At 35.1% G+C, this 138992-nt stretch overlaps 20 protein-coding genes and 2 non-coding genes across 40 annotated transcripts; 10 read left to right on the top strand and 12 right to left on the bottom strand.

Annotated features, from left to right (window-relative positions):
* Window positions 1–5539: 5539 nt before the first annotated feature.
* Window positions 5540–10342, top strand: LOC107613203 (putative E3 ubiquitin-protein ligase ARI7). Its single transcript, XM_016315091.3, has 15 exons — window positions 5540–5967; window positions 6405–6529; window positions 6614–6719; window positions 6857–6947; window positions 7175–7347; window positions 7595–7699; window positions 7794–7882; window positions 8003–8110; window positions 8337–8427; window positions 8521–8610; window positions 8747–8794; window positions 9066–9137; window positions 9218–9317; window positions 9406–9532; window positions 9633–10342. Exons 1-15 carry the CDS (start codon window positions 5794–5796, stop codon window positions 9904–9906), a joined length of 1773 nt encoding a protein of 590 aa, XP_016170577.1. The 5' UTR covers window positions 5540–5793; the 3' UTR covers window positions 9907–10342.
* Window positions 10343–26257: 15915 nt separating this feature from the next.
* LOC110265582 (uncharacterized) lies at window positions 26258–27976 on the top strand. Its single transcript, XM_021108553.2, has one exon. It carries the CDS (start codon window positions 26278–26280, stop codon window positions 27667–27669), a length of 1392 nt encoding a protein of 463 aa, XP_020964212.1. The 5' UTR covers window positions 26258–26277; the 3' UTR covers window positions 27670–27976.
* Window positions 27977–30142: 2166 nt separating this feature from the next.
* On the top strand, window positions 30143–33690 carry LOC107613779 (S-adenosyl-L-methionine-dependent methyltransferases superfamily protein). The gene is made up of 9 exons (XM_016315932.3): window positions 30143–30383; window positions 30497–30536; window positions 30858–31010; window positions 31209–31256; window positions 31606–31672; window positions 32052–32152; window positions 32304–32348; window positions 32594–33064; window positions 33199–33690. The coding sequence occupies exons 3-9, from the start codon at window positions 30873–30875 to the stop codon at window positions 33367–33369; spliced, it is 1041 nt and encodes a 346-aa protein (XP_016171418.1). The 5' UTR covers window positions 30143–30383; window positions 30497–30536; window positions 30858–30872; the 3' UTR covers window positions 33370–33690.
* A 540-nt stretch (window positions 33691–34230) lies between these two features.
* FTA (farnesyltransferase A) lies at window positions 34231–36289 on the top strand. Its single transcript, XM_016315639.3, has 5 exons — window positions 34231–34539; window positions 34632–34741; window positions 34964–35084; window positions 35202–35297; window positions 35693–36289. Exons 1-5 carry the CDS (start codon window positions 34288–34290, stop codon window positions 36122–36124), a joined length of 1011 nt encoding a protein of 336 aa, XP_016171125.1. The 5' UTR covers window positions 34231–34287; the 3' UTR covers window positions 36125–36289.
* Window positions 36290–36474: 185 nt separating this feature from the next.
* LOC107613570 (endonuclease III homolog 2, chloroplastic-like) lies at window positions 36475–38767 on the bottom strand. Of its 2 annotated transcripts, none has more exons than XM_016315641.3 (9): window positions 38539–38767; window positions 38374–38437; window positions 38152–38273; window positions 37854–37920; window positions 37613–37704; window positions 37331–37468; window positions 37150–37254; window positions 36981–37064; window positions 36475–36853 (listed from the first exon to the last, which is right to left on the bottom strand). In XM_016315641.3, exons 1-9 carry the CDS (start codon window positions 38695–38697, stop codon window positions 36710–36712), a joined length of 975 nt encoding a protein of 324 aa, XP_016171127.1. In that variant the 5' UTR covers window positions 38698–38767; the 3' UTR covers window positions 36475–36709. The 2 variants fall into 2 exon arrangements, with proteins under 2 accessions (XP_016171127.1, XP_020964209.1); XM_021108550.2 differs by having other exon boundaries at window positions 36639–36853; window positions 37357–37468.
* Window positions 38768–54472: 15705 nt separating this feature from the next.
* LOC107613909 (uncharacterized) lies at window positions 54473–60575 on the top strand. 5 transcript variants are annotated; one of them, XM_016316100.3, is made up of 12 exons: window positions 54474–55266; window positions 55420–55530; window positions 55625–55809; window positions 56092–56599; window positions 56954–57104; window positions 57377–57487; window positions 57820–58177; window positions 58621–58860; window positions 59092–59161; window positions 59490–59662; window positions 59963–60029; window positions 60154–60575. In XM_016316100.3, exons 3-12 carry the CDS (start codon window positions 55690–55692, stop codon window positions 60318–60320), a joined length of 1965 nt encoding a protein of 654 aa, XP_016171586.1. In that variant the 5' UTR covers window positions 54474–55266; window positions 55420–55530; window positions 55625–55689; the 3' UTR covers window positions 60321–60575. The 5 variants fall into 5 exon arrangements, with proteins under 5 accessions (XP_020964207.1, XP_016171586.1, XP_016171585.1 ...); XM_021108548.2 differs by lacking the exon at window positions 55420–55530 and having other exon boundaries at window positions 54473–54752; XM_016316099.3 differs by lacking the exon at window positions 55420–55530.
* Window positions 60576–61070: 495 nt separating this feature from the next.
* On the bottom strand, window positions 61071–68601 carry LOC107613549 (ATPase family AAA domain-containing protein At1g05910). 2 transcript variants are annotated; one of them, XM_016315599.3, is made up of 9 exons: window positions 68480–68601; window positions 64276–68162; window positions 63999–64187; window positions 63712–63854; window positions 63308–63553; window positions 62555–62741; window positions 62365–62430; window positions 61991–62240; window positions 61071–61646 (listed from the first exon to the last, which is right to left on the bottom strand). In XM_016315599.3, the coding sequence occupies exons 2-9, from the start codon at window positions 66028–66030 to the stop codon at window positions 61327–61329; spliced, it is 3156 nt and encodes a 1051-aa protein (XP_016171085.1). In that variant the 5' UTR covers window positions 66031–68162; window positions 68480–68601; the 3' UTR covers window positions 61071–61326. The 2 variants fall into 2 exon arrangements, with proteins under 2 accessions (XP_016171085.1, XP_088353693.1); XM_088497567.1 differs by lacking the exon at window positions 68480–68601 and having other exon boundaries at window positions 64276–66079; window positions 66152–66274.
* A 517-nt stretch (window positions 68602–69118) lies between these two features.
* Window positions 69119–77782, bottom strand: LOC107613019 (protein SEMI-ROLLED LEAF 2). Of its 2 annotated transcripts, none has more exons than XM_016314838.3 (21): window positions 77563–77782; window positions 77285–77341; window positions 76848–77008; window positions 76373–76447; window positions 75899–76014; window positions 75416–75530; window positions 75046–75174; window positions 74530–74577; window positions 74101–74297; window positions 73823–74019; window positions 73260–73552; window positions 72766–72915; window positions 72350–72670; window positions 71977–72126; window positions 71439–71514; window positions 70912–71039; window positions 70593–70787; window positions 70204–70344; window positions 69986–70114; window positions 69699–69905; window positions 69119–69548 (listed from the first exon to the last, which is right to left on the bottom strand). In XM_016314838.3, the coding sequence occupies exons 3-21, from the start codon at window positions 76980–76982 to the stop codon at window positions 69405–69407; spliced, it is 2946 nt and encodes a 981-aa protein (XP_016170324.1). In that variant the 5' UTR covers window positions 76983–77008; window positions 77285–77341; window positions 77563–77782; the 3' UTR covers window positions 69119–69404. The 2 variants fall into 2 exon arrangements, with proteins under 2 accessions (XP_016170324.1, XP_016170325.1); XM_016314839.3 differs by having other exon boundaries at window positions 77268–77341; window positions 77563–77722.
* A 1196-nt stretch (window positions 77783–78978) lies between these two features.
* Window positions 78979–81374, bottom strand: LOC107613561 (Ribosomal L18p/L5e family protein). The gene is made up of 2 exons (XM_016315626.2): window positions 80959–81374; window positions 78979–79371 (listed from the first exon to the last, which is right to left on the bottom strand). Exons 1-2 carry the CDS (start codon window positions 81372–81374, stop codon window positions 79368–79370), a joined length of 420 nt encoding a protein of 139 aa, XP_016171112.1. The 3' UTR covers window positions 78979–79367.
* LOC107613559 (protein FAR1-RELATED SEQUENCE 3) lies at window positions 81249–83550 on the top strand. 10 transcript variants are annotated; one of them, XM_016315621.3, is made up of 5 exons: window positions 81249–81385; window positions 81504–81714; window positions 82038–82125; window positions 82412–83027; window positions 83149–83550. In XM_016315621.3, the coding sequence occupies exons 4-5, from the start codon at window positions 82473–82475 to the stop codon at window positions 83356–83358; spliced, it is 765 nt and encodes a 254-aa protein (XP_016171107.1). In that variant the 5' UTR covers window positions 81249–81385; window positions 81504–81714; window positions 82038–82125; window positions 82412–82472; the 3' UTR covers window positions 83359–83550. The 10 variants fall into 10 exon arrangements, with proteins under 10 accessions (XP_016171107.1, XP_088353686.1, XP_020964200.1 ...); XM_088497560.1 differs by having other exon boundaries at window positions 81811–82125; window positions 82441–83027; XM_021108541.2 differs by having other exon boundaries at window positions 81811–82125.
* Window positions 83551–84037: 487 nt separating this feature from the next.
* Window positions 84038–85389, bottom strand: LOC107613944 (calmodulin-like protein 3). Its single transcript, XM_016316144.3, has one exon. The coding sequence runs from the start codon at window positions 85173–85175 to the stop codon at window positions 84528–84530; it is 648 nt and encodes a 215-aa protein (XP_016171630.1). The 5' UTR covers window positions 85176–85389; the 3' UTR covers window positions 84038–84527.
* A 2680-nt stretch (window positions 85390–88069) lies between these two features.
* On the bottom strand, window positions 88070–88151 carry TRNAS-GCU (transfer RNA serine (anticodon GCU)). The gene has a single exon. It is a non-coding gene; the product is annotated as a tRNA-Ser (tRNA).
* A 2591-nt stretch (window positions 88152–90742) lies between these two features.
* Window positions 90743–94323, top strand: LOC107614277 (serine/threonine-protein kinase-like protein ACR4). The gene has a single exon (XM_016316502.3). It carries the CDS (start codon window positions 91282–91284, stop codon window positions 94054–94056), a length of 2775 nt encoding a protein of 924 aa, XP_016171988.1. The 5' UTR covers window positions 90743–91281; the 3' UTR covers window positions 94057–94323.
* Window positions 94324–94405: 82 nt separating this feature from the next.
* On the bottom strand, window positions 94406–94477 carry TRNAT-UGU (transfer RNA threonine (anticodon UGU)). Its single transcript has one exon. It is a non-coding gene; the product is annotated as a tRNA-Thr (tRNA).
* Window positions 94478–94656: 179 nt separating this feature from the next.
* On the bottom strand, window positions 94657–97152 carry LOC107614486 (protein FAR1-RELATED SEQUENCE 6). 3 transcript variants are annotated; one of them, XM_088497634.1, is made up of 3 exons: window positions 96948–97152; window positions 95775–96340; window positions 94657–95255 (listed from the first exon to the last, which is right to left on the bottom strand). In XM_088497634.1, coding segments are annotated over exons 1-3 (762 nt in total). In that variant the 5' UTR covers window positions 96949–97152; the 3' UTR covers window positions 94657–95060. The 3 variants fall into 3 exon arrangements, with proteins under 3 accessions (XP_088353760.1, XP_088353761.1, XP_016172169.2); XM_088497635.1 differs by having other exon boundaries at window positions 96701–96961; XM_016316683.2 differs by lacking the exon at window positions 96948–97152 and having other exon boundaries at window positions 95775–96506.
* Window positions 97153–100144: 2992 nt separating this feature from the next.
* Window positions 100145–101191, top strand: LOC148546995 (uncharacterized). The gene is made up of 2 exons (XM_088496863.1): window positions 100145–100587; window positions 100681–101191. Exons 1-2 carry the CDS (start codon window positions 100145–100147, stop codon window positions 101189–101191), a joined length of 954 nt encoding a protein of 317 aa, XP_088352989.1.
* Window positions 101192–107133: 5942 nt separating this feature from the next.
* On the top strand, window positions 107134–108078 carry LOC148546994 (uncharacterized). The gene is given in 2 exon segments (XM_088496858.1): window positions 107134–107193; window positions 107386–108078. Coding segments are annotated over 2 exon segments (753 nt in total).
* A 9239-nt stretch (window positions 108079–117317) lies between these two features.
* On the top strand, window positions 117318–120755 carry LOC107613172 (pfkB-like carbohydrate kinase family protein). The gene is made up of 4 exons (XM_016315035.3): window positions 117318–118116; window positions 119794–120126; window positions 120282–120398; window positions 120497–120755. The coding sequence occupies exons 1-4, from the start codon at window positions 117703–117705 to the stop codon at window positions 120623–120625; spliced, it is 993 nt and encodes a 330-aa protein (XP_016170521.1). The 5' UTR covers window positions 117318–117702; the 3' UTR covers window positions 120626–120755.
* Window positions 120756–121190: 435 nt separating this feature from the next.
* Window positions 121191–123611, bottom strand: LOC107614101 (uncharacterized). The gene is made up of 6 exons (XM_016316335.3): window positions 123437–123611; window positions 123098–123357; window positions 122747–123003; window positions 122138–122248; window positions 121703–121747; window positions 121191–121617 (listed from the first exon to the last, which is right to left on the bottom strand). Exons 1-6 carry the CDS (start codon window positions 123561–123563, stop codon window positions 121458–121460), a joined length of 960 nt encoding a protein of 319 aa, XP_016171821.1. The 5' UTR covers window positions 123564–123611; the 3' UTR covers window positions 121191–121457.
* Window positions 123612–126208: 2597 nt separating this feature from the next.
* On the bottom strand, window positions 126209–127721 carry LOC107613069 (Leucine-rich repeat (LRR) family protein). Its single transcript, XM_016314915.3, has one exon. It carries the CDS (start codon window positions 127572–127574, stop codon window positions 126339–126341), a length of 1236 nt encoding a protein of 411 aa, XP_016170401.1. The 5' UTR covers window positions 127575–127721; the 3' UTR covers window positions 126209–126338.
* Window positions 127722–127859: 138 nt separating this feature from the next.
* On the bottom strand, window positions 127860–129435 carry LOC107613071 (B-box zinc finger protein 25). The gene is made up of 3 exons (XM_016314917.3): window positions 129053–129435; window positions 128393–128704; window positions 127860–128289 (listed from the first exon to the last, which is right to left on the bottom strand). Exons 1-3 carry the CDS (start codon window positions 129233–129235, stop codon window positions 128059–128061), a joined length of 726 nt encoding a protein of 241 aa, XP_016170403.1. The 5' UTR covers window positions 129236–129435; the 3' UTR covers window positions 127860–128058.
* Window positions 129436–133887: 4452 nt separating this feature from the next.
* On the bottom strand, window positions 133888–136062 carry LOC107613070 (protein ENHANCED DISEASE RESISTANCE 2). The gene is made up of 3 exons (XM_016314916.3): window positions 135746–136062; window positions 134646–135629; window positions 133888–134173 (listed from the first exon to the last, which is right to left on the bottom strand). Coding segments are annotated over exons 2-3 (948 nt in total). The 5' UTR covers window positions 135593–135629; window positions 135746–136062; the 3' UTR covers window positions 133888–134172.
* Window positions 136063–138992: the final 2930 nt, after the last annotated feature.

The raw sequence follows: 138992 nt of genomic DNA, 5'->3' as shown, positions 1-138992 counted from the left end.
AGTGATCCAACAGTGGACACGAAGCAAATTTGTTCCAAATTTTAGGAAGCACCCTACCATGAGACATCGTAAAGTGTATGAGTGGTTTGTGAGAAAGTGTAATGTAAACCTCAATAGCACTTGCATCACTAAAGCATTGAAAGCTGCTAGAAAAGTGGTAGAGGAAGATGAAGTTGCCCAGTATGAGTTAGTCTGAAACTATGCTAATGAATTGCTGACAAGTAATCTCGGGTCTACAGTTCAAGGGTAATGCTAGGTAGACAAAAAAAACAGCCAGAACTTGCCTTATTTAGCATTAATTAATTGTCGCAACAATTAATGAATGCTAAATAAGGCAAGTTATGGCTGTTTTTGGCTGATTTTCTTTGGTTACCAAACATTTCCGATAAAAGGACATACTGTTTCAATGTTAACCCGGTGAAAGGACAAGATCTGTGGGAGAAAACATCCTCACATGCCCCCTATCCCACCCCCAATTGAGCCAAAACCTGGCAGGCCTACCAAAAAGAGGAGAAAGGACAAGAGAGAGCAGACAGTTGGGTCAAGCACCAAGATAAAGAGGAAGTATAACCCAATCAAGTGCATGTATTGTGGTGAAGTTGGACACAACAAGAGAAGTTGTGCAAAGAAGAAAAAAGAGGATGTTGAGGAACAAGCTAGACAAATGCAACTTCACCTTGCCCTTGTTAAAGAGCCTGCTCCCCTTACAAATGAGACAAACACCAACAATGAAGTTCAATCACATTCTCCCATCCTCCACCAGTCCAGCCACAACCTGCTGTGGAAGTCAACCAACCAGGAGGAACCCCACCAATGCAAGATACCTAATTGCCTGTTCAAGACCTTCAGGTTACTTGTTGCTTTATGTTCTGGACCTATTGCATTTATTTACTTGAAATCAGGGGGTGGAGCTTAGTTAAGATAAGGGGGGCCATGGCCCTCCCAAACTTTTGTTAAAAAAATTAGTAGTATTCTTTTAGAAAATAAAAAATAGTTCAGTTGGCTCAAATACTTTAATTTACTATGACATAAAATATTAAAGTTCAATCTTCATCTCTTACTTTTATTGCACAATAGTTTTTTAGTTTTAAACATTCAAACCTTGTTGAATTTGGACTGAACTGAGTGTATTTGCATTTCACAGCTCTCTATTCAATAAGCAACACTCCCTCTATCTTTGAATTCAAAGATAAAAAATTAGGCATTTTTTATTTATGTAATTTAATATTATTTTATATTTTATTGTTTATTTAATTTAATTTTTATATGATAAAAAATATTAAAATATTCAATAAGTATTGATATTATTGTATTTGTATGAATTGATAAAAAAAATTTAATAAATATTATAAATTTTAGTATTATCTTTTTAATTTCTTTTTTACATATTTTACAGGATATATATTCAATTTTTTATATAAAATAATCATGAAAAATTAAAGAATTGATGCATTTTTAAGAGGAAGGCTAATATTCATGAAGGAGAACATATAATTTTTACAATAGGAAAAGTATAGGTAGACAATGAAAATACTAAACAATGTGAACAATGGATAGATCGGATGTTCATTTCACTAGGTGTGCGGATGATTATTCTAATATTAAGATTTAGGTGGTTAATTTAGAGGTGTAGTGTGTTTTAATTTGATTGGTGGTTGTTCATATTGTTTAAAAAAATTATTGGTTACCTAGCATTACCCTTTACAATATCAACACCTATGGATAGTTTTTCTACTTTAATGAATCACGAAGAAAGTGAGATACAACCTTCAAAAGTTTAAAGATCTGATAAGTTTGACCTTAATTCTTTAGAATGAGACACTGAAAAACGACTTTAAATTTGGCAATATCACCCAAATTAGAGAGATGAGGTTAGGCGAGCTTATCTTAAATGGGGTCCATATCAAAAACATCTTAACAATTATCTTCTATCTGGCCCCCCCCAAAATTTTATTTCAAGTTCCGCCACTGATGGTTCTGCAACTGGCCTATGCAGGGTGCAAAGAGAGGCAGGCTACCAAATTGCATGTCATCAAAAGCAAGGCAAGATCGAATGCCTCCACCAAATCACATGTGGCCATATCTATTGAGACATTGAAAGGAACAACTTCTGCAACTGCAAAGAAGATGCAAACCTTCATGACATTCGTGCCTACTCCAAGCTTCAAGCGTCCAAGAAAGAAAGTTTAACATGTTTAACTAGGAAATATATTTTGTATGTAGTTACAACTTTGCTTTTTGGGAACATGGCTCTATAAACTAGTTGTGTGTTCAGGATCATTTTAGTTAGACCTATTATGTTTTTTTGGTTTAAGTGAACAATATTGTTTGAACTTATGCTTTGGATTGCTCTGTTAACTTCTGGATCCTTGATCACCTATGTGGTGTGTCTACTAAGACAATATGATATCATTATGATGTTTGTTATGGATTACAATGATCTTGACTATCCTGATGTATACAACTTTTTGGTGAATAAATACTTAGGGTTCAAACATCACCATCATGTATTTTCAGTGAAACCCATCATGCTCAAACAACAAGTTTATGTTAAATTAAACACAATTAAACCATACTTTCATGGCAAAGAATTCGATGGTCCTAGAATGTTTGGACTATTAAATGGTCCCATAACAAAACATATTTTTTAAGTTTTTTAATAACTGCTAAATAGTCCTTATTTAATTTTAATTATAAATTAGTTCTTTATATATTATTTAATTATAAAATCTATTTTTTATTTTATAAATTATTTTTTTATCATTCATCTATCATGTTTATTGAGAATCCAAAACTAAAACAATAATAAATTAAATTTTTCATTAATCGTAATAAATATTTTACAATCTTAATCGATCGTAATTTTATCATTGATCCAATTACATACGTATTGGGTTGGAAAAAATCGTGTTTGTTAAAAATTCAATCGATTGGATGTACAAACCAATCGATTGAAATTCAGGCTTCCCAAACTTCAATCGATTGGAATTTTGCAATGCATGTGAGGTTTTTCTTATTCAATCGATTGGTCATATTACCCAATCGATTGAAATTATCAAAGCAATCTGGGTTTAGTTAATTCAATCGATTGGTTCTGTTACCCCCTCAGTAAATTATTATTTTCAAAAACCCTATTTTTCAACTTTAATTCCCCAAATACTAGTTTTTTTATGCAAAGCAAGTTCGCCGCACTATAATTTTTATATAGAATTTGCCTAACCCGACGAATTTCACTTCAAATTCTAAAAAAAATGGCTAACTCAAGTTCTTAAACTTCACAATAGACAATGACAACCATTATCATCGTCTCTAGAGTACATAGGAGTAAACAATAATATTGGGGAAATAATAGTTTTTTTTTAAATTTATAATTAGAAAAAATCCTAGTTAAATATGTCTTATTCCCGTGTATATGTGTATTTATGGAGACGATGATAATGATTACCATTAATGTTGAAAAAACCATGCTTGTTATCGATGTATTTTTGTGTACTCCTATATACTCTTGTAGACGATGATAATGGCTTAAAAATTTGAGTTTCGTTGGTTTTGAAAAAAATTCGAGTGAAATTCGCTGGAGTTAGGCAAACTCTATAAAAATTATAGAGTTCGGCAAGTCAGGCGAACTCTATAAAAAATATAGAGTGCAGCTAATTCGCCCTAAATAAAAAAAAAATCGTATTTGAAAAATTAAAATTGAAAAATAGAATTTTGGAAAATGATATTTTTTTTAAATGATAAGTAAAAATTAGTGTTATAGGAAGTGTACTGGAATTTTTTTCGTTGGTAAATTTTGAAGATGTCAGGTATATTTACGAACATTGAGATGGATGAGTAATACTATGAGGACGATGACATTAACCAACAAAAAGAGCTGGTATGTGACCAAGATATGATGGATAAACAATATGAATATGAACAAGATTTTGGAGATGAATTCACTGAGAGAATAACAGAACCAATTGATTGAATTAACTAAACCTAAATTGCTTTGATGATTTCAATCGATTGAATAAGAAAAACCCCACATGCCTTGCAAAATTCAATCGATTGAAGTTTGAGAAGCCTGAATTTCAATCGATTGAATTTCTAAAAAACACTATATTTTTTCAACCCAATACGTATGTAACTAGATTAATGATAAGATTATGATCGATTAAGATTGCAAAATATTTATTACAATTAATGGAATATCTAATTTGTTATTGTTTTAGTTTTTATTCTCAATAAACATGATAGATGAATGATAAAATAATAATTTATAAAATAAAAAATAGATTTTATAATTAAATAATATATAAAAGACTAATTTATAATTAAAATTAAATAAAGACTATTTAACAGTTATTAAAAAAACTTAAAAAACATGTTTTGTTATGGGACCATTTAATGGTCCAAACGTTCTGGGACCATCGAATCCGGTACCTACTTTCATTCATAAGTAACATCATCATTACATATAAACTAATTCAATATCAAAACTCTAACAACACCTCAAAACACAACAACATAATACTCCATCTGTGACTTTACTTGGAGATTAATGTGAACAACAGTGATGCACATAAGACAGTAGTCACGACCACTGCAACTGACAGGAACATTATTAACATTTTCATTACTCTAACCTCACCCTCCAAGCTACCCAATCTCCATGACACATTCAGTCTCTATTCATCATAGTCACCACCAACCTCTGCATCAGTTTCCGCCCGTGCTATATACCCATCTTCCTCAACCCACCTAAAGAAGTTGCAGTGACTTCCCTTTTGAATATTAAAAAAAAAAAAAGAAAATTAATTTCAACTACTCAGCAAAATAGACATAGGAATATGGAAAACAAACTTAATTTATCCTAACCTAACTCACCGGGTATCTTGCACAAGTGTGGAACAACCTATCTGAATTCTCTTTTGTGCCGGATTTCTTAATTGTCGTCTTCAACCCACAAAAGTAAGTCTGGTCCTTCATCTTCCTCCTCTGTTGCATGGAAGAGTTCGACTCATGGCTACTGATAGACTGAGACGGCAAGTCACTACTGCGGCTTCCACTCATCATAGCAGCGACTCATCAAACATACATCGTCATCTACTACGAGAATCACACACATTTATGCTTCAAATTGGAGGTTAAATTAGAGTTGTAACATTAGGACTAATTTGAGCTAAATAAGCAAACATATCTTATCAGCATTAACGGTAGCCATGCTGGAGTGTGCCACGCTGGCACTTAATGTTCCAGCTCAGCAAATGTTAGACACATCAGCAACTGAGATGATTGAAAGACAAACTCGATCAGTGTGAGTAACTTTCGGGGACGATTTCGATTAATTTTATCTTTCGGAGACTAAAATGAAAATCAGGGTATTTTTTAGGGACGATTTTGACTACTAACTCATATTCTTATGGATAAAAATAATGATTTACAAAAAAAAACTTGTCTTAACTAATTATATATTATGACATCAACAAAAGTAAATATTTTCAAATCTATTATTAAAAAATTCTATTATTTATAGTAGGTTTCTTTATTCATTGCAATTTCCACACGATCTCATCCAAATTAAACTCTCTATTTAATCCCATATATAATCTTCCAATTTCTAAACCTCTGAAAGAAGGATCGAAGGGAAAAAAAAAAAAAAGCAACACTTTATTTTTTTGTTCGTTCTTCTCTTCCTTCTTCCTTCTTCCTCTACATTCCTAACCCCCTCGGCTTTGCCCTAGATTTTCTCCGCCATCGTAATCCTTCATCGATTGCCTTCGAATTCCTTTGCACGTATCTAGGGTTTCCATGGATTCCGAGGACGATATGCACGACGCCAACGATGTGGAGTCACTCGACGAAGATTTCTACAGTGGCGAGACCGAAGAAGCTCCCATGGATTACAATGACTACGATGACGATGCCGATGACTACTTCGACGATGCTGATGATTCTGATAGGATTGAGTCTCGCCGCCCTGAGGTATAACTCTACTCTTTACTTCTCAATTTCGTGATTTTTTGTACTCCTCATTGTGTTGTTGAGCTGGGAATGTTGCTCTTTTGTTTTCACTATGAGCTCGATTGAGTTAATTGGACTTGTGAGTTGGATGATTTGACTGCACTCAAGTGTGGATGTAGAAGAAAGAGATAAAGGACTGATTTTGAAGCTTTAAACAATTATTATTATTATTGGTACTAATTTGGTTTACTTTAGTTGGAAAAATTTTGGAATTATATCAGTGGAAGTGTTGGTTGGTCAGAAGTTTTTGTTCTCACTTGATCTTGATAGTACAGAGTAGTAAGTAATCGTTTACTGAAAGTGAAACAAGTTGATATGTTGAAAGGAAGTTGGTGTAAATGGTGAAGATGGTTTCTTTGTTCCCTTCTCTAATTTACGGTTCCCCGTCTGGATTCCAGCAAAATTTTACCATATTGAAGGAATCGGATATTCAGCAAAGGCAGGAAGATGACATCACTAGAGTGGCAACCGTTCTTTCAATATCACGAGTTGCTGCGAGTATCCTGCTTCGTCATTACAATTGGTAAATATCTTTTCCTATTGGTCATGTGCAATCTAGTTTGATGACTCTATCATGTACTAAACGAGAGATGTGCTGGTGTTGCAGGAGTGTTAGTAAAGTGCACGATGCCTGGTTTGCTGACGAAGATCGAGTCCGTAAAACAGTTGGTTTGTTGGAGAAGCCAGTTGTCCAGCATCCTAATCCTAGAGAGGTGAGATAGTGTATGATTCCAAAGTATGTCATTAATGTAGCTGGTTTTTTTTTTCGTTTATTTTTCATTTTTTTCTGCTGCTTGATCTTGATTTATATTTTACTTTCGTTACTTATTGTTGTTTCTCCTCTGCTCAGATAACTTGTGGCATCTGTTTTGAAACGTATCCTCGTACTAAGATTCAAACTGCTACTTGTGGCCATCCTTATTGTTTTTCTTGCTGGGCAGGTATTGCTTATGTGCTATGATTGCTGTCCTTCTGTTATTGTGATTACAGATACAGTCTATATAAGATAATGAAATTATACATTTGGGATGTTATTATTGGACATATGCAAATGCCAAACCCCCCCCCCCCCCGCCCCGCGGTCCTTTTTTTCCTTCCAGATGTATCCTCCTCTTTCCTTCTTTTCTTTTTTTTAAAACCACATTCTTCTGTCTTTCTGATGTTCTAGGATATATTAGCACATCTATTAATGATGGTCCTGGATGTTTGATGCTGAGATGTCCCGATCCCACTTGTGGCGCTGCTGTTGATCAAGGCATGATTAATCTCTTAGCACCTGATGAAGATAAAGAAAAGTATGCCCGTTACCTTCTTAGGTCATATATTGAAGACAATAAGAAGGTATGCTGTAGTTATTGTATTTTGATGTTGACTGATAGTAAACAAATGGCATTGTGTTACCCAAAGTATTTTTACCCGACTAGATATGGATATGAATGAATCTTCATTAGTTATCAGCATATCACATATGATGATATCATGCTCTTCGTATAAACATTATTGTTGGTAGTAATAGACTTAGTTGTTGTTTCTGTCTCATTTGTCTTACTGCCAAAATAATCCCATTACTTGTCTTTGCTTTGTCTAGACCAAGTGGTGTCCTGCTCCAGGCTGTGAATATGCTGTCAATTTTGACGCTGGCAGTGGAAATTATGATGTATCTTGCCTCTGTTCATATAGCTTTTGCTGGAATGTAAGTAGTCTATGGATTTCTTCAGGTTTTTTTGGCTTTGCATTTGAGAACACTCGTTTCTGCTGATCGATAAGATGTGTTTTTGGATATGCAGTGCACAGAGGAGGCTCATCGTCCAGTTGATTGTGGCACTGTGTCAAAGTGGATTCTGAAAAATAGTGCAGAATCTGAAAACATGAACTGGTATGGAAACATTATATTTTGATATCTCTAGATATAGTTTTCCTGCCTAGATTGCTTTGGGATAAGTTACCAGTTTACCATTTGAGATCTTGAGCTAGCTATTCACTTAATGACATTCAGGATACTTGCTAACTCAAAGCCATGTCCGAAGTGCAAGCGACCAATTGAAAAAAATCAAGGGTGCATGCACATGACGTGTACTCCACCTTGTAAATTTGAATTTTGCTGGTATGTTCTGTTTTTAGTATATTCCATTATCAATTGTCAATTGTCATTGTTGTTGTTGTTTTTTTGGGGGGGGGGGGGTGTGCGTGTGTGTGTGTTTTTTTTTTTTAAATATATTCTCTGGGGATTAATAATGAATTATATTTATTTTCATCTTTTATGTGTCTTTATTTTCAAATGCTTCAAGCTTATGTGGGTGCTCACTGAGTCTTATGATATATTATCTTAGGCTATGCCTCGGTGCATGGTCAGATCATGGTGAAAGGACTGGGGGTTTTTATGCTTGCAATCGATATGAGGCAGCAAAACAAGAGGGAGTGGTAAGGGGCACAGAAAGACTATTGTTGCACATTCTTCGCCTCAATTATATTTCAAATAATATCTGCTGATGATCTAAATTTTGTTCCATGTAGTATGATGAAACTGAAAGAAGAAGAGAAATGGCAAAGAATTCATTGGAGAGGTACACGCATTATTATGAGCGATGGGCCAGCAATCAATCCGTACGCACTACTTTATACTTATCAGTATTCTAGGAAAATGTTTTCTTCACATATCTAAATTCATTGATCAGTTTTATATTTGGCTAGTATTCTTATTATGATATATGCTTTATGATTAATTTTCTTTCTATGGCAGTCGAGGCAAAAAGCTCTTGCAGATCTACACCAGATGCAAACTGTTCATGTATGTTACATAACATTTGCTCTATTTTGCATTAGCTTGTATCTGTCTTTTGCAACTCTTTCAGAAAGAATGTTATATAAGATTGCACATTTTTCTTTTTAGTAGTACATGTTGCTGCTTTTGTAGTCCATTGATTATTTCAGTGTCAAGAGTCTGTTTACCTTAGAAGCTCTTAAACTGCTGCTCTAGAATCTTCATTCTTCTAAGTAGAGCTTAATATGGGGTTGCCAGGATCGTAAAATCACCATGTAATCCTTGTGTTTTTTGGCAGATTGAAAAGCTTAGTGACACACAATGCCAGCCCGAGTCACAGCTTAAGTTCATAACTGAGGCCTGGCTACAGGTAAGTAAGTGTTATAGTTTGCTTGCCATTTTTTACTGTTGTGAAAAGGCAGTTTCCTAATCCCTATTTCATGTTTACAGATAGTTGAATGCCGACGGGTGCTGAAGTGGACATATGCATATGGATATTACTTGCCTGAGCATGAACATGCTAAAAAACAGTTTTTTGAGTACTTGCAAGGTTTTATTCTCAACCTGAATTTATTAGGAGCATCTTGCATTTGAAGTGGTTCCTGCAAGTTTGATTTTCCAGTCCATTTTTTCACCAGGTGAGGCAGAATCTGGTTTGGAGCGACTTCATCAATGTGCTGAAAAGGAACTACAGTTGTTCCTTAATACTGATGGCCCATCTAAAGAATTCAATGACTTCCGCACAAAACTAGCTGGATTAACCAGGTAGATATTGCTTGTGTTTTTGTTGATCATTTGCTTTGTTGCCTGTTTTTATTAACGAGTTTTTCAGGTTATGATCATCTAACCTATTTTGTTTTGGCAGTGTAACTAGAAACTACTTTGAGAATTTGGTTAGGGCTTTAGAGAATGGTTTATCTGATGTGGATAGTAATGGAGCTGCTTCAAGCAAAGCGACAAGCTCTAAAAATGCCGCAGGGAGCAGCAAGGGGAGAGGTGGAAGAGGAAAGGGAACTCTTCGGGCGAGCATGGCTAGTAGTAGAATGACCGACGATAATCATTGGTCCTGTGAGCAATGTACCTATGCAAATGCGAAATCTGCCACCACGTGCCAGATCTGCAACCAACAGCGCCGATGAAAATTCCGGCCCGCCTTTAGAAACCCCTGTACATCTTGTAGACAAGGCCAAGGCACCAATTTACTTCTCCTAGTTATCATATGGTGGATGCATTTTGCAAGTCTATTTAATGTGAACAGGATGCTGGGGGGTGTCACTCAAAAAAAGATTCCTCCATTCACTCCTAATTTGAATACCTACCAATTTGATGTATATAGTGTCTTTATCCTAAAATTCACGTATGGCCTTATGGCGTTTATGCTACAGGCTTATGTAACTGAATATATACAACACATGATAAACACAAATGTGCTTGTTTGTGTCTCGATTTCCTTTTTTTTTTTTTTTTAAAGCAAATCATCTGATATTGCTTCTATAAGATACATTCAGGTATGTAAAAATTCAGGGCTGGTTGTTTTTTTAAGAAATCATGACGAATAAAGGACCATTTTGAAAGGAACATCATACCAACATAGCCTTACATTTATATCACCTGTGAACTTTTATAGTTTACATTGAGAATTTGGCACAGTTCTGTTGCATTTTGTGCTGTGCGCGTTAAATTCTATTTCTATGATACTAAAAGTTTCAAGGCACTAATATTCACTGCAAACAAACAAGATTGTTGCTCCAGTTAATAGTGTCAATATGTTTGGCTCTATAGGACTTTGGCCCTATTTTTATAGGGCCAGAAGAATAAAAAGTCCTATAACTAATAGGGTCAAATTTTTAAAAGGTTTTTAGGTCCAAAAGCCCTCATGGACCAAAAGCTTTAGGGTCACCTAATCCTCTTTTTTTTTCTTTTTTTTTCATGGCCATTATTTTCTCTTATTGTTTCAATTTTATTACAAAACGGATCTAAAAAAAAGTAACAATAATAGTAGGGATTGATTTTTGTTTATTTGCAACAATAAATCAAAATTACATATGGAGTTATATACATACACCTGGGGTTTGTCTGGAAAAATGTCTATCTATGATGAGTAGGGTATATTTAAGAAAACACAATGAAAAATAACCACAAAATACACACGACCAATTAAATATCGAAAGAAATATCTGGTCCGATATATATAAATTATATGGTATATATATAATGTGGACAATGTTCATCTTATTATACTTAAGGTGTACATAGTCATCGATAGCAATACTCCAATAATGTTTATATCTTTTGGACCACGTTTATTAATAATTTAATATGTATCATTCATGGCCATCTTATTTCTTCTAAACATGTGGATTCTTGCACCTTTGGGGTGTATGCTGCTTGTATTCTTTCATGTTATTAATCAATCAAAAAAATATTGTTGGGGCTTTTAAATATAAAAAAAAATTAATAAGAGAAAAATATGATTTGGGACTTTTAAACATGTTATCAATCCCACCTAATCCTCTTTTTAAATATAGCCTAAAAAAATATTGTTGAATGAGTAATTTGTATGTAAAATCCTTGTAAATAAGAATGTAAATTATTTACTAATCATATAGTATGTTTTTTTTTATTTTCTTTTTGTGTCAGTCATATTTAACAGTAAGGAGAATACAAACGGATTAACACTTTTAGTCTAAAAAAAAGATAATTAACTAATATTAGTTTAAATATAAAATAAAAATAAAAATAAAAATATTAATCATCTAATATTTTTCATTTATTAAAACAATTTTGTTGCATTCAATTAATGACAAAACTGAAATTATGGAACCAGCAAAATTTTCTTTAGCACCATTTATTATATCTTTTCATTTCCTCAGAAACTGAACAACTTATAAAATAAATAAATAAATGAGCATAAACTTACTGAGCCAGGGGTGAAGGACTGCCAAACACTCAATTTATCATTTTTGCATCAAGGGTCTAAGGTGAGAATCAGCAGTCAAGAAAAGGTTTTTGACCAAAACAGCCTCTTTGGATTCATCTCCAAGCTTTAGTTTTGGAGTTTTTAGGGCTTGTAGGGCTAACCTATTTTAATTTTTGTTGGGAGGGCTTAATAAGAGTTAGGGCTTATAAAATATGATTTTGTAATTTTGGAGGGTTAGGGCCAGTCCTAAAAGTTTGGGTTCAATTGACACCTATAACTCCATAGCTCACACGGCATTCCGCTCCCTTCCCATCTCAAAGGTCTCGGGTTTGAGTCTTACAAGCTGCAACCGAGAAGAAAAAAAATTGGTAAATATGTGAGAAATATGTGGGTATGTATTGTGTACCTAGAATTGGGAATTGTCCAATTCACCGACAAAAAAAAAAAAAAAAGCTCCCAGTTGGGCTCAACCTTATTTAATTAACATTCATGATTATACGTTATGTTAACAGCATGTCTGGATTCCGAAAATTCTTAAAGTGGACCAAGTCTCTATGTCCACTCCCATTCTTAGCTAACTCCACAAAATCAAATACATAAAGCAATATAATATAATACAAAGGTAAAGATTATGTATGCAATTCGTCTTGTGCATCCATCAATCCATTGATCAGTTGGCCAGAGATAAACCCTTAAATCAAGATAGATTAGTCCTTAGACTTGGAGGATACCATGGGCAACAAAAAAAGAGTTTATGTATGCAATCAAATAACCTCTAGAGTAAGTTTTCAGAATCAATAGTGATAGCGATGGAGGTCAAACCTCAAAATCTTTACATACAATGATCAATGTTCTGTTCCAAAGCACAATTCAAAATTGGATACATAGAGTATAAACAATCAACATACACAAAAAAAGAAAAGAAAACAAATAAAAAGGAAAAAGATAAAAAAAGATTTATGATGTGAATGGAAGCTAAGAGTCTCAAGTCTCAAATGTTGTTAAGACGGTTGTTTGAAGCGGGAAGTTGTAGTTATCTTGGTACAACCAAGCGCCACCATGGTTTGTCCATTGAGATTCAAGTGCTATGAGAGCCACATACAAAATCGCCACTACTGAGATCGCCACACACAGATACATCTGTTCTGTGAAACTCGCCGTACTACTACTCATCATCATCACCTTCACTATGTTAAGGATAGAATTATAAGAACATATATATAGTAGTGATGTGAGAGAGAAGGTGCTCAATTCAATGGATTTATAAATGTGAGACAGTGATGATGATGAAGTGAGGCGGTTAGAGACTGTTTTGGGGAGAAGCAACAATGCGCCAAATCCACTGAATTCTCTCTGACCCCCTTTTTGTCACGTGCGCCAACTTGCACATCCAACTTGGCCACTGGCTACTGCAAATGCCAAATAAATTATTGAATATACCGATTTGTATAATATATGTATTTAATTTATTAAAAAGTATTAGTCCTTAATATTTTATATATAATATTTTTGCAATCTATATTTATATAAATTTTAACCAATTATGGGAAGCCATTAGTGCCAAAGTGGTTTATTTACATGACCAACATTTTTACAATAACACATTTAGCAGCTGTTGGAGTGGTAAGTACTAAGTAGCTACACTGCAGCAATATTCTATTTAGTTTGCTACTTTTTGTGATTAATTAAGATACAAATAAGAGAACTAACATAACTATGGTAGTACCCAGATTAATTTTGAGGCCACTAAGTACAGCTATTGGAACTGCTGTAGCAGCAAATGCTTCCCTTCTTTGGTGACATAAACTCTCGTATTGGAGCTTTTGGTCTTATGCCACTTGATTTCATTCTACCGCCGGTCTTCTTCAACTCGACGTTTTGGCCATCCAACACAATTTTGTCACGGTAGGGACTAAATTGAAAAAAAAAATAATATATAGAGGCCAATTAAAAAAAAAATATAGAAACTTAATTAAAAATTCGATAAAACTATAAGAATCTGCAGAATAGTTAAACCTTTTTTTTGCAGGCTTTTCTCTTGGATTCTAACAGATTGATAACTTTTAACGACCTTTAACATATAGCCTCGGTTAAATCCTAACTGATAATGAAACTTTAAAAGTGTGACATTATGGTACCTGTCTAAGACTCTCAGTCAACTCATAAGGGATAAGCTTCCACAATTCTTGTACTTTGATGCCATCTTTAGTATATCAAGTTTTAAATATAAGAGATTTATAAAAATACATAATATAAAACTTAAATTGATATTAAAAAAAGAAAAACTTAATTATTAAGGATTTTTTTCTATAATAAAATAAAAAAATTCCAAATAAATTATCCGGACTTTAAATTCCGAAATACGTTTCTTTTTTTTAAATTTCAACTGAGTTCGTCCCATCTCTGACAAACCTTATCATTTTTAAGTATTTAACCAGTAGTGATAAATAATTTTTTTATAGATCTTTTTATATTCTAAAGTATTCATTTAAATTATATTTTGTTTAATTTTATGTTAGTCTTTATTTGTATAATGTTTTGAGTATGTCTGTGAGTACTATACTCTGATGGTCAACCTATCAATTTAGCCTCATTCTAATTATTCTGTTAGAATGTTTTTTTTTTTTTTTACCTTTCAATACACTTTGTTATATTTCACTGACTGTTATTATTTTTTTACCTTTAACACCATGAATTTCATTACATCTATCATTACAAATTTCATTTAGTTATACTGTAGTTACTACGTTCACGTATAGTTTTTACTTATATTTTTTTTTCTCTTTAATTTACTTATCCAATTAATACTCTCATTATTCTTTTACCTTTTTAATTTGTCCCAAACATTTTCACGTATAACTATTTGGGCCTAAACACCGTTAAGATCTACGATAGGGAATTAAGCGCGTAGTTTTATCCTATAACCAACATTATCTAAAAGAAGGCCTTGTGGTTGTTGATGTTGTATTATTTATTACACTGTGATCTTACTTGCATTTTTCCTGCATTGTAATTTCTTTAAATGTGTCCTAATCTAAGCATTTTTACTGCATTATTAACGTTAGAAGTTTTAAATTAAGGAAAGAAAAATGTGAACAACATGCCACAACAGTCCCCTTTGCACCATGTCTATTGTTAACAATTTAACATTTTATCTAAATTATTTTTATACTCAATTGTTATTTTTATAGCAGTCCCCTTTCCAATTATTTCTTTCCAATTAGCTAGGTTATTTACTCGAGTTTTTTGAATATAATTGTTATATAAATTATTTTTTTAATAGTGAGAGTACATAAAAAGTACATAACACAAAGTGTACATAATTTAAGATAATTTTTTTAGTAGAAATATATAAAAAGTACATAATATATAAGATATAATAATTTAATAAATATTTAATAGGTATAATTTATATATTTTTTAAATGATATAATCATTTATGCAATCATGACGAAATTATTCAGAGAATACTCTTAATCAAACAATATATAAAGTTACTAAAGTTTGGTGTCCAACATTTTTAGACTTGATGTCCAACTTCGCCACACATCTTCATAAATATTGGATTGGGTGAGAAGAATAGTTGAAAAATTAATAATGGCAACTATTAATAATCTTCACGATGCATCTTCATCGTTTTTCTCGGTGTTCTTTTCTTTTTCTTTCACAAAATTCATCATAAGAAGCTAAAAGAGAAGTTACAAAAAAGGTTATAAAGTTAGTGACATGGTTCTATACAACACGACAAAAGTAAATTAAGGATCGATGAAGGTGTCACCAAAAGCCACTCTATCAGAACCAACCAGTGTGATGTTCAGCCACCAAGTTGCAGAATCATCTCTTGAGCCACACAATTTCCGGTCGTAGACAGAATCTCAAAGTATCTCTCTGCATGTAAGTTGTAAGAAAGCATGTAAATAAATGAAATATGAGAAGAACATGAAAGAATGACACACATGAACAAGTGCACATAAATTATTATTTATTTGTACATCATATATATGAAATCTATCTGAGTTTGGGCTGTCAAATTCGGCTTTTGATATATAACCAGAAATAAGAGTACATCGGAGTACATAAGAATATAAAAAAATAAGCTGTATTTATAGAGTTCTATCGATGAAGGTGCCACCAAAAGCCACTCTATCAAAATCAACTAGTGTGATGTTTAGCATTAAGCTGCAGAACCATTCTCTTGAGCCACACAAATTTTCAGTCATGGATAGAATTTCAAAGTATCCCTGTATGCAGATCATAGAAAAGCACGGAAATTATTATTTGTTTGTACATCATATATATGAGATCTATCTAAGTTTGGGCTGCCAAATTCAGCTTTTGATATATGATCAGATGCTGAGATTATACAGATAGAGCGATTGATTACTTTCCATACCGTCACATCTTGCACTAAAATTTAAAAAAAAAATAATTCTTAATTCATAATTAACATGTATAATATAATAAAAATTTTAAATGTGTGTATGATGGTACCTCTCCAACATATACACAGGATTTTTTTTTTTAATAAAAAAATCATTTTCTCAAACACATAATTTAGACTTTAAATTTCAAAATACCATTATTAAATATAGTTTATTTCTAAGTACTCTCATGTACTCTCGTATACTCTTATGTATGATAATAATTTGTTAGAATCACAGGAATGGTTGTTTTAGTTTTTAATCGATCAATAAAACAATTAATTTAATGATTCAAAAATTTAATCAAAATTCAACCAATAGTTTAATTAAATATAAAATTAAATTCAAAAAATAACAAGTTCACGTAATAAAGTGTCATTAAAAATTTACAAATAGTTTCAAATATCAACATTTATAACCAACAAAAATTAAAATGCCTAAAAAGTAATGTTCTACCATGATGATTCTAACTCCATAAAAGTTATTAAAACAAAAAAAAAGAAAATAACAACAGCATAAAAAATGAAATTCTACACTATAGCATCATCAACTCAAATTTAGAAAAATCAACAACAGATTCAAAAACTCAAAAATAAATATTAATCTTACAATATTTAAAAAAATTACTTAAAAAGGACTAAAAAAATTCAATTAACGAACTTGAGACAACAAAAACTTAAAAAATAAAAAAGAATCCAATTTGAGTTTAATGTCCATAAAATAAACTTAGAATCCAACATTCATATAATTAGCTCAGAATTCATACAATTAATTTGAAAATCAGAATACATAAAACAACAAACATCAAAATTAACAAAAAAAAAAAAGCAACCGAAGTAGGAGATGAGTGCATCAACTCAAAATAATAAAAAAAATCGACAACAAGTACAATTTAAAATTGGATACATAGAGTATAGACAACCAACGTACACAAAAAAAGAAAAGAAAATAAATAAAAAGAAAAAAAATAAAGATTTATGATGTGAATGGAAGGGTCTCAAGTCTCAAGTCTCAAATGTTGTTAAGACAGTTGTTTGAAGCCGGAAGTTGTAGTTATCTTGGTGCAACCAAGCGCCACCATGGTTTGTCCATTGAGATTCAAGTGCTATGAGAGATACATACAAAATCGCCACTACTGAGATCGCCACACACAGATACATCTGTTCCGTGAAACTCGCCGTACTACTCATCATCATCACCATCACTATGTTACTATTATTGTACGAAGGGGAATGAACACAAGCATAGATTTGTAAGAAGATATATATAGTAATGATGTGAGAGAGAAGGTGCTGAATTCAATGGATTTATAAATGTGAGACAGTGATGATGATGAAGTGAGGCGGTTAGAGACTGTTTTGAGGAGAAAGAAGGAAGAATGCGCCAAATCCACTGAACTCTCTCTCTCTGACACTTTTTGTCACGTGCGCCAACTTGCACATCCAACTTGTCCACTTGCTACTGCAACATGCCAACATCTATGCTCTAAATCATTGAATATCTCCACTCAATATTATTATATGTATTAAATTTATTTAAAAATTTAATACACTAATCAAGTAAATGATATACTATATTTTTATTAGAAAAATAATAATATCACTTTATTTTAATTAATAATATTATATAATTAATAAAATTTATTATTTTTAGTCAATATTTAGTTAATATTAAATATTAAAAATGAATAAATTTTAAATTTTTAAAATTTTAAATTCTAATAGTATAAAAATAAAATATTAATTAATAATATTTAAAAAAATATTGGTCTCTTAGCATTTTATATATGATTTTTTTTTGTATTGTATATTTATATAAATTTATAGAAAAGATGAGTAATATTATCAAAATAAGTATGACAATCTCCATTTTCTAATGATGATGATTCTTTGTTTTAATATTGCGATTAAACGAATAATATTATTAATATCTATAATATTTAGGTTACAATTCACTTGTAATTTTATGAGAAGTTAATGGTTGAGAATTATTATATTATAATTTAGTTTAATATGTTAAATTATTTAATAATTTGTAGTTATTTATTATTTTATATAAAAATAATTGTATTTGAGTTTTTGTTATATATTTAACTGGGTAAATTATAAAAAATATATTTGAATAATTTTGTTATTCATAAAAATATATTCAAATTTTATTATTGACAAAAATATTTTCAAATAATTTAAAAACGCGACAAAAATATCTAATATTAAATATGTATTTTCAAAAAATACTTTAAAATTTGACTTTTGATTCAATTTTTTGCAAACATAATTAGAAAAATAAGATATTTTTATGGTTAAAATTTGATAATTTTTCGCTAATTATATAATTTTTTTGTCATTTTTTGTCAACAACTAATAATATTTTAAAAAAAATAGAGAACAAATTTTTATCTGTGTATATTTTTTAAATAATTATCTAAATATTTCTATAAAATTTTGGACCAAATACACAAGTAGTTTGTCAAATATAAAAAATGTTTGTCATTTATGAAAAAAAATATTTTTTTAAAATATTTTTGTTATATTTTAAAATTATTTGAAGATATTTTTGTCGATAACAAAATTCAGTAGTATTTTTATCAACAAATAAATTATTCGAGTGTATTTTTAATAGTTTACACTATCTAATTAGTATCTAAATGAATATTATTTTTCCTTTATACAGTAATTAATTGATAAAGTAATGCTAAAATATAGTAAGTCAAAGTTTTTTATTTAATTTAATATTTATAATTTTGTATGTAGCACTTATAATGATACATTTATTACATCTAATATTATATATTTATTCAAACAATACCTAATAAATACAAAAAAAAAGGAGCTTCTAAACTTTGATCCCGAAACATTTTCCAATTACATATGTATGTTCATGCATGCAAATTGCAATGAAATGCAAGCACCAAGCAACATACAACACACCATGTGTTGCATGTGCATGTGGCTGCATGTCTTGTCATACACACAATTTTTATGGATAACATATTAAAATATATAAGGAATGAGGAGGATTCTCTTTTTTATTTTAATGAAATTCGAAGTTTATTTAACCGGATAACACTCTATTATATATATATATATATATATATATATATATATATATATATATATATATATATATATATATATATATATATATATATATATATATTTTCAAAAAGAAAGTAGCTAGCGTAATGATTCCTGTACTCTGTTTTGAGATCAAGGTTAAGCCATTTGCATCCACATATGGCGTTGAGGTTCGTGCCACCAGCAAGCTATCCACTAAACTCTGATATAATTCCCATGTTTTTATGTTTATATATATAAAGGTTGTTTTGTGTTACTATATTATTTCCTCTCATTCGGAGGATACTGTATAAAATTTGGGGATGGATACTATTCTAATCCCTAAATATTATTAGGATCAAAATCAAATTTATTTTTAATCTTATTTTTTATTAAAAATTGTTTTTAACATTTTATTTAATATTAAATTATCTTTTTAATTTTTTATTGACAAAAATATTTTTATATTTATTATTAGTAGTGATCAAATAATTAAAAGAAACCTTATAAATAAATAATGAATTAACAAAAGATAAAGAGAAAAGGATAAAGATTTCGTTTGAGTAAACAACTTAAATAAGTTTTTTTTTTAAAAGAACTTATAGACTTTTATTAATAGCAGCTTATAAATAAATTATTTTGTGTTTAGATTTTTAATTATAAAAGTACTTATTTTAAAGTTGTAGCGTTTTGAATAAATAACTCAAAAATTTGTTATAACTAATTATAAAAATAATAGTAAGCTATATAAAAATAATATCACATATGAAAAAAATAAAATTAAAACTGAGATTTCATATGAAATCTCAAATACTTTATCTTAAATACACATTTAATCTCATATAAAACTTGTTATTGTGTGAAATTTCATATCACACACAATCTTAAATACAAATTTAATAATAAAAATAGAGTGATAAAATAATAAAAAAAAGTACCTGAAAGAAATATATGAAGTAGGTGATTCAAATTGAACATTGTTTTAAAATGGTATTGGAAGGTTAATACTTTCCGCAGATGAATCGTTATGTGAAAATGGTGGTGGCGGGCTAATACTTCTAGCAGATGGAACATTGAGTGAAAATGATGGAATGCTTCTAAGAGATGGAACCTTGCGTAAAAATGGTAGTGGATGGCCAGTATTTTCAGCAGAAACAGGAAACATTTTCACAGAGCAAAAAATAAAAGTAATTTTTTTTTGTTTTAAAGTCAATTTTTCTAGAGAAATGGTAGAATGACTTATCGAGAATGGGAAGTCATATGTTTCTGCTTCTTCAAAAAGTTGTGAATTAATTTCTCGGGAAGTTAAAAGCTTTTTTTTAAATGGTGCCAAACACTCGTATTGTGACTTTTCATAATTCAAAAGTAAAAAAAAAAGTAGCTTCTGCTGTTTCCCAAACGGGCTCAAATAGGTTATTGACTTTTTTGTCTGCGGACATTTTAAATTCTCAATGATTTGAAAATACATTTAAGTCTCTGACCTTCTTAAAACCTGGACACATCAATCCTTCTGTTCATTTGGGTCTGGCAGACCCAACGAAAAAATCAAACATGGCTTCCGTTGTACCGAGCTGGCCAATATATGACCAGATTTTGAGAAAATCAGGGACTTAAATGTAGTTTCAAGTCCTCAAAGATATAAATGTCCGCAGACCAAAAGATCAATAACCTATTTGTCCTTTTTTTAAAGATAAAATTATGTGCAGGATTTCAATTGAGGAAAAGACACCCTGATAAAGACACTATCATCGTTAATCACTGGAAGAGAGGAAGTAGGGTTGGAATTGCATGGCTTCTCAAACCTTAACCTCTTTTCGAAGTTGATCTTCTGCGCATAGCATGGTGCTATTTTGCTTCCATGGTGAGAGGCTAATTTTACGAACTTCAGGAACAAAAAAAACCTTGGTCATAGATTCTGAGGCTACGTCTATTTTAAAGCATATTGTTTTTTTTTTTCAATTGAGCTGTTTGTGTAGTGGGTTGAAAGGTGATCATGGTAAATTTATTTAGGTTCCACAAGAATGCAATTCTTTTTTTGTTGAACAGACTAAGACAGACGTGGAACATTAAAAAATTCCAAGAATGAGGAGAAATATTTCATCTCTGAAGTCAAGAACGAAAGTTTTAGAGTGGAAGCTGAATTGAAGGTCATTGCTACATTAGGGCTCGTTAGGTGGGTTGGCTTTGTTATTTGTTGTTGCAGAAATATTTTAAAATAAGGCAACCGTGTGTAATTTCCTTAAATTTTGGTTGAACAATATGTTGGAGTTTGGCTGAAGTATGCTAATTTGGTTTAGGATTTATCGAAAATTTTGGTATTTTAAGTCTGTGCTTAGAGTTAGATGGGTGAATTAGGTTAGGATTTATTGTTTAGATAGGTTCCTATTTCAGTTAAGCTAAATTGGATTTCAGGTATGTATGGATGATAATTATGTAACGATAGTTGATTTAAAATAAGTTCAGAATTTTAGTTTGATAATTAGATGGGTTCTATTATTTTGTTTTGCATAACTTTCTGTTAGAGTAAAGTATCGTTTTTGTTCCTAATATTTAGGTAAGTTCTATTCGTGTCCTTAACGTTTAAATCGTCCTATTTGTATCCCTAACGTTTATAAAAGTGATTCAATATTATTCTGCTGTCAATTATACTAATAAATCAAATTGTATTTTTCAATTATTCTCATTTGAATGTATTTATTCTCAATTAGATCTCACTTGGATGTGTTTGATTTCAATATTGTACCCACTATTTATATTTAGGTTCAATTATGTCCCTAGAAAAGTGAATTATGTAAATATTGCAGGGATTAGTTTCAACTTTTGATGAGCTATTTTTCAGAGTGTATCATCGATTCTATCATAGACATTTGTATTCTAACTTCAAAAAGAGATTTTCAAAATTCAAACTAAAGCTCATGATGTGTAATTGACGGCAAGATAATATTAAATCACGTTTACAAATGTTAGGGATACAATAGGACGATTTAAATGTTAGGGACATAAATAGGACTTACCGACTTACCCTAAATATTGGGAACAAAAAACGATATTTTACTCATTTCCTAATGAACAATTTCATAATAAAATCATAAACAACATACTAAATAACATCAACATGGTAAATATCAAAACAACATACTAAATCAACATGTATTCCACAAAATACTAAATTCTAAAAAGATAAATGGTCCAAGCCAATAATACAAAATAACATTGGATAAAGTTATAACCAAAATATCACCAACAGGCAAATAGTCCATAACAATATAAAACTAACAGAACCTGCATGACATTACTCAAACACCAAACTAACTTATACCAAAACACCACCACATGCATTTTAAGTAAATATAAAAATATTCTCTAGTTGTCCAAATTTTCTAAAGATGTCTCCATTTTTTTAGAGGCAATTTTGTCATCAACCTCAATTTTGGTGGAGAAACATGAGGTGCTCCAAAATTTTTCATAGAGAATTGGATATGTTTTTCAATTGGTTGGCTTGATGTTTATCTCACTGTATTGTCAAAGATGTGTTGAAATTTGGTTGAGATGCGGAAAGAGATGTGTTGTTTGACTGTGATGAAGGGCTAACTTTTTAGGCTATGATGATGAAGGTGCTGATTTATTGGGATGTGATGTTGTTTAGGTTGAAGAGTTGGATTTGGTTGTTCTTTTGGGCTTGCCTTTGGGTCTTTTGGACTGTGATGTAGAATTGGACTGAGTTGAAGAGTTAGAATGTGTTGCGGAAGAAATTTTTCTCTTTACACTTATTTTCGGAGTGGGCTGTGAAAATACACACTTCTTTCCTGTCTCAGCAGTATGAGAATGTGAGTTGCTTCTTGTCTTCTTTTTTGTCTTTTTAGGATTCTTTGATGGTTGGGCCTAACAAACATATGTAAATTAAGTAGATGACTATTAGGTTTAGGACAAATATAAGACAATTTGTGAAAAATTAAAACAGCAGCATACCTCTTCTATAGGTTTAGGGCATCTCTCCTTCTTGTGTCCAGCTGTACCACATCTTAAGCATCTTTGGATTTTCCTCCTCCTTGACAAGTGAGTGTGGCTGCTCTCTTCTTCCTTCCCATCAGTTGTTCTTTTCTTTTTCATTAGTCGGTGACTAAACCTTCTATAAGGTGATGGCATAACATCAATGTAACGAACTTCAGAGACCACCTCTTGTCTCTCACCTTTATCACCAATCCCTTGATCTCCCCCAACATCTTTGTAACCAGCTTTAGGTAAGATATTCTCCTTCTCAACTTTGTGCACAACAAACAATTCTACATATTCTCTTAATTCAGCTATTTTACATATAGCAATTGCATCTGCATCACCTTGAAACAACTTTATATTTTTCTTAATGTTTTCATCCATAGGATCCTTGTACCACAATGCTGAGATATTCTCCTCAACGTAACCAAACTGCTTTAATTCTGCATAAGCTTCAAACAATGACCACCGATCACAGTCAATATCTTCTATAATTGTTGTTTCTCCTCCTACATATTGTAATGGCCCTTTATCATAACTAAACCACCCTCCATGATAGACTTTCAGTTTAAAATATTCCATCATCTTCTCCAACACCTTATCAATAAAAAACAATAAGAACATATTACTAAATTGGAAGGAAAAATAAAAAAATCCAAACACAAACAATCCTATTTCACATAAATAATCCCTAGTGTCATTACAAACACATTTGGTCTCCATTCAATCATTAACAATAAAAAATGAAACGAAAACCCTCAAATCCAGAACTAACTATTAGGAAGAGAGATACCATAATCAATAGGAGGAGAGAAATCATACCTATGCCAACTCTGCGAATATTGGCGAACTAATTCTTCAAGATCCAAGTATAAAGTTTTGAGTGATTGTAATGTTTTGAGTGATTAGGGACAAATGAACATATAAAGTGTTTTGTGCGAAGTCGAAATAGAAAAAATAAAAAAGGGGGTATCTTTTTTCATTTAAAAAAATATTTTATTCAAAAAGACAATTTTAATATCAAATAAAATGTTTGAAATGATTTTGAATAAAAAATAAGGCTAGAGACGAATTTGATTTTAACCCTAAACTTTAAGGACCAAAATAGTACTTGTCCTAATTTACGCTGAAAATAGTGTTCGCTTATCTTCTTAAGTCATCAATCATAAAGAAAAAAATGATATACATTTAAATTTTTTTATGAACTAAGTCTAATAAAGTTAAACAAATAAACAATAAGACTTGAAATAATGCTATTCATAACTAATTTTTTTAGGGTAATGCTAGGTAGACAAAAAAAAAAAAACAGCCAGAACTTGTCTTATTTAATATTAATTAATTGTCGCAACAATTAATGAATGCTAAATAAGGCAAGTTATGCCTGTTTTTGGCTAATTTTCTTTGGTTACCAAGCATTTTCATTTTTGTTATGTTAAACTAATTTAGTTAGACTTAATTAACAAAAAGATTTGGATGTGTAACATTATAAAAAAAAAATAAAAATATCAATGTTAATTAAATTAAATCTTACATTAATTAAGCTTTTAGGTGCAACTGGATGCTTGGAACGAATTGATGAAATGGCAAATGATATATTTTGATAATTTATTTTCCCTAAAAGGAAATAGAATAAAATCAATTTACCGCCACACTTTTTATGGATTCGTTTAAACAAAATCAATTAGCAAATTAATTATTATCTATTTATGTAAATTATTTACATATTTTTAATTAAATATAATAAAAGAAAAAGTCTAATGAGCCAGCAATTTTTATGTTTTGTGACCAACACTTAACCATCAAAAGAAAAGTGAGTGATCTCCTACCATTAAATGTAATCTCACATCATTAAAAATATTATTGATGGCCAATTAATAATTACAAAATACAAAAATTGCTGGCCTCCTAGCACTACTCATAATAAAATACACATTTTACATGTACTAATTGTTCGGCAGTAGATAATTTATTGTATTGACCTAATATTATTGTATTTTATATGATTTTAGAATATTATTTATTGTATTAACTTAAAGGTCGAAGGAGGAGAAATGGTAAGTTGGTAAACGACGAGATATCAATCACGTAAAAAACGAAAAACATTAATTACAAAAATAAAAAGAAATATCAGTGACACGTGGCATATCCTTGATCGTTGATCAAACCGCGAAACCTACACGGCGAGAGCGCGAAAATTACCATGATTGGCGTTTTTGACTTGCATCGGATCTCACAATTCATGAATCGAATTTTGCTCACTCTCGGATTTCACTTTGTCTCATTCAATATCATTCCGTGCTCTCTGTTTTTCCATGCGTTACGTGGTTTTCAAGTGCACCAAAAGGTACCTTTTATTACTACTACGCTTTGTTTCGATGCAGATTTGTTTCTTGTTTCTTTTGGTCAATAATTTTGGTGCCATAGTTGAATGATATGTATGACAGTGACAAGTAGTAAATTATAATATTCGAATTTACAGTAGCTCGTTTTTTATTTTTTTATTATAGATAATTCGAATTAGAGTAGCTAAGATTGAAGAAGAGACTATTGAGGTTTGAGAGAGGGGAGGAGAATGCTCAGAGAGAAAAGCGATAACTGATTCCAACCTATCATTACGGAATAGTTTGAAATTTTTTGTTGCCTTATAGTTTGTTTGGATTAGCATTTGCAAATGGCATTTGATGTTAACATGCTGTTGTCATGTTGTGGATTAATTTTCATCAAAATTAGATTGGTGTTATTGTGATTTGAGTTTAGATACTCTTTTGTCAATTATGATTATGAGATAAATACGTCTATTAGGTTACAATTTAGATTTAAAATCACAATTAGGATTTAAGATTTAGACTCACTTTTTTTTAGGGTTTTATAATTTTGGCATTCATTGTACACCTTGTTTATGATTTAAATCTTATAAAATGACGTATTGTATTAAATTACGATTATGATGCTGGAATTCTCCCGCATTGACGGATGCAAGTGGGTGTCCTGTTTTGAGTGACATATTCTCTATTTTACTGTTTTTTTTCTTTTGTTTTATTGTTTGGTTTTCTTCTAAATTGTGTATTATCCTCTTGTTTCTATGGCTAAACCAATGTAACAGTGTCCCACTGATCGTTAATGACGTTAACTTCAGCATTGAGTTTGGTTACAACTGGCACTGTCTGCATGAAACTAGCTGAACATAAAGAGACAGATAAGTTCTGTGATCTTAGGAACCATGTGGCTGCTGCTATTTGCCACCAAAATCAAGTGTCATTAGAAGAAGACAGTGATCATCAGCATGGATCCTTCAGAGGAAGAGAGTTACAATCAGACATGACAGGGCCTTCATTGCTTCTTGAAGACAGAATCTATTCTGCTTCACTTCATCATATGCTTCCTTCCAATGAGTGGTTGGCTTTTTGGTTATTCCTGGTTGCAAGCTCTTATTTGCTCTTAAGCAAAAATGTCTATTATTTTTGCAATTGGAGAGTGAAATCTGCTGAGAGAGCTAACCCAAATGCAAGGATAGATCAGAATGATGATGAAACTGGTTCGAATTCTATGTTTGGCTGCACTGATGAGAGGTCATGGTCTCCTCAAACAGTTTCATCCAAATTTGATGCTTACTCGGAGATTTCGGATTTTGACGGAACAAGTTACTTGGATTCTTTGCTCAGCCTTGAAGAGGAAGATTCTGAGTGGCTTTCAGATTCGAAGATTTTCTCTACCTATGAGGATCCTTCAACTCCTCTTAGTATTGGCTACAAGTATGACACTTTCTCTGAGATTTCGGATTTTGACAGAACTAGTTACTTGGATTCCTTGCTCAGCCTTGTAGAGGAAGATTCTGATTGGCTCTCAGATTCAAATGCTATTGGATGTTCCAACGAGAATCCTTCAACTCCTATTAGCTACAAATATGATTCTTTTTCCGAGATCTCAGACCTAGATACACCTCTTAACTGGGACTCTTTGCTTAGACTTGATGGAAGAGATAGTAAGTGGTCTACTTCACTCAATGGAGCACACTTTGACATAGCTGAAGATAATGTTTCTGTGAAGACTTCATTAGAAGGTGCAAATATGGATGAGTTCAGTTATGATGAGCCACTCTTTTGGCCATTTGAAGGGAAACAAAGTTGGAATTCTGAGGATTCTTTGAGTTCATTTTGTTCCTCTCCTAGGAAAAAGTTTGTTTTTGACTCTGGATCAACCGCATCATCAAGCTTGAAGACGAGCAAAAGATCAGCAAAGATAGTACCTGTAGATTGTGAAGATGATAATGTTGTAATGAAAGGAAAAGAAGTTTTGAATGACAAACACTTGTCTCTAACCAAGATTCTTTTCGATGAAGACGATCTCAATGCTTCTTCAAACAAAGACCTCTTTGGTAGGGAATTTTGTGCCTTGGATGAAGAGCTTCCCATTGAGACATTGGTAGGGCTGAAGGAATTTGATGGACATGAGGGAGTTGATTCAGAATTCAACTGTGATTCCTTTCTGCTCTGTGAATCTCTCATCAACTAATTCAAATACCAGCATCACTGCAACTTAGTGTTAGTGACTGATTTACACACTCCCCAGACTTAACCTTACATAAAATAATTTAGCCTTTTCTTTTAGTTTTGTTGGCCTAGTTGATAACAACATATAGGTTAGATAGGAGTTAGGACATGATAAGAAATATAGGCATCATTATGATCCAACAAATATAGTTAGGTTGCTACCCAAATTGGCCAGTGCTGATGCATTTTTTTAAGTACAGTTAATTAGGTATTGTAGTTAACTTTGTTCTTGACGTTTATGGCACTTCATTATCTACTTTTGTTGAGTTTAAGTTTGCTTTCCTATGCCAACATATGATTAACACAGAGAAAAATGCTGCTGCCTTTTCCATTTTTGTTGGTTTGTTTGGTCCCTGCATTGTGATTTGTGAGACATTATTTTATAACTAGAAACGCGTTTGTTATAAGTAATAGTCAAGCAAGAGAAGGAAACACGTGTATCTGTTAATAAAGACAAATGGTTCATTCATATTATCATCACCGAAAGAAAAAGAAAAAGGGGTTACATGGTAGGAATCAGAAGCGTTATTTCCTCCACAAGGGACAAAAGAAACGAGAAAATAAACTTGCATGACATAGTAATAATAATAGTTTAGGAGCCTGCTGCTTTCTATTCCATTTAAATGGAAAATGGTTAGTGATAATTTCTTAATAGCATTTTTCTCTTTTGTTGAAAATGGAAATGAAGGTTCGTTGGAACTGGCCTGATTGATGTCAACTCTTTGTCATGTACCAACAAAAAATAAAACACCCTCAAGTTGAAGTCAATCTTCATGGTATGAATTTCAAGCTGTAAAATGCTGACCGTGGAAGAAGAATAATAATCACTTTCATGTTTCTCATTTCTTCACCACCAGAGAAAATTAGGTCAACAGGGAGCAGGGAAAACGAAATCAATTGAGAAAAAAAAAACTTCGTTCACAGGTCACGTTTCGTCATTGTTGACGTAGATACACCGAAGACGAGATTCCTGAGAATATACTTTTTGAAAATTCACCCAAAAACAAAAAAGGAAAAGGAAAGAAGGGAAAAAAAATTACAATTAGGTAATATTTTGTTCTCACACAATCTACCTTTTGAGCCACATGAAAAAAATGCATTTAAGTACATTTTTCTATCAATGAAAGGAAAGTTCCAACGAATGTCAATACATTTTTTTTTCTAATAAATCACCTTTATTTTTACTTGATTTGTATGAAATTTCTTTTTTAATTTTTAAAATGAGGTGAATAAGTAATCTTTGTTGAATCTGTTTATTTTGTCATTCTCCTTTTATTTTAAAATAAGGGTCTCTTTTATTTTTTATTTTTATTAAAAATTTAATACATTTGGACTTGAGAAATAAAAATTCATGCTAGATGATAGACATAGAATCCAACATTCATTCTCTAGATTTAGCGATTTACACTACTCCAGAATAAGATTGTTAATATTGCTATTAGGCTATTAGGTATTAGCTACAACATTATTTTTAATTATTCACATATTAATTCAGTACGAATATAACAAGCAAGTATAAACACGATGCTGGGAAAATAAATAAAATATGATGAATGAGACATGGTTAGGAATATTGAAAAAACAATAGAAAATGACAAAACAAAATGAAAGGGGCATAATATTTTTATAAGAGAAGGATTAATTATTTTAATACAATAAAAATCTGAAAGCCGATCTTGCCAACTTTATTTAATAGAGCAGAGAAAAGAGGGAAAAGAAAGCAGGGAGGCAGTTGGGGTTGTGATTTTACGAAAAAGTAGAGAGAATACAAGCGTGTGATACACGGATTTTTTATTTTTATAAATTAAATAAATGTAATAATTATCAAAATAAATAATTTAAAAAATATTTATTGAGATAATTTAAATAGATAATTTAAATAGATAATTCTGTATATATTTTGTTTACGATGTAAACGAAATAAAACATGTCGATGCGATATGTGTGTATTTTATTTACAGTGTAAACGAGATACATGTATTTTTTTTAAAAAAATTTAAAAATAATAAAAAATATTAATATTATCAATAATTTAAACTTTTAGCATGCAATTAGTACATAAAAATATTAATATTATCACGGTTATTTTTATTGTGTTGTTTTCATTGTCTCAATCTTTTTATGTACTAATTACATGTTAAAAGTTTGGATTATTGATATTATTAATATTTTTTATTATTTTCAATTTTTTTTTTAAAATACATGTATCTCGTTGTTTATATAGTAAACGAGATATATACGTTTCGCGTCCACCTGTCTTAGTGTTTTACAGTGTAAACGAGATAAGAGAGATATTTATTTCGATAAATATTTTTTAAATTATTTATTTCGGTAATTATTATAATTAATTTATTTATTAAAATAAAAAATCCTGTGATACACACCTTCCGTGCAAATCGGGGACATTTTGGGAAATGTGGAAGCTTAACTGCGTTATTAACTGTTAGTGTTTACACTTAAGAATTAACAGTGGTTGGAGGTTGCAGGGTTGGAAGAGAAGCCAGGTGTTCGTTTTGCGTTGAGTTCTGACGTCGAAGCTTCTTCCTCTGTTCTTCTTTTTCCCTTTCCATCCATTAAACTATTTACTCTCATAAACCCTCTCTCTCTCTCTCTCTCTCTCTCTCTCAACTACAGCTGCAGCTTCATCTTGTTGCCATTGACCTCTTCTCTCTTCAGGTTCCCGCTCCGATTTCCCTTTCAAACAAGCTTTCAATTCACGTTTAGCTTGTAATATAATTCATCAAACTTGTTCAATACCTCATGTGTTTGTTTAACTCTGCTATTTTCAGCTGCCGTTGCTTAATTCTCCAAAGCTCCTTTCATTGCTAGGTAATTGTTACTTTTGAATTGGATATGACTATATAAGAATTTTTTCCCTTTTTATATATATGAAATTTAGGTTTAAAAGGGAAAGCTTTCATTCCTCTATCTCCTTCTGTGCAATTTCACAGACTGAAATTATGGTGAAGTATCCAATTTTTTGGGAACTGATGTTCCATGATCCATCTCATTAGCTACGAGCTAATACATATGAATGATTATCATATAGTCTATGACTATTGATTTTTCATTTTTTATTTTTTCAGTGTTTAATGATTTTGATTTGAATATATAATAGTTGCTAAGGTTATGAGTTATGGTATGTGACAGCTTTGAAATCTTGCAATGCGTGCACCGGCATTACTTTCACAGTGCTTGCCTGGGTTATTACCTCATGATCGTGGAAGCCATAGCATATCCTCCTCCATTCTTGACAAAGATGTTCATCTCCCAGCACCAGCAGTAGAGATTCTCCCTTCAAAGGTACAACACAATCACCCCAAGTTTTCCAATTTATATCTTTGGCCTAACAAGGGGTAAAAAAAAAACAGCTTTGGCTATCTCACGTGTTTTATATAAGAAGTTAGTCGGATACTTGGATTTGTGTGCTTATTTTATTTTTCTGTATGATTAAGGTTAAAAAGGGTGTAACTTCAAATTTAAATTTGTTGTGCTCTGCAGGCAATGCTAACTGACAAGGATGCTGGGGAGAACATGGACCAGTTTAAGGTATATATATTATGATTCATTTTGTAATATGACGTGTTCTAAATTTGATTCTTAACAGGAGATTTCTGCTATAGTTGAATTGATAAAAGCAGAAGGATTTTTTATTTCTGCTCTTTCATTTGCTATATATATATATATATATATATATATGCGATGGAATGTAGAGTAGGTTTGATCTCTTTGGAGAAAATATGTTGAGGGCCTCACTTTTAAAAGGATTATGCTGTGATTATGAAATGTGTTTGCTACATCATGCTGAAATAGAACCTACATCCATGATCTTCGGTGCTTTTAAAGTGTTTTACACTTGTTTGATTGTTGGACTGATGGTATCTTACATCTCTGACAGGGTAAAGTCAACGTTGCTGATATCATTGGGTTCAGTGGTTCAGAGGCAATGTCCGCAAAACCTGATGGTATATACATGATATTTCAGACTTTTAGGCATTGAACTTGGATTGGTGTTTCCTTATGGACTTGCATCTTCTTTGAAGTGCATTTACTTTGTAAAATTTAAAATTGTTAGTGAATTAATATACTAATGGATATTTGTGAGTCATAATACTTTAAGGCAAAAACTTTTGGCACAGAAGGAAGACTACAAATCCCTAAAGTTATTTAGCATTATCCAAAGAGATATACTGACCTAATAACCCAATTTATGCCTGAAGTATAATGATGAGTCTAGCTTAGGAACATGTTTCTTATCAATCATGCTTTTCTACATAAATATAACTTAGTTGCTCATCCATACAAAGGAATGGTGGTATCAAATTGATTTATCTGATTTCGTAGGATATCTGAAATCCTGGGACAGTTCCATCGATCTTGTTAGTGTTCTAAAGCTTGAGATTTGTGATGGGCAGCTAAGCTTCAGAGGGAAAAGAGTACTCGAGGTAATATGTCCATGAAGATTTTGTTGCTTAGTACTGTGCATTGATTTCATTGTCTTAAATCCTTCTACCTTCATGAGATTGCTTTATAGTCTTCTTCCTTAACCCACAATGTCAGTGGTTTATTAATCTCACTGCTTCATGGTTCTTGCAGCTTGGTTGTAATTATGGGCTTCCTGGAATCTTTGCTTGCTTGAAGGTATATATGATGTGCCTTGCGGTCTCAACACCTCTTTTTTGGTGTTCCTTTGTCGCATTTCTATGCATATATGATGGCTGTAAATATCTCCATTTATTTATATGTTGGTTTTATTTCCACACAAGGCAAACCCATTTAAGCTATTGATGACATGGGCAGATCTACATTTAACCTTGTCATTCAAAGAGATAGATTAAATCGTTGGAATAACTTCCTTTCCCCCAATATGTTGTTTTAATTTTTAGGGAGCATCCATAGTGCATTTTCAAGATCAGAATGCAGAAACTGTAAGATGCACAACTATACCAAATGTCCTTGCCAATCTTAAGCAAGCTCGTGACAGGCAGAGTCGACAGCCAGAGCCTCCCCTTACTCCTTCAAGACAAACTCTAGCGCCATCAGTTAATTTCTATGCTGGGGATTGGGAAGAAGTACCTGCCGTGTTGTCTGTTTTGAAAAATGACGGATATGAAATAACACCTGGAATGAGCTTGAGCTTCTCTGAGGAAGATTTTATGGATGGATGTAGTAGCCAAGATGGTAGCATCATTGGACAAGAATGTTCCTCGAGACGATCCAGGAAGCTCTCAGGAAGCCGAGCTTGGGAAAGAGCTAGTGAGGCAGATCAAGGGGAAGGTGGTTATGATGTTATTTTATTGACTGAGGCTCCATACTCTGTTACCTCGTTGAAGAAGCTGTATGCACTTATTAAAAAGGTTTGTTTCCTTATACTTAATTGTCTATACTCTACGTAGCTCTGGCTTCTTGATTGTATAATCTAACAAATGATCAAGCTTGATGTCTTAACATCAGAAATTTTGAGTCCTCTTTTCTGTCTTCCCTTCGACAGTGCTTGAGGCCTCCATATGGAGTGGTGTATCTAGCTATGAAGAAGCACTATGTTGGCTTCAATGGTGGAGCACGACAACTGAGAAGCCTTGTAGATGAGGAGGGTATTTTTGGAGCACATTTGGTCAAGGATTTGACGGACAGAGATGTATGGAAGTTCTTTCACAAGTGAACAACAATTCAAGACTCATTGAGAATACCTACTTCAGGAGAAAGATAAAAATGAAAGAGAATCTAATTTGACAGTATACTTTACTTTTGTAATTCGAACCACAAGCATTTTTTTGTTTTTTTAATATATAATCTTTCCATTTTTATTATAGCTTAGCAATAATGGAGGGTCTAAGTCTGAAAGATTAGTTGATGTGCATGCCCTGATGTAATTCTTTGCACACTTGATTGAGATTCGATGAGAAAATGGCATTCACATATTATAATTGTAAATCATACATTATATTGAAGTGAATATTCTATTATTTTCTTGTGCGTATAATTTTTGAATACTTTGAGCTAGTTTTTCAGCTTGGAAGTATTTCGTGCCGGGCTAGATTAAGGTATATAAAAAGCGTAGAATAATATATACGGAATCAATGAGTATAAGGTTTAAACTTGTATATATTTGCTATGAACCAAAAAAAAAAAACCTTATATATATTTGCATATAAATTGATAAGACTAAGGCTTTAGTCGCTGGATGCACTGTATCCAACGCCACTTATATTGTTATAATTTATAAAAATGAGAAATAGATGCAAATGAAGTTTGGAATATACTTAATGAATAATCAGATAATGGCCGACCCTGGTAAAGCTAATACTAATAGTACCAAAACCGAATCACTAATTGTTGCCAATGGTTATGATTAGGCAGCCTAACCAATCAATCACAAATTCTCAATTATTCATTTTGTGACATTGCTGAGAGCTCAACTGGGCCGAATCAGACCCATCCGAATATGTGTATCGAGTCCAAATAGTTGTTAAAGCCCAAATAGACCCCAAACGCAAAAAGGAAACAAAAAAAAAAAGTGAACATGATTAGCATTTAGCAGAAAAAGCGAGCTAAGGCAAGTGAAGAAGATTCGAGGGTAATGGCTTCTGGATCGAGCGAAGTGGAAGAGGAGGAGCAGGAGCGCATGATGCTGAGGGACAGGCCGGAGTGGGCTGACGTCACTCCGGTGCCGCAGGACGACGGTCCCTGCCCGGTGGTTCCGATCAATTACACGGAGGAGTTCGCCGAAGTAATGGACTACTTCCGCGCCGTTTACCTTGCCGACGAGCGCTCACCACGCGCCCTTTCCCTCACCGCCGAAGCCATCCACTTCAACGCCGGAAACTACACCGTATTTAAATAATTTCGCTGCATTATTTCTTTAATTTCTAATTTTGATTTCTACGGAACGGAGTAACTTAATTTTTGTTAATATTTTTGCAGGTGTGGCATTTTCGGCGGTTGTTGCTGGAGTCGCTGAAGGTTGACTTGCATGACGAACTGGAATTCATTGAGCGTATAGCCGCCAAAAACTCCAAAAACTATCAGATATGGTGAGCTTCAGCTTCTACTCTCCAATTTTCCATTTGCACTCGAAATGCTTGCATAAATGTGTGTATGCTCCATGAGCATGAACAACTACGTATTCTTGATTTTATGTATATAGCTTCTAGATTCTAGGTTGATAATATAAGAATTAAGTGGTTTGAATGTGTCTGGATCTCGCATTGCTCCAAGAATATACAAGAATTGATGTTGATGGCAGATGTTTGTAGGCATCATAGACGAAGGGTTGCTGAGAAACTAGGGCCTGATGCTAGAAACGCTGAACTTCAATTCACCAAGAAGGTACTCTCTGTTGACGCCAAGCACTATCACGCATGGTCTCATCGCCAGGTTTTGCATCTTTCTCCCTCACTTTGTCAAATGTGTTAATTTGAGAACTATATTTACTGTAATTCATTACTCAAATGTGGAATGAAAATTTAGCTTATGTTTGTTTTGTGTGGACAGTGGGTTCTCCAGGCACTAGGAGGATGGGAAGATGAACTTGATTATTGTAGCCAACTTCTTGAACAAGACATTTTCAACAACTCTGCCTGGAATCAGGTATGTCCCTAGCATTGACACATTTTGAAATGAATATAGGTTGTCTCTTACTTAGATAATTTGATATCTTTACAGGTATGCTTCTTATGTTTTATGAGTTCTATGGTAATTAGATTGATTTGCAGTTCATTCAGTGTAGTTTGATGAGCTGAATCAGCTTGAGTTTTTGCGAACTTACTTGCTTCCAAATATTGTGACATGAGAGAGAAAAAGGGGAAAAAGGATTTTTTTTTTTGTTTTTTTTGGGGTTGGAATCCACTAGATATGGCTTCGTTCGCATTTTCTTATAGAAGTTTACTTTGTTTGGAATAATTTTATATGTTTCTTTTCTTAATATTTTCATATTCTTCTCCTTACAAATTTAGATGGTATTATTAACATGCATTTTTTAACAGAGATATTTTGTCATAACAAGGTCTCCCTTCCTGGGTGGCCTTAAGGCCATGAGAGAGTCTGAAGTGCTCTACACTATCAAAGCCATCGAAGCTTACCCTGAAAACGAGAGCTCATGGAAATATCTTCGAGGACTTTACAAAGGTGAAACCACATCATGGGTAAACGAGCCTCAAGTTTCATCAATTTGTTTAAAGATTTTGAGTTCCAAGAGTAACTATTTGTTTGCTCTTAGCACTCTTTTGGATCTTATCTGTCATGGTTATCAACCAAATCAAGACTTCAGAGATGCCATTGAGGCTTTGAAGATTCCAGATTTAGATACACAAGATCTAGATATAGCAAGCATGATTTGTTCGATCCTGGAAAAGATTGATCCGATTAGAGTTAACTATTGGATCTGGCGTAAGAGTAGGCTTCCTCAAGTAGCCTAGTGAATAGAAAACATGCAAGGAGAAGGGACAGCTTATATGCCTTCTGTGTAATTTTCCCATAATCCGTAGAAATTAGATATTTGGTCATTGCTTCAATGTGGTGTTTGTATTTCTGTGTGCATGACTGCATTTTTTTCCAACAAAATTACAGGCATTCGAGTTCAATCAAAGTATTACCAGCACAGAACTAGCTTAACTCTTGCAAAGCAATTCCTAAACAACTGTTAGTGACATGGCAAAACCTACTTAAGGCGACGAAACAAATACCAATTTGATTGCCTATATACTTTTTAAAAACATAGATCTCTAGATACATATATATCGTGTTGGTTATGTAAGCCTTGAAATGATTTTGTCAAACCTAATTCTCAACGACCATGTATGATATTCAAGATATTGATTGAGCATTTCAAATTGGTGAGCTTTCACATGTTCATGTGAAGATAATAATCGAAAACCATTAAGACACTAATTTAGTCAAATCATACCAAATCATCTAACCGTTTTCACTTGTCCTCTTCATATGAAGTCAACTCTGTTTGAGTGATCACCTTTCAAACTTGAAATGCAAGAATCAGTTTTTGATTAAAGCCTCTTTTTCAGTTCGGACTTATTGGACTTGGAAGATGGCTTAGAAGTCTCTGTGAATGCTGATGGGCACAGACTACTTATACAACACTTTCCACAATGAGGTCGTAAAGGAGTGCAAATTGTTCGACCAAAATCTACCTGTTCATATTCAAGCCATACATAGCAAACACTAGTTAAATCTGATACCTAAAGAGCCTTTAGTAGTGCAGCAATAACACCTGCATATTTCTTGTTACTAATTCAAAAGGAAATGTGCTGGGCATACCATAAGGGGATTTATTGGAACCCATTCTTCTCTTGGGAGCCAACGCTGCAACGCCTTTCTTGTTTCTTCCGGTGTTGATGTTTTCTGCAGTGGGAAGAGAATTTAGCAACTTCCAATTGTGACATTAGTTGGATACATAGGATATGATGCCACCAAACTCAAAAGAAACCTGCTTTGTGCCTGCTCTGGAAACCCATCCAAGGCGATTGCAAATGCGGTGGACATGAGTATCGACGCATATCCCTTGAACATTGTTCCATCCAAGAATCATAACCTGGATTATCACTAACAAAATGAACTAAAATACTAACAAACCACAGGGTTTGAATTAGAAAAGCTATTGCACATACCAAATAAGCTATCTTAGGACCTACACCTGGAAGTAAGAGCAGTTCCTCAACTGAATTAGGTATGTCTCCATCATATTTCATGAGACAAATATCTGCAATCTTTTTCAAGTTGCTGGCTTTTCTCTTATAAAATCCAACCTGGGTAAACAAAAAGTGTATATGCTCAATGAATAATGAGAATGATAAAAGCAAAACTATGAACTTCAGAAGTAGCATCCGTAATTTACAACCAAATCCAAATCTTTTGAATCTCAAAAACTACCAAGTAGGAAAGTAGCATACAGGGTAAATCAACTTTCTGATGGTTTCTTCATCAGCTTTGTTGATTGTATCAGCAGTAAGCAGACCATTTAGCCGAAGACGTTTAGTTGCTCCTATTCTTGAGAAAAAACACAGTTTTAAGTAGTGTTCACAGAAACCAAGAGAAATTATGAGCAAACTTGTGGACCAAAGTTGAATGAGTCTACAAGTACAACCTCAAGCTAAGACCAGAATCAAAATATTTAACTTTTTATGTGCTTACCTTGAGAAACATGCCCCTTAGTTTGGCTTGATAAAACAGTAGATGCCAAGACAGCAAATCTTCTTTCCTAGTTGTATATGTAAGAATTAAGATAAGGGTTACATTCATCCATATCATGCTTAACATAATGTTGAACCGAAAAGTTGCTATAACATCCCAATCAATTCAAGGTTCGAAGCAAAAGATATAAAAGTTACATCTCTAAATATCTTTGTATTTTTGTCTTGAGAACAGAATCATATTAGTCAAATTTTTTGACGATACAAACAAATAGTTAAGTCAGCACTAGTCACTACACCTTAGGAGGTACAGTATCAGCAGCTTCTTCAGATTCCATTGAGTCAACTGTTCCATCTTTAGAAAAACTCATCATTTTGCGAATCCCTTCAAGCACCTTTTCCCAATGGGGTGGTGGTTCACCTATATTATATATGAACTTCACAATTTGAGCTTCCTAAGCTAATCACATTGCAATGGTATCAGCTGAAATCAGCAAAATGAAGCAAAAATAGAAATTTACTGCGTTGAACCAATTCATTTGCTCCTTTGTACGGACATCCATCAATATCAGTTATTCCAAACTTCTGTATAGTGAATTAAAAGATTCTTACAACAATTGTTCACTAATTTTATCTGGAAGTTGAAAATAGCAACGTTAAAAAAAAAAAAAATCTGAAGTTCTCACCGTGCGTTGTTCAATTTTAACTGAACGTTGCACAGTTCTTTTGGCTGTTGATGAGGTAGGTATGCTGGTTTTTGAGGAAAAGAGGGATCTTGAAGTTGTTGAAGCCGTAAAGTTGAAGATTTTGGTTCGGCCAAAAGAGAAGCATGAAATCACCGACATGTTTGTGGGAGTTTCAATTTGGAGGGAGGAACCAACTACTATACCTAACTCCAAATAATATTTTATTGGTTGATTTGATTTTATTTCACTAATCCGTCCAAAGTATACTAGATTAATTTTGATAAGCACATGAAATTTTAAGTTGTTACCAACTTTTATCAAGGAATAGGACAATTCTTATTATAAAAATTATGGGTAATTCACATAATTAAACTAATCTAAATTTAATATTACGCATATCACCCAAAATAAAAAATGTAACGTGAATCATTTAAATGTCATTTTTATATAAATCAAAATAGCTAAAATAGATTTAGGAATGAACATAAATAGAAACAATGTTATTCGATTTATATGATATCCTAGTAAATCGATTTATATAGTATCCTAGTAAATCTAATGGAGCTGTTTCGATTTACACATGCATGCAACGTTTGGTAGTAAATTTAGTTAGGCCGTTTCGATTTATACAAGATATGGTAACCTACTAAATCTATGCACACCGTTTCGATTTATGAAGATGGAAAGCTCATAATAATTCGAAACAGCCAGTTTCAATTTATGCATGGTTTCGTGGCTAATGTAATTCAAAACAGCTCCATTAGATTTACTAGGAGGATCCCTATATATAGAGTTCAAATTGGAGCCATTCGAACCACATTCCACAACCTTCGCCACCCCGGGTAGTGTCCGTGCATACCTCCAAATGGTGGCGTCATCGGCGCCATTGGGAATCACTGCATTTCATCATAAACTTGTCGATGCAGTTCGCATGAGGCATTACACTCAGCAACTCCTAGAACCACACCTTAGCTGGCACGACCGCTCTGGATGTATCGCTCAAACTCTGTCAGGTATCCACTGACGTACTGTCCATCGATCGGGAGCTCTAATTAGTACCCTGCAGTGTAATTGTACACTTTCCGAACGGCATATGAAACGTATGCGTTTCTGGATGCCATCTTTCCACGAATGCACTCACCAACGGCTCGTCCAGCCTAAACCAGGCCTCGTTCAGCCTCGCAAGATGGTATAAACCATAGTTGTCAGAACCGAACTGGTGATTGAACCGATCAGACTACTGGGTCACTGGGTCATTGGTTCAACCGGTGGATCACTGGTTAAACCGGTTGACTCGATCCTATGTAAATAAAAATAAAAAATAGTTAAAAATTTAAAATACATATTTTCACTAACATTTTAAGAATTTCAAGCTATTTTAAAATAATATGGAATAAGAACAATAAATATTTTATTATTTTTACTCTATTATAGATATTTTTATTTTGTTTTTATATTAAAATAACTATTATTTTTAATTTTTAATAATTTATTAATTAATTTATATTTATTATACTATTATATACTACAAGTATTTATTAAAAAATAATATTAATAGATATTATATAATTACGAAAAAAAAAATAAGTGAATTTATAATTGTTGTTAAATAAAAATATAATTAATTTAAGAATAAATGAGTTTATAACTAAAATTAAAATAAATTAAATAAAAATAAATTATTTGATGAAACTCATGAAAGATATTTATATATATTTAAATCTGCATATATAATGATAAGGACAATAGCACCCTAGTGGCTATGCAAGGCGCCTCCATTTACGAGGGTGAGGGTTTGAACCCTGACTCAAGAATTTTGAATAAATTTTCAATACCAAGCAGTTTGGTTGGATCGGTCTTCACTGGATTTGACCGGTTTTTAACGATTCATTCCGAGTTTGACCGGTTCGTATCGATTTTTTTCTTTATACGGTTCAAATATCAGACCGGACTGGCATAAGATCCGGTTCATCGGTTTTCCACTGATCATGTGTAAGTACAGAACGATCCTCTCATCCATCCGCATACCTTGCTATTGTCTCATGCTACCGATACATCGATGAGGCTACATAAATAACACAACAGATTGTTTCTTACGACCACATCAAAACATATCTACATAACAATATCAACTAATGCATATCTTAATCCAAATAATACCATAAAGGCAACCAAATAATGTAACGGATACGAACACAAAAAACATTAATGTACTCATCAAATTGGGCCTGAAAAAAAAAAGTTTAATAATAATAAAACATGCTTTCTTACCGCCCAATTCACAACAACGATTCTAATTACTAGACTTGCTCGAACTAAATTTAACTACATGGCCATCTTCACTACTCATATTTTTTTCCTTATTTGTTACCACTATCTAAATTAGAACTTTTTTGGTTAAACCTCTATATATTATTAAGCCACTAATCTAACCACTCTATCTAGTTTATCAATTCTAATAACGACCATCATTAAAATGAACAAAAAAACATTAACGTAAAATATCTAATATTATTTTTGAAAAAAAATTGTATACACTAATCTCTTCATTGACGACACCAGTAATGTGGGCAACCCCGTCTAAACGATAAAGACGGTCCAGATTATCCCCATCACGTTATTTTTTTCAAATGTTGGAGTATTTTGGCTGAGGATTCGGTGGGAAAGGTTGTGGAATGTGGTTCGAATGGCTTTAATTCGAACTCTATATATAGAGATCCTCCTAGTAAATCTAATGGAGCTGTTTCGAATTACATTGGGTACGAAACTATGCATAAATCGAAATGATGGGCATAGATTTAGTAGGTTACTATGTATTGTATAAATCGAAACGGCCTAACTAGATTTACTATCAAAACGTTGCATGCATGTGTAAACTGAAACAACTCTATTAGATTTACTAGGATACTATATAAATCGAACAACACTGTTTCGATTTATATAGAAATGACATCTGGGTGATTCACGTTACGTTTTTTATTTTGGATGATATACGTAATATTGAATCTAAGTTGGTTTAATTATGTGAATTACCCAAAATTAACATATATATTAAAAATTAGTTATTAAATTTAACATCTGTATTTAGTATATATTATAATATAAAATATGTATTAAAAATAAGTAATATAATATATATTTATATATAAATATATTGTGTTTGATTTAGTAGCTAATTTGTTACGTAAACAATATATCTAATTAAGACAAAATATCTAAAATATGATATTGAAAATTAAATTTTAACACAAAATTGGTAAAAACTATTTAAATGGATCATGATATTTGTCAGAAAATTGGTAAACATTTGTCATATATGGTAGAGTATCTGATATATTATTAGATTTCATTTAGTATTGAATCATGTATATACTATAAAAGATGGGTCCATCTCCATCAGATGTAATAACAGCATTCCTTAAATAATTGGTTGATTCATTGCTGCCAACAATTTTACCTTTGCTCTAAAACAATTTTATATTTACACCATAAACAATAACAAGATAGTTTTTTTAATTACTTTGTTTTACCCTGTGCTTAGAAGATTAAGAGATGTGAGCTGAATTAAAGAATTATTGTACATGCTGTTGAAACTTTTATTATGTAATCTATGAATTGCAAGGATCAGAACTTTTCTGGTATGCCTAACCTTCAACCGAGGTATAGCTTGTCAATTTGTTTGAGTGCTATGTAATTCCTCGAATTTCCTTCAAAATAATAGTGCGGGTACTTGTCAAATATACTTGAATGTTCAAGTCATTGTTTATTCGAATATTGGTTACGAGTTTTGTAAGAGATTCTCCTTTCGTTGTTTTTTTCATGTGATCTTATAACAATTTGGATGAATGTTCATTTCTACTATGTAATTATTACATCATAACTTGACTTTAAGGAGCATATAATGTTTGTCGAGTAACCGATCTAGAAAATAATAACCATGTTATAAGTTATTTTTAAATGTTAGTGTGAACTATAACAGATGGACAAAAAACTTTATCATATCATATAAGAAAATATATTTGATGGTATTCCTAATTAATAATAAAATATATGATTATCAGATACATTCTGTAGTGTTGCTATATAACTACTATTACAGAAGAGATAATAAAGAGTTTGAATTTTTGGACTATGATAAATTCTGTAAAGTTCTTGTAGTCCTAAGGCCAAGTTTCTTAACACTCGGAATTCAAACCCTCCATAGCCAAAGAAAACATCATGGATGCTTGTCACATATGCACATCCTTATTATTATGTTCCGAGGGAGGATGGCCAATGTCAAAAGTTGGTGTTCTTCTAATTGACAATGATACAGAGAATTGTTTCTTGTTGTTTGGTGTCGTCACTAAAGAAAAAAGTGTCACGCATTAACGATTTCATTTTTTAGGATGGCAGAAGCAATCGGCATAATATTTTGATTTTTATCTTGTGTAATTACAACTAAAAAGGTACTTTTATATTTTTTATGTTGTATCGTCAATCTTAACTAAAGACTTGTAATGTCGAAACGCTCTAACATATGGATTAAAATTTCAGAATATCCAATGCAATATCTTTACATTCTTCACCTCTTAAGTCCCGTTATATAAGGGTCGTATTTTTATTTAGACAATTGAGTCCGACATCTATTGAACATTACCGTGCACTACATTGGCAGAGTTTGGTAAGATTCTTCCCAATCATTGAAAATATTTTTGATGGACTTTTTCTTTGCTTACCAAGCCTTACAATAATTAATAGTGTAGTTGAACCTAGACTGAACTTCTGAAATTATAAATTTCACCTTCATAGATGTGTCAGTTTCAAACAATGACCTTATAGCATCCGCAACTATGTTTGAATCCAACTTGGAATGATCTTGTGAAATTGTTCCCATGGTGCACGTGTGCCTCCTATTATATATATTTTCTTTATCTCCCAGCAACCTTTTTTTCTAAATCAAGCTAATTCGGATAAGGCAATCATATCCACGACCATACGTCTTACATTTTGCATAGAACGTCTATATCTCAAACTCATACACAATGTAATCTACTCCTCTAGAGATATTATAACTCCTAATTGCCGCGACTACTAACTGTCTAGAATTGCATTCCATCTCAATCATGAACTCACTATCCTAAAAAATAACACCTACAGAAAAAACAAATGGTCACTCATCAATCCATCCAAACTATAAACTAAGAAAATATATTACTCACTCGTGTTCACATATTCAGAAAATTCTGGTGCATGTATAACGTCAATATCCAAACTATGTATAAAAGGTGGAACATCGACGGGTTGACTGGCTGTGTGTGAAACCACTAAATTTTGTACGACTGCATCACTTGCCTCGTGACCATCTCCGTTGTAGTCACTGATTTCGTAGTTAGCTTCAAAGTCCTCTTCACTCTTACTGTTCATTCTTTTGTACACTTCAACTCTATAATTTTTCATATCTGGGTCATGTTGAATCTTCTCCGCAACTATATGTTCCAACTCAACATGTAACTCAATCTTTGACTCTTGCACATGAGTTTGCTTATGAATATGAAACATATGCTACATACTTGTTTCGTCAATAATGGACATAGTATCAAATTGTATTAGTCCGCTAAATACAATAACGGGAGTTCTGTACAGAATATTGCTCACTCTCTTCAAGATATCACTTTCTATATTTTGACAGAAATTATATTGTAGTTCCACAAATATTACTGTTCATATCCTGGCCCAACACTAAGACCCAAGTCCAAACGAAAGGTCTAACCCACAGGATTGAGCTTCGCCTGACACCGACCTTCCCCTGAGAAGTCGGTTCTTGATACGACTTGCTCCAAAGAAGTCGGGGACGAAAATCAGCTGGCAGATAGACACTCATTCAAACGAGTAACTGCCCCTAAAATCTCTCAACCCACTTTCAGGAGCCCTATCTCAACTTCCCTAAGATAAAGGGACGGTTATCCACCTTAAAAGGTGGAACTACTTCAACGGTGGTTATTGGTTCACCACTATAAATACACTGACACCCCTCAGGTATCTCTAAGTCCCAATACTCTCTAGACCTGCTTACACCTTTGCTGACTTAGGCATCGGAGTGTCTTTGCAGGTACCACCCTCCATTCACTCATACTCACAAGTCGGACGGAGGCCCAGAAGCGCGAATCCCTTCGAAGGATTTTCCCCTCAGACGATTGAGCCAACCTAACGAGTCCAGCCCATTAATCTCCGGTTACCCATCATAACATTGGCGCCGTTGCCGGGGAACCCGAGAGATCAACCAGTGATGGCGGACAATTCACCAGAAGATATGGTCATATAGCGTCCGATTCCGAGCAAGAAAACCTAGATACCGGAAACAACGACGCAGACCTAACCATTCACCAGGGAGCCAACGACCAACATAGAGAAGGCACATCTGGGTTAAAAAACCCAAAGGTAAACTCCTCGGAGGGACGAGAATCAGGAAAGGAAGGGCCACCCCCTGCAGCCGAGCTAATGGGGTTGATCCATGGTCACCAAGGTCGTTTAGAACAGCTGGAACAAGAATTAGAACGACAGCGAGAGGCGGAGTGAAATCTAAGGGAAGAGATAGAGTGGCGAAAAGAGTTAGAAGAAAAACTCTCGAATCTAGAATCCTCCCTTAGAAGTCGGAACTCCCGTGGTGACCGAGAAGAGTCGCCCCTGGGAGGAGAGGATCCGTTCAGTGAGGACATAATGAGGGCAAAAGTTTCAAGAAACTTCAAAAGCCCTGATATGAACCTCTATGACGGTACCACGGACCCGAAGCATCATTTAAGCAATTTCAAAGGTCGGATGTATCTGGCTGATGCTTCTGATGTAACTCGCTGCAAAGCTTTCCCGACCACCCTGTCGAAAGCGGCGATGAAGTGGTTCGATAGCCTCCCTCCAAGGTCGGTTACCAGCTTTGAAGATCTCTCGAGAAAATTCTTAATGACGTTCTCCATCCAGAAGGATAAAGTAAAGCACGCACCGAGCCTCCTGGGAGTAAAACAGGAGGTCGGAGAACCTTTACGGGATTACATGGAAATGTTCAACAAAGCGTGCTTGGAGATTCAAGACCTGCCCACCGAGGCAATCATCATGGGACTAGTAAATGGACTTAAAGAAGGTCCCTTCTCGCAGTCCATATCAAAAAGGCACCTCACTTCCTTGAGCGATGTACAAGAAAGAGCAGAAAAGTACATCAACATGGAGGAGAATGCCAGACTACGAGAGCCGAGTTGGCGACCTGGGCACCCCCACTCGATAAAAGAGAAAGAAAGGGAGCCCAAGAAAAAAGAGGAAGTCGGTCTCGACAGATCAAAGAGATATCACTCTTATACTCCTCTAAAAGTTTCCATGGTGGATGTATACAGAGAAATCTACAATACTGAAAGACTGTCACCTCCCAAACCCATCAAAAATAAAAAGGGAGGAAGCCGCAGCGATTACTGTGAGTACCATAAGATGTATGGCCACTCAACAAATGATTGCTACGACCTCAAAAATGTGATAGAAAAGTTGGCCAGAGAAGGCCGACTTGATAGATATCTCATGGAAAGGTCGGACAATCATGGGAAAAGAAAGTGAGATGACGGGGACCGAAGAGACCCCCCACCACAAACCCCCAAGAGACACATTCATATGATCTCGGGAGGATTTGTGGGAGGGGGTCTCACCAAGTCATCTCGCAAGAGACACCTCAAGTGAGTTTACCAGGTCGGGAGCGAATCACCCGACCTCCCAACCATCTCATTTACAAAGGAGGATGGGCAAGGAGTAATCCCTGGACATGATGATCCAGTGGTGATAACCATGATCCTAGCCAATGCCCATCTCCACAGAACTCTAGTAGACCAAGGGAGTTCAGCAGACATCCTTTTTAAGCCCGCGTTCGACAAACTAAGGTTAGATGAAAAAGAGTTGAGAGCTTACCCCGATACCCTGTACGGTTTGGGAGACACGCCAATAAAACCACTGGGATTCTTGCCCCTCTATACGTCTTTTGGGAAAGGGGAAAAATCCAAAACTCTGAGCATAGACTTTATAGTCATCGACGTGGGGTCAGCATATAATGCCTTGATTGGCAGAACTACCCTAAATTGACTCGGGGAAGTGGTATCTACCCCCACCTTTGCATGAAATTCCCGACATATGCGGGGATAGCAACGGTACGGGGAGACCAGAAATTGGCAAGAAAATGCTACAATAAAAGCCTGAACCTGAGAGGAAAAGGCAAGAAAGTTCACACCATAGAGCTCGGTGGCACGAGAGCCAAAGAAGAGCTGTGACCACAACCAGGAGGAAAAACTGAAGAAATACAGGTCGGCGAAGAGGAAGGAAAAAATACCAATATAGGAGACGACCTAGAAGAAAACCTAAAGCAAAGGTTGACAAAGCTCCTAAGAGATAATTCTGACCTCTTTGCCTGGAAAGCCTTCGACATGCCTAGGATAGACCCCGAGCTCATGTCCCATAGGCTCTCAGTATATCCGGGATCACGACCTGTACAGCAGCGAAGGCGTAAACTTGGCCCAAAACGAGCTCAAGCGGTGGAGGAGCAGGTACAAGCACTCCTGGAAGCCGGCTTCACCAGAGAAGTTAAATATCCAACCTGGCTAGCAAACGTAGTGCTAGTCAAGAAGCAAAACGGCAAGTGGAGGATGTGCGTCGACTACACCGACTTGAATAAGGCATGTCCTAAGGACCCATATCCACTCCCAAGCATTGATACTCTAGTGGACTTTAGCTCGGGGTATCAATACTTGTCGTTTATGGATGCCTACTCGGGATACAACCAGATCCCGATGAATAAGTCGAATCAAGAAAAAACATCATTCATCACGCCTAGAGCAAACTACTTCTACGTGGTCATGCCATTTGGATTAAAAAATACCGGGGCCACATATCAAAGGCTGATGAATAAGGTGTTCGCTCCCCACCTCGGGAACTTAATGGAAGTCTACGTAGACGATATGCTGGTAAAAACCAAGGAAGAAACCGACCTCTTGACAGACCTCTCGCAAGTCTTTAACACCATAAGGTTACATGGGATGAGGCTAAATCCCACAAAGTGTACCTTCGCAGTGGAGGCTGGAAAATTCCTGGGGTTTATGCTGACGCAAAGGGGGATTGAAGCAAATCCCGACAAGTGCAAAGCCATCCTAGAAATGAAAAGCCCGACTTGCTTAAGAGAGGTTCAATAATTGAATGGTCGACTTGCAGCCCTCTCCAGGTTTTTGGCAGGATCAGCATTATGATCCCTTCCACTGTTCTCTCTACTAAGAAAGGGATGTCAGTTTGAATGGACTCCAGAGTGTGAAGAAGCATTCCAAGAGTTCAAAAGGTTCTTGAGCCAACCTTCAATCCTGACCCGACCTCTAGTTGCGGAAGAGCTCGTCCTATACTTGTCTGTAGCAGACAAAGCTGTAGCATCCGCACTAATACGAGAAGATGGGGTCGGGCAGCATCCCGTGTACTTCACCAGCAAAGTCCTACAAGGCCCTGAACTAAGGTACCACAAACTAGAGAAGTTCACTTACTCCTTAGTAATAGTCTCACGGAGGTTACGGCCTTACTTCCAAGCCCACACAATAAGAGTCCGAATGAACCAACCTATGAAGTAAATCCTCCAAAAGACGGATGTTGCAGGGAGAATGGTTTAGTGGGTAATAGAGCTCTCTGAGTTCGACTTGAAGTACGAAACCCGAACGGCAATTAAATCCCAATGCCTCACCGACTTCATAGCGGAGTATGCGGGAGACCAAGAGAAAAAACCAACTACATGGGAACTATACGTAGATGGATCCTCAAACAAGACAGGAAGCGGTGCAGGCATAATACTGGTTAATGAAAAGGGAACACAAATAGAAGTTTCCCTCAAATTTGAATTCTCAACTTCTAATAATCAGGCAGAATACGAAACCCTGATTGCAGGTTTGAAGCTGGCAGAAGAGGTTGGTGCAACAAAAGTGATGATATTCAGTGACTCTCAAGTGGTGATCTCTCAAATAAATGGAAAGTATCAGGCCAAAGACCCAAATATGAAGAGATACTTGGAAAAAACTCTGGAGCACCTTGGGTGCTTTGCAGAAACCGAGATCAGGCATATAACTCGGGATCTTAATAGCAGAGCAGACGCCCTCTTCAAGTTAGCAAGTACCAAACCAGGGGAGAATAATAGAAGCTTGATCCAGGAAACTCTTCAAGAACCCTCTGTAGTGAAAGCAGAGGACAAACAAGATGTCCTTGAAGTGACCGGGCTAAACCTCGGATGGATGAATCCCTTGGTCGAATACCTAAAATTCGACATCCTCCCCAAAAAGGAAAAAGAGGCCAAGAAAATCTGGAGGGAAGCATAATACTACACTCTAGTGAAAAATATCCTCTATAAAAGAGAAATATCAACACCATTGCTGAAGTGCGTACCGACCTCAAGGACCACTGAAGTACTAGAGGAGGTTCATAATGGGATCTGTGGAAACCATCTCGGAGCCAGGTTGTTAGCCAGAAAAGTAATCCGAGCTGGGTTCTATTGGCCGACCTTGCAGAAAGATGCCACAGAATTTGGAAGAAGTGCCAACCATGCCAGATGCATGCAAATTTCCATGTGACTCCCCCCGAGGAGCTCATCAGTATAACTTCTCCATGGCCCTTCGCAAAATAGGGGATGGATCTGTTAGGATCTTTTTTCCAGGCCCCAGGACAATTCAAATACTTAATTGTGGGAATAGACTACTTCACAAAGTGGATAGAAACAGAACCATTAGCCACCATCACAGCCCAGAGAAGTCGGAGATTCCTCTACAAAAACATCATCACAAGGTATGGGATACCTCATTCCATCACCACAGATAATGGAACCCAGTTCACCGACTCTACCTTTAGAAGCCTAGTAGCCAGTATGAAGATCAAACACCAGTTCACCTCGGTGGAACATCCACAAGCAAACGGACAGACCGAGGCAGCTAACAAAGTCATACTGGCAGGACTAAAGAAAAGGCTACAAGATGCAAAAGGAGCCTGGGCTGAAGAGCTCCCCCAAGTGTTATGGGCTTACTGGACGACGCCTCAATCTGCTACAAGAGAAACACCCTTCCGACTTGTCTATGGCGTGGAAGCCATGATACCAGTAGAAATCGACGAGCAAAGTCCAAGGGTGATCTTTCATGACGAGGTCGGAAACATACAAGGGCACAAAGAGGAGCTTGAATTGCTCCCTGAAGTCCGAGAACAAGCCCAGATAAGAGAAGCAACATTGAAGCAAAGGATGACTACCAGATACAACAAAAAAGTCATTCGAAGAAGTTTCACCCCAGACGACTTGGTCTTAATCAGAAACGACATTGGAGTCAACAAATCTGGGGAAGGAAAGCTCGCTGCTAATTGGAAGGGACCATACAAAATTAGTGAGGTCCTAGGAAAAGGTTATTATAAGGTGACCGACTTAAACGGCACCGAGTTACCAAGGTCGTGGCATGCTTGTAATATGAAAAGGTACTATAGTTAAAAGCGAACTCTACTCCCTGATGTACTCTTTTTCCAACTTCATGATTTTTTCCCAAAAGGGTTTTTTCTGAAGGAGCGTTTTTAAGGAGGCATCACAGTAGAGACTAAGGGACCATAGACAGTCAAAAACCCTTAGTAGCAGTAAAGTACCTTCGCAAATAAATAAAGATCTTTTACAATATCTCTTATAAATTCCTTCTCGTTTTCTTTCTTTCTACGAAATGCGCCGACTTAAGCTCGACAAAACGTGAAAATCCCATGAACCGACCTAGATGGTCGTCAGGATGAAACGACGAGGTACAAGTCGGTGTAAAGAGGTTATAAAAGTTGATGGTGGAAAACTCGAAAAAATCTGACTTATAAGTTGGAAAAACTGAGAAGCAAAGAAAAACGCATCGCAAAAATAACCTAAGTCATAAGAACTCAATAAATAAAAAAATTGAGTATAAAGAATACCAAAAAGAGATCAGAAAACCTATTCAAAGCACCAAGGCAAAAGGCTGTCCCAAATTCTTAAGGAAAACTTAAAAGAAACTTAAAGGGAGGGACAGTCAGCCAAGAAAAAGGTTTTTCAAAACAAGGATCAAAAGGATTTTTTGAAACCTAAAAACAGAAAAACATGCACACAACGAGACAAAGAAAGATAACCTAAACCCTTATCCAAAAAAGGATATTTCTAAATATTTTGTTTACGGCCATAAAAGGCCAAGAAAAATATCAGCAGACCACCACCACTACATAAAAACAAATAGTTTAAAAAAAAGGGGACCCACAGGCCGGGTCCCCATATAGCCACAACAAATTTTTTCAGCTAGGAAGGACGTTACCACCAGAGTCAGGGAGAGTAGTCGGAGCACCACCGGAGTCAGGGAGAGTGGTCAGAGCGCCATCAGGGCCAGGAAGGGAAATATCCATAGGAGATGGAGTGGAAGTTCCAGGAGCCTTCGAAGAACTCGGGGCATCTTTTGGTCGGGGAGGGGACTCCATTATCCTCTGCTCCCGAGTCTTTAGATCAGACTCGGTGACATAGCAGGGAGAGGAAGGAGAAACGATAGCTCCATCGACCACAATTTTATCCGGATCCAAAGGAGAGAGATCTAGGTCGGGAGCAAGAACCCCGACCTATTCTTTAAAGATCCTCCATGCTTCTTCAGCCCCGTCAGCAATGGAGTCCTCCAACTCTGTATAAGCCTCCCGAGCTCTCATCAGATCCTTCTTCACCTCCACAAAGTCCTCGAACAAACTCGAATAACTCTCCTGCTCCTTCTCCCTCAGGCCCTCCGTCATGGAACATTGGGCCTGCAACTTCCTCTCCCTCTCCTGGAGGCCATCCATCTCTTCCTTCAATTTGGCGACCTCCTCCCTCAGCACCTTCTCCTGCCCTTGATATAAGAGAAGCCTCCCCTCCAGCTCTTCAACCCTCGAGGTTGAACCCAAAGAGCTGAGGGGAGTCTTCTAAAAAATATCAAGGAACTTTGTACATACCCCAGCCGCCCTGATACTCTCCTGAGCCAGAATAGTAAGGTGGTTTCGAACAGAAGCATCATCCATACTTATGCGAGTATGAGGATAGATATGCTTCCGAACAAACTGAGGCGCATCCACTTTAGCCTCACCTTCAAAAGAAGAGCCAGACTCTAAAGTCTTGTGCTTCTTATTTTCTGGCTCAGGGAAAGATCGGGGAGGAGGGGACGGCTGAGAAGAAGCTGAGGAAGAAAGGACAATAGGTCGGGTAGGGGTCCCCAAATTGTGAGAAGGAGGGGGAGGAGAGGGAAGAGAAGGACCAGTTACCCTGGCACCGCCGACTCTGGCGCGGGACCTCGCTTTGGCCTCCTGAGCTCTCTGATAAGACTCCCTAGAATTCTTCTTCGCCATTTCTGTAAAAGCAATTAGGAAGCTAAAGTCAGCAAAACAAGTCGGAGAAAACAAGTCGAAAAATATGATAAACAAACAAAAAGCTACCTAGTTGAGCCTGGACAAAAGTCGGAGACCCCTGGAGAAACTTTTTTGTATCCAGGTAGGGGGCTCTCCCCCACACTTCTCAGAGGAACCCCACAACGGCCGCCTCCACCTCATCCAAATCATCCAAACTATATTTTTCACAAGGAGAGGCCTCTAGCCAGTACAGAGGAAAGCGAGGAGAAGAATTTTCATCCAAAAAAAATGGGTGGTGGCCCTCTACAGCTTGAACTTTGAAAAAGAAATTTTTGAAGTCATGAAAGGATTCATCAAAAAGGGTAAAAACTCTCAGGCCTTGTATGGCCCGAAAAGACACCCACTGCTGCTCATTATTTTGCCCACTGAAGGGCTTGGTCATGTGAAAAAGATAAAAAAAAAAATCTTCAAAGAAGTCGGAAAGTCTAAAGCATGGCTGATAAATTGATAAATTTTCAGAAAACTCCAAGAATTAGGGTGAAGTTGGGTAGGAGCAACACGGCAGTGGCATAAAACAGTTATCTCAAAGTCAGAAAAAGGAAGAAAAACGCCCAGGCGGGTAATCATGCTCTCATACATATAGAAAAAATGAGGGGCTGCCTCAGAAGCCCTCCTAAAACAAACCCGGTCTTCTGGACCCGGGGTAATCAGTTCATATTTTGGCTCATTCTCATCAGAAGTACAGAGCCTATGATGAGTACGAAGGTTGGTGATAAAGTCGGTATCAACAAAAGGTTCTTCCCAAGAACCGTGACATCCACCCATTGAGCAAGAGTTTCTATAGAAGACATTTTTTCCTAGAAAGGGTTAGTGAAACCTACAAAGGAAAAAGAAAAAGGATCAAAAACAGGGTCTCTAAGAAGCCTGGAATCAAACAAAACAGAGTCACTAGAAGCCTACAAGCCAACCCTCCTCTCTAAAATAAAAACATGCAAACAAAAGCACTTCGTAAAAAGAGAGTAGAGAAAAAACTAACCTTTGCTTGAAAAAAAGGATAGGGGCAGAGGAATTTCTTCGAACAAGAGCTTCTTTCGAACAGAGGAGAGGAAGTGTGAAAGTTTTCAAAAACGAAGCAAGGAAAGAGAGGGAAAGTATTTATAAAAACGTTGGGGGCATAATAGTAAAAACGGAGGCCGTCATTTAAAGAGAGGCACCGTTCCCAATGTAACTGATCCCCGCGTATGAATACACAAATCCCTAACGGACGCGACGTTTGATTAGACGCGACTGTTGAGAATTTTTAAAAAACACGTCGGTTATGAAACATCACGTCGGCTCCTTATCAGGTCGGCTGCGGTCCCGAGTTAAATACTCGACCCCAACTCTTAAAAGAAATTGGGCTCGAGTAGGGGCACTGTTCATACCCTGGCCCAACATTAAGGCCCAGGTCCAAACGAAAGGCCCAACCCACAGGATTGAGCCTCGCCTGACACCGACCTTCCCCTGAGAAGTCGGTTCTTGATACGACTTGCTCCAAAGAAGTCAGGGACGAAGATCAGCTGGCAGATAGACACTCATTCAAACGAGTAACTGCCCCTAAAATCTCTCAACCCACTTCCAGGAGCCCTATCTCAACTTCCCTAAGATAAATGGACGGTTATCCACCTTAAAAGGTGGAACTACTTCAACGGTGGTTATTGGTTCACCACTATAAATACACTGACACCCCTCAGGTATCTCTAAGTCCCAATACTCTCTAGACCTGCTTACACCTTTGCTGACTTAGGCATCAGAGTGTCTTTGCAGGTACCACCCCACATTCACTCATACTCACAAGTCGGACGGAGGCCCAGAAGCGCGAATCCCTTCGAAAGCTTTCCCCCTCAAACGATTGGGCCAACCTAACGAGTCCAGCCCATTAATCTCTGGTTACCCATCGTAACAATTACAATGCATGAAATAATAAAGAAAAAAAGATTCTCACATGCAAAGCGCACACACTCTCATATGTATTTCGTATAATCTCACCATTGTAATACACTAAAATAACTCCCTCGTAATGAAGTAAAATGATAACGAATTTCATATTTATAAACAGAATTTTCAAATAACATAAAAAGTATTCAATGCGTAGATTATGTGTTGCATTAGCATCCAACTCCACGTGACATGTGGCCAGCGTGCAACCTGCATGTTGCAACACGCCTCTTGTGTGCTAAAACACGTGTCTTCCATGCCGGTGGACAGGCCCTTTTGCAGTGTCTATCCATGTGCAATTACACATTATCAGCCAATTTTAAACAAAAAAAAACACCATCTTTTTCAATTTTAGAAAAAAGAGCCAAATTAATGTCTCCCGAAAAATAATGCGCATAAACATTTTGGTTCAAATTTTATTTAAATATAATAAAAAATTAAAATAATAAAATGACAAGATCTTATGTAATAATGTAGCAGGGGATAAGATTCCTTCTTATCTATTGTATATCCTATTTTTATTTGTTGTGCAGATTTCAAATTTATTTGTAAGCTTTTATATATAGAGGCGTCCATCCTTGTAATAGATCAACTCAATTTTCAATAAAAAATTCACTATGAAATATTCATCAGGAATACTTGTTAAAATTCTCTCCCTCTCTAAAAACTTGATTCTTTAATATGTTTATCTTTGTTTTTTAGTTTCACGTATGTTCTAGACTTGTCTATTATCTGAGAATCTTGCCTATCAAAAATAAAACTGATCAGATTCATGAGATTTTCTAGTGTTGAAAAGAAAAAGAGTATCAGATCTCCAGATTATTTTGTTAAAAATTTCATTGACAACTTCTGTGTTAAGATTATTATAGGTATGTCAGGAAATAATTACAAAACTTCCTCTGAATCTTACTCGCCCTTTTTCTTGAGTAAATTTTATTTAAATATAATAAAAAATTAAAATAATAAAATGACTAAATTACTTTATAATAATCAATTAATAATTTAACATAGAAAAAGAATAATTTTTACTCTGCAGAATATATAGAAATTTTAATGTTTTTTTTAAGTAGTAGTCTTATTAATTCATTTAAGAAAATCGTAAATTAAAAAAAAAAAACCAAAGATTTAAAAAATATATATATAAAAAACCTTCACTTGTGTTATCTTTTCTTTTTTTGAGCCAAAATAACTGTTCCTGAAAAAGCTGACAGAGTGAGAGTGTGCGTCAAATTGCTATTTCAAGTGTTTTGCTGTCACACTCTTCAGTCTTCATTCTTCACACAACATTTCAGAGTTTCTCTTTCACTTTTCACAAACAGAATTCAGAATTGAGATTTGAGAACTGAGAACTGAGAACCTTAAACAGTGAGTCAGTGAGCAATAGTGAGTAATGCTTCTACTGTCTGCATTTCAATTTTCAAGTTCTCTCCTTTCTCTAACTCTTCTTCTATTAAATCTTCATTTGTGTATTCCGGGTAAAAAGGCGTAATCTTAATTTCTAAACGGTTTGTTTGGGAACTTTTTTTCATGAGATAGGTAAAGGGGTCAAGTTTCTATTCGGAATATTCAAATACTTTGTGTGGTGAAGTTGGGATTTTGAGAGTGTATAGCATGCATGTCCAGCCAAATACTCTCTTTTATCCCGAGGTGTTGCAAAAATGTGATTTTTTCTTTTAGTTTGTTGAAATTAAAAATGTTGCCTTTTAGAAATGATGACGATTTGTTTTTGTTCTCTTTGCAGTCATACTTATTTTTGTGACAGCTGAAATCTCTGGGTGAGTGGAAGGATATATCAGTGGATTGAAGATGGAACCATCAAATGTAGTTTCGGTGTTGCTTGAATTATTGGTTGACCCAGTTCTTGCTGCAAATGCTTCTAGCCAAGATAGTCCTCCACTATCTCAACAGCAATCAATAGCAAAACAGGTATTCTTTTTTTCATCTCTATAATCTATGCACAATAATCATAGCAATCCAAAGATTAACCTATGTGACTTGTTTTGACCATCGTTGAAGTGTGTGACATAGAACAAGGTATAATAGTCTTCTTTTGAAACAGGGTTTCTCAATAATACTTTTCAAGTTCTTAGTCAATTACAATTAGGAAATGCAAGCATCACAGGTTCACAAATATGCTTTTTATTGAAATGTATGCAGAAATGATTGTCTTCCTAGTTATTTATTAATGACTCTGGTTGTTGGCATTAGGTGCATTCTGTTGTGCTGCTGTATAACTATTACTACAGAAAGCAGCACCCGGAGCTAGATTTTCTACCATTTGATGAATTTTGCAAGTTGGCCGTGTCTCTGAGGCCAAGTCTGTTAGCATATATGAAATGGACACGTAAGTCTGATGAAACTGAGCTTGTCGATGCGGTGAACCAGCTATCATTAACAGAAGAAAAGATCATGGAGGCTTGTAATATAAGTAGATCTCTAGATCCATTGAAAAGTGTTTCTAATGTAGAGGGATGGCCTATTTCAAAAGTTGCTGTTCTTTTAGTTGACTGTAAGATGGAAAATTGCTTCTTGTTGTCTAGTTCCATCACTAAGGGGGTGTGGTCACTGATTGAAAAAGATGTGGATGCCTCCAGCTTAAGCTCTATTGTTTCAAGCGAAAGTGGAACTAGGTGTTACAAAAAGCGAAAAGTCATTGATGAACTTCAAAATACAAAGTTTCTGCAAATTGGGTACTCTGCTGTAAAGGAAGCTGCAGGTAATTATCCTTGTACAAAAATGATTGCCATGTCTATTGTGAGCCGCCGTTGCACTTAGTTGTAAATTGGCAGACTATTTTTCCATATCCAATCTATATAACGTAGTGTAGTTCTCGATGCAGCTGGTTACAACATTTTGCGGCATGTTTTTGTTTATGCTTTCCATCTATTCTGAGGCTATTGTTGAATCATATATTGTTCTCTCTTTGGTTAATATTGTGCTGTGCTAAAATGTTATTTAAACATACTTGCAGTCTAGCACTTGTTAATGTGTCATTTTATTGTAGTTAGGTTTTGATAGAACTACTTTTTTTGTAATGAAAAGTTGAATATGATTTTTGTATGTAATACAGGTGTCAATGAGACTGATATTACAGTTTTGGGAAGCTACACTGTTTATTCTGAGAGCAAAGAGAAAGAAGCTTCACGCTTTTTTATAATGAAGTGCTCCCAGTTGATCAATCAAGAGGCTAACCGAGTTCATATCCGAGATTTAATTCAAAGGTTTGCTTCAGTTGCCTCTTTTTGGCTGTTGGCCAATGAATTAGTCCTAAGGGTGAATGACATCATCACTTTCACCAGCTTTTCCATTGATAGTGTAGTGGTGTCTGCAACAGGCTGACCTGAATCTTCTCATTGTACTTGAAGTGGTACTTGTGTTCAGGATTTAATAATGCTTGGATATTTGTTGCAGACTTCGTTTTGATAAAGAATTCTGGCTTGAGACAAACTTTGTTTATTTTTCTGCATAATGATTTGTCTTCTCTTGGGTATAGGTTGCAGGGTCCTCTGGTCAAAATGAGTTCTAGCAGTTGGAGTATCACTCCAGTTGTTGAGTTCTTCCATTTGCTTCCTTATTCTGAAGTAATATCAGAATGGTTTTCTAGGTTGGTGAAGTTCTCCTTTCCCATTTTGTAGCTCATGATTTAGGTTGATTTTACAATATTTTCGACTTTTTACATCCTCTTTCTGTATTTGATGCCAGTTCATGCTTTATCGAATTTACCTCTTGAACTTGTGTGAATATGTCAGGCAGTAAAAGTTCTTCACGCTTATGACATTTCCAACCTATATAGTTGGATGATTGGAATATCGCAGAAATAGATTCTGTGCACATCATCAGAAGTCCCAGAGCCTTGATGTTCCTCTGATCATCAGTCATTGCCATTTTATATTTCCTTTTGACATATTTTTTGGTGCAATATATTTGTGTGTGTAGAGAAACCGACTCCAACAGTTTGCAAGAACCAACCCTGGGAGAGAAAAATGCAAATGCAGACGGTGCCGAGGGGACAGAATCACATATAAGCAAGGGCATGAATGTTGGCCTTGCTAGCAAGCTAAGCAGTGATAATATAGAATCAATGCAGCAAAAAGAGAACAACAAAAGCTGTACCATTGCAGAGTGTGGTTCTGTCAAGGAGGCCCAGGATATGGATTTGAACAATTCTTCTGTTGTTCCATCACAAAATAAGGAATGCCAGCTTAATGTCAATACATTACATGTTAGTGAAGATCAGAATATGGAAAATAAGTCCACGCAACACGACTCCAATGGATTTACACACCCTATTAAGGTATCAAATGTTTCTTTCTCACTAACTCTGTTTTTTTAATTATCATTTTGACTGCAGTTGGTGTACTACCTTGGAACTAAGAATTGAGCTAGCAGGGATTAAATTCAATTCTTTTATGTAGTTTAGTTTTGTTACCCCTTGTCTGTTTAGTAATGACAGAATGTGCAGATATTGGCATCCACAATGAATGATTATTAGTTCACCAGTCTGTGTTCACTTTTTAAGTTTTGTTTTAAGATAATATTTTTCTATTGAAAGTTTGTAATGTGCCATGGTGTTTGAGGTTAGTAAGTTAACCAATTTTACACCTATATTCTCCAAATTACAAAGAAGTATTTTTGTTCCCCTACTTACTAGTTTTCCTCCATAAGAAGAGTTTTCAAAGATGTATTTCAATATTTGTTATTTCTCTCATCCATTTGCATGGCAATGGTGTCTGGCAGGTTGTGAAGGTTGATCCAACAATGAGTCCTATTGCTGAGGGCGGGACCAACAATCAATCTGCTTGTAATAAGATTTGGGGCTCTAAAGATTCTGAAAAAGGCATCCATGAAGAATCTGCTCCAGTTGCAAATAATTCTCATTCAAATATTGAGAAGCTCCAAAATCTTTTATTAGATTCAAAGGGGGAGACACTGTCACAAACATCCCTCGCTGTTCTTAATCGAGAGAAGAATGAGCTGGTAAAAACTTTTTTACTGCTTTTCTTGGTGACATTAATGTTTAATTCACTCTAAGTAGCTGGCTATGGACACCTACACATGGTTATTTATCATTAACCTGATAAAATAGTGAAAGAAACTTTTTTGCTTGTTACTGCCATTTATTGGCTTACTTGAGATCAACTCTCATATAATTCGAATGGTGAAAAGCCCTGCATTTGCACTTATCTTATACTTGGTTTTTGTCTGCAGACTCTTCGGCGTCAAATGATAGATGAGGATATTGCTCTATGCGATAAAAAAATTCAGAGAATTTTAGCTGGTATGTTTTCCTATAATGTTGCTTGTCCCTTTTTTTTTAATTTTTGTGTCTGCTTCTCTCGGTATTTATGTTAAAGGAAAAACATTCTTTCAGTTACTTCCCTTTTATAATTAATTTTCTCAAATATCAAGCAAGTTCTCAAAAAAGATGCCTGTTATTTCCCTATTGGCATTTTCCCTATTTCATGACCACATCAAATTTTGTTTGCATTAGAGGCATAGTATTTGAGAGCATAATTGACTTAAGCAAACTGATATTTTCACCTATCATTTAAACTTTGTCAATGTGTGGGTTGAAAAGATGATGATTGGTTTTGCTTGCTTAACAGATGTGGAAGATAGTCTGGAAACAACGATAGATGCCATTATAGAGGGTTGTAATTATTCATGGGAAGGAAATCATGGAGGGATAAGAAAAAATCTTGAGGATCCATGCTTAGCTCCATCTAATAAGATGAAAAGTGGGGGAGATTCTGTACTCATTGCACAAAGTCCTTGCCAGGCAAGACAATTTCCAACCTAATACTAAATTATGCATGTTGTGATTGGTGTTTGTGGTGCATTCACATGCTTAAGTTATGTGTTTGAGTAAAACAAGAGGAACCGGTTTAACGAATCTATGATGCCTTGTTAATCTGTTTCTACAGAGGGTCCCATGATCCATGAATGTTGCTTTATCAGTGGGAGACTGTTAGATAATACTGATAATAACGCTTATGTTCATGACCTGTTAGTTAGCAGTCAATGGCAACTGTTCCTTTGATCTCCATACAAGTACTCAGATCTCTGTTTAATCTTGCAGGAACTAGACAGTATATGTAATGAAAATATTTGGACCATACCGATGTATCGAGTATCTCCATCAGACGGTAAGTTGTCCAATTTAGGTGTAGAAGCCAAGATTCTTGTGATACAGTTATGTTGCTTGTATACCTATGTTGAAGAATTATCATGTATTTGACATGCACTATATATATACATTGCTTAATGAAGGTGGATTCCGAGCTTTGGTGACCTTTAAAGGACCCGACTTTGAGTGTTCATTGGGGGGTGACACTTGTTCCAATCCTCGCGAAGCAAGAGACTCGGCTGCTGCAAGGGTGTTGGCTAACTTAAGAAGCAAGCAAAAATCGGCTAGTGATTTTGACTCCAAGGCATAGAATCAACAAACTTTCTAGATTTTTCTCTTCCTTTGATTTCTGTTTAGTGTATGAAAAACAAAAGTAGTTTTTATTTTACTGATTTGACAATCGATGTGCGTTATATTAAGTATAGCAGCTGAGTTTGTTGCTTGGTCCCAAGTTATCTGTTATCTCGCTTTACTTTTATCTTTTGTTATGATCATTAATGTGTTGGTGAACAGAAATGTTTTCTTTTTGAAAGTGAATTTCCAATAACTGTTGCATGGATGGATATATTGTTTTTGTGAAACGGCCATGAACATATATGAGGTCTTCTTCGTTGTTTTTGCGTGTTTTTGAAAAACTTACAATTTAAAATTAGTTGTAAAGATATATTATATATAGTCTTTTGTGATATAAATTCCAAAACAGCTTTATCATTTTCAAAATGTTTTTATTTTTATTTTTTTAGAAAAAGCTGTTTCGTAGCTACCGAATTATCAAATAACGCAGTACTTAATTATTATATTTTTTTAATGATTAAGTACATCAAAATCATTATATAAATACATCAAAATCAGCCACTAGTATAAAATATATATTAAAATGTAAATACACATTAAAAATAAATCGAATAATACATTTATATATAAATAATTAGTAACTAGTTTTGATGACTGATTTTGGTATGCAAATAATATTTTTGGATTCTAAATATCAAATATTTTACCATGTAAACGAAATACAATCCAAATAAAGAATTATCTTAAAACTACTTTTCAACAAAAAATTATCCAAGCATCAATTTCAATATCTAACAACAAAAATATCTTAAAAAATGTCAACTTGTAAAATTTATCCATGGCAGCAGAGTTTGCCATGTAATTACCATAGACATAATCCTAGCTTCCTATAGCTACATCTTATGGTTTCCTATAGCTATGCTACTCTGGATTTGAGGAAAAGAATGCCTGTAAATAAATTTATTTAGTTTGATTTGTGTATGCGACCTTCAACTTAGAACCTTTCCCTTTTTCACAGTAATTTAAAAATTTGCACCATCCTCAACAAAGTTTAATAAAAAACTCACAGCTGAGGTCTTACAATCAAGTTTGGTTTGGGAAACCCTCTTCATGATTCTTGAATAGAGCCTTTCGAGCTGTGGAATGCTGTAACCGTCGCTGCGCTCGACAAAAAGCTGCTTAATAGACTGCAATCTTGTTGAAAGTTCAGTATCTGATATCGTGGCGTCTTCAAGATTGCTACCATGAACACTTTCATTTGTACCCGTTCCATGCAAATTCCCATCAGTTGATTGGGTTTGACTCTTGGATGGTAAAGGGTCTTGTCCTGACTTATCTTTTGCTATTTAAACCCAATTTTGAAAACTTCAAATAATCAGTATTTGATTAAAGGAAAACAGTGAACAATCAATTGATAATTTGCAACCAAGCAACACGGAACCAGCGTATTTATACGCATGCATACAGAAGTGGTAACCAAATACTAAAAGGGAGTAAATGGAATCCAGAAGTTCTACAGATTCGTCACTGACGTAACATTCATGATTATCATGCCTCAGGTCAACTCATGAAAGCTAAAATACCATTAATATTAGGTACAATTCGAATGAGTTCCAGATATTATAATTTATTAATTTTACATTGGAACATAAATAACAAGCATACTGTAAATGAATCTATCCATACCTCCACGTGCAACATCAGAACTCTTCTTAGTATGCTTCAATGCTTCATAGCTCTGATCCACACTAACCTCTGGTTCGACATTACGAAGTCGAGCACTCAATCTAGTGGCAGTTCCCAGTTGTACAACGGGAGTAGCAGGGAATGTAGACCCCCTTAATTCATTAGACAAATGAACCGGGCCGCCCTGGGCAGCAATCTTGTCACAGTATGCAACTAATGCTGGATCCATCTGTGAGATCATCCCATGCACCTGACAAATGTAAAGAGGAGAAAAAAAGAAGCAAGGTGAGTGCACAACTGAACATTTATAGACACTGGTCATCAGCATAAAAGCTCCAGCTCAAAACTAATCATAAAAGGAAGTTCATTTATACCACATCACGGAGCTGACAAGCTCTACTCACAATCCGAGCACCGTTGTAATCCTCTCCATTGTAAGCCTGTGGGAAAAATAAAAAGGATCAAATTCAGATAATAAAGCACTCTCAATCATTTTCAACTGTCACATCACAAGAATGGACATTGGATAGGACCCAGCCAAGTTAAAGGCCACAGGATGCATACCTTTGCATTGGAAACAATAAGATCGATGTCCTGGAGGAATGCAGAACGTGTAATATACCAGCCATTATCAACACGCTGCAACATGGTTACCATGTCCATCGGGTTCTGGATAATTGAGTGATAGTTAGGAGCATCTTCGTCTGAGACTGGATAATGGAAGAGATTATATCGCTTGTCATATAATATCCTGCCACAGGAACAGAAGAGATGAAATCAGAGAGCCAGAGAGAGAAGCTTTATGTGTTCAATTAAAGATGACAATGTCCCAAGTGAAGCCAAGAAATCATGAATTTAGAACATATTAGTTGCACTTGTCTTACTTGCAATGCTTATTCGTCACATACTCACATCAGTTATATCAATTTAAAACAATTTATAGATATTTTTGTTGGTGTATTTTAGATAGCATTCAGAGCTTGGTTAATGAAACAAAACCCATTAAGGACTTTAGGATCATTCTGCAACAATGTCATTAGAAGTTTAAGACATCAATCAGACCAAGAACAGGCCAAAAGGTTAAGAAAAAAATGTTTTTGAGAATTGCATAGACCTAGTAACAAATCTGGCATACTGAAGCATCCACAAGTATGTTAACCTAAGAATCGTTTAGGAGTTATGTAATTTGTTTACTTAAAGGAATCACACAAGCTCTACATATCCATCCGGATAAATGTTTGGCAATAACATATTATGCAACCATCATTTCAAACGGCAGAAATCACACTAAATAGATCTCCCAAGCTGTTGACATACTTGTTACAAACATCTCTAAGGCACATGCGCAATCTGCGGAGTGCATGTTGCTCAGCTTCCACCTTTGCTTTAAGTTCGGATGCCTTTGGACCACTTGCTAGTTTAGGTGCCTTGGGAAGTTCAGAAAAGCATCCTGTGTCCAGGGGTTTCTTGTTCATTATCCCAGAAAAGACCGACAAAACAGCTTCCACTAAATCAGTAAAAAACAACATCCTATCTTCGGCTGATGGTATGTTCACTTGATAACTGTCACAAGGGTAAAAAGGCCATAAGCATACCAGAAATAAAATTCCAGGGAGGAGGAATATTACTAAAACAGCCAATGTGTTGATCAAAAGAAAAACACACCCACTTCAGAACTCAAATTGATGTTGGCTGTAAAATAGAGTTCACTTTTAACATACACTGAATCATGAGGGAAAACTGAAATAGGCACTTCTTTAACTTCAGCAAGCTGGACTGATGATGTTCCAAACAGTAATATAGGCAAGTCAGATGGCAATTCTTCTAGTAAGGTTAGGAGAACAGCCCGGAGCTGTTCATGTGCCTGAAAGATTATTGAATCAATCAATTCAGGCAGCACTAAAGCAGCTATACAATTAGAAAACCTGTCCAAATGAGATTAAATTTGGAAATGCAGATTCTGTTCCTTAAGCATACATAATTACAGAACTAGGATATATATACTCACAGTTTCCCACCACACATCAAACTGTGGTAAATAGAGAATTGACGGCGTTGTTCGTCTAGCTTCATTAAATATACGAATCAATGCCTCCTCTGGTGTTATTGCACTTGAATCTGATACAAGAACTGAAATACCTAATGAAAAAACAGGAAACTTTTCCAGTTCATGTAAAACTGCAGGCCCAAGATGATCCTGTTATAGTAAATAGTACGTATATTCAGTCTTTGACTACTGCAACAACAAACTTTTAATTAACATTAAAAGGTCACAGGATAATTACCAGCCCAGTACCTTCACTTCCACAAAGTAGAAGTCTAGGTCGATACACAAGTGGAATTGCGCGCCCAAAGGCATGCGTTGATAGTTTAATAAATTCTGATGCAACTGAAACTGGAAGGAAAATATCAGATACAATACCCATGGCTGCCTCTAGATGCCTGCGAAGACATGGTCGAACAACTAGAGACAATGGCCTAGAGTGCACAACTGCACCCCTATGAGCAGCAGGAGTAATTGTTGACATAGCTTCAGTAAAGTGATACTTTTCAACCTTGACTGAATCAACATCTATGAGAAATTGGTCATCACTAGTATAGACTTGTGGATATTTTTCACGAAATGCACAAATAGCAGCTTCAGTACAGAGGGTCTTTAGGTCGGCACCACAATATCCTACACAACTAGATGCAAGTTCCATTCTCAGTTCATCTGAAGGAGCATGTTTCCACTTGCGTGTGTGGATGTCTAATATTTCAGAACGTGCCTCACAACCAGGCAATGGAAACTTAAATTCCCGATCAAATCTACCAGGGCGCCGCAAGGCTCCATCAATGGCATCAATCCTGTTGGTTGCTCCAATCAGAACAACTTGTCCACGAGAATCAAGACCATCCATCAAAGCTAGCAAGGTGGAAACAATGGAATTATGAATCTGCTCTTGATTGCTAGACCTCACAGGTGCAAGTCCATCTATTTCATCAAAGAATATGATAGAAGGTTGATTCTTTTGAGCTTCCTCAAAAAGTAGTTTCAGTTGTCTTTCAGCCTCACCAACCCATTTGCTTAGCACATCTGCTCCTTTGCGCATGTAAAAGCTGACCTTCTGGCCAGCTTTTGAAGCAGCACAAGCCAGAGCTCTTGCAATCAAAGTTTTACCTGTGCCAGGGGGGCCACATAACAACACCCCCCTAGGTGGTGTGATATGATAACTTGCAAAGAATTCAGGATACAACAAGGGAAAGAAAATCATTTCCTTCAAAGCATCAATGTACTTAGAGAGCCCCCCTATATCATCAAAACTGGCACTATCAACGGCCTGCAAAGGTTGGATATCTGCCCCACCCTTAGAGCTTGGACCAGCAGTTTGAACCCCAGTTACTGAGGTGGAAAAAGCATCTCCTTCATGAACCCAACCTGAGGCAGCAACATTTAATCCCCAAGTTGTTATCCCATGCATGTCTAATCCTCCAAAAAGCCATGGTTGGCAAGGTCTGCTGTCCCCATGACCCCATGGAATAGCAGGATATTGGTTCAGCTCATCCACAATAAGGGAATCATCAGAATATGCAGGCCTTAACCAACAACGCTTCTGCACTCGTGATCCACCCTTCTTTACACCCTTGTTAACCTTAGTGCCCATGCCTTGATGTAGCACTCTTTGTGGAGATCTCGGTTGGATCTTACATTCTGCCATGGAGGACCTGCGGACATCTGGACGATTTCGAAGATCATAACGTCTTCTCCCAACCTGCTCTTCTTCACCGCCTTCATCATCACCATCTTCATTTCCTTCATCCTCAACATCTTCATCAATCTCATTCTCGCCATCAACATTTCCATTTTCTGTTTCATCTTTCCCAACCTTCTCTTCTGCAAGTTCCTGTTTATCATCTGATTCCGAAATCAATTGTTGCCTTACAGTAGCCCTTGTCAAATGGAGAGGTCTTAGACCTTCACGTCCAGGGGTCGATGTAGTCTTCAGAGCTCTTTTGCGCTTATAACACAGCATCTTGTGCTGATTGAAACTATTGTTCATCTGGTTTCTCTATGATTTATATGCAGGTCTCTGAAACAAAACCACAAATCTGCAGCTCCAATAACATTGAACCACAGCTTAGCACCCAGAATTTTACATTAGATAGAGTACAAAACCTCACCACTATGTCTTTGACCTTGGCCTCAGAACTATCAGCGTAATCTTCACAATTCACAGTCCTTCTCTCCCTTGTTGAACATCAAAGACTGGCAAAGCCAGACTGTGAATAAAGAAAAGATGGCACAGCGCCGGAATTTAAAATATCTTGTTTCATAATCGAGGAATGAATACAATTATTCGACCAACATTAAATGGCATGGCTATAATAAATGATTAAATGAAATAAGTATACAAGATTTCAAAATAATATATTCTTTCCGGTGTAAGCACATATTAATTTAGGTCTCTGCTGCCTTTCAATTATTACATCAATTCATCAAAGACAATCAGTTGCTTCCAGCGAAAACGTCATTCAAGGACAAAGATTCAATCAAAAGGGGAACTCAAAAGTTTTCATAAAATCACATCCACTGAATCAGATGTTGATGATTGTCCTGCATATATCAAACAACATTCACAGCTAAAGCAATAAAAGTAGGTGCAATATACACAAATAACTATTATATACAAACCATACTTTCAAGCAGACTACTTAGGCCTTCTTATACACAAGAATCAATGGCTTCATGTGTTGGTGATCGGAAAGAGCAGATGTACGCAGCCTTACTCTTGCATGCGGAGAGGTTGTTTCCAGAATTTTAAACCAAGAGTCTCCAAGTCGATGTAGAATATTTACGATTGCGCCGATACTCACCCTAACACAACAATACTATACAACAACTAAATAATATTATTCAATGCCAAGGTTTCCTTTAAAAAGAGTAAAATTAAACAATGAAGCCTAAAAAGGAAAGATATTTCTCTTTAGATGTAATTTGACCTATTAAAAAAAGTACAAGAAAGGAAAGAGGTATAAAGAAGGATACTACTTCGGCGCAGCATTTCCTAGCAATGCCACAACTCACAAATGAAAGAAAATATGTTATTTGTATTAAAACATCATAAGAAAGAAACTTGTGAGTTGACAAATCTAGCAGACTATTTTGGTTAATTCTATTAAGTACCACATTCCAAACAAAAGACCCCTCAATAGAGTTATGGGGAAGCTTTCAAATTCCCAAAACAAGAGGATAGAGAAAATTTGTTCAACCGGAGGGCTGCAAATGTTGAGCTGGGTCCTGGGTGAAGGATTCACAAAAATATATGTACATCAGAACCAAATGGACATAAGGATCAAATACAATGTCAGGGAAAGAAGAATAATTTTCAGTCCAAGAGTCCAAAATAATAAAGCAAGTTCAGCAGTTCTATCATTAGGGTTTCAAACAGCTAATGTAGTAAGCAATACACAGACCTAACAAAATATAACAATCAGATTTTGAATGTCACTGCAAAACAAAAAGACAGTAAAGAAACAGGAAAAGATCAGCAATAAATACACCTTAATTTATACTCTAATCATAAATGGCTTAACCTGCCAGGTATCTTTTACTTCATAACTTCACTTGGAGTCAAGAACCAAGTTTTGACAAATAATGATTTCCAATAGTCATTGCAATGATATAATTTACATAATTCAATAATTGACACAGAATAAAAATTTCATGTGGCACCCCCTTTTCATCAGAATGATTATGATACAGAATCTTGAAACTTATACGACAGTAAAGCCTTCCCAATAACATCGATGATTCTCGACCCTATTTAGATTGCGGATACATACGTTAGAATCCAAATCTTGCAGGTGCCGATTCCCAGGACACGAGATTTTGGTAATTTGCAAAGCTGTCGTCCTTCTCCTGTTCTTGCTTTTCTTGTTGCCCATAAGATTTGAGCTGCAATACAATCTTGGTCGTACACAAAGTTTAGTCCTTGACTTGATCCTATCGCTTGTTCGGACCATTCCCTTGTCTCGATCGTGTTGGATACATCAGAAGAACACTAACTCTAGTGGTTACAAATATCTGTGATCAGAATACATCTATCTCAGTAAGCTGCACCTGCAAATCCCTATTCAGCATGACGCATTCCTCTAACTGATTTACAAATTCTCGAGAGAGAGAGAGAGAGACCTATGCAGCATGAAAACAAATTACGACCCAAAAATAGAAAGAAATTTGTTTTTCTTTCTAATTTTACATTACAAAGCGTTTTCATGTATCAAAACACATTATTGGTGCTTCTAATGAAGGCGAGGAATCAAAGAGCAACGTAGAAAAAAAAACGGAAAAATTAAAATCAAACAGAGCAAAAAGAGGTTGCATGAGTACTATTCACATTGATCATAAAAGAAATATAATTTTTTATTAAAAAAAGAAAAAATAGGAAGTGCATGAGTGCAAAACAAGCGATAGCATCTCGCAGAATCAAAAGAAAAAAAGGAAGGAACCTGATCGATGCTGCATGAACAGAGAGAGAGAGAGAGAGAGAGAGAGAGAATTGAGTTGCCTCTGTTTCTGTTTCTAGGCCAAGCAGAGTACAGAAGATTAGAAGAATCCAAACCCAAATCACATTCAGAAATACGGGTCCCCTTTATTATATTTACCTTTTCGATTTTATTTTTTAGGAAAAGTATAAATAAAATGATTATTTCTTTTGCTTTGATTCGATTATTCTAATTTTAAAGTTTAGGAGGTAATTTGGAGTGGAATATTTTTTTACTTTATTGGGTCAATTTTAGAATTCATTGTTTACATTATTTACAAAAGTTTTTGTGTACCTAACAAAACCGTATTTTTTAATTCTGCAAAAATCAAGTATATTTTTTACTCTACTCTTATAGAACTAAAATAAAAACATGTGAAAATTTGAATTGATGTTAAATTCACTTATAGAAAATTCAAATCTTGTTTTAAATAATTCATTGGCAAAAAACAAACTCTTAAATATAGATCAGTGATCACTAATCACTAGAGAAGAGAAGGAAAACGATATTCTTCCGGTTTGACTAAAAATTCAGTTTTCTTACTCACCAAAGGCTTTATAATAGTAAAAGATAAATGGGAAATACACAAGCTTAACAGTAATAAAAGTGGCAACCTATAACCATAACCATTTTTATTCCTAAAAATCTCTTTAAATATTGACAATTATAATGAAATTTATCGACATAATTATACATTTGCTGGAAAGAAACACCCCCCTCCCCTCTCTCCCCACCCATCTCAACATAAAGATAAAAAAAGGCAATATATCTTTTAAATTTCCCACACTTTGGGCAAGAATGGTAAAAACCATCTCAATAATCAGCATTTAGTTTATCATCGATGCAAATAATGAAAAAATGGCTTCTATGTTTTGCAACATAGTTTGCATTAGCATCCCGCAGCTCTCAGGAATTTATCATAAGGGCTTGAAGGTGGTAGTCTCAGAGAATTTTGCTGCACTAGAACTTGATCCTGTGAAATAGATTGCTCCTGGCTCACTAACTTTAAATCATCTTGTAAAAGTTTCTGCACCTGCAGAATTGCACGGTACAAACATATAATTTCTCAGTAATTAACTTCATTAGTTTAAATCCTATCTAGAACCTAGATACTGTAGGAAAAAAAATCATTCCATAACTTTTGTTTACAGAAAAATCAACTCCTTTTTGTGAACACACTAACCTTAGTTGGTAGAGGGGGAACTTCTACTCCCCGTTCACTTGGAAGAACTATGGCCTTGACATCTGATCGATGCTTGAAACTCTGAAGAACAGACATCTTCTCTTGTTTCCCATTTACAAGTGCTTCGCACTGGTCCTTCATTTGGTCATAGGGTAAAGGATTTGAGGAAATGGAAAAACTGGCAACTTGCCGTGCGGTTTCGGTAACCTGTCCATGCAAAATAATCCACGTGTTTGAGAGAAGAAGAAGAAACACAGTCCCCAATCAACTATAGTGTGAATGTTTACCGATTCTAATAGTTGGTTAACACTTAGAACATCAGCAGTATTGGTTGAGAGTGATGTTCTGCGATCAGACTGACTTCCGCTTGGTTCAGGCCCAGACTCTTCACCAATCGAAAACTTTGAAGTCTCTATCTGGAAAACGACCCACCACAATATTAGGCACACAAGTTTTCAAAAGCCAATAAACAGAGAAGCAACTTTGGATCAATTATTAAATTTACCTCATCAAAATCAGGGAACTCAATCTGATCACGCGGGGAAAATTGCCCTGGTGTCTCCATAAACAGTGAAGGTCCTGAAGGATATGCCTCATCAACGGAAAATCCCTGTAGAATTTGTGTCTTTATGTTGGACAACTCATCCTGTTAAACAAAAATAAAAATCATATTTCAGCAAATGTGCTTATAAAACATCCTCAACAAGCCACTAGACTGCAACTTTAGCTTATCAACACATATTGTGAACATACCTTGCATAAGATGTGCATAAATGCATAATACCAATGGGTTAATTAGGCCTAAGTAACACTTATTACGAATGTGTTTGTAAAAACTAAAAGAAATTGATCAATTTTAAGATAATGTCAGCCCAAGCATATTACTCATATTACCTTGGACAATTTTGAGAATTTAATCATAAAGTATGATATCACAGTCTCTTTCAACTGCTCGTCATCCAATTCTATGGCTGAAAGTGAGTTTATAGCGGCAATTTCATCTTCTTGTGACCCATAAATGGTCTTTTCTGATTCTATACAAACAGCTTGCAGTCTGATATCATCAACCAATTTGAGAAAAGGATCTACCTGTTGATTTATGACTTAACTTGTTAACCTCATTATTTTCAAAAAATACAAATATATTGAAAGGAAGCTGAAGAACAAGGCCATAGAATGAGGATAAGTCAAGAGATTCGGAGAAGAAATTTACTGTAGCCTCTGTCAGGGATGATTTAACTTTCGGAATTAAATCAGGGAAATTGCCTGCCCTGGCAGAGAACATAAGCATGTATGAAGCCAAGGTAAAAAGGGACCTCCTGCGAGTTGGTTGCAAGCCTCCTTTAACAGACATGTAAGGAAGGAATCAGAATTTTCATCAGAGAAATTATTATTCTCAGGGTCAGTTAGGAATGAGAGTAAAAACAGTATAAAATTTTATGCAGGGGTTTATGGGTTAAATTACATGAAAATTTGATCCTTATAGTTTTGCCTCCTTTTTTCACTCTCATACCAAACTCACCCTCAATAGGACAATTCATCTAAAGGTAAACATTTGAAAACACTGAAATTGTGATTCCATTATTGCCTCTGTTCCAAAGGAAATAACATTTATCTCTTTTGTATAAAAATAAGTCATTCAATGATGACTCTGTTCCCAGCCTTGAATCCATGGAGACAGGAGTACTCTTATGTCATTCCTTCCTACAGATAAGAAAATCATCCGTACATCCAACTTACCTTCTTGGTCCAAAGAGATGCTTCGAAGGGAGAATGCTAATTGGAAACATCTAGCCAAAACCCTGTAATTGGATGCCTGACAAAGCAATTCATATCACCATTAAATTATAAAAATTAATTAAAATATGAAAACAGATTTGGATAAATAGATTTTAAAGCTAGCGGGATTAGTTAAAAGGCTATGAATAGCATTTTTTTTTTTTTCATTTCTGTAAAGATAAAGTTTGCTGTCAAAATTATTGCCACTGCCACTAAATGCAGGCTCCATTTTGACACCAACTTGAAATATTCTTTTTAAGTTGCTGAAATAGCTAATTGCATTTCATAATAAATTGGAACTTGGAGGCTTTTATGGTAACGAATGTATCTGCAAAATAAATTAAAAAAAAAAAAAGCAACCCAGCTACTAGAAAACATATAATTCAAAATTTAGACAATACATGAATGATGAACAAAATGGCAGTGTCATTGTTTTGTTGTTTTCACAGATCACAGATATTTAAAACCAATCATGACACTTGATATACATCAATCTCACCTTAGAACGAGTAAACAATAAAGAGATGCTAAAAGTGTGTGCCATTGCCTCAAAATTTGCAGGGCCATTTTCTACAGAGGTTGCCTGAACCCAGATCGAGGAAAGCAACAGACTCACTTGGTGACTGCTCAATCTAAGAGAACCTAAATCCTGAAAAGAATAACCCCATGGTTAGGAACAACCAAGGGTCTCCATTGTTGGACAAGAAAAAATAAATGACCAAACCAACTGATAGATGTATGTAATAAAATTGAATCCAAGAAGAATCAATAAAATTTAAATATGATCGACACGAACTCCATCATATCATACGCTCCCACTATGGCACTATTAAGATAATACAATTAATACTGATAAGTAGAAAATGTCATACCTCTTTTCCATCAGTTAGTGCATGAGTAAAGCTATAACCACGATATGGATGAACAGCATTTTTATCCCCAGTAACTCCTGCAACCGTGTTTCCTTCTAGCAGTTTCCCATTTAAGTGTTCTGCTTCAGAGAAACTATCATGCTGAATGCGGAAACTATTACTCTGTACCTTCATAGCCATCTTTGTTTTCTGGTCCAACCAAGGAGAAACCATTGATGGCATAAGCACCATAGAGAAGACACTATGTGCTCCAATTTGTGTTTCACGGTCCGGATGAGCCATGGCCACAAGCAATTGATGGAACAAGGCATCAGGGAAAGCCTGGAATAAGTCCAGAAAACACCCTATGTCTTCAGATAAACGAATAAAGCTGAATAGGTAGAAATGTTATTTCCAGTCTATGTAGGAATGCTTGCCTTCTTCTGATATGACACATTAGGGACAGAACTGATTAATTTTGCGGTTTGATAGACAGCAGAGATTGTTGTTCTGGCTATGAGGGTAGAAGTAGAAATATTCTCTAAAACCACAGCCATCAAATCAAGAATGGGTCCTACATCCCCAACCTGTTAAAAGGAGAAGCATTCTGATAAGACTGCTACAACAAAGTCAATTTCAATAATGTAATAATTATATTAACACTCGATTCTAACAATCCCCAAGACCATTTTAATGGTATAATAAGATGCAAGTCGAGGAGGAGCCAAGAACTTCTCCCCCCCCCCCCCCCTTTTTTTATCTTCTTAAAAAGAGGTTACTGGTAGCTTTTTAACGTTTACATTAACAAACAACAGAAAGGATCTGTACACGTCTAGAGTCCAAGAAACTTCACTCAATAAAACCATAGCCCTAGAATAATGCCAGGTGTCATATAACAAATATAAAAAGAAAAACAAAATTTCATACACACCTTGTTTGAAAGTTGTAATATACACCTTTCTATAGCAGACTGAAGTTCAATATTTAACTTATATGCATCACTCCCAACGCTCGAAGACTCAGCTGAACTTTGCAGGCATTTCCTTAAATGTTTAATGAGGTCAGATATTGCACCAATGATTGCAACTGAGGACTGCGGCTTCACATTTTGTGTGAGGTGAGTGGTGGTGTTAATTATATCAATTTGTAGGATAGGTTGCTTGGCAACATTCTTATGATCCAAGTGCTTGACCAAGATGGACAACAAAAGATGAGAGTTATCGCCTGATATTCAAAATGCAATAATTAATTACATGAAAAAAGAAAGTATCAAAATCAGAGAACATCATGTATAACTCGGCCTATGTTTACATAGCCGGTTCACGAGAAGGGTTGTGTTAGGTTTGCAACAGCCGATGTAAAACTTTGCCACATCCCTATGCATGACCACGACGCAATGACGTCTTTGGATCCATGTAGCCAACCCCATCTAGTGGGAAAATGCTTTGTTAAGTAAGTCGAGACAATATATAGCACTGAATGTTCCAAAGCTACCTGATTCTGCTAGAAGGGTTTGTAAATACGTCAAAACAGAAGATGCAACACCCTTTTGGGAAGACCAGTGATTTTCAATATCAAAATTATGAAAAAGTGGTTCAAGGACACGCCGCACAGTTGTAGCTTCCTTTGCCAATTTGGCCATATTATACAAGCAAAGCTTTGACCAATACGTAGGATCCTTAGTGGTGTCCCTGTAAAGTTGGTGAGGCTCTCAGGTGTCAAGAGTGTCAGCTTCATAATAAAGAGGGGACAAAAATAACAATAAGACATACAACTTAGACTCCATCTCAGTTCTTGTCAACGAGGAAGAATTCTTTGTAGAGATATCTGGTAAAGAATGTCCACCATCTGCTTCTTTAGGAAATCCTTGAGCCAACTGATTCTGAGATTGTAAATCAAGTTTCTCTACTGCAGCAACATTGGACGTAGATTGGAGATCCATGTAATTCTCCAAAACCACTGATATAATCTATCTCAGAATCCAAATAATGAACAAGAAATAAAAAAAGAAAAACAATGAGATTACCAAAAAAATAGTTTTGGTTCAAGTGCAAACTAACCACAAAATTCACCCAAGTTTCAGTGCAAAAGTTAGAGGATAAAAAAAAAAAACAGACACACTAAAATAATCCAACCCAGCTATATGCCACTGCTTGCATGAATCAACAATAATTGAAAAAATAGTGTAAAATAATACTCACTTTGTCAAGATCCATGGAAAGATGTGAGTGTTCACCCATGAACTGCACCTGGTCAAGAACAGAAAAAGCGGTGAGAACAGAAGGCATCAGTAGAAGGAAAGAATGACCTTTAAAGGAAACTAACAGAAGAATAGTGTGGTAGGAACAACTGAACAAGGAAGCCACTAGCTCATTTAAATGATTTAAAAGTACTATTCTTAAAAATTTTTGTGAACAAAGCTTCTAGCCTTCTTCAGCTCTAATTACTGGGTTTTACCAGTTTGTACTCTATCTCCTCCAGCACATACCCTTTTCACTATTTAAAAACTATAAAGCAGACAAATTGAAACTTCTAATGACCATGTTTTCAATTGTCTATGTATACCCACGGCACTCCTTTTTGTAGAGAAAATAGGACACGTAGATCCTTGTGTATATTCATCAATAAAGTAAAGTAAAACCCTTTCTTACATGAACACAGAAATGCATAAGCATATTCTGCAGGAGGTAACAAATGAACCAGACCAGAAGCATTACCATGCAGGATAGAGCTTGCAATCCAGCAGAGCGTAGACGCAGAGCTCGATCATCATCTCCCACTTCTTGAGCCATTTGGCATAGTTTTGGGATAAAACCTTCTAAGTTGAACATGTATGTACCATCTGTCTACTTTTAACTCAGAAGTGTCAGTACCTCTACACTAAAGCCATTCAAAGAATATGAATAAAAGAGTACTCTACATTTTCTACAAAGGCAACAGCATCAAGTAGCAAGACTCAGAAAGTTGGACTGATATAGATAGAAATAGAAGTTGAAATCAGTGAATATGCCTTAAAATGGCGGCAAAACTCTTGCATCATAACCTAACTGAATTCAATGCTAAGAAGTCAGAAAGGTTGCCAAATACCTGGCAATCTATAAACCCAACAAGAGTATTGCAGCCTAAGATCCGCAGTTCATCTGCCTGAGTTTGCTCTAGAAGAGTGCGAATGATCCCTAATAAACTATTAGCAAAAAGTGGCCTGCAAGGTTAAGAACCATAGTTTGAATATTATTAGTTAATAAAATGAAGTAGCACAGTAGAAAGTTAAATGAACCAAAACCGACACTACTCGACCCACTTCCTAATAGAAAAGAAAATAACATAAAAAAAAAGTGTTCTTTAACTCTTCTTGAAATCATAAAAAGTGTTCTTTAACTCTTCTTGAAATCATAATTTAGATAAGGGTTTATCATCATATTCTACACCCAGGAGTAAACTCCCCCCCCCCCCCCCGGCATTCTCTCTCTCGCTCTCTCTTCCGAAAAAGAAAAACTAACTAAATAAAAAGAACCCCTCATACCAATTAATCGACGGAACGTATGAATTAAAATTACATAAAAAACTTACGTCTGCTCCTTACACGATGATAACAATTTCTTATATATACACAAGACAACGTTCACTGAAGCCAAGTTTTCATTACGTAAATCCTTGTAAAATCTTTGCTCCAAGTTATCAGTAATCTGCCAAGGAAAATACAACAAAAAATTAGTAATGACAATTCAATATTAAAAATAATAACAAAAAAAATCAGAACCTAAATTGATTCATCAGTATTTGTTTATATATAAGATATGCCAAGACTGAAATTAGGTGAGACTGTGCACGTCACTAAATGCAATGAGTAACAACTCTTTCCTGAGTTTAAAATATTAAACGACAAATGTTTCTTTTACCGTGTTCTCATTCAAAATATTAATCTTCTATTTCCAACTGAAAGCGGTGATCACAATGTCCTCAACCACGTCATGATTTTATTGGTTACATGAAACAAATGGACTAAAAAAATAAAAGAAAGGCTTCGAAGAATAATACTAATACCTTGGGAATTCTCAACGGGTTCCTAGAAATATAATCACACAGCTTCCCAATTTTTCTATCATTCGGTTCAGGAACCTGCAAAATATAGGAGTGCATGAGAGAATAATTCTTTCTTATCTTCAAGTTCAGCCAGAGGAGGGGAGAGGCGAAAAGGTGAAAGCGGCGTCTGAAAGCATTTTAAATCCTTTGTCAACTATTATACTAGTAAGTTTAACATATAACACCCTCCAATGGCACTACCTCTCTTCATAAAACCAAAAATCTCATTACTTATAACATTCCCCAATAAGAGTTTGCTAAGAAAACTATGTGAAAAGTATACCTGTTATGGAGAATAAACACACCAACCCAGAATTGATACTTAGATAAGCATGTTTTAAACAATTCATACCACCATTCTCCCAGAAACTAAACCATCTCATGCATAGTGTCTACATAAGAATATATACATAGAAACATAAGCTGAAATGTTGACCTGATTCCGTGGGAAGATATCAGCAATCAACTTCTTGTAACGCTTGACCGGTTGTCTTGATCTTGGGCGTAGTGAAGGGCAAAAGACACAGAGGTTACCACAGACGGGTAAAACCCGTCTGGACATAACCCCCATCTTCCTAGGAATTCACAAACCCCCCTCTGAAAACAAAGCACATTCAAATAAACCTCAAACTTTGCCTCCACCAGTCATGTTCCACTACTCACAAGTCAAAATTCCACACAATTCAGCATAATTGTGTTCATCAACGGTTCCAAATTCAGCTCAATGTATAGCTCATAAAGAGTTTAACGAATTCCAAAACCCAAAAAACAAAAATGTTGCAGGATCAAGTTTTCAGAATCAAAACTAAACTACTATATCAACTTATCATCATTCTTCAAAGTGAGAAATAGGAACCTATCAATTCCAATTACCGAAATTCCAACTCCTTTGCAAAATCAACCTTCTCCGATCGCGATCCAAACCATATACTGAAACCAAAATTTCCACGAACGAAAAGAAAAAAATACAAATTACGCTCGGAAAAGAAAACTGAAAGAAGAATAAGCGCACAACAATGACAAAACCACGCTAATAACTAACTGCAGATGGAATCAAATCATAAAAAGAAAAATCCAGCGAATGAAAAAAACAGAACAAAATAGTAAAATCATTTAATTAAAAATAAAAATAAGAAAATAAAGGAAGGAACCTTAGAAAGATGGCAATGGGGGGTCAGAGTCAGAGGGTGCAACTCGCCCCCGCCTATTGACGTTAATACGACGGAATTGGAAATTGGAAATTCGGCGAAGAAATCTGTATCATATTGAATTAAATGGAAAATACTTCAAAAATATTTTGCTAATTAGGACAAAAAATAAATATTGAGAATTTGGTATATTAAATAAAATAAAAAATAAAATGCAGAGGGTGGAAGGTTTGTGCCTTATGGGGGAGTAGTTGACTGATGACCATGTCCCACGTGGGAAATTGGGCTGTCGTGGCAGTAACTGTCAAGGCCACGTGAGTTTCAGATCGTTTTTTCGTTTTTCTTTTCTTTACTTCTGATTTAGTTTTTATAAATGGTGAAACTGTTATCGGTGAATTTACTAAAAATGAATGTAGGATGGTCCAGTACAATTGGAAAAACAGTAACAGTGATGATAATAAGTAATAACTGAAGGATTAAGGAACAAATTAAAGCTGCAAGGTTGCAAAACGGTCCCGAAATTTATGATATCGTTTGGTGTTGGTGTTGCCTTTTGATTATTCCCAAAGGAAGAAAATGTCCCGCCACTCCCTTCCCTCCTTTTCTTTTTCATTGCTTTTATACATGGATCTCGCTAGAGAGACTATTTGTACAATGTGTATAATGGGCTATTGAGTTACAAAATGAACATCACTAAGGATCGAACTCTTAACCTTTCGGATCTAACACTCTAATACCATATCATGATACCACTCATTTCAAAAGTTTCAGCTAATAGAAAAAGGTAACACTAATGATTATCTCTCTAATGCTCTCTAAACCTCCATTGTACACATTGTATAAATATTTTATTGCCTCATACTTTCCCTTTATACATTTGCACGCCATATAATTGAATATGCTTTTCACCAAAAATAGAATTTTATCTTTTTGAATTAGCTTCACATGTGATTTACTCATTGGGTTTACCCTTAAAGCATTGTATGCATATATTATTGTTATATATTTGTATTTATGACTTCCAAAATAACGAGTGATTAGATCAAATTATTCATGAGGTTCATAGAGTAGCCTAATCTAACTTATCCAACCAGCACTTTTTGAGGAATCAACATCTTTTAAAGTGAAAAAATTAGTAAAATAATAAAGTGAAAAATTAATCATCTTTAAATTAAGATAGTGAAACATATATTTCATATAAGTTATAAAATCAATAATAATTAACTCTTTATTTTATCATTTTACCAACTTCTCCATTTTAGATGATCAAAATTTTTTGAGTGAATTAGGTTTTTTTTGTGACTTTATGTTGATTATACGATGCCTTGCCCCTCCTTGACTGAGTCTAGACCAGTTAGATCGTCTAAATTCGGATCCCTTAACTTGATAACTGACCTGATTTGAAAAGCAAGTCAATTCTTCCAACCAATTTAAAATGGAGTAACTTTTTGCATTGCGAGGATAATAACCTCCTATTATCATCTGAAATTATTTCTAAAAGATGGCTAAGTCCTACTCTATACTCTACAAATACTCACACTAGCTATTTTTTTCATTCAACTTATACATAACCTGTTAAAACTCTTACTAACTTGAGGATTGAGGATTGGAGTTTCTTGCAGGTACCATCAATACCACCATCCAAGCGAGAATGTGAAAGCACTTTGGATTGTGACATTTAGGCCCATTCTTACCTTATCGGTTTCAGAGAAACACCTCATACCAGTGATAGTACATTGTCTCATGACTGGTTTGTGTATGACCCATTGTCAATAGACAACTAGACATTGTTATATTACTTGGTAACCCTACCTGTTAATTGTCAACAAAATTGAATCACCAACCATTTAAAATAATAATAGTAATAGAAAAAAAACCTAGTTGAAAGGAGATACTGCGCCTCCATAAACACACTCATATAAAGACGAATATTTTACATGAAGATGATAATTAAAATATAGGTATATATGTATTATGTTAAGTAATTTAAACAAACATACCAAATGGTTTAATGATTTTTAATTATTATCTTCATATAAAATATAAATAATAATATTTTTTAGTACAATTTACAAAAAAAAAAAAAAAAAAAAAAAAAAACTTGATTGGATATCTGATATTTCAATGATATTATGAATAAATACTCAATTGGTGGTAAAAAATGTTAAGAGTCCAACACTTTTTATCAATATTAATTATTGAGTTAACAGTTAACACCTTATTTTTATATCATTAAAATTTAATATTTAAAATTTAGAATTAATTTAAAATTTAATTTTTAGTATTTAAAATTGACTAAATATTAACAAAAAATAATACATTTTATTAGTCATGTAATATTATTTGTGACAATTATTAGGTGTTGACCCTTTTTAAGAAATAATAATAGCGATTTGGTTATCAATACGAGTTGACGAAGTGATACCATAATGATAAGATTGATGGGTGATTGATAATGGACGAGTGATTACTAATCATCAAAAACACTTAGGTAGTTGTTTAGATATAATTAGATGGGAGTTAGGAGGTGGATATTGATTAATGATTTTATTAGAACATGGGTGACCGACAACAGAGGCAGTGGTTATGGTTCCCACGTGCAGAATCACAGATTAGTTAAGTTATTGGCAAATTAGGCCCGAATGCTCAATGATACACTGAACATGGAGGTAAATTGCATAAACTCCTTTATTAATAGAGTTTGAATTATAGAGAATAGTAACTGTAATGTGTATGTGTATTGAACTAACTCAGTGAAGCTCATTGTATAATGTATACATTTAGCTATATAAAGAAGAAGAAAGCAACTAACTAATCTGCCTACTGATTCTGTTATAACAGAATTAGGAAAAATACAGAATGCGTGTGACTTGAACTCTATGTAACTGCACTACACTTACCTGTATTATCCTCTACTGCCTGATTACTATTATTCTGTGTATATACTCTTGTGAAAGATTTAAGAAGATATAAGAACATGGCTAGCAAACCAATCGTAATCGCCACTGCTATGATTTAGCAGGGAGACTATACATGTAATCGAACTAATTTGTCATATTAGCATTGCAAATTAGTAATTAATAACACCCTTGCTTGGTAAAATTGTGAGAACCGTTTAAATTAAGTTACCATTGAAAATTGAAATGCAATGCTGTTTAAATACTCATCAACTCTTTTACAACTAAGCTATAATAAATAAATAGTCGCAAAAAAATATCGCCACTTGAACGGGCACAACTTTTATTCTCACTACACAAGGCATGTTTTCGGAATCAATTTGAAATGATAACAACAACAACAACAACTTGGACTCAGATTTTAATTCAATTCGAAGAAATATTGGGGAACAAGAAAAAAATATTAATTCCTCAATCATCACGCTCGAAAATTGAAACTCACCGGTCCACGCAGGAGGAAGGAGGAGGAGGAGGCACCTGGCTAAATTGGTCAACGCCGGAGACCTCGACGCCGGCGCGTTTGATTGAATCGAACAAGGGAGAAACCATGATCCGATAATGGACGGGGCGTGAGTACTCCTCACAGGGATCGATTTGGACGCCAGTGACGCCGATTTCTCGGAGGCGGAGCCCTAGCTTCTCGCCAACGCGGGAAGCCACCTTGCCGTCCCAGAAACGATGCGATCTCGGGTAGCGGTTGAGGTTCGCGCGGTAACGAGCCACGAATTCCTGCTCGGAAGAAGAAGCCATGGCTATGATGGAAGAGGTGGAGGTGTTTTTCACCTGCGCCGTGATGTTCCGGCACGACAGCACCAGCTGCAGCAGGTGGCGGTGGTTGTTACCGTACGTACTCGCCATCTCACACTCACGTATGGATCCTCCTATAATGCTATTTCCTTTATTATGTCTTAGCAATTTTTGGGTAACTTTATTGGCCCGGCCCAATTAAGCCCAATAACTATTGGTCAAATTGACTTGCCGTTTTAGTGAAAAGACAAGTTTGACCGTAAGGACCTGCAGTGCAGTGCACTGCATCGCACCGTAGCGTTGCTCCACCGGGGGTGTGTCCGTACAACAAAGTGAAAGGTGTTCTTGTCGGAGGAACGAACCCTCGTTTCGAATTTCAGCTAAAGAAAGAAGGGGGAATCCGAAAGCTTATAAACCCGACGCGATTCAACTTCTCGATTTTCATCATCGTGTGGGTGAATTAATTATTCACTTTGAATTTGTAATGCAATATGATATAACTAGATGAGGATTACATTGAGTTTACTTGCAATTTTTGTTGTTGCAGGGTTGATCATCACTGTTTTTGCTTAGGTTTTGGAATTTGAAGTGCAGATGCATAGTTCTTAAGCTTAACCATTCTCTTTCTTCTTCTTCTTCTTCTTCTTACTTCTTTCAAAAATTAAACTATTGCTCAAAAGTCTGAAGTTCAATCAATAATAATAATAGTATATCCTTAAATTTCGTTGCCACTGTATCCTGTTGCTTCATCTTCTCAATTATTTTATTGTCTAGGTTTTTGGAGCTTTGATTTTACCTGCTAGTGTGCTCTCGCTTTGGGGAAGTCATGCTACTTGGTTCAGCATTATTGTGATCTTAGTTGGTACTACAATGATACTTTATCTCATTTTTATGCATTGTTTCCTTTTTCAGCCAATAATGTTGGACTCCTATGATGGTTGATATCCCTGTCCAGCCTATGTATTACTCACTGGAAATGGAAGAATTATTTTACTTTTTTTTTGTTGGATGAACTTTAGTTATCAATACTTGTTGGTATATGTTCCAAACAAGAAGAACAAGAATATAAAATAATGAAGAGAAGAATGAGAAAATTTATTGCCACATGTTTGAGTTGTTTATAATTACTGCTTTTATCAATGTATCAGATTTTCCTCATGTGTTCTGAACTGTGAAGGATAACTCAATCATTTCTACCACTGGAGGGTGATGGATCACCAATCTGGCCAGGGATTTGATTCAGATGATAGTGACCTTGATATACAAGTAGAAATTAGCAGAAGACTTGGTAAAGTGGAAGATGGATTTCCAAAAGACATGGAACTTTGTGCAGGTGAAGAGGAGAAGTTTATTGAACAATCTGTAGCAGATATTTCAGCAGATGGAGAAGCTTTAGAACCATTCATAGGCATGGAGTTCAATTCAAGAGAAGAGGCCAGAGAACTATACATTGCCTACGGTAGGCGGATAGGATTTACAGTACGAATACACCATAACCGTCGTTCACGAGTAAATAACCAGGTTATTGGTCAAGATTTTGTCTGCTCAAAAGAAGGCTTTCGTGCAAAAAAGTATGTGCACAGAAAAGACAGAGTGCTTCCTCCTCCACCAGCCACCCGAGAAGGCTGTCAGGCCATGATAAGGTTGGCTTTGCGGGATGGAGGGAAGTGGGTTGTCACAAAATTTGTTAAGGAGCATACTCATAAGCTAATGAGTCCTAGTAAAGTTCCATGGCGAGGATCTGGGAAGCACTTGGTGAGTGAGGTATGCATGTCTCTCGGTAGATATCTGTGTTCCTGCCTTGTAGGAAACAAGTCACAGTCTCATGCCTGCTTTGTTTTACTACCTCAAACTTTTATTGATGGATTCAATGTATCTGTCACAGGATGAGAAAGATAAGAGGATCCGTGAACTATCGCTTGAGTTGTACAACGAAAGGCAAAAATACAAACGACGTTGCGCTGCATATGAAGAACAGTTAAATAATATCCTGAACTATTTGGAAAAGCACACAGAACACATGTCTGAAAAAGTTGCAGATATAGTCCGAAGTATAAGAGAGATTGAGGAGGAAAAAGCAGATTCAGATATCTGATAATTTGTGTCATTTATAGCATGTTCGACAATACTCATACACGCAGGTTGAGCTTGTAAGCCTATTTGCCATTTGAAGGTTTCTAACATAATGCTGTTAACATTTAGATTCTAGACAGTATTTAGCTTGGGGTTGTGTAACATTCAATTTGAACTTCAAGCAGCATATTAGAACAGTAGCCACTTGTTTCAATTATCTTGTTATTTTTATTCTTCCGTTTTTTTTTTTCTTTTCTGTTTTTACTGTATTCTCCAACCTAACAAGTCTGCCGTAGATCTGAACTCTATTGAAAGGTTGGTCACTGGCCAATAGGTTGCTGCATTCATATGGCAGGATTCGAAAACTAAGACAATAACAAGTAAGCTAACTACTCGACTATGGTTTAATTATCTTGTTATTATTCATGCTGAAAAGCTTTAGAACTGAGAACAGTAGCCCATAAAACTCAGAACAGTCACATGGGACTCTAGTCTCTGGGCAGACCCAGGAATTTCAATATTCATAACAAAACATGGTCCACATTTCAAATTGTTGCTAATATTCCATTGTTATTTTTGGTTGTTGAATTAGGTAATGTAACCAATTAACCCCGCATCAATCTCTTTTTCTTTCACATATGCGGGGCACTTATATAAATAATTAAGAAAAGCAAAAAAATAAATGGAACAGGGTAGGAATATGAGCAAATTCAACTGAAATCACCAAACAAGAGTATTACAAGTTAAAACAGAATCAGGCCTTCTGCCCCTAAAAATGAAAGAAAGAAAACACACTGTCACAATAGCAGTAGCCCACCGTTCCCTTTCCCTCCTTAGAAAAAAAGAAAGTAAGAAATCATTAGTATGTCCATCAATGTGGCCATGTCAAGTTCTAAGTGCTAACCACCCAACATTCTGGGATTGGCAAAAAAAGAACAAAAAAGAAGAAGCACCAACAACAACAACAACATAACAACAACAACAAGAAGCTTCAACAAGTTCATGTTGGTGGTGGTGGTGATGATCTGCATCCTCCTATGATAATCCACGAACACTTAACTTATTTACAACGTGGGAATCATAGCATACATTAACCTTAAACCGATCAAAAACCGCCACCCCTTTTTTGTTTCTTCCTTTTTTATGACTCTCACATATCTGTATACGTGCAATAATGTTGATGAAAGATGATTAACTGAGAGCACTGAATCCACCACCCTTCATCATTTGCTTGAATTCTCCATAGTTAACCATGCCATCACCATCAGCGTCCACCTTCATTATCATCTTCTTGCAATCTTCATCGGTTCTACCTTGCTTGAGCCCCAAGGAAGACAAGACCGCCCTCAACTCCTCCACGCTGATGAACCCATCTCCATTCTGGTCAAACACGTTGAAAGCTTCCTTCATGTCTTCCTCCTCATCACCACGTTCCACCATTATAGACTCGTACAGCTCCCCAAACTCTTCAACATCCACAAATCCATCCCCATTGGCATCAATCTTGTCGATCATCTGAGCTAGTTCCTTGTCCGGAATGAAGATCCCGAGATTCTCCAGGGAGACTGTCAACTCGCTCCTGGAGATTCTCCCGTCTCCATTCCGGTCGAACATCTGGAAGACTCGCCTGAGCTCATTTGGGTCCATTATTCTTGTCTTGGTGATGATAATGGCCCTGCTGGCCCTTCTTGGTGATGAAGAGGAGGAAGAAGAAGAAGAAGAAGTGTTGTTTGTTTGGTGGGGGAACCAAGAGAAGGGAAAGAAGGGTCTTAGCTTCTTTGGAATGAGAGAAATAAGGAATGAATTTAGAATGTTGTATAGAAGCAAAATAGCTGGCATTATATATCTCTGGTTCTTATTGCTTTGTTTTTCGTTCTGTTTTGCTATGCTGTGAAGGAAACTAAATAAGGAAAAAAAGTTTGAAAGGTTAAGAAAAAAGGTTTCAAGTCAAGTAATAAGTAGCTAGATACTCTCTTGTATGGTTTTTACTATGTTTTCTTTTTCTTTTTGTTGGTTTGGTTTGGTTTCATTGCAGTGCGGTTGGTGAAGCTTTTAAGCTGTGTGAGTTTGAACTTTGAAGGCATCGTACTGCTTTAACTTTAAACGCGTATTTGGATGGTTAATTATTAATTAATAATCAATTATCATTATTATTGCTATATATATGTTAGGACTTGGTTGTTCAAAGACGCGTTCATGTTAAATAATTGATTGATCTATCTTGCGTTATGCTTTTAATTAACATTTTCGTCTCAATTGGACCATTCCTTATCCTTATTATATATATTGTTTAACTAACCAATGATCTAATCCAACACTCGAATAATAATGTAATATGGTTATGGTAGACACTATTAGTTTATACAATTAATTAAGTCCATAGTGTCTGGCGTAGTGTGGTTGATTTTAGTTTCACGAAGGGTTTACTTATATATTTCTTATGATTAATTATTAATATCATTTTTTATATATTTCTTATAAAATTTATATCATTTTTTATAAAGACTTTTTTAATTAATAACTTTATTATGTGCTTTAAAAGCACATGTTAAATAAGATAAAAATTTAGATGTAATTAATTTTATATAAAATTGATAACTAAAAATTAATAACAATTTAATTAAATCTATTAATTTATTTAATATTTTTTATCTATTAATTTTACCTAAAATTAACTGCAACTGAATTTTCACGGTAAATTAAACACATTAAATAAAAGAAAGGGAGTGAGGGCGTTGATGACGGATCTGAAATAAGAGAGAGACGTTGGAGAATGGAGCCCGCCAAAAAGTAAAAGCCGGCAACGACATTATAGTATAGATTAATAATGTTTTAATTGTTTGATGTGTTCATGCTACTCACTCTTCCTTTCACTGTCATTCTGATAAACGGTTGGATTTCATCAACGGCCGTTTTCTTAATTGCTTTGCTTGCCTTCTTCCACGTGGCATCACTCTTATGTTGTTTGTCTCTTCAATCACAATAACTTCTTCCCACTCTTATATATGTTGTCTCTTCTAATATCTCATCGGAAAAACTTTGTTAACTATTATTAATTGATTTAGTGTAACATTTTTTTAAATATATTTAGATATAATGTGTTAAATTTAGGCTTATACAATATAAATAACAAAAATATTATATACACACTAAAAATCAATTATCAAATTAGTTACTTCTATACATATTATTAAAAAGAAGATATGATAATAAACTTGTGTATGTATAAGAAAAAAAAAAAAGACATTAGCCTAAAGTATCCTTAGGAACTTATTAAAAATACTATAGCACTTTCAGCTGGTGTAAGTTGAAATTATATTAAAAAATGAATAGGAGAGAGTATATATGATTCGTGAACATCATAATCTAGCTAATTTCCAATAACTGAGTCAAGTTTAAGGAGTCAAATTTCACTATGAAAAAACTTCCATACGTCATCTACTTTTATTTCTTTGTTCATTGACATTTTTTCGGTCCAATTATTACAATAAGTTAGTAAGTTACCACGAGTTCTTTGAACTGGTATTTTCTTTTAAACATTCAACTTAAGAAATTGTCTTTAGTTCACTGAATGTTTGAAGCCTTCTCGATTAACTATAAATATATACTTAATTAAAAATTGTCATTTTGTCTCATTCAAAAAAGAACATTGCATAGACTATATTGCAGAGTAATTATTAATTAAGGAGTTGTTGGTAGAGGTAAATTATTCATGATATTAATTTGACAAGAGAATGGTTGTTTTAGATGTAAAGGTACGATTGTTTATAAGTATGAAACGGCACAGATATAGATACAAAATTATATTTGATAAATAAGATATAAATAGAGATATTGTGTCAAGAGATGTTGAATTAGTATATTTTGTATTTATTCTGACAAGAAATATATAGAGAGTCGAAAATATTAACAAGAGACACAACTTATTTTTTATTTTTTCTTTTATTATTTTTGTAATTTTTTATAATTATATTTTTTTATTATTATATTTTTCTTTTTAATAAGAATAAAATAGACTTTTATAATTTGTTCTAGCTAATCACTAAATAAAATACAAAAATATTAATTTTTATGTCTTATCTTATTCTGTTTTCAGAATTAAACGCAGCCTAAAAAACAATAATAAACATTTAATTGTAAATTGTAATAAGGTAATTAAATTATCAAAAATATATAATAACAAAAAAAAACTTAAATTTATCTTATTTAATATTTATTATTTAATAAATATTAAATAAAATAAATTAAATTTTTTTTTTGTCTTTCTGTAAATTACAATAAGAGACGCGTCTAGGGAACATAACATTATATTTATGTCATAGTGAGTTGCCAGTTCTGTATGTGTAACTGTATATGTGTATCCCATGATGGTTAATAGTTAATACTTAATACACGTGCATGCAGAATCTTTTAGTGTGTTTAACAGAATTATTATCATTATCAGTGTATATAGAAAGACATTATTATAAAGAAAATGCATAATGTATTTTAGTTGCATGCATAATGAAATTGAAAATATATGTATAATGTACCAACTATCAAATTTATAAGTATATAACTATGAAAAGTGATCATTTGTTAAGAGTTATTGTGGCAGCTTTGAGTTACAGTGAAAATGAAAAAGTGGGACAAAGTCACATGCATGCTCCGTTGTTTATGATTGTTGACTTTTCTATCTGAAGAAGTCTTTGGTCCTTGTAATAATTTTATCTTGAAAAAGACAAAGAAATAATCGTCGCCTGAGAGATTCGAACTCTCGCGGGGAAACCCCATGTACTTAGCAGGCACACGCCTTAACCACTCGGCCAAAGCGACAATTTGGTAGTCTGTGCTTCGTTTTTTAATTACAATCTAATTGATAAATAAATTCAAAAATAAAATAAAGAAAAGTTGGGCTCACAAGGTCCAAAGATTGTTTATGGATTTTTCCTTAAGGCCCACACGCTTTGAAACAAAATGCTTTATTCTATCTTTTGGGTTTTGACATAATTCTGTTGTATTGAAATGGAAGGCACATGGAAATGTAGAAACTAGAAAGTGTTTGGCAGATTGAAAGAACTTCAATTTCCGTGATTGGAATATGTCATGCATAAACATTATTGATTACCTTGTATATTTGCCTTCATTTTTCTTTGTTGTTTTATTTTTCTTAGAATGTCATGAAGCAATTTAGGAGTAGATGTATGCACATATTAATTGACTGGGATAATATGGACAGTAAATTGCTTACCTTCCACTTACATTACCTCTGCTACCAAACATTTATGCACACCAGGTTGATGACAAATGGTTTGGACACTAAATATTCCATCATTGGTTGATGTTTTCATTTTTAATTTGTTAGTGCTGTTGCAAGAAGCAATGCTGAAATTTCCCTTACCAATGCAAATACATTTTGGACTTGCTTAAAGAATTTGGTCTCGTTGATTCCAAACTGTCTTCTACTCCAATTGACTATTTCAGGAACTTCCTTAAGTGATCTCACACCATATCGAAGACTAATATGTCATTTAATTTATCTCACCAATACCAGATCCGATATTTGCTTTGCAATAAGCAAACTTAGCCAATATCTTGATTGCGCCACTGATTCTCACTTTTAAGCTGGTCTTATGCGATAAATTCTATTATAATATCATATAGATTTAATTAGATGATAAATCATTTAAGTTAAAATGTTTATAGAAGATAATCTTGTTTTGAGAGAGTGTTCTTTTTTATTTTTTGGTATAGTTTGAGAGAGTGTTTTACACAAGAAACAAATGCCTTTTTATAGAATCCAAGTTCTGGACTAATTGATTATCATAATGGACTGGCCAAATCTTCTTTAAAGTTGAAGTTTACAGTCCTTTGATATGTGATTCATCAACTCTATGCAGCATCTATAATTCAGATGCAATTGATACTCCATTTATCAAGTCACTATGTTGTTTTATTGGCAGCTCAACATCAGCTAAGTCTTCTTGCTGTATTGGTTCAATGAAGCTGCAAATTTCAGAAGTTGCAAGTTGTTATAATAGATTGCATCACTTTCATGGATTCCTTGATACAACTATGCTTCTTTTAGATGCTTCCAATTGGATGAACCACTTAAGAAGTCAAAATCATTTTGTTTATTGAATTTCATTGCAGCATTCAGTGTATCAATGATATAAAGAGATTAATTAATGAGAAGTGGAAGAATAAGATTTTCTAGCTTCTAGGTGACTGGGTACATATGAACCATAATTACACCTACATCTGATCATATAAATTCAGTCTATTTAGAAGTGATATAATTTGAAGTAAGATTTAAGACATTTTCTATGATGATTTGATTATTTATCATTGAATTTATGTTAACTCTTGTGGCAACACCTATCCTAGCTTTGCTTTCATTTGGATTTTGTTTGGCTGATAAAGTAACTTATGTTGGTTCAATTTAATTCTTTCTTTTGCATTAACATTTTACATAAAAATTCACATAAATGATTACATTGATCATGAAACTTTCTATCCTTATACATTTAGAAGTTGATCATTCTTCTTTAACAAGCTAGAGTTATCAATCATCATATTTGTGTGTGCCTGTGCCTCTGTGGCATCATAATCAATTATTCAAGTTGCATTGTTCTTGACCTTGAAAGTAATAGGTTTGTGGGCTCTAGGCAGAAAGGGTAGGGTATAGGGGGGACTATTTTAATTCATGCTTATAGAGGCCCAAAACAATTAGTCATATAATGATATTTGTTACTTTCTTTGTGGTTATAATTAATAAGTGACAAAGGTGCACGTGATATTGGGGATTAGCACGTGAAAGTCACAAGGTTTAAGTACCATATCTCACTACTCACCAGTCACTAGGGACTAGGCTTAGGACTGAGCATTGACCATTGAAGAGAAGAACCTAGAAGCCACTTTTCTATTTCCTATAATCCTAGTAGTAAGTTATTAACCAACCCTCAACACATTCCTAATTTGTTTATTTATTTATTGACTGCATTGTATTTATATAGAAAGTTTGTGTTGAAAAACAGTTACTAATAGAGTAGCATGTTCTCTTCATACTAATGGTGCATGTTGTTACTGCATTACAAATCTTAGTTGACTACACTGTACACACCAACCCAGGTGCAAATACAAACAAATCAATTGGATGAGGACTTTGCATTTGATGCTCTTTAACTATATTTAATGTGGGTTTGGGTATTTGCATACTCTTATGTTGTGCATGAAAGTATAAAACTGAAGTCAGCAGTAATAATCAAAGGCAAAACTAAATGGATGAAAATGCAATAAGTTTCTCATTTAATGCTTTCACCTAAACTTCCCCTATTTTCAGAACTAGCAGTTCTGTCTCATTTAATGCTTACCTTTAACTCCTCCTTCTCCTTTTTTATTTCCTCTCTCTCTCTCTTTCTGTTCTAGCTTGCACTGTAACAACACCACTACCTTGCTGACACCTTCAACAATTCATATATTTCTCTCTCTTCATTCTTTCTTTTTGAAAATTTTCAAACAGTTCACACTTCAAAGCTCTATATCATCATCAAATCCATACATCAAAATAGTAATGCTGTTTTGAGTAAGAGTTTCTGTCACCTTCTACAACAAGGTAAATGCACCATGGCTTTTGTTCTTGTTAGGTCTAACTCTCTAATCAAACCATCAAACAAGCATTGAATTTTCGTTTCCAATCATTGAAAAAAAAAAAACTATGGACAAGAGATCCATCTAGCAAAGCTCCTGCATGTCTTCTTTGGCCACCAGAAATATTATGATTTTAAAAACCATATTGCAATGCTAGTTATCCATTAGAATTGTGGAAAAATATTCATGGGGTAATGGTGTTCTTCCTAAGGGCTATTTCAGCTGGGTTTCTTGCTGTGCAGTCAATAGCTATTTATATTAGTGCAAAAAGATTCCACCTTTATTTTCTGTATAAGATAACTAGTGTCTGGGTTTCATGGGGTTCTCTTCATCACAATTCTTCATTGGATTTCTTCTTGAGCTTGTGGTTTTGGCATGCCTATGGTTGCAAGTTTCAAGCTTTGGCTCCATGTCTTCTGTGGCAGCCTCCTTTGGTGACAAACATGTTGTTTGTGGACTGAAACCAGATGGGTCTCATACTGTGACCTGTAATGGAACAAACTCAGCCATAATTCATGAAACACCAGCTCAATTCCAGTTCCTTGGTCTAACTGGTGGCGATGGCTTTGTGTGTGGGATTCTAATGAGTTCTAAGCAACCTTATTGTTGGGGTAGAAATCGTTTTATTACAAAAAAAATTGATGTGTCACAACCTTTGGTTAAAGGAGCTCAGTACCTAGAAATCAGTGCTGGGGATAACCATCTTTGTGGATTGAGGAAACCGTTGATTTGGGGAAAAACAGAAAGGAAAAATTCAATTGTTGATTGTTGGGGCTTCAACATGACCCGTACCTATGTGTTTGATGGAATAATTCAATCAATCTCAGCTGGCTCTGGTTTCAACTGTGGCTTGTTTTCTCAAAACAGGACTGCATTCTGTTGGGCTAATCATTATGCTAATAGTCTAGCAATTCTTGCGGTTCCTCGTGGCAAGAGATTCCGGAAGATTGCTGCTGGTGGGAATCATGTGTGTGGAATCCTAGAAGGGGTGAATTCTAGGACTGTTTGTTGGGGAAGGAGCTTGGACGAAATGCCGGTGAAAATGGCGAAAATCACATCGATACATGCAGATGCAGGACAAGGCCTAGGTAATGTTTTATTGCCTCCAAATGAGTCCATGATCTCTATAGTAGGAGGAAAGTTCCATGCCTGCGGCATTAAGACCAATGGTCTTGGAGTCATTTGCTGGGGCTATACCTATGGCCAAGGAACACCACCAAGTGGGACTAAAATAACTGATATTGCTGCTGGTGACTATTTCAATTGTGCAAATCTTGCTGAGAAATCTAATCAGATTCTTTGTTGGGGTGTTGGATACTCTAACTCTCTTCCAAAGCCAGCTGTGTTGCCAGGGAAGTGCAATTCCAATTCATGTCCTCCAGGTTCCTATGAAATGGAGCAGCATAAGGATAAGGGTGTTTGCAATTCATCAAATGCTCACTTTTGTGTTCCTTGCAGTGGTGCTTGTCCTTATGAAATGTATCAGACAAGTCCTTGCAATTTGACATCTGATAGGATATGTGAATATAACTGCTCTGCTTGTGTCTCACCTCAGTGCTTCTCCAATTGCTCCCCTTCTTCTCTCGGTTCTCCTCCCACCGGGAGTAGCAAAGATGAAAGATTCTGGTCTCTCCAGGTGCCGGTTGTTGTTGCGGAGATAGCTTTCGCAATTTTCATGGTTAGTATTCTATCTACAACTGCAGTTTTGTATGTTAGGTACAAGCTTAGAGATTGTCAGTGTTCAGCAACAAGGTCATCAAAGGTGAAGAAACATAATGTGAGTTCTTCTTCACTTCAAAAGGAGAATAGTAAGACTCGTCCGGAGATTCGGAAGGCTAAGAAGTTTAACTATGAAGAACTTGAAAGGGCAACTAGTGGATTCAAAGAAGAATATATAGTGGGGAAGGGAAGCTTTTCATGTGTGTTCAAGGGTGTTCTGAAAGATGGAACTGTTGTTGCTGTCAAAAGAGCCATAAGAGCACAGAAGAGTTCCAATGAGCTACAAACAGAACTTGACTTGCTCTCAAGGTTGAACCATGCACATTTGCTCAGTCTCCTAGGATATTGTGAAGAAGGAGGAGAGATAATTCTTGTTTATGAGTTCATGGCTCATGGTTCTTTGCACCAACACCTCCATGGCCAAAACAAGGAGTTAAAAGAACAGCTTGATTGGATCAGAAGGGTAACAATCGCGGTCCAAGCAGCGCGAGGAATAGAGTATCTCCATGGCTATGCTTGCCCTCCTGTGATTCATAGGGACATCAAGTCTTCAAACATTCTCATTGATGAAGAACACAATGCAAGAGTGGCTGATTTCGGTTTATCATTACTTGGCCCTGCAGATAGCAGCACCCCACTTGCTGAGCTACCTGCCGGAACACTCGGCTATCTTGATCCCGAGTACTATAGGCTTCATTATCTCACAACAAAATCCGATGTCTACAGCTTCGGTGTCCTACTTTTGGAACTCCTAAGTGGTAGAAAAGCCATTGACATGCAATATGATGAAGGGAACATAGTTCAATGGGCAAAGCCTCTAATCAAATCAGGGGATATTGCTGCAATCCTTGACCCGGTTCTGAAACCTCCTCCTGATCTTGCAGCCTTGAAAAAGGTTGCAATTGTGGCTTGCAAGAGTGTGAGAATGAGAGGGAGGGATAGGCCTTCAATGGACAAAATAACAACAACTTTGGAGCATTCTCTTGCAAGGTTAATGGGTAGCCCTTGTACTGAACAACCAATTTTGCCAACTGAGGTAGTTTTGGGAAGTAGCAGATTGCACATGAAATCATCTCAGAGGTCTTCAAACAGGTCAGAAATCGATGTTGGAGAGAACGAGGATCAGAGGTATGAGTTTAGAGCACCTTCATGGATAACATTCCCAAGTGTGACTTCTTCTCAGAGGATAAAGTCATCAAGCTCAGAGGCTGAGGTTGATGTGAAGAATAATAATGGTAATGTTTGTGAAGGGAAGATCATAAACATTGGTAATAACAATGTTGGAAGTGGTGGTGATGTTTTGAAGAGTCTTGAGGAAGAGATTGGTCCTGCTTCTCCCCAAGAAAGGTTGTTCTTGCAGCATAACTTCTAACGTTGATAACATGGGAACTTTTGTGTTTTTAGTTGAGTTTTCATGATATGAATGCAACTCTTAACTTGAGTATTGACATTTTTTTTCTATTTATGGATAGTTGTGGTTCAGAATTTTAGCAGGGATATCATTTTCTTTTCATGCAACTATAGTTGGGATGTAGTAGTAGACTAGTACTATCGTGTTAATGCAACTATCATCATAATTTATTTATTGTAAAGCTTGTCATCCGTGTTTAATGAATGACAATTTAACATTTTTGGCGTCATTTCATTTCTTCTGAGTTTGCCTTAAATGCAGGTTGACAATCTCTGCATGCTTGAATAATGAAAAATATAAAAAAAAAAGTTGCCCCCACGCAGGATCGAACTACGGACCTTCAGTTTACAAGACTGACGCTCTACCACTGAGCTATAGGGGCACTTTGCTTAACTCTTGGATTCTTTGATATATAAATAAAATTAATACTTACGAACCGCACAAATCAAATATGAGAAAATGCTGAGAAGACAGAAATAATAAGACCCGAAGTAGGTAACGAAACCCAATTGATGAAGCCTTGGCTACAAAAGAAACCATGGATATTTGGTCAGGGCATTCTGTACAGAATAAACGTATTATTTAAATGCTATACAAAGAAGGTAGGCTTGAATCAAAATTTACAAAATCAACAATGGAGTAAATTCTATCAAGGCATTTGAATGCCTGTTATGGGTCATAATATTGTTAGAACAACTACACAAGAATGGACTCAAAAGGACCTGTACATTGACTGAACTGGTTTCTTCTACCAACTTAAGTATCACACCATATAAAGTTGTCCAATGAATTCCATTGAACTTGAAAAACTAATCTACCAAATGAACCTAATGCTAAATGGAGCATATGCCTTGGTCAGCAAATATACTTCTTGCATGATTTTTCCTAGTAGCACCTTCAACACTGGTCATTGATTGTGTTTCATCCGGTGAAATACCTCAAATACTAGAAATTAATAGTTGAACCTATCTATGACGCTGTTGTTCTTCAGCTTCAATCTCCTTCACATTGCCTACTATGTGCTGTATTTTCTTTGAAAGACTATTATTATGCTCCTCAATGTGTTCAAATAACAATTCAAGTTGCCTTTTATAAGCTGCACACCGTTTTTTCTCTATAGCCAATTGCTGAGATAGTTCTCGAATTTTATCATGTTCATTCTGAAAATTGCAAAAGAAAAAAACAGAGGTAAGTAAGTGGAGAAAAACCAAATACGAGTATCAGAGATTATTCAAAAGATCACTTAAGTTTCTTCATAGGACATGGTTTAACGGAGAAAAACAAATGCATCTATAAGAGCCTTTTTCCTTTTTCCTTTTTCCTTTTTCCTTTTTCCTTTTTCTTTTTAATAAAAGACAAGTTTAGCTTATTACTAATAGTACTACAAATATTCTTAATTTTTGCATCTTTGTAAAACTATATTTTCACTCTGAAAACATGAAGTACTTTAGAAAGAATCAAGCTTGTATTTGGGAATGTTCACTCAAAAGTAATTTTGGGTCAATCGTGTAAAGGCATAAGATGGGAACTTCATTAGTATTAACTGCTGAATTCAAACTCGCGAGGGCTGCGCAGATAGTTGATAGCACTGTTCCAGATGCAATCTTTCTATCAGGCATAGACCAAGAACTCACATATTATCATATACATATTTCAGTAAAGGAAGAAGATTAACTCACCGGATATTGTTCATAAATGCAATCCCTTCTGCCTTTTCCAGGTGTCAAAGGGTGTGTGTGCTCCTTTACAAACTTTGTGACAACCCATTTACCGGAACTAACTTTCCTCACCAAAATCATTGCCCTGCAACCAACCCTTGTCTCTGCCCTTTGCCTTACAATTTTTTCACGCTTATCGGGCATTCTGTAACCCTCTTTGTTGCAAACAAGAGCACGTCCAATTGCAGAACCATCACGCCTTGACCGTGAGAGCTTACTTACACGTATGACAAATCCAACACGCGTGGCATATGCATTATAAAATGCATGCGCTGTTGCTTCCGAATCAAACTCCTGACCCACGTATGGCTCATCAGCTGACACAACCGATACAGCAGGAATTCCTGAGGGGATTGTGTCCCCTCCAGAAGAATCTTGTGTTATATTACCATCTTGATCTTGTTTGTAAGCTGGATCAAAGGAACTGCTAGCAATTTTATCTTCATCAGCAAAGCTACTGCTAACTTCTCCTATGGTAGCATGTGCTATTGTCTCACCATTAATGGAGCCATCAATCCCGAGCTCCACTGCAGCACAAACAAATAAGTTGTAGTTCATGCAAAACAGCCATTAATGAAGCTTTGTACCAGAAAACAGTATTGTCCTCAAAACAATGTAGTTCATGCAAAGGGGTTCTAACATATTCTCAGCTCAGGCCACAATCAAGCAAAGCCCAATATCACTAAACACAAGTTAGGCCATTGCGTTAATAATAATTAAATACTAATTAAAAAATAATCATTACTCGTTCAGCAAAAAATATCACTAACCAGTAACCACAAGTTCAAACGGAATCCAAAACTCTCAGCTTAAGTCAAACGACTCATTAATTGCGTAAAACTCAAATGAGAAAAGTATATCGATCACAAATTCATAGATGTACATACTGCAATTCAACACAAAAAAGAAAGGACCCAGGTTTCAGCTATTTAGCTCATTCCCAAAAGAACTCTATGATGAGATGGAAAGTAAGGGTGCATGCTACATCGCTTGTAATTCAAAGCCAAATGAACTAGGAAGACAGTTATTTAACGAACCAGAAGAAAGAGGAAAACCCTAAAATTGAATAATCGAATTGTTCAATTGAGTTGAAGGAGCTGAAAGAGGGAAAAATGGAAATGGAGTTAAGCTTACTGAAAATTGAGAACGACGCGAATTCGATTGTCGTAGGAAGCGTCCTTGATTGTGAGAATTATGCTCTGTGTGTGAGGGCGCGCGTGTGTTCCGTGCAGTTGCAGAGAGAGAGAGAGAGAGAGAGAGAGAAGATTCAGAACAGAACAGAAGGGAGGAGAGGGATTCGGTATGGAAAGGCGCATGGAGGTTCAAGCGCACCTCACATGTCATCACCCCATTGGCTACTCTCCTTGCTATGCCAAAAATAAAAGTCAACTTTTTCATTTGTTAAATCTTAAATTTTATGATATTTTTATATTATTATTGTTAGTCTATGGTGATATTTTGGTTGATTTAGTATATATTAAAATCAATTATTAATATAAAATATATATTAAACAAGACATATATTTATAAATAAAAGTATATAATAATTAATTCTGATTTTGTTGTATAATATTTTTATTTATACTTTTCTAACCATTTACTTTTCATTTTTTTTGTCATTTACTTGTTTAATTATTTATCTGAGTCTTATTATTGTTTTTTGGTCAATTATTTTGACTTTTTGTCCAATCCATTTGATTTGGTCCTCTTCTTGGACCATCACAATAAACTCACCAGTGAATTGGGCTTCTGTTGTGTGCCTAGCTCAGATATTTTTCTACGGTAGACATTTCTATTGGGCCGCCAGTATCTTTGGGCTCTTCACTTTGGAACTATAAATTAAATACAACTATTGGGCCTGTAACCCTCTGTTAACCCAAAAATAAATGCAACTATTCACCTACAGTCATATATCTAGTCACTTGGAGTATAGGGAATAACATTGAAAGCAAATGCATTATGAGACAAATCCAAAGATTCAAGATTTGAAAGCCTTGAAAAGTGAGCTTCAGATATCAAACCATGCAATAGTTATCTCTCAAAGGAGAGCAGCTTTCTCTCTCAAGGAGAGTCAAGTAGAACTCTGGTTCTATCCTTGTGAGGTTTAGCTTCATCAAAATTTTACTTTTCATTCCCAATTTTTCATTTGTGTCATTAACACTATTTATCATTCAACCAAAACCCAAATATCAACCCCCAATCTACACTTATACAAACAAACACTAGCCACTCCTTTTCAAGATAACTCAACCACCAGAATTTTCATCTGCTAACCATTCACATGGAATCCCACAGCAACCTGTAATATCACGAAGAAGGGTCAACAAGCCAACAAGGAATCATAGCAAAAGCAACATATCGACTACAACAGATTGAAGGAATGACCGTCACAATCAATAAGAAAGAAAAGAAGGAATACAGAGAAAATTACATCAATTTAGTGGGTAAAATAGTAGCAGATAGAGAAATTAGCTTTAAGGCAAGCAAAAATGCACTTCTGGGCATCTGGGGGAACCAGAGGACATCTTCATCTCTGAGGTAGGAAAGAGCAAACTTCTAGTGAGCTTCAGGGACCAGAGAAGAGGGGTGCAAATTCTCAAAGGGGGACCTTGGTGTGTCAAAGGCCACCTCCTTAACCTGCAACTATGGGGGCAAAATGCAGCCATTTATGAAGTTAGTCACGAGTTTATGGAGTTTTGGGTACAAATACATGGAGTTCCTCTGGAATACATGGAAAGGGAAACCGCAGAAACTATTGGCAATATGCTAGGAGTAGTGGTGGAAGTGGAGGATCCAAAAAGAGGGAATGTCTTTGTCAGAACCTTCCTAAGAGTAAGAGTAGCTATAAATATTTCAAATCCCCTCCCTACAGGCTTCTGGATGACTAGAGAAGAACGACCAAAAACATGGATAGAGTTCAAATATGAAAGGCTTCAAGATTGCTACTGCCTGAGATGCGGTATCATAGGACATGGAAAGAAGGAATGCAAAAAGGAGATGGCAATGGCAAACTGGGATCCTCTGAGACCCAGATATGAGCCCGGGTTAGGAGTAAACCCTGTTAGAGCAAATTTCAACAGAGGCACGAGGAAGAACAAAGAAGAAAACTCAGAAGGACAAGAGGTGGAAGAAAGAGCACGTGGAGAACACGATCACAATACAGAGAGTGAAAGCAGGCATTCAGAAAATAGCAGAGTAGGTGAATCCAAAAATAAACATCAACGGTCAGAGAAGGAGGGATTTGCGGGAGAAAAGGAAACTGAAAGACTGAGAGTGATGGGGGAAGAGAAGAATGACGGCGAAATCCCTGAAAAAACGGGGAAAGAAAAAGGAGAGAGAAACGAGGATAATCAGAATGGAGAAGGAGGAAAAGATTCTGACGAAAGAAAAGATACTGACAAAGGAAACGACATCATAGAGGAACTTGGGAACCTTCTACAAAACCTAGTGGAAAAAGGAAGGACCAAGCGTATGGGCCAACATGAAACAAGCCCAAAACAAAAAGAGACTGAATATCAAGAAATGAGGAATGAGAACCAGGTGGGCCTGCCCATGAAGAAAAACTTGGACAGCCAAAAAGAAAGTACAAACCACAAACCAAAAAACTCCAAGGAGGTTCAAAACAGCAACAGGGTGGACCTCTGTAACAACGGACTGAGCATGATGGAAAAGGAAGGAAGCGATGAGTGTCAATCCAAGGCCCCTACTATACATCAGCTTTTATTAGCAAGATGGGGAAAAGGAAGAGAAGAGGATGAAGAAGAAAGCAGAAAGAAGACGCAGGATATTGGAGAACATAAGAGCTGCTGGAAAGTCAGAGAAAAGCAGGAAAAGAAGCCAAAAGGTAACAGCAAAATAGAAACCCAAATATATAACTCCACAATAGGCGAGAGATACATTGTGGAATTTCCGGAGGAAGAGGGGGAGGAAGAAGAAAACAAGGAGAAGAAGAACACAACAGAACCTTGGGAACTAGAACTAGCATAAAGCATCAAGGCCAGACTAAAGCTCAAAAGGAAGAGGGAAGGAGAAGACCAAATGCTGATAGAATATGACAATCAGGAAGGTGCAACGGAAGAAGAAGAGATGAGCAGCTGTAGCAAGAAAGGGAGAACACAAGGGAAAGAAGTCATGGGAGCAGAGATAAGAAAGATACAGCAATCAGAAGGAGAGGACAACAATCAAATGATGGCTGAGGAGGCGGGCCTTACCATGCCCCACCCTCAGCCATGACCATCTTAAGCTGGAACTGTTAGGGGTTGGCGGTGCCTGCGGCAGTTTCGGAACTAAGAATTCTGTGCAAACAGATAAGGCCGACCATAGTATTTTTAATGGAAACTAAGGCTAGGGAGAAATGTATTAGAAGCATTAAGAAAAAGCTCAAATTTACTAATTGCTTTACTGTGGAACCCCGGGGTTTGTCCGGGGGCCTCTGTTTATTTTGGAATGATAGTATCGATCTTGACGTCTACTCTTGGTCCCAAAATCTTATTGCTACTAATATTGATGACAGGAAAGGTAACAAATGGAAGTGTAAATTTATATATGGAAGTCTGAAATTCGCTCAAAGAAGGCTGCTTTGGAAGGAAATGGCTGAAAACCAAGATAGTGAGTTAATACCACAGCTGTTTATCAGGGATTTCAATGATATCATTTGCCAAGACGAAAAAGAAGGTCTTCATCCCAAACCAAGCAGTCAAATGGTCGACTTCAGAAACTTCATTGATGCCAATTATCTCATGGATTTGGAGTTGAAAGGTGGACAAATCACTTGGTTTAGCAACCCAAGACAAGGCTTTATCACCAAGGAAAGAATTGATCGCAGCTTAGCAAACTGAAAATGGAGGCTTATCTATCAACATGCCAGGTTAGAAACTAGACCAGCTATAAGCTCAGACCACTGCGCACTTGTTCTTACTCTAGAGCCGAAGAAGAAATGCCCAAGATATTTCAAGTATGAAGTTCATTGGGAAGATCACCGAGAATGCAAAGAAGTGGTTAAAAGAGGCTGGAATAGAAGCGCAAGAGAAATAAACAAATGGGAAAACTTGATAGAGAGAATGGAAAGCTGTAAAAAGGAGCTCAAAAGTTGGAGCAGGAGAAACTTTACTAAAGCTGACAGGGAAATAGCAAAACTACAGGAAGAACTCCAAAACCTCCAAAACTCAAGCTTAACCGAGCAGCGGCAGGAACTGTCGCAGAACATCAAGAAGAGGATAGAACAATTATGGAAACAAGAAGAGAAGTATTGGGGTCAGAGATCAAGACTCAAATGGTTAAAATGGGGAGATAGCAACACAGCTTTTTTTCTTGCCACAACTCTGCAAAGAAGGGATATAAATAAACTTGAGAGAATAAAGGACAGCAGTGGAAACTAGGTGACCAACAGTTCAACCATAATGAGAATGATAGAAGAATATTTCTCCAACTTGTTCACTAAATCTGTAAGAGAAGGTGTAGATCAATGCATCCAAAAAGTGCCAAAAAGAGTAACACAGGAGATGAATGATGAGCTCACAAGAGAGGTAGATGAAGAAAAAGTAAGAGAGGCTGTCTTCAGCTTGGGAGGCCTCAAAGCCCCGGGGCCAGACGGGTTGAACGGAATGTTTTTTCAAAGCCACTGGGAGGTGGTTAAGGAAGATTTAGTTGCAGTGGTTAGAGATTTTTTTGAAAACGAAAAGATCCATCCAGACATAAGTGAAACCACGGTGGTGCTCGTGCCCAAGGTCAACAGACCAGAAAATCTCAATCAACTGAGAACTATTAGCTGTTGCAACTTCATCTATAAAGTTATTTCCAAGATTTTGGTAAAGAGACTTAAAAACATGCTTAACGACATTGTCTCACCTATCCAAAGTGTGTTTGTGAGCAACAGGCTCATCCAAGACAACATCATAATTGTACAAGAAATATACCATAGCTTGGAAAAAAGAAAAAGCAATGGGGCAGAGAATATGGCGATTAAGCTCGACATGAATAAAGCTTATGACCGAATGGAGTGGGATTTTATTGAGTCGGTACTGAAGGCCTTTGGGTTTCATCCAAAATGGGTCAAGCTTGTTATGGAGTGCATCACTACAACATCCTACCGGATTAAAGTAAATGGTGCTCTCTCAAAAAAAATCATTCCTAGTAGAGGACTTAGACAAGGGGACCCTTTATCACCTTACTTGTTCATACTAGCGGCGGAAGTCCTAACTATTTTGATGAAAGAAGCACAAGAGCAGGGAAGAATTAAAGGATTTAAGATAGCACCAACGGCACCTACACTCACATACCTTCTATTTGCAGACGATTGTATTATTTTGGCTGAAGCAAATGTGGAGGAGGCATACCAAATTATTTCCATCCTGAACCAATACACCGAGGCATCAGGGCAAAAAATAAACTTACAGAAATCAGGGATCACATTTGGCAAGCAAGTGGCATTACAAGCTAGAGTGGACATAGAGGAGATTTTGAGCATGAGCACATGGGACAATCCGGACAAATATTTGGGGTTACCGGCTCATTGGGGGAGATCAAAGAGCAAAGCTTTGGCTTGGTTAGAAGAGAGAGTAATGAACAAACTGGAAGTATGGAAAGAAAATTTACTCAACCAAGCGGGAAAAGAAACCCTCATCAAATTAGTGGTTCAAGCCATTTCGGTCTATGCTATGAATGTGGTCTTATTTCCCAAAGGCTTCTGTAGAAAATTAAGTGCCAAAGTTGCAAAGTTCTGGTGGAGTTCTAATAATAAGGTCTCTAGTATTCATTGGAGAAGCTGGAGGAAGATTTGTGAAAGCAAAAAAGAGGGAGGCTTAGGTTTCAAAGATTTTCAACAACAAAATCTAGCCCTTTTGGCAAAACAGTCATGGAGGATTTTACAAGAACCAGAGGCAATTTGGGTTAAAATTATCAAAGTCGTTTATTTCCCAAGGGAATGCTTTTGGGAGGCGAAAGTAAAAGATGGTTTGTCCTGGGTATTGAAAAGCATCATACAAGGGAGAGATTTCTTGAGAAGGAAAGGAAAGTGAATGGTTGGTAATGGTAGAACTATTAATATTTGGGAGGATTCCTGGGTTTACGGCATGGGGAGGATTTTCAGAGAGAGAAATCAAGAGGTAAACGTAGTGGAAGAGCTGATAAAACAAGGAGAAGGGTGGGACGAAGTAAAGATCAAAAGGATATTCCCGACTGATATAGCTATCAAGATTCTCAGAACCCCGATAAGCTTAATTGACAGAGAGGATAGTCTAAAATGGCCGTATAAGTCGGACGGATGCTACTCGGTAAAGACGGGATACCATGCTGTTAGAGAGGAGGATAACGAACATAATCTTAATACACCATCAACAAGTGGAGAGGACAAGGAGGTGTGGACAGAAATCTGGAAACTTCATGTACCACAGAAGATTAAAATGTTCATGTGGAAGGCGGTTCAGAATATCCTACCAGTGGGGCCAATCTATTTAGAAAAAAACTCACAAGGAATCCCATATGCTTTATTTGCAATGAGAATGTTGAAACTACAGAACATACCCTCTTACTATGTCCATGGACTAGGGCAGCCTGGTTTGGGTCTCAATGCCAACTCAGTCAATCAACAGAAACTGTCTCTACTTTTGAAAACTGGTTTCTTAAGAATGTCAGGAAAATTAGAGCAGACAAGGACAAGAATCAGGATATAATGATCGCTAAAATTGCTTATTTCTGTTGGAAACTATGGAAAACAAGAAACAGAACTTATTTTCAAAATATAGCAGTCAATCCTAAGACTACAATTGAAAGAGCCAGTGCAATGGAGAAGGAATATACGGCAGCAACAAAGGAGGAGCAACAAACAGCAACAAACACAAACATGGCAAAAAAATGGAAAGCAGCTACCTGAAAGCCACCACCAGGGGAGTGGATCAAGGCCAATGTGGATGCAGCTTTTAACTGCAACTCAGGAGAAGGAGCAACAGCAACAATGATCAGAGACAATAGGGGGAGACTCCTCATGGGGGCTACGAACAGAATCAAGGCAAGCTCCGCCCTAACAGCAGAGGCAACAGCAATTAGAAATGCAGTCATCCTAGCAAGAAATCTTAGATTAAATAAAATTTTAATAGAGTCGGATAACCTTCTCATGGTACAAGCTCTGAAATCAAATAACATAGGAGGCGAAGCAGAACCCATTTTAAGAGATATTTTAGAATGGATGAAGGAAGTAGAGAACTGTGGTCTTACCTGGACACCAAGGGAGGGGAATCAACTGGCTCACAAGGCGACAGCAATGGAAGTGGAACGAAAGCTTGAGAGAAATTGGACTGGGAACCCCCCTACTCCGATACAGGACATTCTTCAAAAGGAGGCTCGGCTAGCTAGCAGGATAGGAGCGAACACTTCTGTGGGTTGGATGCAAGCTACAAACACAATTGAACAGCAGACAAATAACGGAAAGCATACTACATCGGGGCTTCGAGGAAGAAAGTCACAAACCAATCAAGGAAGCTTCACGAGGGATCAAATTGAAATGAAAGTTACAAGAGAGGATCAGCAGAGCAATGCAGGGAATCAGAGTCAGAGTGCAGGCCAGATCGCACTTAAATTTGGAGCAGTAGGTACGCCCGTTCTCGAGACGGCTCTCTCTGCCTTGGATTTAAGAGGCAGCTCTACAGCACAAGGCAATGAAGCCCAACAGAACCACCTTGAGCTAAGAAGAAGGGGAAACACAGGCGAAGCAGCACGGCGCGTACTCGATTGCAATTGAAATCCAAAAGCTCCCATAGGACATGAAAGTGGCGCCATATACCATGCAATGGAGAACATTGCAAGTTCAGCAGTTTCCTTTCTATTCAATTAGAGCACGGCTTCAGCTTTTGTTGTGGAATCGGGGCGGATCTCTCCAAACCGGGTTTTTCTTCAGGCCTTTGGCCCAGACAAAAAAAAAGAGTATAGGAAATGGAGCGGAGGTAGATATTTGGGAAGACAATTGGGTGGCAGGGATAGGAAAATTGGGAAGAGGCGGAGCAGGAGATATTAGAAAGGTGAGTGAGCTGATTAGAGAAGGGGAGGGTTGGGATAGGAACAAGATTAAAGAATTTTTTTTATGGAAGCGTAGCTGAACTAATAACTAAGACTCCTATTAGCCTGATCAACAAGAAGGATTACTTTGTTTGGCAGCACAGAAAGGATGGACAGTACACTGTGAGAACCGGTTATCATGTCGCTAAGCAGAAGAAGGATTCGAAGGAAGAGGGAATAATCTGCAAGGCTTCGACTAGTCAGGATTGGAGGGAGGTTTGGGAAGCTATTTGGAGACTACCGGTGCCTCAAAAGGTTAGAATTTTTCTATGCAAAGCAGTGCATAGAATTTTGCCAGCAAACACGAATCTGCATTAGCGGAGAATTACAACGACACCCACATGCAGCATATGCCAGAAAGAGGATGAAACAATTGAACATGCGCTATTATTGTGTCCGTGGACTAGAGCAGTGTGGTTCGGATCCAGTATTCAAATTGTTCCTACGGCCTATAATGTAAGATCTTTTGGAGAATGGATAATGGATAAAATCATAAGAATAAAGACTGAATCAGGGAGTGAACAAGAGAAAACTTTATGCAAGCTCGGATGTGTTTGTTGGTGCATTTGGAAAGCAAGGAACCACCATATATTCCAGCAAACAGAAATCAGCCCACAAAAAGTAATAATTCAATCAGAATATCTAACAGCAAAATTTCATAAGGCAACATAGGAATCCAGTAAAGCAAACACTCCATATACAGGCAGGGGCGGTGTGAGAAAAAGAATTACCTGGAGACCGCCGCCAAAGAATAGGTTGAAAGTGAACACAGACGTAGCTTTCCACAGGGATACCAGTACAGCAGCTCTAGCAGCGGTAGTAAGGGACTGGCAAGGAAAAGTCATCACTGAGACAATAGCAACATTCAAGACAATATCACCATTAATAGCGGAAGCTCAAGCATACAGAGAAGCACTCATACTTATTAAGAATCTTCAGATACCCAATTGCATAATTGAAACTGACAGCTTACCTCTTGTTAAGGCAATCAAGGCTAAAACGCCCATAGCAGAAGCAGATGCAATCATTCGAGATATTCTCCAACTGCTGGAAGAGGCTCCAGATGTGGGAGCTACCTGGACTCCAAGGGATGGCAACAAATTAGCTCACCAACTGGCAGCGATGGCAGCGGGGAATAATCTTGGGAGATAGTGGACAATGAACCCACCTACTCAAGTAAGGAATACAATCAGATCAGAAGCAAGTCTCGCAACAATTCATCATATTCAAGATATACAGAATCAAGTAATACAGAATCTAGCCAAAAACAATTCCGATTCAACCACCCATCAAGAATTGCAAATAGAAGAGAGGTTACCTGGAGGGGTGGAAACAGAAACCCGAGACAAGCCAGCAGCGAAAATCAAGGAGCAGCATCGCGCCAAAGCAATGCACCTACCCACCAACGACAGCCACAAGAAAGTCTTCGATGGAGCAGATAAGGACCGAGGAGGAGGCGCAGTCGATCGGGCAAAGATTCAGAATGCAGTATGCTGGAGAGGGGGTAGCGATCGTCAACCCAAGGATTCGACGGAGGTTGCATGGCAGATCCGACTGAAGGCTATGGAAGGAGGAGCAGCGCACAAAACGGAATTTGGAGGGAGGAAAGGGGACGCAGATCAGGATGGGACACCCATAGTGAGGCGCAGCAATGGCCTACTTTAGCACGAAACCCTCAGGATTAGGGATGACATAGGCAATAGGAGAGGAGGAGCTCGGAATCACGAACATGCATCATCGCTGAAGGAGGAGAACACAACGCTGGATAGCTCGCTGTGAAGGAGGGAGAAGACCAGGCTGAGGCGTTGAGGGTCAGGTTGTATCCGGGTCGGGCACGGGTCAAGGTTGGTTGCGGGTCTCTTAGCTTCAGGTGCCTTGGGCCGGGTTGTTTGGCTGGCCCAAGGCCACGTCCAAAAAAAAAACTTGCTACTTTTTTTTCTTTTATTCTTTTCTTTTTTTGACGCGACATCCAAGTCCATAACAAATGCAACTATTCACCTACAGTTATATAGTCACTTGTTTAGGCAATAAATTTTAACTTGCTTCTTTTTTTTTTCTTTTTCTTTTAGACACCACATCAGAACAAACCAAACCAAACAAACAAACCCAATCTTTAATAAGTTTCTAAAAAAGACAACCTGAAAGGAAAACTTCATACATACCGGGTAACATTGAGGAAGCGGACCAGTTCCATTAGAGCAAGAAACAGTTACGAAACAATAAAGGTGAATACGGAGGAGAGACAACAAAGATAACTAGAGAGGAGGACTGGATGGTGGAGAAGATTGCTTTCATTGGAGCCAACGGAAGGACCAGGACTTACGCCGACCTGGTGATGCATGGAAGCGCTGAACCATACTTCAATTTTGAGGATTCCAGTGAGGAGGGGGATTCTTCGGAGAGTGATTCCAATAAAGAGAACTAGGAGGACAGGGTGGAGGAGTTAGAGATGAGTCAATTTTAAAGGGAGGCTCTAAGGAGATGCAGGAAGGAGGAGAGAGCTATTCGGTCTATATCTGCAAAGAGGCTCCAAAATGGCACTATAAGCATCCTTGTCAACAAGGCAAAGAAGAAGAGGCTGGAGGGACATTGGAAGCATGTCCTCATTGTTAAGTTGCTGGGACGTAGAATTTCATACGCGGTGATGAAACGCAGACTAGACACAATGTGGGATAAGATGGGAGGTATAGATCTGATCGACCTGGGAAACTAGTTTTTCATGGTCAGATAATACAACCAAGAAGATTTCAACCATATTATGGAATGGGGGTCATGGTTAATGTTCAATCACTACCTCACGATCACGAGATGGGTGCCAGACTTTAATCCATTCGGAACAGAAATTAATAAGATAGCGGCATGGGTAAGGCTTCCTAATATCCCTATTGAGTATTATGATAAGAGGTTCCTTGGTACTGTTGGGGATCATATTGAAAAGACTCTTAAGGTGGATATGAATACTGCGAATCAGTTAAGAGGTAACTTTGTGTGTCAATGCGTGGAGCTGGACCTAAGCAGGCCTCTAAATGCCAAATACATGGTGAGTGAGAAGAATTATCATGTAGAATACGAAGGATTCCATATGATTTGTTTCTCATGTGGAAGGTTCGGGCATGTCAAGGACGGATGCATCGAAAAGAATAGTGTAAAACACAATAATGGGGAAGGAAGCTTAGGGATTACTCCAGCCATGGAGGGTCAAGGAGAAGGAAACTAGCAACAACGGAGTGACCAGAGCAAGGGAAGTGGAAGAGACAAGGGTAAAAAAGTCTTGTCTACCCAACAAGAGTTTGGTGAATGGATGGTGGTTCAAAAACAAAGGAAGTAAAAAAAAATCAACAGTGAAGGACACGACAGAAAAGGAAGATAATGGTGCTAAGCGCAAGGCAGACAAGATCATGGCAAAGAATGTGGCTGAAAGCACAAGATACGAGGTTTTGACCGATCTTGGAAATAATGAGCGTAACGTTGAAAATCAAGGCAATATTAACAAACGCAGGAGCTTAAGGAGATCCCTCAGAATCAAGCCAAAACTTTTTTGTTTGGAAGTGACATGAGGAAAGCTAAAGCCATGGCAGCCCAAAACAGGACCCAAATCCAGAACCCTCATACAACCCAAACCATGATGAACACCCCACAGATCCTTAAGAATAACCCAACTCCCCAATAGCCCCTTATCATATCCCCCACACAAGCTGCCCATAATGTTCTGACCCACACTGCACAAAAATCACTCATGGCCCAAGATAAACTCCAGTCATACCCAAGTGAATCAAACGCTTTGACACATGATGAACTAGAACCATATAATCTCAGCCTCTATCCTTCCCTTTCCATAAAAACAATTCCCCTCATGAGTCGATGGAAGAGACCAAAACACCCCAACCCAACATGGATGTTGTCATGGAAACGGAACCATCGGACCCAGGTGAGCTAATCTTCTTAGATATGAGATTGATGACATTTCTACACAAGGAACAGCTGTGGTGGCAGCCTGGAGAGACAAGAAAGTCTTTGGAGGGGAAGACGTTCACATGGACTGATCAAGTCTAGATGCATAGTCATATGGTTTTCTTGCTGATCACAGGAGCGGTAGCTTCAAATTTTTATTCTTATCATATTATAATCATACTCTCATGGAATGCTAGGGGGCAGCGAGCCCAAAGTTTGCCAATATTATTAGAGAATACTATAGACAATACAATCCTCATGTTGTAGCGATCCAAGAGACTCGTTGCAGTGGACAGGTGGTGGACAAGTCTATTAGAAATTATGGGTTTCAGTTCTCCTTAAGCATTGATGCTAATGGATTTTGGGAAAGGATTTGGCTCTTATGGAATAATGCTAATTTAAGAATTCAGGAGATAGGCATACATGATCAGGCACTTCATATCTCCATTGAGAATGGGAGAGATAGATGGCTTCTTACAGTAGTTTATTCTCATCCACCGATTTGGCCCAAACAAGGTGGTCCAGAGACTGAATGGAAATGTGTGAACTTATAGATTTAGGTTTCTATGGCACGAGGTTTACCCAAAGGAGACCTATTTGGCAGTGGAATGAACGTATCTTTAAAAGGCTTGATAGAGCTATATGTAACCAGCAATGAAAATTTAAGTTTCACAATGCAATGGTGGAAATGTTGCCGCGTATCAAATCTGACCACCACCCTATTTTCATCAAGTCCAATGGTGTGCAACAAGATGTAAAATCCAAACCCTTCAGGTTTGAATTCATGTGAAAGTTGCATAATGATTTCCAACCATTCCTAACCTAACATTGGTCGAAGCATATACCGTTATCTCAAGTCATTCCTTCTTTTGTTGAAAAATTAAAAGGTTGGAATTGTAAGGTCTTTGGACATCTTTTTAAGCAAAAAAGGCCATCCTCAATAGACTCAGAGGCATCCAATAGTCTCCGAGTTATGGTCATAGCAATTTTCTTGACAATTTGAAGAGTAATCTGAATAGAGAGTTGGAGGAGATTCTTGATAGAGAATTACTCTCTTGGTTACAAAAATCAAGAGAAAATTGGCTTGTTTAAGGTGATCGTAACACCCGATACTTTTACACAAAAGCCATCATGGAGAAGGCGGAACAAAATTCTGAAACTTAGGATTGCTTATGGAATATGGATAGAGGATCATAATGCTCTGAAGGCCTATATGTGCAGTTATTTTAAGAAGCTTTTTGAAGACCCGATGACCAACCAGGATTGTCAACTAAACACCATCAATTTCTACCCTGAATTGGATAGTAACGCATCTAATAGCCTCTTTCAAGTGGTGAATAAAGATGATGTGAAAAATGCCATATTTTCGATGGGTTTATTAAAAGCTCCTGGTGAAGATGGATTACCTGCTGGTTTCTATAAGAAAAATTGGCAAGTCACTGAAAAATCTGTTATTAGCTTTGTGAAAACAATCTAGAGTAACCCCGAAGGTATAAAGGATGTCAATAATACCCTTTTAACTCTTATTCTCAAAATTGAGTACCCATAATTTGTGCCTAATTTAGACCCATAACCTTGTGTAATGTGACATATAAAATGGTAACAAAAATCCTTGCCAACAAAATTAAACCTCTCCTTAATGAAAGAATATCTCCTTCTCAATCCCGCTTTGTACCCGGTAGACAGATTCATGATAACATTATTATTGCACAGGAAATAATACATTCCATGAAAAGGATCAAAACTAGAAAAGGGTTCATGAAAGTAAAGATCGACTTGAAAAAGGCGTATGACCACCTTAACTTGATTTTTATAGAGCAAAAGCCTAAAAGAATTCTCTCTCCCTCCCAACATTATGGAGATAATTATGCATTGTGTCAAATTTTCTAGCTTCCAAGTTCTTTGAAAAAGAGAAACCACTGAGAAGTTCTGGCCTACGTGTGGCATCAGGCAAGGGGATCTTCTGTCCCCTTATATCTTTGTCATCTGTATGGACAGACTATTTCATATGATAGAAGATTTGGTTCAAGGTGGTGAATGGGTTCCTTTTAGAATTGGGATGGATGGTCCAAGAATCTCACACTTAATGTTCGATGATAATTTGATGCTTTTTGTGGAGGCCAGTATGAGGTAAATGGAGGTTATTCGCGACTACCTTGATAGATTCTACAGAGCCTCTGGTCAAATAGTCAATTCCGGGAAGACAACTATCTTTTTCTCGAAAGGGGTTGTGAACAATAGTAAAATAGCCATTACAGCGATAGGAGAATTTTCAGGTAACTAAAGAAGTAGGAAGATATTTGGGAGTCTATTTTTTAGAAGAAAGATGCAGAATTAAAAGGTATAAACATATTATTGACAAGGTTAAGAACAAGCTTAGTGGCTGGAAGCAAAAGAGTTTATTCATGGCTGGAAGAGCTATTCTAGTCCAGACAGCTATTACGCCTATCGCTAATTTTGTTATGCAGCACAGTAAAGTTTCAAAAACCATATGTAGCAGCATCGAAAGTGCCCAACGCAAGTTTATATGGGGCTCAGATGAAAACATCTGAAAAGCCAATCTTATTAAGTGGGACACTCTTTGTCTCCCCAAAGAGGTTGAGAATTGGGAATGAAGAAGTTGGAGGTGATGAACACAATTTTTCTTACCAAAATTGGTTGGAATTTGCTTATTAAGCATCATACCCTTTGGACTGATGTTCTTTGGCACAAATATGATAACAAAACCCCTAGCAACATGAATCATTCTCTGCTAAGATGTTATGATCTGTGGAGAGCACTTGCTCGAATGTGGGATACCTTAAAATATGGCATCATGCACAATGTTAACAATGACAGACTAATAAAATTTTAAAAAGATGACTGGTTTAATGTGAGAGGACCTCTAATCGAATAAGTTAGGCCTAATGACCCCATCATTAATGAAAATGTTGTAGTGCAAGTTTTGTTATAAATGAAATAATTAACTGGAATGTGGAGGAGCTTAGAAGGTTTCTTCCAGAGGAAGTTCTTCATCATCATATCACAATGGTCCCGATTTTCAGATGAACAAACCCTGATGATTATATGGCCTGGAAACACTCTGCGGATGGTAGATTAACTGTTAAGTCTATTTATTGTTCTCTTACTAGGCCGTCGACTATTAATAATAACGTTTGGAGACAATTTTGGAGTTGGAAAGGACTCTAACGCATTAAAATTTTGGGGTATATAAAAAAATAGTTACCAAATTAGTTATTTTCATAAAATACATTACAATATAAAAATTTTATATTTAAAACAAGTTAAACAATATATATATTTATACATAAAAATATAATAAATGCACAATGATTAATTTTAGTGTATAAATAAATTTTTTATTCTTAATTTTAGGTTAATAAAAAAATATGAATTTTGATAACGTGAAATATATTATGAATCGAAAGTAGGGTATGCAACACTATACTAATTGAGTTAATTTTGGGGGATTCTTAATTTGATTAATTATTATTGTTGCTGAAAAGGAATCAATGGTCAAAACAAACAGCCGTGATCCAAATGCCTTTATTATAAATTTATAATCAGTCAGTGGATGGTGGAAATTAAATTACGGATTTGGAAAAGAAAAAAAAGGGGAATAAAAGGGAGCAACGAGCATGCAATGGAATGAATCCATAACGTAAGTAGCAAAAACTTGTATATACCAATTTGAGTGGTCATCACACATTCACAAATCACAATTTCACACTACTTATCCATTTTCAATATATCATTACGGAAGCTGATTCCACGGATATTACAGCAAAAATCGAAGATGACTAATTCAAACTTGTGTCAATGAAAGAATCAGATTCTGAAGACTACAACTTCCAAGTATCATGTGCTAATCATGAAGCAGAAAAAAGGGATACTATTATTTTCCTAAAACATCACAAACTCTCTGACTCCATCCACCTTATGTTCATTATTATTCAATAAAAAAAAGCTTCAAGAGCCAGCATTTTTGTTAAAATTTAATCAACATTTAACCATAAAAAAGTATGTAATAATCTCACATCATTAAAAATATTAATAATAACTAATTAATAACTATAAATTACAAAATGTGCGGGCTTCCTAACACTATTTATTCAACAATATTCAATTAGGAGTGAACGCAGATCGAATCGGATATGCCCAAAATTTTGATCCGATCCGCATTAAAATCATCGGATTGAATCGGATCCAATATTCGCAGTTTTTAAACTTAGATTCGATCCTATCCGCACATTTACGGATCGGGTCGGATCGGATCGGATATATGATATATCTGCAAAATACAAAAATATTTTTAAAAACTTATTTTCATTAAAAAATATCAATAAAGTTCATTTTTTCTATTCTTTTAAATACGTTTACTCTTAAAATAATATTAAACATACTTTTCTTACATAATAAATTAAAATAATACAATATATATGATAATTATTAGTTGAAATAAAACATAAAAAAATATTTACTTATTTATTTTTTTATTTTTAATTTGCAGATACGCGGATATGCGGATATATACACAAAATTCACAATTCGATCCGAGTAGTGTGCGGATCTGATCCGATCCGATTCGATAGCCTTGCGGATCGAATCTATATCCGTAATTTTTGGATCGAATTCAAATAAACACCACAAATATGCGGATCGAATCCGATCCATGAACACCCCTATATCCGATCATGTACTTTTTGTTTTTCTCTGCATTCTCAAATATATATTTTTTTAATTTATTGAAAAACTACACACACATTTATCTAGTTATGTGATTTATCTATAAATTATGAATAGTTACAAAAGTGAGTTATCCAATCCAACGACGTGGTGGAGACGGCGCAAAATGTTACATGTGTGTGTATGTCACTTGTCTTAAAATAGAACACTAACGATTAACGAAAACCTTAACCAACGTTAACATGCCCTATATTGGGTTCTTTGTTTTGTATATCTCTTTGGGTCATCGTCGCTCGTCTGATTACCTGAGCCGTTTTTTTATGCCTACCAATGCAATTTCAATGACCAAACTCATATATACATGAGATCGATCTGCTTCAATTTTTGGAAAATTATTAGCAGTTTATAGCACCATATTTAATTTTTTCTTAAAAAAGGCAGTCCCACTGAATATTATTCTCAAACTCCTTCCAAGGCAATGGAAGTTCCATTTGAAGAGAAATAGTCCTCATTGCAGTCTTTGCCATGATGTCTGCTATTGTATTTACATCTCTCAAGATTAATCGAAGATCAGCACGCCATTTCCAATACATGATATCTCGGATTTTTAACACCAAAGGATCAATAAACCCAGAGCAATCTTGTAAATTATTGACAATAGTAAAAACCTCCACACAATCTGTCTCACATATAATGTCTCTTTGTCCCGAGTCTCATGCTAAAAGAAAGCCTCTCCAAATAGCAAACAACTCTCCTTGCAAAATGCTACGACTCTCAATTGTTCCCAAACAGTCTCATTGTCACCTTCCCTTCTAATTTCTGCTAACACAAGCAAAACCAACTCGAGCACCACTGTCAGGATAGCTAGCATCACAATTTGTACTATTTGACTATGAAAAATTTGATAGAATTTTAAAAAATAAAGGTTCAATAAGTCTTTTATAAATTATGACCAGTAAAATAGTATTGAACTCTTTTAATTATTGATGTCAATATCAAAAATGACTACAGGTTAATTTTTTTTTTGTTGATTTTTTGAATTGTTAAATATTTTTATTCTATATTTTATCTTGTTATGTTGAATTTATTTGTTTAAAAAAAATATTAGTGTAAATTAGTTGAGGTCAATCATGAGAGGTGGACCCATTTAAATCAATAAAATAAGGTTAAAATAATTAATAGTATATGCATGCATTTTTTTTTATTCAATAATAGATGATAAGTGTATTATTTTGAAGCCAGTTGATGGGAACTAACATTATTTCTCACTCGATAGATCAAGGAGGAGAATAAATTGTTTGATTTTTGTCCTTTCCTGTCTCCGAAGTAATGATAATAAGGATTGGTGTTTATTTTATTTTTGTTGATATGTCTCAATAATGAAAAATTTTCTTAGAAGCACAACTTTTTTTTTTCCTTTTTGGAAAAAATGTTAGGGTGTTCAATATAAATGAAAATATAAAATCTGTGCAAAATGGTATAAAAATAAAATGGTTAGGAAATCAACTTCCGAAATTAAAGCAATATAAATCAGTAAAGTACTGATTACATTGCTTAAAATAATGATGATGCCACGTTGGCATTGAGTCATCAATGATGAAGATTGGATTAATTAAATGACACCATTCTCGTTGGTGGTAGACCCTTAGATTTGATTAGCTACCACAAATAATTAACAAATTAACGAGTAACAAGACATTATAAAAGTAATGAACACAATTTGCAACTCGTGTACCGTGTCCATTAAAACCTGAATGATGTGATATATCTAATATGTTGCAAATAAAACTGATGAGAATGGAAGTTCTTTATTACATTCAACTCTTTTTCTTTTAATTTATTTGCGCTAAACTAGAATAAATTATCATTTGTACCTATAAAAGATATAAATGCTGACAAATGTACTTATATAAAAATAAAACGATAATTATAATCACAGAAGATGATTTTTGTCTGCCAAGAGTACCCTAACAGACCAATTATATAACTAATGTGTGGGTACTCTTGACACAAAAATCATCTTCTGTAATTACAATTGTTATTTTATTTTTATATGAATACATTTATCAACGTCTATATCTTTTATGAGTACAAATGATAATTTATTCATATATTTATATTGTTGTTCAATTCAGTGATTCATGATCATATAGATGGGTCCGTTCGATGGTACCAAACAATGCATGCGTAGATTTTAATAAAAATTAATTTGATGCAGGTTGCTGGCCTGGCTGGTATCATGATGGGGATTATTGGCTATTGCTGATGCTATGTACTATGTAGGCCCAGTTTCCTGTTCCCTTTAAAATACCAAAACATTAAAAACATGCACTCATTCACCCATAGATGGAAATTTATAACCAATTTAGGCTGAGCAATTAGATAACTTAGTTCGGTTAAATAATTATTAGAAATTTAAATTTTATTATTTAATATTTAATATTTAATTTTTAAATAAAATTTGAATTTATAGTAAATTAATCTTTAATTTACTAAAAAATATAGTTAGAAAACATAACAAATTTATGTTTTATGATTTTATATTTTTATACTTAGCTATCACAAATTTTTGTATGAACTAATTAACTTATGTAACGATATTACAATTTAATTAATTAATTTATTTACCTTTAGTAGTTAGCAAAAGTGTTTGCGAGTAGAGCTATCAAATGGTCGGTCCCATTTATTTAGGGTCGGTCTGTTTAATCCAACTTTATTTGCAAGTTATAATTTTTTAGTTAAAACTGTTTATGGTTTGTTCGATAGGTTAAATGGACTGGTCCGTTTACTCTTTTATTATATTTTTTTAAAAAATATTTTGACAAAAAATTATCACTTTTAAATTAAAAATCTTAAATAAACCGTATTTTCTTAGTTGATGGGTCGAATAGAAAAAAAAAAACTGTCTTGGGATATTACTTTTTTCTGGAAAAATATAAAAAAATAAACGGACTATCTGTTTGTCATTTTTTTCGGGTTAATTGGACTCAACCCGTTTAATTCAAAATTTAAACGGGTTTAATTTTAGAAGTAAAATTCATCTATTTAAATAGGTTAATGGACTGATCCGATGAATTTGGCCCATTTTGAGTGATTTTGAAATATATAATATGTTGCGATTTGGATTGAATTAGTTTGAATTTATTTTTAAATCTGATTTGATCCATATCAACTATTACAGTTTGGATTGATTTAATTAAAAAAATTAAGATTTTATTATTAAAAATAAAAACTTTAAGTTGGTAAAATAAATAAATTTTATTTTATATTCACAAAATATTTTTTAATAAATAATAATATATAAATAAAATAAAAATATATAATAAATTAAAATATTATGTATAAATTTTAAATTTAATAATAAAATAATAATAATATATCATATTTTATCATTTAAATTAAATTAAATAAAATGAACAATTTTGAATTTGAATACTCTTACTGCCTACCTAGTGATGTTTTGATATTTAGTAGTAGTAACTAGTAAGCATGTTTATTGTTGTTATCTTATCTCACAATCTCACCCAACATTTCTATGCTCAAGAAGAGTTATCCTTATTTGATGTTTTAGTATATATATTTTAGTTAAATAAAAACACTTCTAGCAGAGATAAGATAACGCTTTCCCTTTAGATTAAAAAAAAAAAAAGTGAATCAATCACCTATTAAACGAGAGATACTTTGGTGCGAAAATTCATTTACTCATAATTATCCGATCCATATTTTAAATTTTTAATCCACCTATCCAATATCCAAAATGGTAAGAAATCTGAAAAGAAAGAAAAGATAATACCAATTAAAAATTTAAAATTCAATTTCGGTCTACAGAAATTCAAAATCTAACAAAACCTCAAACAAGAGAGAAAGCGTTCAAATCCAACCTTTCAAGAGTCCACAAAGTCCCAACCGCAACCAATGACCTGTTACCAAAATTTCAACAAAAGATAGCAAATTGCACCTATCTATATCTATATCATTAATTATTAATTATTTTTAATTTAAATTAATTCAAAATTAGATAAAAATTATTATCGAATTAAAATTTAAAATCCATTGACCACTTTATCTCTCTCGCTCTCTCTCATTATATAAACTCCATCAGCAGCACTCTTCAACCCTCTCTCATTCTCATTCTTCTCCTTCTTCTTCTTCTTCTTCTTATTATTATTATTATCATTAACAAGCTTTGATCTGCGTTGTTTAAATGGCTTCAAGCAATGGCATCCCCGCAACCGGAAGCGGTCTCGTCGTCAGCTTCGGCGAGATGCTCATCGACTTCGTTCCCACCGTCTCCGGCGTCTCCCTCGCTGAGGCTCCTGGATTCCTCAAGGCTCCCGGCGGCGCCCCCGCTAACGTGGCCATCGCCGTCGCCAGACTCGGCGGCAAGGCCGCTTTCGTCGGCAAGCTCGGCGATGACGAGTTCGGTCACATGCTTGCCGGGATCTTGAAGGAAAACGGCGTCGTCGCCGACGGGATCACCTTTGACCAGGGCGCACGTACGGCGTTGGCGTTCGTAACCCTACGCGCCGACGGGGAGCGTGAATTCATGTTCTACAGAAACCCCAGCGCCGACATGCTCCTCAAGCCCGAAGAACTCAACCTCGAACTCATCAGATCTGTAAGCATCTCCTTCTTTGTCTCCGTCTTTCAACTTTCAAACTTAAGCTTGTCGATTTTTTTCTTTGTTTGGGGAGAACGATGTTATTGTTTTCGTCTTTCATGTTGTGTTGTTGGATTGGACTGTGAATGCGATGTTTGGAAGAAACGCGTGGTGTTACGCGCGTATGGGATGGTGTGGGCGTGGAAACGATGACGCTGCCGCGTCAGATTTATCTTAGTGGGGCCCACTGGTAGATCTAAGAACGCTGCATTAAACTCGCAAGATTTTTTAATTTTTTCTTAATTAATTTTTATAACATAGTTGATGTTATTATTAATATAGGTAAGTTTTATTCAAGAATAAAAATGTGGATGAATTGGATGTAGGACATAGAAGAAAATAGCAAACATAGTAATATTATTTTTTAATAAATTGAAATATGTTGAAATCGGATGAACTTGTTGTTTTGTCCGAAATAGGGCCTGATAATGGGGATGGAAAAAGTGGGTGGGTGGGGTTGGTGTGGTGTGTTGTGTTGTCATGAGGCGTGACTCACGTGCTGATCCATGGATATGGACTATTGAATTTTGAGGGTGGTGTGTAGCTAAGCAAAAAGTTGTTCTTGTGTGGGGATGGTGGATCTAGTATCAAGATGTGTCCAGATTCAGTGTTGTTCCCTTTTACTCAAACAATTGCCTTCAAATTCAAGTGATCAAAAGAACAAAGAACAAGAGCATGCAAACAAATACTAGAGAACTATAATTACCGTTTATCTAATTTATCATGGTATTTTTTCTCTCTTTGCCGCTCGTGCTTGTCACGCGCTGCCGTTAGCTTGGGAGTATTTACTTTTCCTGTTCACATCACTGTGACTACTAATCTTTTTCTTTGTTTTTTATTTCAAAATGATAATAATGTTGTGTCATGCTGGATTGTCTTTGGCCAATGCCCTAAGCCCCCAACTTGATTGTACCTTTCAACTATTGAATTATTATTATCACAAGTTGCTTAATTTAATCTAATTAACTATGTCTATTACTAATCAACGATGCGGATTTACTTCATCTTTTGGAAACAAAAATCGAATGACTAGTAGTCGGTGGTGGAGGTGGTTGGCTAATTTAATTATTTTTATGTCCTTGGCTAAAGGAAGCAAGCATGTGCATAATAATAATAATAATAATAATAAAACAAAATATCTGGCGACCTTTTTCATGTATGGTGCGATAAAATCGATTATGTATTCACAGCCAATAAGATAAAAACCTTCCAAAAAGAAAAAAAAAATTACTGAAATTACCTTTTTTTTCAGCAAATCACACAAGGTTTAGTTCTTAATTAATCGTTATCCAAGGTAGAGAAAATCGAGATTTTACGTGAAATCGGAAAAGTAAATTAAAAACGTAAAACGTAAAATCTTAATAAGATTTAAATCGTAAAATCGTCACACTTAGTACAAATTTCGTAAAATCGATAAACTCATTTAAAATCGTAATATCGAAAGATTTTAAGAGTTAAATCGAGATTCTAGCTACTATGTCGTTATCGTTGATGAAGTTACTTCGTCTTTGTTACATTTTTGTGATGTTACCGTATTATTAACCTTATGGTAGTGTTTTTTATTTTTCTTTAGATACATTGACTACGATGAAATTTGACCTTAATATTTCATGTATACTTGACCTGTATGTGCAGGCAAAGGTGTTCCATTATGGTTCAATAAGCTTGATCGTGGAGCCATGCAGATCGGCACACCTGAAGGCAATGGAAGTAGCCAAGGACGCCGGGTGCCTTCTCTCCTACGATCCAAATCTGAGGCTGCCATTGTGGCCATCGGCCGAGGAAGCTCGCAAGCAAATCCGAAGCATATGGGAGAAGGCTGATTTGATCAAGGTCAGCGATGTTGAGCTCGAGTTCCTCACTGAAAGTGACAAGATTGATGATGAGGCTGCCATGTCCTTGTGGCACCCCAACTTGAAGTTGCTCCTTGTCACCCTTGGTGAACATGGTTCTAGGTACTACACCAAGGTAACAACAATTTCTTTGTCAAAACATTTTGACAGTTACATATGAGTAGTTTTTGTATTGTATGACAACCTTTTTTGTTCTTTTTCTCAGCTAACTTTTCCTCTGTTTTGTTTCATGCAATACTAATGAGTTGTCTCTGGCTGTGCAAAAACCAGAATTTCCATGGATCAGTAGATGCTTTCCATGTAAATACAGTTGATACAACTGGCGCTGGCGATTCCTTTGTCGGTTCTCTTTTGGCCAAGATTGTTGACGACCAATCCATTCTTGAGGTTAGTACTTAGTACACATCCTAATAAATCCTCAATACTAGCTTCTTTTTATTCTAATCCACCTCATCTCAAGTTGTAACTTTATTTTCCAATTGCAGGATGAAGCAAGGCTAAGATCAGTTCTCACTTATTCAAATGCATGTGGAGCAATCACCACCACCAAAAAGGGAGCAATCCCTGCCCTTCCCAAGGATGAAGATGTGTTGGCCCTCATCAGGGGAGCATAGAATCTTAGTGCCATCATTTCGTTTTTGTTTTCCTTCTAATTTCGTTCTTGTTTAATTTTTCTGTTGGACTTGCTGGTTGGCTCTCGTCAATTCAAGAGGGGAGAGTTTTTCTCTCGGTTTTCGCTTTTAATTTTTTGCTGCTTCTCTGCATTGACGCCAAATAATTTTCTCTTTTAAGTTTTGAGATTAGTGATTGAATAATAAAAATTGATTCATAAGATTCAGTGACTAAATATTTAAATTCCTTTCTGACTAATGTCATCTTAAAGCATCTTTAAAAAGAAAAGAAAAAAGCGTTGATTGCGAGATGATCATTGGTTCATACCACATAACACATGGTAACTTAACCAAACAAAAACAAAAAAATCCGACTAAAATGGAAAATAAATGCAAGTAAAGTGATCATTCTCTATTCTTGCATTTCAAGGCATAACGTGAGGAAGTTGTCGTCATCATATCATATCTAGGTAGCATCAAAAGTAATCTACACGATTCAAAGTCTACATCAGAGATCCTTTCTTTCTTTTCGTTATTCTAAGTTTGTGCCATGTGCTGCCAAGTATTGTTAGTGTCAGTTAATCATCGCTCGTGTGTGATGATATTCTTACAAAATCAAAGTATTTACAGCCAGAAATTGACGTGGTCATTTACCACAAAGGAAATGTTAAGTGACCAACAGTTTTTTAATATATTTGCCTTATATTTAAGTCAACACTAATCAATTTTTCTTTTTCTACTAGAAATGCTAGCTCCCTAGCATTTCCCTTTGCATAATATACAATTATACATTGTTCAAAGGTAGAGGAGGATTAGATGAGGTGAGTGGTGACAACTATAGCACGATAGCTTGAGGATTGCACTCACTAACCTCCATCTTTAACGATTTCCAAGCATTTGCACATCTTTCAAACTTGGTCCGCATGTTAGCCATGAAGGCCTCTGCCCATTGTTCATTGCTACCTCTAATGCTTAGATCATAAGGCACTGAAAAACTGTTTAAACATGCTTACAAGTGTCAGTTATCTTCCCATTGACTTCATAATGTTGGTAATTCACAAATCAAAAATCAGTATTTACCTTAAGAGTTCTTCTGCTTGTGTTCCTTTCTTGAGAGTATTATTCCTGCAATACAAGATATCTTTTATGTACTCAAATTGAGGGAAAAGTGTTTGACAAGAGAAAAACAAATGTAAAGATTACAACCTCTAGGGAATCCAATCAGGCAATCTAGCCAACTACTCAAATGATATCATTCCAAATTAGGTTCATTAATCTTATATTACACCTGTTCCATTCTTAACAAACCATCTAAACCAGAATACCAGTTTATGCTTGTACGTTCCTACAGTCCCTCTTTTTGGCCTTACTTTATCCTTTTGCTTTCTTTTAGCTTTGGAAAACAAAGTTTTTGGGACAAACTATTTTCTGGGGAATTTAATGCAATTTCTACATTAGACAGATTATGGAAGTTTCAAATTCGAATCATTGGCAAAAAAGCCTAGGAAAACAAACCTGCAGATGAACACTTGGAAAATATTAAGATATTTGGTCGAAAGATTATAAATAGCATCAGCAATATGCTCCTTGCCAAATAAATACACCACTGGATATCCTAGAAGCCATCTGAAGCATAGAAATACACCAAAGTCAAATTTTCCCAACACGTTATGTGTTCCATACATGGCAAAGAAGCAGATAGCAGTTTATTTTATGGAATCACACTTCAGGGGGCACGAATTGAGATTGAAATGTTTGAAGTTTTCAACCAAGACTCTGTCATAAATTGACTACCATTTAGCATTAAAAAAGTACAAGATATAACATTCTTCTCTATTTGCTACATCCTCTGCTATCTAAACATGGACCAATGATTTGTCAAGAGAAAGAAAATGAAAGTTTTCATAGTCCTTTGTGTTAACAAGAACTGTCAGTTCAAGGCTCTTCCTTTGATGAACAGGAATGAAGCTAATCAAATATCAACTTTTCTCCTGTCCTATAAATTTGCAACTTTCACTTACATCATAGTGAAATCAAGGCAGAAAACAGCAAGCAAAACTGCTAAATTTCCAGAGATATAAATAATAGCATTGCCCCAAGGAAGCAAGGAAGGCCTATACATACCCATTCAAGGTTGGCACAGTGACATCAGTGTTGTCCATGCAGCTACTGAGATCAATACACTCAGCAGCAGAATGAGAGTGAACACGCTTACTAGCCAAATCTGCATCATCATCCACACATTTCGAATCATTGGTCGGTGCAGGATCATTGTTGCTGGTTCCTTCTTGAGGAGGAGAAGTAGGAAACAATGTCAAGAACAGCTTCTGAATTGAAACCAGCTGCAATGCTAATGGACTCTCCTCTATGTTTGTTACCATCTGAATATCAATACAACACAATTCAAATAAACACAGTATAATGATGATCATAAAATTAACAGATAACAAAAGAAAAGAGTACTCAAATGAAGACCTTTGGAGGTTCGTGTTGAAGATCAACAAAGAGCAACGGAATTTCATTGTTGAAGCTTGATTTAACATATTCAGCAAGTTCAAGTAGATGAATCAAGTATATCATGTCTTGTATAACCATCACTCTGATATGCTCGAAAATTGGGGATTCTTTGTGAATGAGTTGGAGGAGGTGAGAGAGATGGTGCTGAAGCTGAGGCATGATTCCACCGTAGTCCACCATTACTACGGGTCTCAATCTTGTGGAGAGTGCCATCATATCTGCACGTAAATTGAATTCACAAATTGGAAGAGTAATAAATTAATCGAAGGAGAAGAGAAGGGAAGAGAAGAGAGTGACCTAATTGAAGACGACGCTTTGAAGAAGGTTTGAGGCGCCAATTGATGAGAGACAAAGCGGAATCCAACACCTCCATACCTTCTTCTTCATCCATTCTTTCTTTCTCTTTCGCAGAAGCACGACGCATCCCAGCAGAAGCTCAGCTTTTCCGCGACTGTGAAACACTGACACACTGACACTGTCAATATGGGCTCAGTCCAAATGGGCCCAATCTTTTTCGTTGTGGTATAAAGAGAAAACTGGGCTGGGCCCAAGTTTGATTCCACAAAATTGCGCCATGCACTAATCTTATTGCCTATTGGTATCCTCCTTGGAGAGTCTTAGTGTAGTGGTAAAATTCTTTGTCACACAATGATACAATTACCAAATAAAAAAACGAAATTCTTTGTGTTTCAAGTGTTTGGTTGATGTCCATGTCTTATTTGGTGGCATATGTTTGTTGTTTGGTTTGGTAAAATATAGATTTTTGAAAGATACGGAAGAATACGGACGGACACAAGGAAACTAAATTTGTGTACTTCTAATTTGGTGAGACACTGAGACATAACTTGTAAGACACTAAGTTTTTATTCTTTTACCCTTATTCAATTTTTAAATTTTTAAAATTTGTCTTCTTATCTTCCCAAATCTTTTTTGAATGAAGGATAATTTAATCTTTTCTAAATATTTATGTGTCTTGTTCATTATTTTTACCAAACACAATATATAAATACAAATATTGTATGTCTATGACTTTAATGTCTGGATCTTTGTGTTTATATCTCATCCTATACATTAACCAAACATAGCCATAGGCCAACAGTGGATAAAAATTCTTAATTGAGTGTATGTGTGTGTGCAAGTATTATGATGTTATAATATTTAGAGTTGGAAAATGTCTGAAGTGAGTACCGCTAGGGAACCAATTAGGATCTAGCCAACTTTTGCCAACTTTCTAATGGATTGAATTTCGAAGTTTGTCTTAATAAAGATAAGTTAATATATATAGATGGTTTTTCTGCTAAGTATTATGATGTTTCTTTTTCATATTAAATAGATATTTTTTAATGTATTTTTTGAATTTTTTATATTATAGATGTGGATATTTCTATTTTTTTAAGAATTATATGGGTTTTTTTAAATCGTATAGCTGGGCATTTCTTTTCTTAGGATGTTTTTTTTTATATTAAATAGATGTTTTTTAAATATATTTTTATAATTGTTCAAAAACAGCCCGAACTCTATCACTCCTTCTTCCTTAAACAACTGGCATGAGCCGCCTCGCTCTTGAGCTCGCCAAGCGCCTCAACGGAAAAATCGTCAGTGCCGACTCTATCCAAGTTTAGACAACCAAACCAGCAGTTTTGGTGCTTTTTTTTTCTTTTTCTTTTTTCTGGTTGATAAACTAATGCAGAGTAGCAGATGATGTCACAGGTATACACCATTTCTATCATTTTGGGAAGGCTTTGCAGATCCAATATCAAGACCCCGATATACCTGCGCACAAGAAACCATTTTCATTAAAAACTCAAAACAACAACATCAACAGTTGTTACATCACAAAAAGTTCCGACGTAAAAGAGGAAGTAACACAAATACAGCAAAATTCAAGGAGATGGACAAGCATCATTTTCATGGTATTTCCTTGAAAAATCAACCTATTACCGTTCTCATAATTCGTTGCCGAAGACCATGTCGGACTTGACGTACTCGACGGTTTTATCGGCGGCGAACTTCTTGAGGTCATCTTGCGTGAAGGCAGGGGTGGAGAGGACCTGACGGTGAGAGAGAGAATGTGTGTGTGTTATTGTTAGAGTGTGCAGGTAAATAAAGAAGAGATGGAAAAAATTTTTATAGTTTTTAATTAGGTTTACTTAATCAGTTTTTAATTATTTAAATTTTGAATTTAAAAAATTTAAAATTAATTATTAATAATTATAATTAATTGAGTTGTTTAATTCTTAGCTAGTTACACACTTGGTTCTTTATACTTTTCCTTTATATTATTATGGTAGAAACAGTAGCACAAAATATAATTGATGCTTTGTAATAAAAATATTTTATAATTACAAAAAAAAAAAGTATTTTTTAATTATAAAAAAATAAAATATTATTAACGTTTTGTAAAAAAAAATATTTTTAATTATAAAAAGATAAAATGTCACTGATGTTTTATAAAAACACACAACAGCATATAACACATAATTTGAATCATTTTTAAAAAATTCATTCTTAATAATCCAATATTAAAACAAAAAATTCGCTGTCCAACTCAACCCGACTAAAAAAAGGAAAATAATTTACTCTCTTTCAGTTGTTTAATATTTTAGTCGCAATCATGGTTTCTAATCTATCATATATTTACTATATTAATGCTTTGTTAGATTTTTAAGATTTCATCTTTGTGTTATTTTAAAGAGAAAATATAAAAATAATTTTTAATTAATTAACATTAGCCAACTTTAATGTTTACATTTATAATTTAAAATTTAAAATTTAAGATAAACAAAATAATTTTAAAAATAAGGAATGCTAGGGGCCAACAATTTTGGTGTTTTGTAACCATCAATTAGTCATCAATAGTATTTTTAATGGTGTGAGATTACATTTAATAGTGGAAGATCACTCACTTTTATTTTGATGGTTAAGTACTGGCAAAAAATACAAAAGTTGCTGCCCCTACACTTTTCCTTAACAATAACACAATTCATTCAAGTATAAAAATGAGCATGGCGAGATTGGTAATGGTAGCTGCTAGGTAGCTCTTATAACAAAAGAATAATAGCTATATATTCTCTCTCACAAAAATAGTATATTCTGTCATTAGGATATATAATTCAATTTTCTGAGCCTAACAATGTGGACTTGCTTATTGTTGAATGAATCAAAAGCTTAAGGAGTTATGTGAATGATGATAACAATGTCATAGATTCTGTTCACCCATACATTCAGTTACAGGTCTTTGTGCTCCTCGGCAAATAGCAACACTGGTTGGACAAACAAGGCAGTTATTTGAAATCCCAACTGTCACTTTTGTATTATTGTGGCGAAACTCCAATGGAAGCTTCCCTGAAAGAAAGTTGAGATCCAACAACAACCTTCTCCATTGTCCCTGCAACATTGGTCCATATTCCTCTGGAATTGGACCATGGAATTGGTTGTTTGCAAAGTTGATTGAAGTTAAGTTCCTATAAGTCACCAAATTCAGAGGCAGATGACCCTTCAATTGGTTTCCTTGCGCCTCAAGCACTTGAAGCATTGGTCCATCCCCTGAATACTTAACAGGATCAATCATGGTGAATCTGTTATAGGACACATTGAGATGAACAACCCCATGTAAGTAAAATATGTCCTTTGTAATGCCGCCGGAGAGGCGATTGTCACTGATATCTAGCCATTTTAGGTGCATGAGTCCTTTGAGTGGTGTTAATCTTCCTGAGAATATGTTATGGCTTAAGTACAATCTTCGCAGCCGGATCGGAAGGATAGGAAGATTGCCATAGAACTGATTGAAGCTAAGGTCTAATGTGCCGAGTTGCCAGATTCCGGTGAGGTCTGGTGTTCTTCCAGCAAATCCATTCCTTGAAAGGCTCAGGTATGTTAAGCTTCTCAACCCTGTTATCTCCTCTGGGATTTTGCCCGAAAGCCGGTTCCTTGATAGGTCTAGATGCTCAAGATTCTTGAGTTGAGTGATCCCTTGAGGGATTGTGCCTGTGAAGAAGTTTGATGACATTGTGATCCTTATTAGTTTCCTTAGATTTCCAAGTGATTCTGGTAATGGCCCTCTGAATTTGTTGTTGTTGAGGTTGAGAACTGTTAGTTCTGTTAAGTTCCCAATGGCTGGGGTTAAGAACCCTTCATAACCAATTGTGTCAAGATCAAGTGCTGTTACTCTACTTGAGGTGTTGTCTAAGGGCAAAGTGCACAATATTCCTAGAAACACTGATCCTGTGCATTCACATGGATCCAGAGTGAAGTTCCAGCTATAAAGGAATGAACTTTGGGACACTGAGTTTGGGTCAATGGCTCTTTTTATTTCAATGAGGGCATTGGTATCATCTTCATGGGTTTTTGATTGGCTTTGTGATATAAGGCATAGGATTATTGTTATGGTGGAATAGAGAAGAGACAAGAGTTTTGTGTGCATTGTTTTTGACATTTTCTTGGGATATCACCAATTTTCTGAGCTTGTTTGTTGATATGAAATTCCAAATCCATTTTTATAACACCCTCTTTAGGCATTACCAACTGAAAAAAAAAAAATGTATTGTATTTCTTTCTTAACTAATTGCCTAGAAACACGCCAAGAACTTGTGCTACCTATATACAACTAATAAAAGATTATGCAGCTAAACCTACTTGGCTTGACAAAATTCATGCAAGGTTGCAGTAAAAATTAATGCCTATTCCATACATATAATTAAATAATCAAAGACTAAACTCATACATGGAAAACTGATTATGAATTAACATGTCTAAATCTTGAGTATGGTACACATAGGTAGTGAACATACCTTTAAATCTTATACTAATATTATTGTCCTTAGAGAAGTATATGAATAGTTGAATTTGAATATACAATTCATCAACCTACATATTCATGCAACAGCACCCATTTGGAGGCTGCTTCATTATCAAATTATTCAACCAAGATCTGGCACTGTGAAGAACTCATCATCATCATCTTCAATCCTAGGTTTCTTGTGAGACATGTAGGACTTAGAGGTTGTTCTGAATGAAGCAGCATTGTTGCTTGTAAGCTGAGGAACTTCAGCAGCAGCCAATGCTTCATGTGGAAATTGTTCACCAAAAAGACCAACATCTTCAATCCATTCTAATTCTCCAAACTGCATAGATTCCTTCTGAACCACACCCTAAAACATACAAAAAGATAATTACTCATAATCAGAATTATTATCATTTTGATTATTATTAGTAAGCAAAAGATAACATGAGAGAAATTAAAGGGTGTCTTACTTTTTCAGGTGATTCAAAGGCTGATAGTTCCAATAAGTCATCAACACCCCAAGAAGAAGATGAGAAGTTAGGAACTTGCTGAGGAGGAACTTCCATAGAAACTTGTTGTGCATTGTTCCTATTAGGTGGCTCCAAGTGACTCTTTTCATTGCCTTTGTTGCAATTAGAAGAAGAACTCAAGGCCACTTGGATTCCGGTAGCAAGGAATCTCTGGTGGTTCGCCGAGAGGCTTCCGGCCGAGTGAATCGGTTCGTCGCAGTCCTGACAGAAGAGTGCTCTGTCTTCAACACAGAATATGAAAGCTGGCTTGTCCTGTTGGAAGAACATACAAGAATAAAATTGATGGAATAACATCATCAATAAAAAAATAATTATGGCTAACTTACTATAATAATTCATCATCATTGACACTGTTAATCAGAGGAATAATTAGGAGAATAAATTACTTCTCCATGAAGAAACAAATTACTTCATTCGCATTGGCCTTTTTTTTTATCACAGTATCTTTTCGACTCGACAAACTAAGTACTAATTTATCGCAGATCTAAGCTATATTTCAGAATTTTTCAGACAATAACAGTTATAAATGTTACACATACATACATATATGGAATCAAACACAATAGGTTCATATTATGCTGAATAAGCTAATTGAGTTACTTGGCATATGTCACATCTGGGAAGCTTGTTAGAGAGGCATTGAAGGAGAAGCCTCTGGTGCTTTCTAGCAAGCTTATTGGCAGCATGAACCTCAACATCACATTTGGCACACAAAGCTGCCTCATCTGCACAACAAATCACAGTTGCTTGAGCCTTCTCACAAACATCACACTGAATCTTCATTCTGTTTTACTATTCTATGCTGCAAAATGGGAAGAAATCAAATCTTCTTCAGCAGCAGTAGCATGAAGAGGAGCCAAAAAGGGAGATAGATAGAGAGAAAACGTAACAAGTGATGATATTAACTAATAATGGATGGATCACAGAGAAAGAGAAGTGAATGGATGAGATTTCAAAGGTTGGAAGATAATGCTTTTGATTTTGGGGATCAATATATGCAAAGGTGATGGAAACAGCAGAGCTTTGGTGGGACCAACCATTGCCATGCATGTGTGGCTGTAGAGCTACCAACAGCAACCATGCACGTTTGAGTGGACTCTGTGTTTTTGGTCATTTTAATAGATATTTATTTTCCTTTTTTCTTTATGCTTAGATTACAAAAAATATTGGATATTAGTTAATGCTTCTTTAATTATTTACCTACATTTGACTTTGCTGTCATCTCAATTAGTTGGCTCATCTACTCCGATGCTTAACTTTCTTGATGGTTATATATGGTTGGATGAATTCTTCAAAGTCCATACTATTTAATCATCAATCACATGGTCATGTTTTTATACAAAAATTCACTTTTCTTTTAATCATCAAAATGGTTGATTGGTTTTGAGTACTGTTACGTGGCTAACCTGAGATTGGTAGATTGGGCTTGAAGAATTGGCCCAAACGTCAAAAAGGAGGTGGTTGCGTTCGGAAGCCGCCGTCCGACTTCTCTATGTGAAAGAATGGGGGATGGTACCTGCAAAAACACTCCGATGCCTAAGTCAGTAAAGGAGTAAGCAGGTTTAGAGAATATTGGACTTAGAGATATCGGAGGGGTGTCAGTGTATTTATAGTGGTGATCCAATAACCACCGTTGAAGTAGTCCCACTTCTGAAGGTGGATAACCGTCCTTTTATCTTAGGATTGTTGAGATATGGCTCCAGGAAGTGGGTTGAGAGATTTTAGGGGCAGTTACTTATTTGAATAAGTGTTATCTGCCAGCTATCCTTCGAGCCCGACTTCTTTGGGATGGAGTTTATGTTGGATCCGACCTCTTCTAAGGAGGTCGGTAGGTGGTGAAGGTCAATCTTTCGATTGGACCTTTTGGTGTATTTGGACCTGGATCATAGTATTGGACCAGGGTAGGAACAAGTACTATATACAGTAGCTATTATAACTATTTTTTTTTGTTTCCTACACTATCTCCTAATCCGACAGGTAAAGGATTAATTCGTCGCGAATTGGAGTTCCATTTAAAAGTTTGTCACTCGCCAACAGGTTGCTACATACATAAGGCAGGATTTAAACCCCCGAATACTTATTTAAGCGGACTAATAAACTAATCAATAGACTAACCCAACTTAGTTATTACTATAAGTATTCTATTTATTAGAAATTTGTTGCATATCGTTGTGGAAAAAGTTCTCACCCAAAATATAATTATGGAAATTTCATGCAATCTATATGATGAACACAATTTATTACTTTAAAATTAAATACCTCCTGTTAAAAAAGGCAAGATTTTGATCGAAGCATTCCAACATATGCAACATCTATTTACATCAATATAAATCCATCAGATTTCATATATCTTATAGATGATTGTGATAAGAAACATTCACTGTCAATTCTAGCATTTCTTTATGAATGATAGTACTTAATAGTAAAACATTGTTCACACAAATGGGATATTAGTTTCCGTGTATGAGAAAGAAGAGCCACGTCCACCAATTTGAATATCTAAAATAAGCCATGCACATTCTTTTTCCCATGATTATTTTATTTTTATTTGAGGTACCTAATTTTCTTTTTATTTTGGTTTTCCCTCCATTTTGGACTGTATATACTTATTTTCCTATTGAAGATTGACATATAAAATGCTTGGGACTAAATTGTTGATTTATATCATTATTTACTTTAAATTATTTTTATAACATCTTCAAGATATAGGATGATTGCTAAATTGATACAATTATGAGTAAATTAAGCTGAATCCTCTTATGAGTAAAATAATATGTCATGCATTTGCGGTTTAAGATTTAGGGGTTTGTGTTCTATAATTTTGTCTTAAGATGTCTTTGGTAAGTTTAAGATTTTGTTGACCTACATCTCTAATGATCCTCTCTTAGTCTCTTGTTTAGGATTTCTGAAGAGTGGTTTGAAAGAAATCAAGAATGTCTAACACCCTTAGCCAAGATATTCCTACTAATTGATTTATAGACATAATTTGTAAAACATAATTTGTTGATTTTCCTTGATTATAATTTTTACATTTTCATAAGTAGCCTTGATATAAATTAAAAAGAGTAAAGTATCGTTTTTGTCCCCAACGTTTGGGGTAAGTTTTAAAGTTATCCCTAACGTTTGAATCGTTCTATTTAAGTCTCTAATGTTTTAAAATTGACTCAATGTTGTCCTGCCGTTAGGAATCTGTTAACGGAATTGACGGCAGAAAAAAATTGAAACGATTTTGAAACGTTATGGACTTAAATAGAACGAAAACGTTGGGGACGAAAATAATACATAAAAATAAATTTTAATTTTATCCTTCACTAATATCAATCTTTTATGGTACATAGTTATTCAATTATTTTTTATCACATTTAAGTAAATTACACTTAATCACATTATTTTGATTCTAAATAAATTTATTTTTTTATAATTCTACTCTTAAAGATTTTTACTCATCATGAAATGTTTGTAAAATGACTAGAATCACATTATTTTATTGTATATTTATCATTTTTTTCTCCAAGTTTATATACTAGTCATTTTACAAATATTTTATGATGAGTAAAAATTTTTAATAATAAAATTATAAAAAAATAAATTTATTTAGAATAAAATTAATGTGATTAAGTGTAATTTACTTAGATGTAATTAAAAAATAATTGAATAATTATGTACCGTAAAAAATTGATATTATTGAAGGATAAAATTTAAATTATTTCTATGTAGCGTTTTTGTCTCCAACGTTCGTCCTATTTAAGTCCCTTTTCAAAATATTCTCAATTTTGTCCCGCCATCAATTCCGTTAACAGATTCCTAACGACAGGACAACATTGAGTTAATTTTGAAACGTTAGAGACTTAAATAGGACGATTCAAACGTTAGGGACAACTTTGAAACTTACTCCTTACATGGGGATACTTTACTCAATTAAAAAAAATGTCAATGGCGGATAATAAATATCAAACAACAAATTTGAATAGAATTTATAGGTACACACACCATTATAATCCCACAACTCTAAAAGGAGATAATAATTTAGGAGCTTATGATCATGATCATGACCATGATCTACATAACAACTTATAATTCATGAAACAGGGTGATAATTCTATGTCCTAAGTTATAGTAGTATTATATATATACACATTAACACATCTATCAATCTATCTAAATATATCATTGTTACATAGCTTTCCTTTTGTTCAACCATGGGATAAAACATCTTATGGTAACAAGAACCATGGATGGTATTGCCATCTTGACCTTAAATGTTTTGATTCCAAGCTTCTTCTTGGAAACCCCTTCACGCACCCTTGAAACAACTCCCATGGCAGCTTCATTCACTTCCTTCATTGACTTCTTCAACTTCTCCTTGAACCCACCATTGTTCTTTTTCTCCAAGCTCAAATGGTAGCTCTTGAGAAAAGTTCTTCTTGCATACCAAAACTCGTGTCCACGCCTCGACGACCACCCTCCATGAACAAGTTGGGGAGACTCATCATCATCAAAAGAAGATGGAGTATAGGAAAAATTAGACATGAATTTGGAACCTTGGATTGAAAAGGGGTAAGTGTGAGAGTGAAGAGAGAGTGGTTGTTACACAAGGATTTATATATGAACATAATGTTTTGATCTTTCTATACACTTTAACTTAGTGGTTAAACCATAGAAGAAATCAATGCGTCTAGTTTGGTAACTTGGTTGCACCCCAAGACTAATAGCCAAAGCTATAAAGTTTGATGTGGAAAAATTGTTCTTGTATTGGACATAATTTTCTCTCTGATAGTCCTTGTCAGTTTATTTTTTTTCTTAATCGTTGGTAATCTTAGATACCATTGAAAGGCTGTGAATACCCAAAACTATGCGGTGAGAATATTCTCTCATGATAGAATTTTAACTAATGAAGATTAAATAAAAAGTGATTCGTATGATGCCTAAAAGATAATATTTAATTTAAAAAATATAAAAGTAAATAATTTTTAAATATTTAAAATTTATTGTAAAAAATAAGTTAAACAAAAAATTAAACACCAACTTATAGATACTATAAAATTGGCCTAAATAGAATTAACTTATAAGTTTTATCCTTCATGATAGGTTACTTTCATTTTCCTTTTCGGAACGTAGTTTTCCTTCATTTTTTTAAATTGGAAAGAAATACTTGATTACAACCAAATGGGTTGTAATAAATTTTAAAAGTTTGGAAGAGCTAATTAATAATTTGAAGTAGAAATCCATCAAATAACTAAGAATGGACTTGATTGGTAGGTTAAGTACAAAACAATAAAAAATTTTAGGGTCCCATATTTTCTTTGGGCCGTACATTTTGGAAGATGGTAGTATGGAAAAAACAAAAAGAAAACAATAGTAGAGGGCTAGAGGCTAAGCCCAATACCCCAAGGGAAATATACATTTAACATAATATAATATCAGCCCAGAAAAAGTGTAAGCAAATCTATTAAATTTCAATTGACAGAAAAGTTTTTCAACAATTAAGTACATTGAAATAACTTGAAAAGATATACACAAATACAACAAATCAACAATATCAAGCCCAAAAAATGGAGGCCATTCTGACTTTCTATAATGTCATATAATATAATAAATTGATAATAGAGTACTTAAAAGGAAAGAACAAAGCCAATCACTAAAAATGGCTAAAAGAATAACCATCTTAAATGGGACTTTACATACCCCTTCAGCTCTTCCAATGAATCTGTTGAATGTATTCTGCCACAGAAAATAGAAGACAATTAGTACATGTATGGAACCATAGTCAAGGGACAACTAACTTTTAACATTTGAAGCCTAAAATTTGTGTTTGGGAACCTGCTTTAGGCATCGTTCTATTAACACTTGCTGTTCCCAAAGGCTTATGATTATGATGAAAACTAGTTTTAGAGTTGAACTCAGACATGCAAAGAAAAGAACATATGGGATGAGACAAATATGCTGTAAGTTGTAACATATCATCAGTTTGAAACACTTAAGCAGAATGCTAAACAATCTTACATTATTACATACATAAAGGGTAAGTAATTGTGCTTATTCTTCAATAAAATTATCATAATATTATTGCCAAGATACAAGGAAATAAGTAAACCAGAAACAAATTTGGCTTTCAGGGGTGAGCTTAAATCTTCAAACTCCAATGTATATTTAGCCACATTGTCAAATTCATGCTAAAACTACATAAACTCACCATTTTGTCAAGTCATTTGGACTGTCTTTGCCATCAGTGACTTTAGCTTCTTGAGTGTTAGTAGCAATAGCGGCGCCATCTTGATGAGGACCACCTGGATGAAGAATGTGGGAAAAGCCCTGCCCAATTGACTGCCACCATCTAGTAGTAGGTACAGGTGTTTGTAAGCCATCAGCGCTCGCAACAGTCGATGGTTCAACTGTTATAGCTGAAGCAGGATTGAGGTTAGAAAATCTGAAAGCGCCTAAAATCTTCTCCGGAAGCTCCGATTGCTCTTGGCTCTCAATAAGAAAAGCCAAGTCAACTGTCAAGCTCGAGATGTAACCGAATGCCAAGTGGACTATAGCACTGGCAACCATGGAAGACCCTATGTCAATATCAACTTCCATGAAATTCTCTCCTGAACAATATTTACAATGAAGGGCACGGCCGATTATGCATATGGCCTGCTCTCCGACGGCTTTCCTCACAATCCAAGGACCCCTAACAATGTTGGCAATCAGCTTGAGCCTCGAGTTCCTAAACCCATTGTCACCTCTCAAGAACCTGTCCACGAGGGAGCCCTCGGTGACAGGCTCCTCGGAGGCAAAATACGCGACGGCACTGTAGTTATCCTTGGTAGGAACTTGAAGATTAAAGGCCCAGACAAAGGGCTTGTTCTCATGACATTGAGAAAACTCATCATCAATAACCTTTCTAACCCTACTTTGTGGATTGCTGAGTATATCACTAATCTTGGAAGAACTCTTAATCCAATCAAATCCAAGAGGCTTAAGAAGGTAATCACCAGCAGGAACCTTAACCCTAGATTTGAAATAATCAGGACCTCTAACCATGAAAGCATCACCAGGTGGAGTTGCCCAACCATTGGAACAATTTTCAGGGTCAAGCAGTGGAATTGCACCTTCAGATCTTATCCTATCAATCCAATCAGATTCTTTTGCCATAACAACTAATTATGTTCCACGCTTCCCCCTAATAATACTAATAACGATAACAACAATTAATAATGATAACAATACTAAGCTAATAGCAATTAAAATGAAAAATTGGCTAGAAAACAAGCTTAATTATGAAGTGAAAAACAGAGAAACGAGTACCTGTAGAGCGTGGAATAGAAAAGAAGTCAAAGAATGAAGTGGTTTTGAATGAATGTGGAGCTTTATGTCGCTAAGTTCCGAAGATCCCAGAAAAGAAGACACGGGTCTTTACTCTTTCTTCTTGTTTTCTCCTCAGGTTTCGTTATTTTCTTCTACTAATTATTTGTAATTATTTATTTAATATTGAAACTTACACTTTCGTCCATTTCTTTTTTCTTTATTAAGGTAAGAGCCTGGGCTAAGATGAATTTACTTTGCTGGCACGCAAGCATAAGACAGAGACAAAGAGAAAAGATGTCTAGAACTTTTAATTTTCCGTTTTGGCCCACACAATTTTTTTTTTAATCGAAGATAAAGAGACTCGAACTCGCAATTTCTTAAGTGAATATGAGAAGATTATGTCATTTGATCTATGACCTATTAGCTTGGCCCACACAATTTGAATTAGAATAATATTACATATTCAATTTTTTAATCAAGTTAAATTAAATTTATTGAATATAACTAAATCAGTTATGACTAGTATTAAATATAAAACATTACTCATTTTAAAATTACTATTTATTCTTTAAATATAATTTTTTATTCAATTTTTAAGTCTAATTTTCTATTATTGTATTTATTATAATTCATCTTTCAATCATGCATTATTTATAAAAATTTAACAAAATAATTATAATAATCTTCTTAGATATTATGTCTTAAATTTTTTCTCTCATATATTTAAAATTATATTTTTCTAATATTAAAATATTTAAATTTAAATTTAAATTTAATAAAACAAAACTAACAAACTCTAACTAAACTAAAATTAAAATAATGGGTAATTTACATAAATAAATTGTTACACCTTTAAAATTACGCAATTACATTATTTTTAAAATAAAGACGCAAATACATTGTTTTATATATCTATAGAAACCGCTACTGTCAGTAGCAGTTTACATAAACACATAATCCGCTGCTGCCAATCGCGGATTACGTTCAAATGTGGCAGCACAGAAACCGCTAGATTAAATATGAAAACAAATAGTAAAACTAATATTTATTTAAAAAAATAATTACAAAACAAATAATTAATGGTATATACTATTTAAATAATATCATAAATAAAAAAATTTAATTTATCATTTCACACTATAATTTAAAAATATAAATATGTATATAATAAATTTTTTATTTGTATTTATTATTAAATAGCAAATCAAAGAGTGAGTACTCACTCTTTTTAATAATAACAAATAAAAGGGTGAGTACTCACTCATTTTAATAATAAATACAAATAATTTTTATTACATGCATATATTTATATTTTTTATTTTATTCACTTAAATATATAATGCTATCACTATTATTTATCCAATCAATTAACTATAAAATACAAATAATTTTTATTTGTTAAAATCTTAGAAAATATAAATGCAATGACCTTTTGAGTTATATGGCTAAGATTTAAAGATATTTTTTTAATTACATATTAATTGATAAAATTTTATATTCTTATGAATTATTTTTATAAATTAAAAAAAATTACTAATACCTATCAGAATAATTATACCTCTCTATAGATATATAAAATAATGTATTTGCGTCCTCATTTTGAAAACAATGTAATTACGTAATTTTAAAGGGGTAACAATTTATTTATGTAAATTGTCCTAAAATAATGCTATATATCAAAAATATATTTTCCATTCTAAATTTGGTATACAATTACTTTTAAAAATTAATAAATATAATTATTTTTAGATGAATTTTAGATGTGTTAAAAATTTATTAAATAAACAATCTTATAAGATATACATTTAGTAATACATAAAAGATAAACAATTATACTATAAATATAATTTCTATTTTATTCTTATACTTTTTCTTAATCTTTCCTTAATATATATATATATATATATATTATTTTAATATATTAATTACACTCATAATCAATTTACTAATAAACTAGTTTTACTGATTAATTTCATCAAATGACGAAAATGCAAGAAGATTTTTTTTTTCTTCTTTTGTCTGAAAACCTAATTTTTTAAACTTGCTATAATTAATTTTTTGAGAGTGGTCCTATTTTTTATTTTATTACTTTTGTACCTCTAATGTGATAATTGTAATAAAACTCTTTTTATTGCAATAAAATTACTATCTTAGAGAAAAAAAAAAAAAACTAATTTTACAATGTGTTATATTAATACTAAATAGAAATAAATCAATAATTACTAAAAATAGAATTTAATCATGGGATACTCATGTGCTAATGGCTAATAAAATATATTAACTTAAATAAAATATAATAACGAATTTGGGTATATGGTAAGTGATATTCTAATGCAAAATGGTGTTAACAATTCTGGACTTATGTTTGACGAATATGCAAGGATAATGTTAGCATTTGATGCACTCAAATACTGATATGCTTATTCACCCAGAAGAACTTGATAACTTGATGTCAGGCTTATTATAATGGTAATTAATTAATAAACTAATAATCATGTCAATTCTTAACGTGTGGTTGTGTCCTTTCTTATGTCTCAAATCTAACACTGCCAATATGGTTGTGTCCTTTCTTGTGTCCCAAATTAATAAATATACCACAAGAGTTGTTTTTTCCTTTTTTTTTTTTTTTATAAAAAATATTAAAAAATTATCAAAATTTATTATTTTTAGCCATCAATTAGTTATCAATATTTAAAAGTATGAATAAAATATGATATTAAATTATTAAACTAAAAAACTTAAATTAAAAAAATTGAGTTAATAATTAAGTGATGACAAAAAATAATAAATTATAATAATCACTAACATTCATTACAAGGTAAGATAACAATATTTAATCATGAATAATAAAAGGTCACCACAAAAAAAATCATGAATAATAAAATACTCACTGTACTCTGTCTTTTAAACACATCTTTAACTTATTTTATCCTATCATTGCAGTGTTACACTATCTTCTTCTTAAATAAAATTTGTCCTCAAATTTATCATTACCCTAGTAGCACATCTAAGTTTGTCTACAAATAATAATAATAATAATAATAATAATAATAATAATAATAATAATAATAATAATAATAATAATTATTATTATTATTATTATTATTATTATTATTATTATTATTATTATTATGAAACATTAGTATCTGTTTTTTTGAAGTAAATATTTTATATTATATGCTTATATAAAAAGTAAGTAGTTATAACTATTTTTAAAATATGAATTAAATGTATTTTCAAAGTATAT

This window comes from Arachis ipaensis, chromosome B8 (assembly GCF_059453495.1).
Source record: "Arachis ipaensis isolate K30076 ecotype BB chromosome B8, ASM5945349v1, whole genome shotgun sequence".
In the NCBI taxonomy this organism is placed as follows: domain Eukaryota; kingdom Viridiplantae; phylum Streptophyta; class Magnoliopsida; order Fabales; family Fabaceae; genus Arachis; species Arachis ipaensis.
This window is presented reverse-complemented; position numbering and strand designations above follow the sequence as displayed.

What these genes read in the sequence shown, in the direction of transcription:
- LOC107613203 (XM_016315091.3), top strand. Translation starts at nt 5,794, where the DNA reads ATGGATTCCGAGGACGATATGCACGACGCCAACGATGTGGAGTCACTC. An exon ending in GAATCTGAAAACATGAACTG is followed by an intron (nt 7,883 to 8,002) that starts GTATGGAAACAT and finishes AATGACATTCAG; the next exon opens with GATACTTGCTAACTCAAAGC. An exon ending in CAGCAAAACAAGAGGGAGTG is followed by an intron (nt 8,428 to 8,520) that starts GTAAGGGGCACA and finishes TGTTCCATGTAG; the next exon opens with TATGATGAAACTGAAAGAAG.
- LOC110265582 (XM_021108553.2), top strand. Translation starts at nt 26,278, where the DNA reads ATGACGTTAACTTCAGCATTGAGTTTGGTTACAACTGGCACTGTCTGC.
- LOC107613779 (XM_016315932.3), top strand. Translation starts at nt 30,873, where the DNA reads ATGCGTGCACCGGCATTACTTTCACAGTGCTTGCCTGGGTTATTACCT. An exon ending in TAGAGATTCTCCCTTCAAAG is followed by an intron (nt 31,011 to 31,208) that starts GTACAACACAAT and finishes TGTGCTCTGCAG; the next exon opens with GCAATGCTAACTGACAAGGA. An exon ending in AATGTCCGCAAAACCTGATG is followed by an intron (nt 31,673 to 32,051) that starts GTATATACATGA and finishes CTGATTTCGTAG; the next exon opens with GATATCTGAAATCCTGGGAC.
- FTA (XM_016315639.3), top strand. Translation starts at nt 34,288, where the DNA reads ATGGCTTCTGGATCGAGCGAAGTGGAAGAGGAGGAGCAGGAGCGCATG. An exon ending in TCAACGCCGGAAACTACACC is followed by an intron (nt 34,540 to 34,631) that starts GTATTTAAATAA and finishes ATATTTTTGCAG; the next exon opens with GTGTGGCATTTTCGGCGGTT. An exon ending in ACAACTCTGCCTGGAATCAG is followed by an intron (nt 35,298 to 35,692) that starts GTATGTCCCTAG and finishes ATTTTTTAACAG; the next exon opens with AGATATTTTGTCATAACAAG.
- LOC107613570 (XM_016315641.3), bottom strand. Translation starts at nt 38,697, where the DNA reads ATGTCGGTGATTTCATGCTTCTCTTTTGGCCGAACCAAAATCTTCAAC. An exon ending in TTAAAATTGAACAACGCACG is followed by an intron (nt 38,438 to 38,538) that starts GTGAGAACTTCA and finishes TTCACTATACAG; the next exon opens with AAGTTTGGAATAACTGATAT. An exon ending in AAATGAATTGGTTCAACGCA is followed by an intron (nt 38,274 to 38,373) that starts GTAAATTTCTAT and finishes TATATAATATAG; the next exon opens with GTGAACCACCACCCCATTGG.
- LOC107613909 (XM_021108548.2), top strand. Translation starts at nt 55,690, where the DNA reads ATGGAACCATCAAATGTAGTTTCGGTGTTGCTTGAATTATTGGTTGAC. An exon ending in AGCAATCAATAGCAAAACAG is followed by an intron (nt 55,810 to 56,091) that starts GTATTCTTTTTT and finishes TGTTGGCATTAG; the next exon opens with GTGCATTCTGTTGTGCTGCT. An exon ending in ATATCAGAATGGTTTTCTAG is followed by an intron (nt 57,488 to 57,819) that starts GTTGGTGAAGTT and finishes TTGTGTGTGTAG; the next exon opens with AGAAACCGACTCCAACAGTT.
- LOC107613549 (XM_016315599.3), bottom strand. Translation starts at nt 66,030, where the DNA reads ATGAACAATAGTTTCAATCAGCACAAGATGCTGTGTTATAAGCGCAAA. An exon ending in GTTTTCCCTCATGATTCAGT is followed by an intron (nt 63,554 to 63,711) that starts GTATGTTAAAAG and finishes CCCTTGTGACAG; the next exon opens with TTATCAAGTGAACATACCAT. An exon ending in CTTGTCAGCTCCGTGATGTG is followed by an intron (nt 62,241 to 62,364) that starts GTATAAATGAAC and finishes TACATTTGTCAG; the next exon opens with GTGCATGGGATGATCTCACA.
- LOC107613019 (XM_016314838.3), bottom strand. Translation starts at nt 76,982, where the DNA reads ATGGGGGTTATGTCCAGACGGGTTTTACCCGTCTGTGGTAACCTCTGT. An exon ending in TATTACAACTTTCAAACAAG is followed by an intron (nt 72,916 to 73,259) that starts GTGTGTATGAAA and finishes TCCTTTTAACAG; the next exon opens with GTTGGGGATGTAGGACCCAT. An exon ending in AATTCTCAAAATTGTCCAAG is followed by an intron (nt 70,345 to 70,592) that starts GTAATATGAGTA and finishes TTTGTTTAACAG; the next exon opens with GATGAGTTGTCCAACATAAA.
- LOC107613561 (XM_016315626.2), bottom strand. Translation starts at nt 81,374, where the DNA reads ATGGCGAGTACGTACGGTAACAACCACCGCCACCTGCTGCAGCTGGTG.
- LOC107613559 (XM_016315621.3), top strand. Translation starts at nt 82,473, where the DNA reads ATGGATCACCAATCTGGCCAGGGATTTGATTCAGATGATAGTGACCTT. An exon ending in GGAAGCACTTGGTGAGTGAG is followed by an intron (nt 83,028 to 83,148) that starts GTATGCATGTCT and finishes TATCTGTCACAG; the next exon opens with GATGAGAAAGATAAGAGGAT.
- LOC107613944 (XM_016316144.3), bottom strand. Translation starts at nt 85,175, where the DNA reads ATGCCAGCTATTTTGCTTCTATACAACATTCTAAATTCATTCCTTATT.
- LOC107614277 (XM_016316502.3), top strand. Translation starts at nt 91,282, where the DNA reads ATGGGGTTCTCTTCATCACAATTCTTCATTGGATTTCTTCTTGAGCTT.
- LOC107614486 (XM_016316683.2), bottom strand. Translation starts at nt 96,371, where the DNA reads ATGAACTACAACTTATTTGTTTGTGCTGCAGTGGAGCTCGGGATTGAT. An exon ending in GCATTTATGAACAATATCCG is followed by an intron (nt 95,256 to 95,774) that starts GTGAGTTAATCT and finishes TGCAATTTTCAG; the next exon opens with AATGAACATGATAAAATTCG.
- LOC148546995 (XM_088496863.1), top strand. Translation starts at nt 100,145, where the DNA reads ATGGAAACTAAGGCTAGGGAGAAATGTATTAGAAGCATTAAGAAAAAG. An exon ending in AAAGGTGGACAAATCACTTG is followed by an intron (nt 100,588 to 100,680) that starts GTTTAGCAACCC and finishes TCAACATGCCAG; the next exon opens with GTTAGAAACTAGACCAGCTA.
- LOC107613172 (XM_016315035.3), top strand. Translation starts at nt 117,703, where the DNA reads ATGGCTTCAAGCAATGGCATCCCCGCAACCGGAAGCGGTCTCGTCGTC. An exon ending in GTTCTAGGTACTACACCAAG is followed by an intron (nt 120,127 to 120,281) that starts GTAACAACAATT and finishes TGCAAAAACCAG; the next exon opens with AATTTCCATGGATCAGTAGA. An exon ending in ACGACCAATCCATTCTTGAG is followed by an intron (nt 120,399 to 120,496) that starts GTTAGTACTTAG and finishes TTCCAATTGCAG; the next exon opens with GATGAAGCAAGGCTAAGATC.
- LOC107614101 (XM_016316335.3), bottom strand. Translation starts at nt 123,563, where the DNA reads ATGCGTCGTGCTTCTGCGAAAGAGAAAGAAAGAATGGATGAAGAAGAA. An exon ending in TTCCAAGTGTTCATCTGCAG is followed by an intron (nt 121,748 to 122,137) that starts GTTTGTTTTCCT and finishes CTTGTATTGCAG; the next exon opens with GAATAATACTCTCAAGAAAG. An exon ending in CAAGCAGAAGAACTCTTAAG is followed by an intron (nt 121,618 to 121,702) that starts GTAAATACTGAT and finishes ATGTTTAAACAG; the next exon opens with TTTTTCAGTGCCTTATGATC.
- LOC107613069 (XM_016314915.3), bottom strand. Translation starts at nt 127,574, where the DNA reads ATGTCAAAAACAATGCACACAAAACTCTTGTCTCTTCTCTATTCCACC.
- LOC107613071 (XM_016314917.3), bottom strand. Translation starts at nt 129,235, where the DNA reads ATGAAGATTCAGTGTGATGTTTGTGAGAAGGCTCAAGCAACTGTGATT. An exon ending in CCAGATGTGACATATGCCAA is followed by an intron (nt 128,705 to 129,052) that starts GTAACTCAATTA and finishes TTCTTCCAACAG; the next exon opens with GACAAGCCAGCTTTCATATT. An exon ending in CCTTTGAATCACCTGAAAAA is followed by an intron (nt 128,290 to 128,392) that starts GTAAGACACCCT and finishes TGTATGTTTTAG; the next exon opens with GGTGTGGTTCAGAAGGAATC.
- LOC107613070 (XM_016314916.3), bottom strand. Translation starts at nt 135,592, where the DNA reads ATGGCAAAAGAATCTGATTGGATTGATAGGATAAGATCTGAAGGTGCA.